General features: G+C 37.1%; 13 protein-coding genes and 1 long non-coding RNA gene across 20 annotated transcripts; 9 read left to right on the forward strand and 5 right to left on the reverse strand.

The window, feature by feature from the left end:
• Positions 1–9,738: 9,738 nt before the first annotated feature.
• On the forward strand, positions 9,739–14,175 carry LOC110707060 (LRR receptor-like serine/threonine-protein kinase). The gene is made up of 2 exons (XM_021885089.1): positions 9,739–13,190; positions 13,283–14,175. Exons 1-2 carry the CDS (start codon positions 10,352–10,354, stop codon positions 13,738–13,740), a joined length of 3,297 nt encoding a protein of 1,098 aa, XP_021740781.1. The 5' UTR covers positions 9,739–10,351; the 3' UTR covers positions 13,741–14,175.
• A 1,716-nt stretch (positions 14,176–15,891) lies between these two features.
• LOC110707062 lies at positions 15,892–19,350 on the reverse strand. The gene is made up of 6 exons (XM_021885092.1): positions 19,157–19,350; positions 18,559–18,809; positions 18,052–18,412; positions 17,847–17,939; positions 17,542–17,629; positions 15,892–16,319 (listed from the first exon to the last, which is right to left on the reverse strand). Exons 1-6 carry the CDS (start codon positions 19,231–19,233, stop codon positions 16,041–16,043), a joined length of 1,149 nt encoding a protein of 382 aa, XP_021740784.1. The 5' UTR covers positions 19,234–19,350; the 3' UTR covers positions 15,892–16,040.
• A 382-nt stretch (positions 19,351–19,732) lies between these two features.
• Positions 19,733–20,737, forward strand: LOC110707092. The gene has a single exon (XM_021885126.1). The coding sequence runs from the start codon at positions 19,733–19,735 to the stop codon at positions 20,735–20,737; it is 1,005 nt and encodes a 334-aa protein (XP_021740818.1).
• A 194-nt stretch (positions 20,738–20,931) lies between these two features.
• On the reverse strand, positions 20,932–29,501 carry LOC110707061 (kinesin-like protein KIN-14F). 2 transcript variants are annotated; one of them, XR_002508425.1, is made up of 18 exons: positions 28,715–29,501; positions 26,651–26,814; positions 26,408–26,551; positions 25,662–26,030; positions 25,285–25,353; positions 24,977–25,189; positions 24,757–24,838; positions 24,552–24,647; positions 24,271–24,450; positions 24,070–24,176; positions 23,746–23,924; positions 23,444–23,608; positions 23,117–23,370; positions 22,745–22,908; positions 22,464–22,622; positions 21,596–22,218; positions 21,410–21,490; positions 21,245–21,338 (listed from the first exon to the last, which is right to left on the reverse strand). XR_002508425.1 is itself a non-coding variant. In XM_021885090.1 (17 exons), exons 1-17 carry the CDS (start codon positions 28,848–28,850, stop codon positions 21,209–21,211), a joined length of 3,234 nt encoding a protein of 1,077 aa, XP_021740782.1. In that variant the 5' UTR covers positions 28,851–29,499; the 3' UTR covers positions 20,932–21,208. The 2 variants fall into 2 exon arrangements, 1 of the variants encoding a protein (XP_021740782.1); XM_021885090.1 differs by lacking the exon at positions 21,410–21,490 and having other exon boundaries at positions 20,932–21,338; positions 28,715–29,499.
• A 5,066-nt stretch (positions 29,502–34,567) lies between these two features.
• On the forward strand, positions 34,568–44,717 carry LOC110707063 (uridine kinase-like protein 3). 3 transcript variants are annotated; one of them, XM_021885093.1, is made up of 15 exons: positions 34,568–34,928; positions 36,470–36,629; positions 36,967–37,058; positions 37,741–37,810; positions 38,565–38,683; positions 38,862–38,958; positions 39,377–39,456; positions 40,086–40,280; positions 40,369–40,452; positions 41,107–41,167; positions 41,811–41,871; positions 42,798–42,891; positions 43,009–43,084; positions 43,879–43,961; positions 44,074–44,717. In XM_021885093.1, the coding sequence occupies exons 2-15, from the start codon at positions 36,479–36,481 to the stop codon at positions 44,221–44,223; spliced, it is 1,413 nt and encodes a 470-aa protein (XP_021740785.1). In that variant the 5' UTR covers positions 34,568–34,928; positions 36,470–36,478; the 3' UTR covers positions 44,224–44,717. The 3 variants fall into 3 exon arrangements, with proteins under 3 accessions (XP_021740785.1, XP_021740786.1, XP_021740787.1); XM_021885094.1 differs by having other exon boundaries at positions 34,570–34,928; positions 43,012–43,084; XM_021885095.1 differs by lacking the exon at positions 34,568–34,928 and having other exon boundaries at positions 36,508–36,629; positions 36,951–37,058.
• Positions 44,718–44,926: 209 nt separating this feature from the next.
• LOC110707065 (fructose-bisphosphate aldolase 5, cytosolic-like) lies at positions 44,927–46,814 on the forward strand. Its single transcript, XM_021885097.1, has 3 exons — positions 44,927–45,309; positions 45,402–46,084; positions 46,269–46,814. The coding sequence occupies exons 1-3, from the start codon at positions 45,282–45,284 to the stop codon at positions 46,635–46,637; spliced, it is 1,080 nt and encodes a 359-aa protein (XP_021740789.1). The 5' UTR covers positions 44,927–45,281; the 3' UTR covers positions 46,638–46,814.
• Positions 46,815–48,537: 1,723 nt separating this feature from the next.
• LOC110707064 (sufE-like protein 1, chloroplastic/mitochondrial) lies at positions 48,538–50,222 on the forward strand. The gene is made up of 2 exons (XM_021885096.1): positions 48,538–48,707; positions 48,882–50,222. Exon 2 carries the CDS (start codon positions 48,895–48,897, stop codon positions 50,026–50,028), a length of 1,134 nt encoding a protein of 377 aa, XP_021740788.1. The 5' UTR covers positions 48,538–48,707; positions 48,882–48,894; the 3' UTR covers positions 50,029–50,222.
• A 2,584-nt stretch (positions 50,223–52,806) lies between these two features.
• Positions 52,807–54,076, reverse strand: LOC110707066 (uncharacterized protein At1g08160-like). The gene has a single exon (XM_021885098.1). It carries the CDS (start codon positions 53,588–53,590, stop codon positions 52,835–52,837), a length of 756 nt encoding a protein of 251 aa, XP_021740790.1. The 5' UTR covers positions 53,591–54,076; the 3' UTR covers positions 52,807–52,834.
• Positions 54,077–59,679: 5,603 nt separating this feature from the next.
• On the forward strand, positions 59,680–62,252 carry LOC110707067. 2 transcript variants are annotated; one of them, XR_002508426.1, is made up of 3 exons: positions 59,680–60,100; positions 60,921–61,785; positions 61,878–62,252. It is a non-coding gene; the product is annotated as an uncharacterized LOC110707067 (long non-coding RNA). The 2 variants fall into 2 exon arrangements; XR_002508427.1 differs by having other exon boundaries at positions 61,717–61,785.
• A 574-nt stretch (positions 62,253–62,826) lies between these two features.
• LOC110707093 lies at positions 62,827–67,184 on the forward strand. Its single transcript, XM_021885127.1, has 8 exons — positions 62,827–62,929; positions 63,027–63,132; positions 63,272–63,535; positions 64,825–65,247; positions 65,354–65,475; positions 65,657–65,748; positions 66,584–66,670; positions 66,772–67,184. The coding sequence occupies exons 1-8, from the start codon at positions 62,827–62,829 to the stop codon at positions 66,877–66,879; spliced, it is 1,305 nt and encodes a 434-aa protein (XP_021740819.1). The 3' UTR covers positions 66,880–67,184.
• A 2,998-nt stretch (positions 67,185–70,182) lies between these two features.
• Positions 70,183–72,088, forward strand: LOC110707070 (BTB/POZ domain-containing protein At1g55760-like). Its single transcript, XM_021885102.1, has 3 exons — positions 70,183–70,902; positions 70,998–71,116; positions 71,243–72,088. Exons 1-3 carry the CDS (start codon positions 70,638–70,640, stop codon positions 71,843–71,845), a joined length of 987 nt encoding a protein of 328 aa, XP_021740794.1. The 5' UTR covers positions 70,183–70,637; the 3' UTR covers positions 71,846–72,088.
• Positions 72,089–72,137: 49 nt separating this feature from the next.
• On the reverse strand, positions 72,138–79,896 carry LOC110707069 (DNA damage-inducible protein 1-like). 3 transcript variants are annotated; one of them, XM_021885101.1, is made up of 17 exons: positions 79,696–79,896; positions 79,476–79,582; positions 79,364–79,396; positions 79,141–79,274; positions 78,845–78,953; positions 78,329–78,445; positions 76,416–76,481; positions 76,226–76,288; positions 76,088–76,132; positions 75,607–75,668; positions 75,079–75,172; positions 74,630–74,722; positions 74,482–74,551; positions 74,315–74,385; positions 74,172–74,235; positions 73,217–73,242; positions 72,138–72,495 (listed from the first exon to the last, which is right to left on the reverse strand). In XM_021885101.1, exons 2-17 carry the CDS (start codon positions 79,539–79,541, stop codon positions 72,367–72,369), a joined length of 1,242 nt encoding a protein of 413 aa, XP_021740793.1. In that variant the 5' UTR covers positions 79,542–79,582; positions 79,696–79,896; the 3' UTR covers positions 72,138–72,366. The 3 variants fall into 3 exon arrangements, with proteins under 3 accessions (XP_021740793.1, XP_021740792.1, XP_021740791.1); XM_021885100.1 differs by having other exon boundaries at positions 79,476–79,611; XM_021885099.1 differs by having other exon boundaries at positions 79,683–79,896.
• A 40,774-nt stretch (positions 79,897–120,670) lies between these two features.
• On the forward strand, positions 120,671–135,477 carry LOC110707071 (enhancer of mRNA-decapping protein 4-like). The gene is given in 14 exon segments (XM_021885104.1): positions 120,671–121,020; positions 121,159–121,931; positions 123,741–123,790; positions 123,859–124,015; positions 124,137–124,355; positions 125,080–125,208; positions 125,475–126,578; positions 126,580–126,999; positions 128,254–128,613; positions 131,564–131,683; positions 131,805–131,975; positions 132,812–132,976; positions 133,365–133,490; positions 134,908–135,477. Coding segments are annotated over 13 exon segments (4,101 nt in total). The 5' UTR covers positions 120,671–121,020; positions 121,159–121,160; the 3' UTR covers positions 135,217–135,477.
• Positions 135,478–136,906: 1,429 nt separating this feature from the next.
• Positions 136,907–137,224, reverse strand: LOC110707094 (chaperone protein dnaJ 11, chloroplastic-like). Its single transcript, XM_021885128.1, has one exon. It carries the CDS (start codon positions 137,222–137,224, stop codon positions 136,907–136,909), a length of 318 nt encoding a protein of 105 aa, XP_021740820.1.
• Between the last annotated feature and the right edge of the window lie 5,161 nt (positions 137,225–142,385).

The raw sequence follows: 142,385 nt of genomic DNA on the forward strand, positions 1-142,385 counted from the left end.
CTTCAATTTTTAAATTTTTTCGCCCAAAAATAAATATTTCCGAAATGTTTACCATGGTCCTAATACCCTCCGGGTGTCTAATTGGTTGGGTGGAACCATCCAATATTCCTTTATACGACCAATTTACCGATTTACAACTTACACCGATTGCATTAACTAATGCCTATCACGAACATTTATGACAACAAATAATGATAATATAGTGTTCCAAACATTATTATATGACCTTGAGGTGTATCCCCTTAAATATCAAGACTTTTCGACACCGGGCCCCGAAACCCCTAAAATTTCTAAAAAAAACGAGATTATAATCTTCAATTTTGGAATATTTTGACCTTTTCTCTTCCGAAAATAAAAATTGCCGAACTGTTTACCATGGTAACTAATACCCTCCGAGAGTCCAGTTGGGTTGGTAGAACCATCCAATTTGCCTTTAAACAATCAATTTAATTACCGGTTTACAACTTGCACAAATTTTATTAACTCAAGCCTAATACGAACATTTATGACAACATATAAAGATAATATATGGTCTCAAACGACATTATATGACCCCGAGATGTATCCTCTAAAATATTTATACTTTTCTACACTAGGCCCCGAAACCTCCAAAATTTCACAAAAAGCGTGGATATTAGCCTTCAATTATGAAATTTTTTAATTTTTTTCGCCCGGATATAAAAAATTGCCGAAATGTTTACCATGGTCCCTAATACCTTCCGGGTGTCTAATTGGGTGGGTGGAATAATCCAATTTACCTATAAACGACCAATTTACTGGTTTACAACTTGCATCGATTTCATTAATCGCTAGCCTAACACGTATATTTATGACAACAAATAATGATCATATATGGTTCCAAACGGCATTATATAACCCCGAGATGTATCCCATGGAATTTCAAGACTTTTCGACACCGGGCCGCGAAACCTCCAAATTTCTAAAAAAACGTGGATATAGACTTCAATTTCAGAATTTTTTGACTTTTTTTCGCCCAGAAATAAAAATTGCCGAAATATTTACCATGGTCCCTAATACCCTGAGGAAGTCTAATTGGGTTGATGGAGCCATCCAATTTGCCTTTAAACGGCCAATTTAATTACCGGTTTATATTACAACTTGCACGGATTTTATTAACTCAAGCCTATACGAACATTTATGACAACATATAAGGATCATATATTTTCCCAAACGGAATTATATATATGACCCCGAGATGTATCCCCTAAAATATTTATACTTTTCTACACCGGCCCTCGAAACCTCCAAAATTTCACAAAAAGCGTGGATATTAGCCTTCAATTATGAAATTTTTTAATTTTTTTCGCCCGGATATAAAAAATTGCCGAAATGTTTACCATGGTCCCTAATACCTTCCGGGTGTCTAATTGGGTGGGTGGAATAATCCAATTTACCTATAAACGACCAATTTACTGGTTTACAACTTGCATCGATTTCATTAATCGCTAGCCTAACACGTATATTTATGAAACAAATAATGATCATATATGGTTCCAAACGGCATTATATAACCCCGAGATGTATCCCATGGAATTTCAAGACTTTTCGACACCGGGCCGCGAAACCTCCAAATTTCTAAAAAAACGTGGATATAAACTTCAATTTTAGAATTTTTTGACTTTTTTTCGCCCAGAAATAAAAATTGCCGAAATATTTACCATGGTCCCTAATACCCTGAGGAAGTCTAATTGGGTTGATGGAGCCATCCAATTTGCCTTTAAACGGCCAATTTAATTACCGGTTTATATTACAACTTGCACGGATTTTATTAACTCAAGCCTATACGAACATTTATGACAACATATAAGGATCATATATTTTCCCAAATGGAATTATATATATGACCCCGAGATGTATCCCCTAAAATATTTATACTTTTCTACACCGGCCCTCGAAACCTCCAAAATTTCACAAAAAACGTAGATATTAGCCTTCAATTTTGAAATTTTTTAATTTTTTTCGCTCGAAAATAAAAATTGCCGAAATGTTTACCATGGTCCCTAATATCCTCTGAGTGTCTTATTGGGTGGGTGGAACCATCCAATTTGCCTATAAATGACTAATTTACCGGTTTACAACTTGCATCGATTTCATTAATTCTAGCCTACCACGTATATTTATGATAACAAATAATGATCATATATGGTTCCAAACGGCATTATATAACCCAAGATGTATCCCATAGAATTTCAAGACTTTTCGACACCGGGCCGCGAAACCTCCAAATTTCTAAAAAAACGTGGATATAAACTTCAATTTTAGAATTTTTTGACTTTTTTTCGCCCAGAAATAAAAATTGCCGAAATATTTACCCTGGTCCCTAATACCCTGAGGAAGTCTAATTGGGTTGATGGAGCCATCCAATTTGCCTTTAAACGGCCAATTTAATTACCGGTTTATATTACAACTTGCACGGATTTTATTAACTCAAACCTAATACGAACATTTATGACAACATATAAGGATCATATATGGTCCCAAACGGTATTATATGACCCCGAGATGTATCTTTTAAAATATTTATACTTTTCTACACCGGGCCCCGAATCCTCCAAAATTTCACAAAAAGCGTGGATATTAGCCTTCAATTTTGAAATTTTTTAATTTTTTTCGCCCGAAAATAAAAAATTGCCGAAATGTTTACATTGGTCCCTAATACCCTCCGGGTGTCTAATTGGGTGGGTGGAACCATCCAATTTGCCTTTAAACGACCAATTTACCGATTTATAACTTGCACCGATTGCATTAACTAATGCCTATCACGAACATTTATGAAAACAAATAATGATCATATAGTGTTCCAAACATTATTATATCACCTCGAGATGTATCCCCTTAAATATCAAGACTTTTCGACACCGGGCCCCAAAACCCCCAAAATTTCTCATAAAACGTGATTATTAATCTTCAATTTTAGAATATTTTGACTTTTTTCTTCCAAAAATAAAAATTTCCGAAATGTTTACCATGATCACTAATACCCTCCTGGAGTCCAATTGGGTTGGTGGAACCATCCAATTTTCCTTTAAACGACTAATTTAATTACCGGTTTACAACTTGCACAAATTTTATTAACTCAAGCCTAATACGAACATTTATGACAACATATAAGGATCATATATGGTCCTAAACGGCATTATATGACCCCGAGATGTATCCCCTAAAATATTTATACTTTTATACACCGGGCCAAGAAACCTCCAAAATTTCACAAAAAGCGTGGATATTAGCCTTCAATTTTGAAATTTTTTATTTTTTTTCACCCGAAAATAAAAATTGTCGAAATGTTTACCATGGTCCTTAATACCCTCCGGGTGTCTAATTGGGTGGGTGGAACCATCCAATTTGCCATAAATGATTAATTTTCCGGTTTACAACTTGCATCGATTTCATTAATTCTAGCCTACCACGTATATTTATGAAACCAAATAATGATCATATATGGTTCCAAACGGCATTATATGACCCCGAGATATATCCCATAAAATTTCAAGACTTTTCGATTTTTGGCCTAGAAACCTCCTAATTTCTCAAAAAGCGTGGATATTAGACTTCAATTTTGGAATTTTTTGAATTTTTTTTCGCCCGAAAATAAAAATTGCCGAAATGTTTACCATGATCCCTAATACCCTCCGGGATTCCAATTGGGTGTGTGGAACCATTCAATTTGCTTTAAACGACTAATTTATCGGTTTATATCTTGCACCGATTTACCGGTTTACAACGACCAATTCAATTATCTTGCATCGAACCCGACTTGAACCGAAATTGACCCAAACCCGTCAAAGTCCGAATTTAACCCGATTTGTTACTAACCTGACCTGAATTCAACCCGACCCAATCCTAACCCAACCTGTTACAAACCCGACCCAAAATTAACCCAACTTATTATTAACCCGACCCGAATATTACCTTACCTATTACTTACCCAACCCAAAAATTTAATCCGATCTGTTATTAACTCGACTCGAAATTAACACGACTTGTTATTGACCCGACCTAAATTCAACCCAAATTGTTCCTGACCTGATTTCAAATCACCTTAAATGCAATTTAGACCACCTTATTATTGCTGATCAAAGCATTTTGTCTTGGGAGGCCAAGTCGGTCCTCGCCAGCAAAAGAAAGGAGCATGATTAAAATGATAATTATCTTCCTAAATTATACACTATAGTTCCCTAATATATTGCCATATATTATAGTTAAAGGAAATAATTAGCATTGTAAAAATGATAATTATCTATTTATACTTAGTTGAACCCAAATATGACCTGAATTGGAAATGACCCGACCTGATTGTAACCTGCAAATAATTGACTTAGCTTGAACATAACCCGACTTGAATCCGAGAATGACTAGACTTGGAAATGACCCAACCTGATTATAACCCGCAAATTATTGACTTGAACCGAACCCGACTTGAACCCGAGAATAACCCGACTTGAAAATGACCGGACCTGATTATAACCCGCAAATTATTGACTTGAACCGAACCCGACTTGAACCCGAGAATGACCCGACTTGAAAATGATCGGACCTGATTATAACCCGCAAATTATTGACTTGAACCAAACTAGACTCAAACCCGAGAATGACGAGACCTAACTCTAACCCGCAAATTATTGACTTGAATCGAACCCGACTCGAACCCGAGAGTTACCCTAACCCATTTTAACCCGTGAAAACCCAAATTAAACCCGACCTCTTGTTCACCCGACCCGAATGTAACCCGACCTAAACCCAATATGAAGTATGACCCGACGTGACCCGACTTAAGCATGACCCCACCTATACCTGATTCGCATAGGTTATGGAATTAATCTGAATTGACCCAACCCAAGTTGACCCGACCCACTCTTACCGAATCCAAACCCGACCCGTTTACCCGAATTGACAGCTCTACTTTTAGATACTGATTTGAGTCACATATATTTATACTCATGAAAAGATATGAAAATTAATTATACTTCATAGGTCGTACTAGGTTATGTCATTATGACTATAAACATATTGGCAATTTTTTTTTGGAAATTTTAATTTTTACCACCTTCAAATAACGACTTTATTGAATTTACCACCTCAAAAAAAAAAATATTTACTTTACCACCTCATAAAAAAAATAAAATTCAGTTTTACCACCTAATCAGGACTCCGGTGACGGAAAACGGCTGTGGGGCCCTTTCTCACCTCCCTTTCTCACGATTTCCCTCTCTCTCCTCCTTTTCTCACCTACCCTATTCAATTTATCACCTTCCTCCTCTTCAATTTCTTCTCGCCTCTTTGATATCTTCTCTCTCCATCGATTTTTCATCTTTCTCTCTGTAAAAAGTCTTGCCATTGGAACTTCACATTGGCATTTTTTCTCCTTTGAAGGTGATATGCTAAAAGAAGACATTCCCTTTGAAATTCATTAACAAAAGCATTGAAATTAATTGTATATGAACACAATTACCATAATCTAATCCTAATTTTACTGCCCAAGTGAAATATCAAAAACCCCCAAATTAATTTACACTTATATGAACCCTAATTATTTATAATGAAATTGGGGTTGAATTAATAACACAAAACGTGCAATTTCAATTATACTCAGCAATTGCAACATAATCACGCAAACAATTGCAAAAAATTACAACAAAATTCATGAAATTTGCTTACCTTTTTGCTGTTTGTCGTCGAACAGTTCAATTGATTCAGGGTCGAGTACAATCTTTAATAATTTGATAATTTGAGGATGTGGGATTGTTAAGGATCACCCAAATTAAGGATTTGTGAAGAAAATCGCAAAAAAAAACTTCAAACTTCACGAATTTAATGTAGAAATGAAAAAGTTAGGTTTAGATAGAAGGGAAATTGAGAGAATTTGGGGATAATTTCAAAAACTAGTCGTTATGGTGGGCCCTACAGGCGTTTTCCGTCACTGAAGTTAGGAATAGGTGGTAAAACTGATGTTTAATTTTTTTATGAGGTGGTAAAGTAAATCTTTTTTTTTTTTGGAGGTGGTAATTCAATAAAGTCATTATTTGAAGGTGGTAAAAGTCAAAATTTCTTTTTTTTTTTAAATTACGAATAATAAAGCTTCAATTCATCTCTGTATGTCATGAATTCATGATACCTACTTTCAATCGTCAAAACAAAAATTGATGAAAATTTCGCAACATTTTATTTTAGTGATAATTTTTTTTTCTTCTAAAAACAAAACAGAATTTAAAATTTTTCAAATGTTCAATAATGGTGGATATTACATGGGTTAGTATGCAGATGTGCATTTTTGTTTGTTTGTTTGCTTTTTGCATAATCCTCAAAACTTAAAATAAATAAATCCAGCTGGCTCTAATCTCTCTTTAGGAAAATATTATAACGTTGTTTCAAAAAATTAATAATAGGACCCTTAATGTATGTATAATATCACGTGCCGAAGCCATGACTTCTCTAGGTAGCCAAATTGGTATTAGATCCTTGACTTTGATTGGCTTAAAAATAATCATAATCATAATATATAATATAATACAGAAGACTAATCTATGATCCCCTCATGTGATTACATGTTAACTAGTCCAAGATCCATTTCAATTTCATTTTAGATCAGATTCTTAATTACAGTATAAATGATTACTGATTTTAGTATAGGGTAAGATGAGGTGCGTTGCATGCATTATTGCTAATTCATTTTTACTCTCAAGATTTGTAGGGGTTGGGTTTGTCATGCTCATGTGACTTTAGTATTTAAATGAAGTATACTCTATCTCTTTCATTTTTATATTTTGAGTTGCAAATTGTAGTATCCCTTTCACAAAAAATAATAATCACCTTTTTTTTTGTAAATAAATAATAAAAGTCGCATAGAGCTCACATTATCACATACGGAGTATATTAAATAACTTTGTATTAATTCAAATAAATTTGCTTTGAATTTAAGATGACATAAATTGAATGAAATAGAGCCTTAGGGCCCGTTCTCTTACGTTGAAATTCAGTTCAGTTCATTTCAGTTCAGCTCCTAATTTCCTTCTCTTATAAAATATTCAGTTCAGTTCAGTTCAGCTCAGCTCAATTCAGTTCAAGGCCTGTTCTCATTGACTGAACTCAGCTGAACTGAACTAAACTGAACTGAACTAAACTGAACTGAAATGAATATTTTATAAGAGAAGGAAATTAGGAGCTGAACTGAACTGAATTTTAACGTAAGAGAACAAGCCCTCAGTTCAGTTCAGTCCAGTTCAGTTGAGTTCAGTTAATGAAAACAAACCCTTAATATCAACAATAAATATTTTATAAAGATAATGCTCCATCATAAGCGATCCCAAGAAATCTGAATAAAAGAATGGTATTGAGGTGAGTGCATTTTGTTTCGGACAAAAGTTAATGTTCATTTCTTTTGTTTGCACATATCAACATTCCCGCGCCATCATCAATGTTAAACATGCAAGCAGTAAACATAACTACTTTGTTACTCGTACTGTTTAATTGAAAGGAAAAAAAAAAAAAAAAAAAGGAAATGCTAGGAGTTTGCACTCAAAATTAAAATCAATAAATAATTACATAAGTATAAGGAAGAATATGAAATAAGTTCAATCCAAAACTATTTTCAAAATTTAAGTTTAGTGATTGGTAGAACAAATTCTAAATAAGCATTACTATATACACGTAGTAGGTCATATAAAAAATTCGTTTTAATGTAAATTATCTAGATAAAAAGATTTTACGGTTATTATCAATATTTTATATAGTATAATGGTCAATGATGTGTATTAAAAATCAAATGAAATGCAATAATGAAGATCTTTTAAAAATAAATGATAAGATGTACTCCATAGTAGAGTACTAGAGTTCAATCATACAATGAGTTTAGTTCTAAAAGCCCTAAATCCAAACATCAAAAGAATTCATTGCCTTTGAAAATGTCCAATAATTTTTGAAACTATAATTTCCAAACTTTTTTGCAAAAGCACATGACTTCTTATGATGAGAGGTATGGAGAATTAAATGTTTAATTGCACAAACTAAGAACATATCACAATTTATGTTCTGCTTACACTAAAAAGATAGTATGCCTTTTCTTCTCATTGAAAATCAAAGCTGAAGAAGAGGTGTTAACCTTTGAAGTTGCTCTGACATTTCTCTGTTTACAACTTTCCTTTCCAATACACATTATTCATTACCCTTTTCCTTCTCACACATCATTTTCTTTCCATCCAAAATTTATATTGTGAAGAAGTAAAAATAAATGTAAGCTTGGATTTTTCTATTTTTTACAAGAATATAAAGGAGTATATATACTACTGTACTTTGTTTATACAGCTAATTAATTTTTTTTAACTCATAGTAAGTTAAGCCCTCCTGAAGAAATAAAGCTCGATAAATCATATTCATTCCTCACCGGTTTAATTCAAATTAAATCATACTTTGTATGTAATACTAGAAATTTTTAAGACTTCTACCTATGACAATACATTAAAAAACATTACATATTTACAATTTAATATTAAACAAGCGCGTAATTTTACATGTTACTTCTCATATAACACAAAATAGAGGAAAGTAAACTGAACCAATTCATTTAAAATAAAAACAATATGATCTTATTATGTTAATAAATCAGCAGAATAATTAAGAAAAATCTTACCTGATGTACTTTTGTCCCTCCTTTCTAGTTTTCTAAGAACAGAAGGCAGCTTTTAAAATAATTTTCCTATAATTTTCTTTTTAAAAATCCTTTACACAACAAAGGGAGGGCCGACAGTATGACCAGATCTGCAACTACATGCAATAAAACAACACTAATAAAGAATAATTATGCATAAAACTAAAAAAAAAATACTTAATTTCTTACTTACTCTTCTTTGCTTCCATGTGCAGTTCACTTCTCTTGCAGATTCCATGACATATTAACCATCATCAATGTATAAAAATGTAAACATCTACATCTATAGCTTTTATATTTAATTTTATAACAAATCTTGGATCTATAGTAACTAATTTCCTTCGTCGATATGCAGCATATACGCCTGTTATAGCCTAGTTAAGGATATAACATGATTATAGCATAGAGACAGTCAATCACGAGCCTCTATTACACTTTTACTTTTTGAATGTGGCAATTATTTACGGACATTTAACTACGAAGTACTCCGTATATTAGATGGGGTGAGTGATTGTGAGATTAAAAAAAAATAAATAAATAAAAGAACGTGAATTTACACCTAATTAACCTGTTCTTAGCAGCTTTTTACTTCTACATCTTGTTAAAAACTATTTATTTTTATCCTAGTAGCAGAGAATTCCTTCCATATTATTGTCAAAAATTAAGTTCTTTTTATTCATTAGAAAGTTATTGGGAGAGTACTTACAAGTAACAAACAAACTAACACATGGCCAACTCATCCTAAATGTGACCACTAAACTTGATGGGCCAACTTCATTCATTTAGTTTATCTATACTTATGGATTTATAAATAAACATAAATTGGATAAATACTTTAGGAATAAAAATAGAAATGTATATAATTATGGAGATTAATTAAATGTTATTAAGGAGATAGTGGTCCAAATGAACAAACTGAGAAGCAAAAGACAAGTAAAAGCCTTCATATATCTTAACTGTCAATGATAGCTTTTGATACAGAGGACAGAACATAAAATAGATGATAGGAAAAACACAGCAAATTCATTTCTGAAGTAAGAAACAAGATAAAAGAAAATTGCCAAAATATAAATGAAGAACAAATTAAAGGGACAAAACCCATATCTTTTCGAAGATCACTAAACACACTTCACATTTTTCGTATCAAATTCGGGTATATATATATCAATTACAACATTTCAACCGTTGTAAATTCTAGGTGGTACAACCAAAACTTTATCACCGATCACAAAACATCAAGTATGATCTAATAATATCTAATACGGACGTGAGAGGGTTGTTAATCCACATGGTACAACCGTTATTAAAACTCCTGTGGTAATTTATGGCCATAAAACAGTTGATAATTACATTTAGAAACCAAATTCCAAAAAAGGCACTGTTTTATTAAAATTGATAAAAACAAAATTAAGGTGGGGGAAGAAAGAGATAATATGACTACAATATGTTTATTAAAGGGTGGACCCCTTTACAAAAATAAAAATCAGCATCCTTAGTTAGCAAGAAGAGACATACAACAAAAGAAGAAAAACAATAATAATATAAAAAATTGAAGTGCAAGTAATCTGGAGTTTGTGGGTTTTTGTTCTATAAACAAAACATGGGGTTTCCCCCCATTCCCAATTCCCATTTGTATAATCCCAAAGTTCAATCTCCCCTGTTTCTCTCTATGCTCTCTCACCAGCAATGCCTGCTAAACTAAGCAATCTCTTCTCACTTTCTTCTAGTAATAATACTTGTATTTTCTCCTGCACATTCTTTCTTCTTTCTCTCAACTTCTTCCTTTTATTCCATTCTTGTCATTCTATTGATGACCAAGGCCAAGCTCTTCTGTCATGGAAGAACACCTTAAACTCCTCCTCAGACACTCTCAAGTCATGGATACCGTCCGACTCGAGCCCTTGCCGTTGGTTTGGGATTCGTTGCAACGACAAGGGACAAGTTGTTCAGCTGAGCTTACAGTCAATGGATTTACAAGGTCCATTGCCCTCAACTTTACAACCCCTCAAGTCTCTCAACACAATTATATTGTCTTCCACAAATCTCACAGGCGGAATTCCGAAGGAGTTTGGTGATTATGAGGCCTTGACACTGATTGATGTCAGTGACAACGCCATCACAGGAGAAATCCCAGATGAAATCTGCAGGCTGCAGAGGTTGCAGACCCTTTCTGTTCATACCAACCAGCTTACAGGCCCCATTCCTTCAGACATAGGCAACCTCTCGAGCCTTGTTTATCTTACCATCTACGACAATCAGCTCAGCGGCGAAATCCCACCAAGCATCGGGAAGCTGCAGAAGCTGGAAGTGTTTCGAGGAGGTGGGAATCAGAATCTCAAGGGAGAACTACCAGCTGAGATTGGGAGCTGCAGTAACTTGGTTATGCTTGGGATTGCTGAGACCAGCATCTCTGGTAGCCTACCGAAATCGATAGGAAACCTTAAGAAAGTCCAGACAATTGCAGTTTACACTTCTCTACTGTCTGGCCCAATCCCAGAAGAGATTGGGAACTGCACTGAATTGCAGAACCTGTATTTGTATCAAAACTCAATATCAGGTTCAATTCCAAAGAGATTAGGGGAGCTGAAAAAGCTTCAAAATCTGCTTCTATGGCAGAACAGTATTGTGGGTACTATTCCTGATGAACTTGGGAGCTGCTCAAATCTGTCTGTCATAGATTTCTCTGAGAATTTGCTCACAGGAAGCATACCGAGAAGTTTCGGGAACCTCTCGGGTTTGCAAGAGCTTCAGCTGAGTGTGAACCAGCTATCAGGAACCATACCTCCGGAGCTCACTCGCTGTACTGGCCTCACTCACCTAGAAGTCGACAACAATGCACTCTCAGGTGGCATACCGGAAAGTATTGGCGACTTGAAGAGCTTGACTCTGTTCTTCGCCTGGCAGAATAAGCTCACGGGGAAAATACCCACAAGCCTGGCTCAGTGCGAAGAGCTGCAAGCACTTGATCTTTCTTACAATAGTCTGATTGGTCCAATACCCAGAGAGATCTTCGGGCTAAGAAATCTCACCAAGTTGCTTCTACTTTCAAATGAATTGTCAGGATTCATACCACCTGATATAGGGAACTGTACAAATTTGTACAGGTTCCGGGTAAATGGTAATAAACTGGGTGGTACTGTTCCATCCGAAATTGGGGAATTGAAGAGCTTAAATTTCCTCGATTTAAGCAAGAATCACTTCACTGGAAGTATACCACCTTCTTTGTCAGGCTGCTCAAGCCTGGAATTCTTTGACGTGCACTCGAATGGGCTCACAGGCTCCTTGCCAGAAACATTGCCAACAAGTCTACAGTTTGTAGACATATCAGACAACAGGCTCACAGGTACACTACCACCTTCTATTGGCTCTATGAATGAGTTGACTAAGCTTAATCTTGGTAACAACCAAATCTCTGGTCGAATTCCTGCTGAAATTTTATCCTGCAACAAATTACAATTGTTGGACCTTGGAAATAATGGGTTTTCAGGGGAAATACCAAATGAACTGGGTCAACTCCCAGCATTGGAGATCTCTTTAAACCTTAGCTATAACCAATTTTCAGGACAAATTCCAACCCAATTCTCTGGCCTAACTAAACTAGCAGTTCTTGACCTTTCTCACAACAAGATCACTGGCAAATTGGATATCCTAGCAAGTCTACAAAACCTTGTTTCCTTAAATATCTCCAACAACGATTTCTCTGGGCAATTACCCGACACCCCTTTCTTTCACAAACTCCCTCTCAGCAATGTTGCTGGGAACAAGGCCCTTTACATATCTGACGGAATAGAAAACAAAGCTGATAAACATGACCAGCAAGCTCGTTACACAATGAAGTTAGCCTTGCCAATCCTTGTTAGTATAAGTGTGGTTCTGATTTTACTAGGAATCTATATGCAAGTCCGTGCTAGGTTAGCTGATCAAAATTCTCTTGAAGATGACACTTGGGAATTGACTCTCTACCAAAAGATGGAGTTCTCAATCGAAGATGTCATCAACAACTTGACTTCAGCTAATGTAATAGGAACAGGAAGTTCTGGAGTTGTGTACAAGGTAGCTATGCCTAATGGGGAGACACTCGCAGTTAAAAAGATGTGGTCTACAGATGAAATAGGGGCATTCAAGTCGGAAATTCAGACCTTGGGCTCTATACGCCACAAGAACATAGTCCGGCTTTTAGGGTGGGGATCTAACAGGAACTTGAAGTTCCTGTTCTATGATTACCTCCCAAACGGGAGCTTAAGCTCTCTCCTTCACGGTGTAGTGAAGGGTGGAGGAGCAGAATGGGAGGCACGATATGACATTGTTCTTGGGGTGGCTCATGCACTTGCTTATTTGCATCATGACTGTGTGCCAGCAATCTTACATGGGGATGTCAAAGCCATGAATGCGTTGTTGGGTCCTAGATTTGAGCCTTACCTTGCTGATTTTGGGCTAGCCACACTTATTGATTATTCAAGCAACGGATGTTCCAAGAACAATCAAAGAACACACCTTGCTGGTTCCTATGGTTATATGGCACCTGGTATGTTTTACATTCATTTAGATATTTTCATTTATGATCTTTATTATGGGAATTTACTGATTCTGAAACTTATTTTTATTCTTTTATTACAGAACTTGCATCAGTGCATCAAGTGACTGAGAAAAGTGATGTCTACAGTTTTGGGGTGGTTTTACTTGAGGTTTTAACAGGAAAACATCCACTGGACCCAACATTGCCAGGGGGAGCCAATTTAGTTCAATGGGTCCGAGATCACCTGCAAAAGAAAGGTGATCCAGCCGACATTCTTGATGCCAAACTCAGAGGAAGAGCTGATCCTCAGATGCATGAGGTGGTACAGACTTTGGCTGTTTCGTTTTTATGTGTCAGTACTCGAGTTGATGATCGTCCTTCAATGAAGGATGTTGTAGCAATGCTAAGGGAGATTCGACATGTTGATAATGCTAGGCCAGAGCCTGATTTAGCCAAAGGGGCTGTGCAAGCTCTACCAACACCTTCTCCTAAACGAAATGTGGTCAGCCAAGGGTCTTCTAACAACTCATTTGCTTTCTCTGACGATTCTTTGTGTTAACCAAGGTTCTAATCCAAAGATGAAGCCATTGTTCTGTACATTTCCCAGCTGAAGAATTAAATAGAGCAGATAGAAGGGCAAAGACAGAGTTCTCCTTAAGGCTAAGAATGTGATATCTTACACAATACTATTATTAGGTGTTTGTAGATTATACTAATAATTAGCAGTAATTTGTACCATAAGTTTGTGACGTACGAGTAGTATTAAACTGCTCGGCAAGATTAAATTGTTTCCGATGTCTTAACAATGTCTTATGCTATGTAGGAATGTCACCTTAAGAGAAGGAAATGGCTTAAATTTCTAGTGATGTATAAACCAAGAAATTAGCCATGATAGAATATCAAAGTTAAATTATGGAGGGATAGGTTCAATGATTGGTGAGTTTGGATTGTTGTTAATTAGAATTTAATGCAAAAGAGAATGAGATTCCTTTGATATTCTTCCCTCATGTAGGGGTCACGTGGTCCCATCTCAAGGCTCCTAACTTTCTTCTCGTTCATGTGAGTTTCAAGGGTCCTTCCTCTTATTAAGGTTAATGCTAATCTTGATTAGCAAGGCTAATTACGCACATAACCTAGTTTTGCCTAGAAGAGGCTAGATCACATGCCTAAGCATGTAATTGAAGGAAATGCGAGTATCAAATCATGAGCAAAGCACAATCCAATTAATTCAGATACAACTAATATGACTAAATCATTTGAACGAGCAAGAACACCATTGTTGAGTGATATTAACACTTAGATGGACGAAGTCACAAAGGAAAGCATCATCAATATTTTTCATGGCTTTCAATAGCAACTACATTTCAGGCATCAATTATACAAGTATAAACACGTACGAAATATTTGATACGGTAATAAGTTAAATCACCCTACAATATTACAAAATGCCTCCGTATTTTCCATGGACTCTCCTCGATACACCTACATGTCCAATATCGGATGTACACATTTTTCTATAGATTTATCACATACACATCTATCATCCCTCCAAAAATAAAATACAGCTAAACATACAGAGCTTTGAAAGCTTTAACAGCACAAGACTCCCCCCTCACCCAAAAGTCAAGATTTTCCAACCCCATCCAAACATGGAGTAGATAGCAGGGTAATGCCAAAGAGTGCGGAGGTAATAGGACCCAAAAACACATTCCTAACCGCCACCCCACCTCATGTGGAAGGTCATCTACAAATGGAAACTTTGGAGATTCAAGATTTTAATTTGCTTAGGCACCTTTACTATAAATAAAATCTATCCCTTTCCCCCATGACATAAATTAATAGAGTTTTGAAAATATAAGAGAGAACTCAGAATTAATTCTGGATCAAGGGAGTAATAATCTTCTTTGCATTTCCGTAATAAAAGAATCTCACATTGTTTAGATATTATGTGGTATGCAAAATGAGGAAAGGATAAGCAAAAGGGAGCAATGGGACTGAGATGTTATGCTTTTGCTAACCAAGCTTATGGACGATTTCAATAATTCTAACTCCATTATTCCATCTCAAATAAGTCCAACAGAAAAAGAAGTGATGAATAAGAGAGGTTAAGGATCATACTAGTAGCAAAATAGTGACTCTATACGTCGCCTATCCAAAGCTGAAACCAACTTGACCACTTAACATCCCAAATCTAAGGCAAACCACATAACATTAACGTAAGTTCCTCTTCCACGTTGGTACATTTTTAATTAATAAATCCAATGCACTGTTTCATTTTGTTAAATTCAACCCGTATTATCTCACAACTAAAAGGTTATTAAAGCGTATGACTATCTCTCAACAGAACTAGCCTTTTAGAGGTCACCCCTCCCCCCCCACCCCCCAAAACCCCGGTAAGTTGTTTTTTCTAGTGCTAGTGCACGAGCATGTGGATTGGGTCAGGTTTGTGGCAGGGAGGAATCAAGGTTGGTCCACAAAGCAGTCAGACCAGGCTGCTGTGCTGGGAGCTTGATCCATATCCACCAGGCAACAGCCAGGCCAGAAACAGCCCACTGGCAGCGCTGTTACTAATTTGCGCTATAACATTAATATCTATACTAGTTGCAACCCAAAGGCTCAATTGAAGCGACTAGTTTCATAGCATAGTAGTTTACTGATTCATGAGAAAAGATACTGACACAATAGATTCCATCATGTTACCGACAGAAGATTTCATAGTGAAGTGAATGTGAATGTATTAGATAAGCAATATAATTTCAATACATTTTTACATGAAGTATTCATGTCTATAGGAGGCAAATAAAAATGGCTAACTTTTGCTGAGGGCATCTAGGAAAAAGAGAGCAACAATGGTAGGTTCTAAGGAGAATAATTGGATTCTAGTTTTTTCAAGATGATGCTAACAACAGCCCAATCAAACCCACGATATTGAAGCCACCTTATAATCCTTGCCTTTCGTTTCTCATAGGGTACATTCTGGGACAGTTGCCATTGCTTGGAGGCCCGCACATATAGTTGCTGTAATGTAGAGTTTGATAACTTTGTACTCGACCTAAGATCACATTCCTCACCATCCTCAAAAACCTGTTTTACTGCCTTTTTTACATCACCTTCACTGACGCCCTTCTTCACAAGTGCCTGATTTTAACAAACAGCATTGCTTCACTCAAAATGTTGCATAATATAGCCAATGAAAAGCTGAACAATATATAAAAAGTTCTCCTGTCTCTCCGACACCCCCCCCCCTCTCTCCCCCTCTTCAGATGGTATCAGATTCACACCATCAACAAAAGCCACAACAGCAACTCCCTTACTAAAATGCAACTATTAGCAAAAGCCTTAGCAAACTGACTTTAATGGAAATAATTATAACTTCAAAATCTTGCTCTCAAGCACAGACCAAATCAGCATTTTTTTCAGTTCTCTTTTTCATGACCCTTGTTAGACACAGCTCACTTGGAACTTCAACGCATTTTTTACAGCAGTCAATGACAAACTCCCCTATAGTAAACTTATTCCCTTTCCTTAATATTAGTTTAATTATTAAATAAAAACACAAAAACTTTCTCCTATGATGCTGCTGAACTCTAGAGTCTAGACTCTCCAACTATCAGATTTTCACCATAAGTCCATAACTAGAGCCAGATAGTTCTCTAAACAGTAAATTATACTCTGATTCTGAATAACCTAATCAAGTATCATAAGGATAGCCCAAATATCTTGCGTACATGTTCTGCAACTTGACTCCAGCAAAACCTTTATGATAGCACATGTTCACAAAAAGCTGAGACATTGAGGCTTCCCAATTCTCAATATACTAGTTACACCACTGATGGTTATGATATCAGATATCCTGAAAGTTAAACAGAACTTTAAAAAAATCCCTAAATCCAAACATGCATTACGTAAACATTCCATGCAACATGTCATAGTTGTCAAAGGCCAACTTATTCACTCACTGATTGTCTGAAGTCAAACTAATACTTAAGGCTATACATTTATGCACTCAATTAAAAGATCCTTAAGTTTGAAATCCTAATTGGGTAACAAATGCTGCAGTGCATAGGTGAAACAATAAAACATGCAATATCTCAGAGCATTCCCACTCCCAGCCCCGGTACTATCCTATACAACCCTCAGCACCCGCTCACCCCCAACCCAAAAAAACAGATTAAAAAAAAGGGAAAAAGGAAAAAAAAAAAAAAAAAAAAAAAAAAAAAGAGAGAACACAGTACACAACAAGGAAAAAAAAAAGAATTACAAATAGTGAACTTCCATTAACAGATTAAAGGATACCTTAAACATCTAATTCTGATAAATATTTAAAATAAAGACACTAGTCTTCAAGAAAGAAGCTTACTTGCTTGATTCTCCTTGGGCCCCAACTTGAAGACTTCCATCTAGAATTGGAAAAAATTTCCGCATACAGGCTATCATTAATCAGCCCTCTGTAACAAAATTTGAACCCCATTTAAAATAAAAATACAAGTATAAAGATAAGCATGAATGAATGAAAAGTAACCAATAAGACAATAACTGATAAGTGTGCTACATAATGCGTTGCAAACTCTACAATATGTCAGTTGAAAAACATAGTAATGGAGTATTTCTCTCCAAAAAAGCAAGAAAACATTCCATAGACAACAGAAAAGAAGGTAAGCCTACCTATTCTGGAAATCACTTACTACTGCCTCAACAACATCAACATGAAAATCCTTTGCAACAAGTTTCTTCCGTAGCTCAACTCCAGTATATGCTCTAAAAACAATATAAACACAATTAGCATCAACAAATGCATTGAGCATTATTGACATCTTGGTTTCAACCAATATTTATTTTGAGTGTAATGGTTTTAGAAAACACCAAAGACCTTTTTGCTAGTAATTCAACAGCCTTTTTCTCAACGTCTTGCTTAGTCCTACAGATTTTTGACCTTTTCTGTTTGCTTTCATCAATCCCATCATTATGTTCTGCTTCAAGGCCTTCGATTGGTTCCTCAATATCTTCTTCAAATCCTTCCAAATATTCAGAGTCCATTGCTCCATTATAGTTGTAGTTCTCTTGATTTAATTTGCACCCTTGACCTCGAACATCTCTCTTAAAAATTCGTAATTCCTGAACAACTTCATCAGGCACATTCATATACTCAACAGCAAAGGTTTTTACAGACTCCGTTTCTAAACTCCCCGCAGCTATTTTATCAGGTTTGTTGAATTCATTCAACCCTGGAACTACATAGAGTTCAAAAGGCATGAAATCAGCAAAGCAATTATACCAATCAATCAAAGCCTTAATCCCATGCGTGGGGAGCAAAGCCATTACATCATTAAATAAAATCCTATTAACAAAAAAAAAAGTATGGTTGTGACATGATTACCATGTGATTCAACAAATGATACATTCGACGGCTCATGATCAATTCTACTTTCTCGAGGATGATTGACTCTATGTCTACGTATACCATTACTCGAACTAGACTCGGTATATATCCTGTGTATGGGAGCATTGTCCACTGAAGAAGAGCATCCTGCTTGTTCCACAACTCGGTGTTTCTTAGGAATGTATCTAACTGGTAATTCTGGGCCATCTGCCTTGTGTGAAAAGCATCTAATAACACTCCTTTTAAGCCTATCAAATTTACAGCAAAAACACCCATAAAACAAAAATTAAAATGCCAAACACTTTCAATTGATGCTGTCTAATACTTCAACTAGAACAGGAACTATCTTTGCACAGGCAATTAATTTTGAGCTTAGTTTCCCAATTGAAACCAAACAAAAATAAAAACCCACAATTATTGAGCTGAAATTCTATTTAAAATGTGAAAGCTTTATTCCCAAATAGTATAAAAACAGACGAAAATCCAACTACATGTCTTGGTTCTTGTTACGAAAGCTATGAACTTAGAAATGGAGAAACAATTACTAAATTTAAACAGAAGAACAAATAATTTATCGAAGAGAAAGAGAAAGTACCATGGAAGAGAAACAAAGCGAGGGTGAAGATTTAGTGAAAGCTTGTTTATCAAATTTGTTGCAGGCATTGTTGACATGTTTGCGTTTTCAATCGCAGACAATTGGAAACCCCTAAAAATTTCATGTTCGCGCTTATGATTATGAATTGGTTTTGTTGTAAAGGTCAAACTCTCAATTTGGGGGTTTGGGTGAATTGGGTTGGGTTCAATAAAATCAGGTGTATATTTTTAACTTGGGTTGTTAAATTATTGTATTTATACGAGTCGAAATTTAAATTGGGTTGGTAAAGATTAGGTTAGGTTGGGTGAGGTTTTGACATGTCTAGCTTTAAGTATTTTCATCACAATTAAGAAAATAATTACTTTGAGAGTGATGGATAGCTCAAGTGGTTAGAGCTTTCCTCCCGATTCCAAAAGATCCTACCATCGATTCTCACCCCCGCCCTTGTGGCTCTCTAAACACCAAAAAAAAGAAAATAATTACTTTAATTAGTTAGTAAAGTTTAACAACCTATGGCCTGTTTCCTCTGCAAATTCCACCCATCAGTTTTTTAAAAAGAAAACAAAAGATAAAGCAATGCTCTCTCTTTCACCCACCTTACTCTTTCTCAACCCCATATCTTTATCTCCTCCGTCCTTACAAAATCAAGCTCAAGCTCATCCCTTTAATGGCGGCAATCCTCTTTCCTTCACACCCCCTGCAAAACAACCACCGCTCATCACTAAAACAAGCAGACCCCATCATTACTCTTCAAGCTCTTCTTCCAACTCATCAGTTGCAGAACAACAAGAAGAAGAACAGTATCGAGTTTTAACAGCTACTCGAAGCGAATACAACAACATTGTAATCTTAGAATCCGATAACTCCAAAGTATTACTATTAGATGATAGCGGAAATGTGCATAGCATACTGTATAAAACCCAAAAATGGACCAACTCTTATTGGGATGAATTTACCAGTTTACCTGCAATCATTCCTAAAGGTGGTCCAATTGCCATCTTTGGATTAGGAGGTGGTACAGTTGTTCATCAATTGCTCCATTTTTGGCCTTATTTGGTTATTGATGGGTGGGAGTTAGATGGTATTCTAATTGATCGAGCAAGAATGTATTTTGGGATGTCTGAATTGGAAATGACAACAGATAATAATAATAATGGAGGCTTTCTTCGAGTTTGTGTAGGAGACGCGTTGTCTCCTACAGCAAATGTAGCTGGTGGTTATGCAGGGATCATTGTGGACTTGTTTGCTAATGCTGACGTTCTTCCGGAGTTGGAAGTTGCACAAACCTGGCTAGACATGATGGATAAACTCATGCCGGAAGGGAGGATCATGGTGAACTGTGGCGGGGCGAAAGAGGTTTTGAATGGTGGAAAAGAGTGGCAAGTGAACTTGACAATTAAGGCATTGTGTCAAGCATTTGGTGAGGAGTTTGTGAATTGGAAAAAGATGCCTGATAATGAGAGTGGGAATTATTTGGCATTTACAGGGCCGTTACCGGACTTAGATTTGTGGTCTCATTCTGTGCCGGAGAAACTCAGCTCCGCCGTCAACCAATGGAGACCTTGTAAGTCTTTGTCATGACATAGCAACATTGCAAGGTTGAATGCAATGTTGTTTTTGTTCTTGCATTTTCCACTAGATAAGTATGGAATGATATACTGATCAAGTATGTTTAATAAGATGATGACTTTTGAAACTTTAATTATTGTATGTATGATGTACAAACTTAGATATGTAAGAATACCTTGTGAATTATACAATAGTATAGAATAGCATGAAAAATATTCCATTATATTGATTATTGAAGCAGGACTTGAAGAGAAAACATGGATAGCTCACAAAATTTTAAATATTGGTATAAAGAAAGTAATTAAAAAAAAAAAATACAAGCATGATTGCTTGTCAAACTCAAATTTCTGAAAGCTCAACCAAAGACATCAACAAACAGCCACTACAAATACCTGGGCATGCTTCTACTGAACTCAGATCACTGTACATAGGGGAAATTTTTTTAAAAAAAAAAATATGTCAAAATCAGTTTAGTAAAGTCTTTTAAGGCAAAACTGTAAACTTTCCACGCGGTATAGACTGACTTCTCCTCAATCCAGATATAGATGGATTGTTGCTTTCTTTTAGAAGTTTGGTTTCAAATTGTCCGGAATCTACTGCATTTGCTTGTCCTCTGCATGGAAGAATGCAGATAATTAATAACTTAATAGTCGAGTTGCATGTGCCACTGTAGGACAAGATTACCTGAATCCAAGTAACATAGATTACAGGCATTCTGATGTCCAGTTATAACACTTTTGAGCACCCACCCATCATAATATATTCCTGTTTTGAATTGGAGAATCTATGCCTTAAGGGAGGTAGTGAAGTGTGGTAAAACCTTGCTTTTACAGTTTAAATACAATTTATGTTGGATTTGAGAAGCCATACCTTGGTTCGAGACACTGAGAACTCTTAGTAGAGTTGGCCCGTAATTTCCTCAACCGAGAATTGCTGCTGTAGACGGGAGAAGCAAATAACCCCTTTTCATTTTCAGGCTCGAAAATGTCACTCTCTCTAGCCTCCTCAATCTTTCCTCCTGCATGAATGTCAGGCTCATCAACCTTTGGAATCCTAGGCGCTGGTTGGTTCTTGGCCTTAATTTTGCTGATATCATGCTTGCTTTTCCTCACTGACAACAATTGCCTTGTATTTACAGGCTTAAGTTGTTCATTCTCCTGATCTAATAAGTTGCCTCTTGTGATGCTGCCATCATGCCGGTCAACTAATGGATTTGCTGATGGTGGACCAAGAGGTTTATTCACTGATACTCTAGCTGGGTATTGAAGCTTCGGGAAAGATTTTTCTGTCATTTCAGGCTTAAGCCTACTCCTAATGAGAGCCCCTCGGTCAGTAGACATTGATCTCCTCACAGGAGGAGACGGAGACCTTGGATTTCCAGGCTTTATAAGCTTTTCTTCAGCTATGAAAGGCATCTTTGGCATGGTCTCATGTTCCTTTAACCCAGAGGGAAAATGCGACCTCCTCTGCTTCCCTGAAGAACAGCTTCTGACCTGAATACATAACTTTCATTGTTAAAAAAATATATTTGTGGACAGAAGTGTTGAATAGAAGACACCTTCTGATTAGTACAGCTTCACTATTCTGCCGCTTTTTCAGACCTAAGTAAATAATATTGTGGCCTTGTGGCTAGTGAGTATATATAAAGATTATAAACATCTTATATGTATTAAGCCATATAATATGCTTTATGTGATTCTTCTAATTGAAGTGAGGTTATTAACTAATTCAATCCTACCTCAAAGGCTTTGTCATCAACTGGTCGCACAAGCCTTGGCACATGCATTGGTGAAATGGCTCTTGCATTTTGAGTTTCAGAATTACTTCTTACATTGGCACACTTCAGATTTTCCAGTTCTGTTTCTTTCTTCTCTAATGTTGATTTCAGATTAGCGATCTGCAGTAAAAGAAGAAGAAATTTAATTTGCAGGGCGCTTGAGAAATTTAATATTGATTTCAGTCCCAATGTTTAAGGCTTGAAAAAAAAAAAAAAAAAAAAAAAAAAACCATAAAACCAACCTCAACTTTGAGGTCCCGAAGTTCAGTAGTTTCTTTGTTAGCTCGAGCAGCTCCAAGTTCTATAGAGGCAACCCTCTCTGCAAACTTAAGGGTACTTATTGTCTCTCCGATAGCATTAGATTCAGGATTAATATGCACAAACATCAAAGTTTTAGCATGGCCTCCTACAAGATAAGTAATTCATAAGTTAGCGATCAAAGACTGATTAACCTCCTACCAGTGAAGAACACTTATAATTAGTACGAAAAAAAAAAGAAAAAACAGCCACCATGGCTCTGCAACAAAAATTTGAGTAATGGGGATACAAATCATGCAATATAATAAAAAATATATAGTTAAAGTTTTGACCATAGAATCTTTTAAGGTGGTTACCTAGAGAGTCTTGCAAGACTTGAGTAAGCTTGCTATTCCTGTAGGGAATATGAGCACTCTTCTGAGCAAGAGCAGAGATGACATCCCCAAGTGCAGAAAGTGATTTATTTATATGTTGGGCTTCCTTCAGCCTTTCTCCAATAGCCTCAGATTTGTCGACTCTCTCACTGCCCGCTAAATCCACCAGATGAAGACATCCCCTCAAAATGGACCCAGAGATCAACTCTTTTCCTTGGACATGGATAGTTAAAATACTGCAATACCATAATTGTTTCAGAGCAAGACAGAATGAAACCATGCAAGCTATCATTTTAATGAAGAGTGTACCTGTGAGATCGGCTACTCCTTTCATTCAGAGCAGTTGCACCCACAGCACGATTCTTTAGGCCAACCCGCATCAAGTCAAGGACATCTTGGGTGCAATTAACTTGGACTAAACATGCATCAGGTACATTGAGACCATTGAGCTGAGAATTGTTTCGAATATCTAACGTGAATATAATTAAGGAGTCACATTATAAATTTTCCTGAGTGTAACTTAAAATGTTTTATACAAAAAAAAAAAAAAAAAAAAAAAAAAAAAAAAAATAAAATAAAATAAAATTATTAGCTGAGCTATTGAAGGATATCTTCTAGAAGTGCCATCAACAACTAAGAGGTCTCTGACTTGTTCATTGTATATTTCAATCATCTGGACTCCAATATCATATTCAATTAAGTCAACTCTAGATTTCGAAATTTGAAATAGGTCTTGCAATGCTCGGTAGTTGACACCCCAAGAATCTTCTGCTGTTAAATCAGGGCCACTCTAGACAAAAACAAAAATGCAGTTTCAATAAGGAAGATTTCTAAGAAACTGAGGCAAAATCCAAGCATAAAAAATATATAAAATGAAATCCATCATTCAAAATATCTTAAATGCAAGTGAGGATAAAATACAAATTAACTAATACCATAGTGTATGTCTTCCCGGAGCCAGTTTGTCCATAAGCAAAGATACAAACATTGAAACCATCTAAAACTGATCTAATTAATGATTGGGTATCTGCATATATTTGCTCTGCATTCAAGACATATGAAAATATGTCAAACCAATTGGTAAGGCCACAAAGTGCCTAGTGTGTAGAATTACATGCAGAAATGGAAAAACTTACGTTGGGTTGCATTTGTTCCAAATACTTTGTTAAACGAGAAGACCTTTCTTGCATCCCTCCCTTGTTTGTGAGGATGGACAATCATTATATTTCCATTTTCTCCAATATGATCAACAGTTGATACCCCATCAGATTGGCCTTGTAAGAATGGTCTTACTCGACAGTAAACTCTAATTGATCCTATGATATAAAACAACAGTTTGTCACAATTTTAGTTTCTCAATTTACTTAATCCCAATTTCAAATAGATGGATTTCAGAGATTATACAAAGTAAGATTACCTTTCAAGTCTTGCACTTGATTGTAAAGCTGACGGTTTTCTTCTAGAATCTTATAGTAAGAAGATGACGCGACCTCAAGACTCCTCACGTGATTCTCTGAGCCAATTAAATTATTGAATTAGGGTGGTAAGTAGTTAAAAGAAAAAGGGGTACAATGTAGTATTGCACAATAGTTTTTAATCAAATGCACACACATATATCTCACCTAGTTTTTTAATTTCTGCATCCCATTGTAATTGAGCCCTATTCACTTCATCTTTTGTTTCTTTAAAAGATGACTTGAGTTCCTGAAGATTGATAAAAAGGATAATCAGTTAAGTTTTCCATGAATCAACTTAGGATTTGATCATTTAAAGAGAACTAAATCACTGAATGTGAAGACATGAAATTCCAAGAAAGAGATGGATATGTTTAAAATTGAGTACCACAAGTTGCTTATGTTGCTCATCTACTACTTCCTTGTAGCTCGTAGAATCACTGATTTCTTTTCTTCTCCCACAAATGCAACATTCCGCTGCATCATTAGACTTCATAACAGTCTTCTTGTTGCCAAGATACCGTGAAATTGCTTCCAAGAACTCTTCATGTGTAAAAGATGTAGTCTCACTCTTCAACTTTTTTTTCAACATATGCCCAAGCTACAACATTTTTTATCATGCAAACCTTAAGAAGCTTATTCCTATTATACATTTATATGTACCAAAATAGCTGCATTAAAATTCCGAAACTCTACCTGAAGACCTTGAGTCACAATCACTGAAGAAAAATCCTTGACAACCTTATGAATCACAGTATCTATTACCTGCACATTAATTCACCAACGAGTTGATGTATAGTGAAAATAAAATTAAGAGTTTGTATTGCATCACAGATAGATTACACTTGCACAAAGAATAATTGTCTGACCAACAGTACTAATCCTCTTGCCATCACTTTTTATAGACTTCAAGTCACTTAATTAGCAAAAGTCTGTTACTAACTTCTATTTGTGTCATTTATTTAACACTTGACAATTTGTGTCATTTGATAAAATTTGGTTTTAAAAAAAAAAAATCATTTCATGGTACACACTAAGGGAAACCTAACTAAAACAGAAGAAATCTTACCTACCATTGAATTCAAAGGTAAATCCTCTATTCCATTCTTCTCACTGACATAAGCTTGCAATATCCCAAGTCCATAGCGATCAAAGAGAATACACAATGCTTTTGCTATTTCTGTTTCGTTGTTTGACACCTTGTTATAAAGACGAAGAAATTCTGACAGCTGCTCGTATTGTAATGATTCATATTCATCAAACGACGACAATGAATCATCAGCACTTTCACTGCCAACTGAAGAGGAGGAGCAGTCTTTTGAGAAGGAAGTGATCCTCACAGTTCCACCATACCTCCACACTCCAATTCCACCAGCTTGTTTCCACTCATAATAGCCTTTTAGGCAAAGAATGCAGTCCACAACTTTACTTGTAGAACCTCCCTGTACATAAGAATCAATTCAGTTAAAGACACAGCATTCCCGCCAAAACCTCAGGAGATATGTATATTCGGATACATAACCAATTGCTAGATATGATACAGCTATAAATTTCTAACACAGACACACTGTTGTAAGTACACAACGTTCATGAACCACATTCCTAATATTAAACTTCTTTGCACTTTGTATGTACTTTTGAATTCTTTGTTGGTTCTTGTTAATAAATTCTTATCTCAAAATGAAGGCAGTAGGAAGAGAGTCAAATGACACAATAAGATGATATTCAAGCTACTTAGGTGATTAGCCCTCCTGGACTCCTCCATCATCCGAAAGGATGAGTTAGATTGAGGTTAGCCTGTCAAAGAAAAGAAAGAAACCTTTTCCAAGTCAGAGGCTTCAAACGTCAATAGCTTCATATTGCCAACAGCTACCAAGAAATTCCTCATGTTTTCAAAGTACTGAATGGCTGACTGTGCTGCTCCTTCCGGGGACTGCACTGCCACTACTGGATTATCCACAACCTTGTAAACAAAATACAAAAACAGTCATAAAAACTCTACATAACAATGTACTCCGTAATTAAGTAAAAAAGAAATACTACTCCGTAAATGGCAGTGTACCTTGAGGACAGCACCAGGATTAACTTTGTTAAGGACATTACAAAGGATGAGACCATTGCGGAGGGCCATACAAAAGTCTTGTTCGGAAGGGTTCTTTGAGAGGGTGTCCCTTGCTACTTGGTCCATTTCCCTTAGCCATCCGGTTGCTTGATACCTTCTTGCAGCTGCACAAATGATGCAACTCCCATTTTAACTACTATTTCATGAAATGGCATAATGTTTGTAAGGGTAATAGTATTGGAGGTGAGAGGTAACTAACAAGTTGTTTGGATCATGTTCAATTTGGATCATGTACATACTCATATCACATCGCGATGTCACTTAGTTTAGTTGTAATCCATTATGCATCTAATTTTTTATCAAATCATATGTCACCTTATTATGATAATCTATACAAGTATACTTATTTAGATCAAATAAATTAAAACCAAATTCTCAAGCGACAAAGTGTGATCTTGTTATGACATTGCCACAATCCAACTTTTATTTTCTCTGCCCTGCTTTACCCTATCATCCTGTCTAACCCTCTTTCTTTAGAGATTATTATACTCCTTAATCATCATTAAGTTGAGGTCCCAACCTTCATTAGTAAGGCAAGTCCACCTAAAACGGCACTTATTAAGGGCAAGGGGATCCAATTCCATTTTTGGGCCCACTTGGTCTAATTTACTTACTAATCAAATGGGCCAGCCTGGCCCACCTTAACGGCTCAACATCATAATGAGCCCCATTATCCCATTTTTGGGCCCATCTTGTTTTTTTTTCAAATATAATCATTGTCCAATAGCATATTAGATCAGTATTTTTGTCTAAACAGAACAAGAACAAATCTGAGTGTCCCTTATTTGTACTTCTACCGTAGAGAATCTAGTGTGTTTTTTATTAGGATTGCTTTCCCAAATATTCTCTTCCTAATTAATAACGAGAAAAATCAAATCGATTTTATGATCTTGATGGTTTATAAGTAAGCTTAAAAACAATTAAAATATACGATTAAATTCAATTTAGTAAATCATTTTTTGGAGCAAATAAGAAACTAACACACATACAGTTTGGTTTACAAGCATACAACTAATTCAATTTAAAATGTACTCCGTATATCTTAGACTTTTAGAGTTAGTGGCTAAGAAGTAACATTATGCTCCTAAAACCCTGGTTCCAACAATATAGGAAATTAAACTTCTTAAAGAATAGTACACATCCTACCGTCGATTGATTTAAAGCTGACGAAAATCTGTTACAATTTCCTACATCGTGTGACATAGTTAGATTCAATTAAAACGACAATCAAGTAGGTACTAGGGAGAATAATTTGAACACTTCTCTCCTTTTAAGAGAAGATAAAAATAAATATCAAAATTACCAGTGTTGATAATTCTAGCCTAGTACGTACTCCATAGTCCATACTAGAGTATTAAATTTTTAAGTTGATTAATATGAAGTATGAATATATAGTTTGGATCTACATCTTGTAAGTAGAAGCAAATTCATCAGATATAATTTACTCGCAACTTTTGGGTATTATTTGCGAGATATAAAATTTTCCAAAATTGCGAGTAATTTAGACCGGAGGTATTATTATTATTATAGTGATAAATGTGGCGCCACCTAACTTATATCAGTTCGTTCAAACTTATGCAATTCACGTGATCACCGTAAATTGTGCAACCCATACATTTGAACATCTTACATCCGGCCTACTCCATTTTTATTAGTATAATAAATCTTGGTCTCATTCATGCAATAATACTAGTGACACTAGCCTTTCACATATTTTGTTTTGTACAATAATTATACTTGGTATGATGTATGAGGTCCTAAGAACTATGACTTGTTATACTAATCTTACGAGGTGCATTACATTTTATAATTAGAGTGGTGTTGTGTTCAACTAATCTTTACTCAAAACTAACTAATGTACTCCATACGTACAATGTAAAAATTGAAACAAGTTTAAGCTAATCAAAATCAATACTGTACTAACTTTGATGATGACGACTTCTTAACTTGATTAATAAAAAAAAAAAAATGAAAGAATGAAAGAAGAGAAATAGAGAAAAGAACCTGCTTCATCAGCTTTACGAAGAGCGAGTTCATGATCAGAGAAGATATCATCAGAGTGATTAGAAAGTAAAGCCTTTAATCCCTTCATACTATTCTTGTTTGGAGTTTCTCCATAAATGCTTTTCTCTTGCCGCATCGGAGTATAATTTTGGTGTTGGAAGTTATATAATTGGAAAATGGCTACTTAATTAACCATCAAATTTTTATGATCACTCTATTTAAACACCCTAGAAAATCGGATTATAAATATATATAAATAAAAAATAAAAATAAAAAAGAATATAATTGTGTAAATGTGGCAAGAAAGAAGAGCATGGAAGTTGGCGAATATGATGAGAAATTGGAGAGAGAGACAGAGATGGAAGGGAAAGAGGGAGTTAAATTAGAGACTTTCTCCCTTCAAACTAATATTGCCGTTTTTTTACCTTTATTTTATTTTTTTTACTTTTTTTTGGTGGGGTTGATTGGATTTTGTAATTTAAAAAAAAAAAAAATTAAAACAAAGTTAGTGGGTTGAGTGATGAACCGTTTGTTTGGAGATGACGGTTGTAAGGTTGTAAGTCTGTTTTTGACTCCATAGAATATGGGCGAGACATGTTAGTCCAAATTCATTATTTAAAGTCTTGTTTGGTATAGACTAACTATGGTGTAAAATGTAAAGGGGAGTAGTCATCTTAATTATCCAATTTCACTATAATTTGGTTGGCTAAATTCACATAATATATGGTGACACGTGACACATATTTACAAACTTTTTTTTTTCATATATACTCCGAAATAATAAAGTATAGAAGTATAGATGTATAGATATAATACATTATACATACGAGTACAAGAAAATTATTATAACTCCTTTTTTAAAACGGAATAGTAAACTTTGTAATTGTAAATTGCAACATATATATTCAACATCCTTTTATTATGTTAGTAGATAAGTGTAAAAGCATCCATTTTTAACCTTTGAAAATATACTTTAACGAGACAACTAACGTTTTACATAGTATACTCGTCGGAGGTAGGACTGTAGGAGGCACAAAAACATTAACATACAAGGTGCGTCCAACACCTAGATTACAATTACCTTAATTTTGTAAGACTATTAGGCAAAGTAGCTGACGTTTACAAGAAGATTGTGAATAGTTGTTAGCATTAAAGGTAAAAGGAAGTATACGTTGGAATTTTAATTTGAATGGAAAATAGAAAAAGTACCAAAAGTTTGAGTCAATTTCTTAAGACGTTGGCTTGGGCTGTTGAGCAAATTTAAATGATTGCAAAAGTTTTCTATGCCTCCTTTCCTATGGACCAACAATGTGAAAGCATCCTACACCACCACCACTCTCTTCAAAATAATCAGAAAATTAAATTAAAAACATCCAATACTATCAAAATTAAACTACCATTTATGAAGAATTATTAGCTAGTTAGATAATTTACAGCGTATTAATTAAGTCTACTGTTACTACTTGCAAGAGTTGTAACTTGAAGATTTACCTAGCTAGTCTTTTGCTAACTTTGTTCTTTTAATGACTTGGCTTGATTTAGACCAAAAAAAAAAGACTAATTACACACTTATTCTCATAAATGGTCTTAAACACTATTCCAAATGATACAACGATTAGTTTTACAAATATAATGGGTCCACTATATATTCGCATGTGGTGATAAATGGGCCTAAGCTACACCCGCCACAATTGTCCACTTTATACGATTAAAGAGGTTGCACTTCAAAAAATATGGTAACAAGGGGAGTAGCCTCTTAGCCTTATAAAATGGACACAATTTTCTTGTTTCTTCAATGTGGAATACACTTCCCATCACTATTATACTCTTTCAATGTGGGACAACACTTTCACTCACATGTGGATTTGGACATGGGCTCAACACATAGAAGTTTATACCAAGTATATGTTAACATGTACTATGTAGCATGGTTTTAGATGATGATTATTGAGGGTCCATGATCGAGTTCCTTTTTCTGCAACTTTCCTACTCCTTTTACTACACTTTCTTTGTTGAGTTGGTGGGATTCTTTTATCTAGGATGCCTGCAAACTTTCTACTTGCAAATTGCAATTGCACTTAGGAATGCCCAATATATTGCCATGGTTTGCGCCATTTATCCGACCAACTTATCAAAATTGACCCCTCCTCTAAATGCCACATTATTTCTTTAATTTCCATATATATATAGATTATAGGTAGATTTTTTTTTTTTTTTTTTTTTTGGCATAGGCTTAATCAATTATTATTACTAACAAAAAAAGTTGAACAATAAACAAGCTTAATCATCTTTTTATTCTTTTACATACCAACAAATTAGATCAAACACAATAACAAAAGCTTAAAATCATCATCATGTTTGAAAGAAATTATTTAATTTGCTTAAAACAAACTCATATTGTCTTGGATCGAACTTTCAAAAGGTACAGAAGTAAAACAACCGAGCTTAAATTTAGTCAACAGAAGGAAGGAGACAATGTTGTTGTTGACTTGTTGATAAACCATAACCATAGAGTTACATAAAGCCATGGACTAAACAGAAAGATCTAATAAGAAGAAATTGTTAAGGTTATGTGCAAATATAGTCACAACTTGCGACTTGATATGGTGAATAGGGTGTAGTATTATATTCTTGACATACTATAAATCCCCAAAGTTTTCATATATGCTGAGATAATAGATGTAAATTTAATTGGATGAATAATTGGTAAAACTAGGTGTAAAGGATTTGCATATTAGACCTTGATTGATAATTAACTGATATGTGCTATCAAGAGCTAGTTGCATTATTTGATATGAGAAGTTTGCTACATTATATGTTTAGTTTTCTGGATTATTAAGTATTTGTATAAAATTGTTTGCAGATTAGCTGATAAATTGTACTTGTTTTGTTAAATGGGATGTAAATCATACTAACTTTAGGATAAAATTTTCATTTGAATAGAATTTCTCAAACACGACTTTGGTGTAGTGCTTGGATGCAATATATCAAATAAAAAGTTTATGTACGGAATTAATATTACACATAACACATTGTCACATTGGCATTCTGTGTCAAATTGGCACAGTAATTGAGTTGACATGCAAAATTTGGTGAATAAATGACCACTTTTAAAAAAAGGTCGAATTCTGGTCCATGTGGTTCATTAGAAGATAATGATCTGGCGTTAGAGATTGATTATAAGTAATGTATCAAGTTTTGATTATAAAGGAACAATGGACCGACTAATGGCCTGGTCCAACTTTAGGCCCAGATCCATAAGGTCATTTTCTTCAGCCCAACCTAATGCCTAACGTGCTCTCAGATATGTCAATCCAACCTTCACCCATCTTCTTTTGCTTTTTGACAATGTCTTCTTTTGTTTGCTCCACTAGAGTATGTTCATAAATCTTAATGATTTCTTATTGTTCATTATGTGGTTGATTAAATAGAAAATTGGGGTCATCAATTACATGGAGTACCCCGTTATGTTTGTTTGCACCAAAAATAATAATAAAGGTTATGCTATATGTAGCTGATAGACGACCACAAGTGTTCACTTTACTTGACCAAGGAGGTTTCACCTCAAAACCATATGAGATATGACAATGAGGGGAGTAGCCTCTTAGCTTTATAAAGTGGACACAATTATCTTCTTTCTTCAACCTGGCTTTGATATGATAAACAAGCCAGGGCCACACCTATTTTGGGTAATTTTACCCATGCCACATGGGCCAATCATATCCTGACATGTGTCATACCCTGGTTGGTCCAAATTGGACGAACCTCCATTTGACACGTGTCCTTCTTAGAACCTAGGAGAAAAAGGCGGCCTTCAAGGGCCCAAAATCTCGAGAAAGCCGTAATTCGACGCAACCCAGTATAATTAGGTCAAAGTGACCTAATCAGGGACACGTTTTCCGATGACCCTATAAATAGGGAGATTCCCCCCATTTTTGGGACATCTACAATTATTACAGCATACCCTACACTCTCTTACATCAGATAATCACCTGATCTCTAAATCCGAGAATATCTCACCTCTTTTTCTGCACCAAGGGACAAAAACACCCGAAACAACACCCGTTAGAAGTGTTCACTTTACTCGGCCAAGGAGGTTTAACACCATATGACAATGAATAAGGGAGCTGCCCCTTAGCCTTATAAAGTGGACACAATTATCTTCTTTCTTCAATGTGGGATACACATACCAATACAAACTTTCACACTCAATTAATATGGGACAACACACCACTCATATGTGGGTTTACTCATGGGCTCAACAGTAGTCCTTAGGGCTACAAAAAAAAAAAACAATTGATGTATATTTCCAAATTTTATACAAATATTAATTTAGGAATGCATGATAATACGCACAAAACAATGTAATTAATACTATATTTTCATTTGATTTTTCCATTTCTAACTTCTTATATAAAGCACTTAAGGCTATGCGTAACATTTTTAAAATTGGTTCAGACATTAATGATTCATTAAATAAAAAAAGTTAAATTATTGAGGTTTTAAAACACTCCTAGTAAAAAATCATTCTATGCATGTCTATTCGCCTAAATACTTCACTCATAAATTTTTTTGAGTGCTAAAAAGACCCAACAAAACATTATTATAGGTCATTGTAGAGTAACACTTTGTTTGAATAGGAAGAAATGGAAAGAAAAGAAAAGAAGGGAAATGGAGGGGGACAAAATCTCTTGTTTGGGTAAAAGATTGGGGGAAGGAAGGGGAAGGAGAGGGAGAAATCCATTTTCCCTTTCTCTATAATAATCATAATCTCTCCAAAATTGGAGAGATTTGGAGGGAAAATGGAGCTCACCTCCCCCTCCCTTTATTTTCCCTTCCCTTCCTCCATTTTCCCTCCCCTTCTTTTCCTTCCTTCTTTGCTATCCAAACAAAGCGTAAGAGTTAATTTGTAAAATTTTAAGGTACTGTACTATAAAAAGTCATTAGTCATCTATAATCCAATTGTGTTCATCATTAGGTTTTGCACTATATATATATTCTCTTAACACCATTTTTGAAATAAAGCTATTCTTCTAGAGACTAGAGGTCAAATCATATACGAATCATGAAATCATTGTAAAAACTCATCTTCTCAAAACATCAATGTATGGGAAAAACAAAAAGGAAATGATAATTGCATTAATTTTAGAGGGATTATCATAAATTAAAAAGTTGGTACATTGAAGAAGAAGAGCTGAGAAAATTTAATTATTCATAGAAGTGGGCCATTATCATGATCTAGTATCTACGTGGAGCTCCGATCAAGTTGTTGTACAATTCCCCGCCACCAACATCACCTCACTTTTATTTTTACTTATCGCTCCCTTCCAATCTATTCTAACCTACTGATTAGTACTCCATCACTATCAATCATCTTCTCATTTTCTACATTTTTTTTTTCTTTAATATTTTTTAAGCAAACTAATTGAATTTTCATTATTACTCCAAAATTCCAAACTCTACCATCAATGTCCAAGTTCTATTGTATGACGTATTCCATCAATACAGAGTATTCAATCTTGTACATCTTAATTTATGCATAGGGTTTAATACTACAGAAGAAATTTTTTACTTCAACACTTTATTTATTTCGGGCAGGTACTTTGGGAGTGGGAAGAAGGACAAGGAAATCTCCACTCCAAAGTGTCTCTAATAGGGTTTGATTCTATAACCTCAAATTTAGGTGATGAAAACATTACCCGGAGTACTAAACCAAGCTTTGCTTGTCTCTAATAGGGTTGCTTGGTAAATAATTTAACATTATATAGGGTACAAAAAATGTAATACAAGGATGAAAGATTTGTTCTTTTTGGGACAAGGAAAGATTTGTTTAATAAAAGATCTACATTTCCTAAAAAATAAAAGATCTAAGGTATGAATTATTAATGGAGAGCATAAAAAACATGAAAATGAGGAGACGTCGGTGGTAAATAAAGGAAAGAATAAGCCCTATTAATTAATAACAATAAAAATTAAAATAAAATAATTGTCAAAAAAATTAAAAAAAAAAATATAAATAAATAAACATCAAGTAATTGGTGTTTCTCTCTCATCGTTGCGCCCACTATAAATATCATCAATCTTCTCTTCTCCTTAGACAACGTAACTCTTGATTTTTTTTTTTCATCTCTTTCACTTTTAATTATAAATACTCTTCCTTTTTCATTCCCATTAATTTCTTCAATTTCTGCAAAAGTATCAGATCGAATCAAAGGTATATTCATTTCTAATTGTTTTTTTTAATTTCCCTTTTTTCTTGCTTTCCCAAATTAATAATTTAATTTATTTGGTCTCGAATTTTTGTGCTGCATTCCTGTTTATTGAATAAAATTGACCTAGTTAAAAGATTATTAATATAATTGTATCTTGGTTTCAGATTTGATCCGTGATAAATAAGCTGGATTTTCTTTTTTTAAGAAAGATTGGATTTTTGTTTGTCGTTTTCTATATTTCCATTGTTTGAATTGATGTATGACAGTATGAGCAGCTTGCGTCAGATCAATGTGGGTAATTTAGATTAATGTTTTGATTTTAAAGGAATTTGATATTTTATTTTTTTTAAAGATTTAATTTCTTATTACTAGTGGTAAGTTTATGGGACTATGAGCTAAAGCCTAAAGAGAATGATATTTATTGATGTTGATATAATTATTTTGAATTATTAAGGTTTTAATGACATTGATATATAGCTTGTATACTTGTTTGAATGTTGCATAAAATAAGTCGGGAAGACCAAATCTAAGGAACATGGAATTTATTCCTGAACAAAGCACCCTTTTATTTAATTATTTGACTTGGAGGCATTGACATTCTTTTAATTGTAGTTAAAGTTTAGTTTAGTAATGGGGCAGAACTCAGTAGGGATAAATGCACCACGACTTTGATCCGCTTCTTGGCTTCTGTAATGCCATGTATATATATTGCTCGATTAGAAGCTGTGTAGAGATGCCCGATGTCGGAAAAGTAATCACCATTAAGGTATTGGCTAACTGGTCAATATTGGTATACTTATGATCTGTTTGGTAGACAGTAATAATAACAGACTAGCTATAGTGATAATGTATTTGAATGTAATTTTGCAAATGAGAGTTTCATTCTAATGCTCGGGGTGATGGCACCCCATACCCAAACATTTGTTTATCACTATGTATTTCCAATTCCACCTCTTTGAGCGGTAAATGGAAATTAATGAAGATTCAACCCAAAAAAAAATAAAATCCCACGGGCATTAGTATAGGATTTTCGTAACTTATTTACATAAAAATTCATTATCATAAGTATAAGTACAACTCACCTTTCCAATTGTTTACAACAAATTGGTCTAGTGGCTCTTCTCTGATAACTCTAGTAGTCAATAATTCACGTAGAAGATATTAAGTAATAGGAAGAGTCATGTCTTGATATGGTTCCATTAACCTGATTTTTCAGGATAACTAATACAGGAAGAGGATTCTAGAAATGTTTTGTCGATTGTCCCCAAATGTTAGATTAGATGTGTGTCTTGATTCATGGATAATACATTTGTGCATGCTTCTTATAGTGTTCTGTTGAGCTAACACTAATGATTGTTGAACTTTTAACGCATGCTGTGGTGAGTTACTGGAATCACTACAGTTTCAAAATGTTGCATGTGTAGATACTTCTAAAGATTTATATGATTCTTAGTCCTTGCTTTAAGTGGGAGCACCACATTACCTGCTTGCAGTATTGTTTAGTTTTAATCTCCTTCCATGTCCTCATGCCTTGTTTGTGCAGTTTTGTTGAATGGGTTCCCAGTCAGTCGTAGATATGATAGAGGCTTCATCAGGAGCCCATTTTTCTGGATTTCACGTGGATGGCATAGAATCCAGGAAAGCTGTTATTGAACAACCAACAACATCTACTGAAAATGTTTACAATGAACCTTTTGTCATTGGTATGTACAGATCTTTCATTTGTTAACTCTTCTGACTTCTGGCTTTTCCATAAAGTCCTGGAATGCTCTTGCATGTAGTTGAGTGAAGCTAGCATAGGGGCTGGCGTATATGTCACACATTGCCCTTTCACTGAAATCTTTTAATGCTTTGTTCGTGTAGTATGTCACTTACTACCTTTGGTTTTCTTTTGTTTGCTTATTTCTATTTCTTCTAGAGATAAATAGAAGCATTAGTTGCCTGAATTTTCATGCTTGGTCACTTGCTTTCTTTCACTATTTTCTTCACATGTTTCCTTTCGGTTGATTTTGTTGGTTAATCAGACATTTCCCTGAGCAGGAGTAGCAGGAGGTGCAGCATCAGGAAAGACTACTGTTTGTGATATGATTATTCAGCAGCTTCATGACCAGCGTGTGGTGGTTGTTAATCAGGTAACAATCTTGTCAAGCAGTAACGACAATTCGTGAGTATAGGCAAACGAAAACATAAAAGTTATGAGCAAGGTCTATTTTCTCTCTCTTTTGTGGAGAGGGGGGATTTGATGGGGTTGTGTAAGTTCTTTAATTGGTTTAATTGGATAACTGGTTATTATATTTTGTTTGAACATAGTTTCCTCATAATTCCTGATCTCCTCACTATTCTTCTAAAATTTTCTACTACTCTCTATTGTTTGTAGTATTTTAATTAGGGTCAACGAATCAATCTTCCAAAGTTTTAGTGAAAGGAGGCATAGTAAATCATTATTGATCTAATATAATTCTTTGTATGAATCTGCTTTGAGCTGGAGGTGTCTACAAGTTCCCTATGGAATTTGTAATGAATTACTTGATTTACCATAAATAACTCATGAGTGTGATTTTTCATAATTTATAAATTACTCCTTGTCAATGAAAATACTTGAAAATTGTAGGCCTGTAGCCATGAGTCCATTGGTTTCATTGCTGGTAAAGTACTGTGTATGTTTGGATTATTAGACTTTTGGTTCTACTTTTCACCAAAGCACCAGCTTGGAGTCTACACACAGATTGTGTTTTGCTATCATATAAGAATTTTCTAATGCTTAATTTCAACCCTTGGTCATTAATCCATCAATTGCGTTGAATGATTTGACAGGATTCATTTTATCATAATCTGACTGAGGAGGAGCTTTTACGAGTTCATGAATGCAACTTTGACCATCCTGGTGAGTTTACTTAGATTACTTCTAGGATAAGGATAACAATCTTGTCCCACAAAAGCCAGAGCGTTTATTTATTGGAAAGAGTTAACATGTCGGTTGGATGCATGTTTGCTACTTAATTGTATGTTCATTTGTTCCACACTTCCACTTAAGCTTTTTCCTCATGATATATCATACTACCCTCCATTTTGGAAGTTCATAAAACTTTCCGTTTGAGAAAGTTCTCAACATTTGCACTTTATTCCATTTAAATACTTCATTTCTACCTTTTTATTTTATTTTTGTGAAAGCTCACTTCTACCTTTTTATTACACCCACCCTTATTTTAATTTCACTCTCTCTTTTCTCTCTTACTTTTTCCACCTTTTTCTTACACCTACTTGCCACATAAACACTGTCTCTCTCCTATTGACTTAATTTGTGTGCAAACAGTAAATATTGAGAATTCTTGGAAATGGAGGTAGTATTAGCTAAATTCCCTAACCAGATCGAGACACTGATGGTTAACTGGTAATTTATTTGCAGTTTTGCATGAGTCATTTATTATAACTCCTCTAAAAAGTTATCCTTCTATAGTAATTCACCCATGCTTCACCTTATGCTACTGTACCGGTGAACTCCAGTTTAAATTAGCCATTAATACTCGGATCTTAGGGCCCCTTTTAATTTTTAATTTGTTATTTGCTGTCTGGGGATATAAAAGTTTGTCTATATGCAGAAAGATGCTAACAATGAAGTATCCCCCCTCTTTCAACAGATGCATTTGACACTGAAGAGTTGCTTTGTATCATGGATAATCTAAGGCGTGGGAAAGCAGTGGATATTCCAAATTACGATTTTAAGAGTTACAAAAACAATGTATTTCCAGCTCGAAGGGTAAGCTATAATCACAGTTAAATCTGTCTATTCTCCTATATACTTAGGAGAACAAGAAATTATTGTTATGCACTTCAACTTATTTTTTGGCCTCTTTGTTATTTTATAATTGTAGCTGCTTGAATGAGAGAGTGAATTATTTGCACTGCATAACATATTGATATGAAAATCTTGGCAGGTCAACCCATCAGATGTAATTATATTGGAAGGGATACTTATCTTTCACGATCCTCGTGTTCGTGGGCTTATGAATATGAAAATTTTTGTTGATACAGGTCCATCCTCTTTCATTTTACTTATCTTACTATTTTCCTGTTTCTCTGTAGAATCATGTCGTATGAGACTTGTTAACTGATACAAGATTGTTTTACGTGACATCCTTGGGTCTACACATCATAGATCTATGCTCTATGTTTATCCCTTTTAGAATTCTGGATTAGGCTCTGTTTGAAAATTTTATCTTATTGATATATGTTTGCTAAAAAAGTCAAAATGCAATTTTGTTTTCTGCTATCTTCTTAGTTATGTGTCTTTGAAGTTTAATTTTATAGGGTCAATGCTTGGAATTTTTATAGGTTTAAACTAAAGCTCAATTTTCTTTTCCTGATAGATTTAATCTGTAGTACTCATCCTACTTATATCAGAATTACGCCTTTTTACTGTTTGTTCTCATAATGCTGGTTTCCAGTGCAGATGCTGATGTACGATTGGCAAGAAGAATTAGGCGTGATACTGCTGAGAAGGCTAGAGATATTGCAACGGTATTGGACCAGGTTAGTTATTGACCGTGTATTTATGTGAGCATTATCTATTAATTTCTGTGAATTTACTTCTCTGCACCGGATATACAAGGTCTAATTTCTGAGTTTCAGACTCTATTATGTTGAGTAACACCAATTCTTCATTCGAGGATGAGGTGAGATTTTTAGGGAGGGAGGAGTATCTTTTTCATTCATGATCTCTGTAAATTGGTAAGCTAATTAAGTTAGACCATGCAATTTATTCTAATATCTATATAGGCATCCTTTGTCTTGTATGCCCTTGAATTTACCTTTCCTTCATAGCTCTTTGAATACTAGGACTAGCATCACTAATATTTGAGATTAGAGAAGAACTTTGCGTGGGCTGGCGCTTTTATTTAACCAAGTTTTATGGAACATGCTTCTTAGTTTTTAACCAAAATCTATGGAACATTCTTTTTAGCTCTCAAAGAGCCAATAAGGGGAGGGGGGGGGGGGCTGTTCTTGACATAATTGTTAGCAGAGTATCATGGTGATAATTGGTTATTGACCAATTTTTCTGAATAATGCTGCAGTATTTTAAATTTCACAGCATTATTACTAGCATAGTATCACGGTGATAAATTGGTTATTGACAAAATTTCTTCTGGACAATGCTGCAGTACTCAAAATTTGTGAAGCCTGCTTTTGATGATTTCATACTTCCAACAAAGAAGTATGCTGATATTATAATTCCCCGTGGTGGCGACAACCATGTTGCTGTTGACCTTATTGTCCAACATATTCGAACAAAACTTGGTCAGCACGATCTCTGCAAAATCTATCCTAACTTATATGTTATCCAGACAACCTTCCAGGTAATTGCTATTTATTATAATGAGTAATAATTTGTATACATTTTTTTATATTAGGGAAAATTAACGCACTTTTATTCTCCTTTTGTAGATACGTGGCATGCATACACTTATTCGTGATGCACAAACTACCAAACATGATTTTGTTTTTTATGCTGATCGGCTGATTCGCTTGGTAAGTACTGCTTCTTGACTAAACTTTGACTGTCATATTTGTTTCAAAGAGATGTTTGAATAGTTTGTTTATATATATGATATGTGAAGATTTGTTTCGTCGATATAAAATTCTTCTTCCCAATAGGAAATTCCTCAATTTTGTGGGTAAGTAGAATTTCCAGGTTATTGCCAACTAAGCAAATGCACGAAAATTTGCTTCCTGATGAAGTCAACTTTCCATATGCTTATATGTCAACCAAACAACTACTGACGTATTTTTACAGTTCACATGACTATACTGACTTGCTTTCTGAATTACTGTCTTCTGCATATTAGATGATGGTGACATATTTGTTTATAGCATTTTTTGATAGAATGAATGAGAAAAGGATGGAAAGAAATATGTCTAAGAGTATAATATGGAAATGATAATTATAAATGTTAAGGCTGACGAATAAAGGCTCTTGATATTGTCTTTTGAGCATGGCAGCACCTCATGGTTCCTCAATTGTCTTTTGTTTCTTACAACTGGTTGAGCACTGGTTTGTTGCTTGGACAACGGACAATATTGTTTCCTACTTTCCTGATTCATGTGGGAAATTTCATTTCCCTCTTATTATTTATATACAATGAATTTTGTTTGCTGTGCTCTTATAATCTACATTTTGTTTAGGTTGTTGAGCATGGACTAGGACATCTTCCATTCACAGAAAAGCAGGTTATCACTCCTACTGGTAAGCTCCTTGCCAGTTATTTGGTATGGAATTCACCACTGAATCATATTCAACGTCAGTTTTAACAAGTTACTGTATTCATCTCTGGATACCCTGTTTTTGAAATGTATGACCACAGTGAATTTCATCCGCAAGTCTAAATAATTGCTTTGTTCTGTGTTATTGCTTTGAAAATTGTTGGAAATGATGAGGAAGCTAAAGTCCATATGATAAAAGCTCATTGCCTCATTATACCAAATCTTAAGAATTATCCTGCTTAATATAGGTGATGTCCTTGGATGGGCTGATATGGTACATATATTATTAAAAAAGATCCATGTAAATTGTTCCGTTCTAATATCTGATGCAGTCTGTAAATTCAGTTTACAGCAGTATGGAACACCTAAGAAAGTCCAAGCTGAAAGCAGGTGAACAGGGAGTTCAATAAAGTTCTAACTGTCTAGGTGGATGTGCAACATGTTATTCTCTAGAAATTCCCATGTATTTTGAACAGGAGTATATTCCTTTAATTTGGTTTTAGGGCTGTGATAATTTTAGCACTTTAATCTACTTTCTTTTTCCAAAGTTTCCAATCCTGAGACATCAGACCAGGGTTGTGAGTTGCCAGTGTTTAGTTCATTCTGTTCGTTGTTTATACTTGCAGGCTCTGTATATACTGGTGTAGATTTCTGCAAGAGATTATGTGGGGTGTCCATTATTAGAAGGTTCGTCAAAACCTATGGATATATTCCGTTATTTCTGACTTTCATTGGATTTATTTTTCAGTTTCTTATAAAGAGATCAGCTAAATAAGATGATTGTATATCTTGCTTGCTTGTCAGCAAATAATGATACTTCCTTTGTTTTTTTAGTTGCTACATTTTTATTTTCACGGTCTCCTTGACAATTTTTTAAGAGGTGAGAGATAGAGAGAAAATTAAAAGGGACCCATGTGGGGGTATGAGAGAGTTAGAGAGAAAGAAATGTAAAAAATGGAAAGCGTTTTAACTAACAATTTCCAAAACAGGAAAGTGTGTAGTAGTTAAAAAGAAACGGAGGAAGTAGTAACATTCGTGTTTCTTTGAATCGTTGATTCATAAATACAAGCTTTGAAGTATATCTATAGATTAAATTAAACTCTGTTTTGTGAAGTTTGGTGACTAATCTTTCATAGTAGATATGTTTGGTCTCTATTAGGCCCTGTTCTATTCACCTTAAAAAAATAATTTCAGTTCAGTAAAAATAATTTCAATTCAGTAAAATTAATTTTAGTTCAGTAAAAATAAGTTCAGTTCAGTAAAAATAAGTTCAGTTCAGTAAAATTCAGTTTTCTTAAAGAATTATAATAGAAAATCAGTAAAAATAATTTCACTTAAGCAAAAATAATTTCAGTTCAGTAAAAATAATTTAAGTTCAGTAAAAATAATTTAAGTTCAGCAAATATAATTTCAGTTCAGTAAAAATAATTTCAGTTCAGTAAAAATAATTTCAATTCAGCAAAATTAAGGTGAAGAGAACAGGGCCTTACTTTAAGGTTATAGCATAATTTTCTTGTTGAAATTCTTCCTTTTTTCCATAAAGAAACTTGCTTATCATCGGTCTGCTTTAGTAAGTATGTTTGTATCTCATGAAATTTTTTGAAATTTACCAGTGGTGAAAGTATGGAGAATGCTTTACGTGCATGTTGCAAAGGAATCAAAATTGGAAAAATTCTTATACATAGAGAAGGTGACAATGGGCAGCAAGTATGAATCTCTAGCTTGGATTCTTTTGTTTCATCGTTTTGTGTTAGAAGTGCTTGTTTATTGTAATTTATTTATTGTACTCTATTTTTCTACTAATCTCAGTCACATTTATTTTAGCAGCTGATATATGAAAAACTACCACAAGATATTGCGGATCGACATGTATTGCTCTTGGATCCTATCCTAGGAACAGGTTTTCTTCTATTCATGACTTACTGCAAGGAGTATAAGTGGTATAGTTTAGGAGGCTTCCCCACTTGCTCTGTGCTAAAGTAGATGTCTGATATATATATTATCTATTACTTTTTAAATATAATACTTCCTCCGTTTCTTTTTAGTTGACACGTTTCTTTAGTCACGTTTGCTAATGCACAAATTCAATCGTTAATATCTTTAATTACCGATAAGCAAAAATTACAAGAAGTTGATATTTTTAAAATATATACCGTGACGAATTTAATAAGATCCCACATAACTATATTTTTCATTACGTACAATTCACAAAATATGGTCAAAGGGAAGTGTGTATGAATAGTGCTAAAATCAAAACGTGTCAACTAAAAAAAAAACCCGGAGGTAGTAGTACCCATGGATTGTCCTTGCCATACCTTCATGAGGCTACTTCTTAAAAGTCCTAGTGAATCTTACTTTAAGATAAGTCAATAGTGACTGATTCATTGACCTGTTTAGAACATTGTTTCCCTTGTATTTGGGGTTAATCCTTGGAGGAACATTTTTTTCTTGTTTGAAAGATTGGTTAAGGGCTGGTGTCAATGTGTCATTAATGGGTGCAAAACCTAAAATCATATTCTTATTTTACCCTCTTGAAGCTCGTGTTTTCTACAAGCTGGATAAATAATTTGAGGTGGACAGTGAAAATTCTTGGTCATTATTATTTCATTGTTTTTGAAATGTTTCATTTTTATCATGCCAAATTTTACTGGACAAGTCTTTTACAGGGTACTGATTTCTTGGGTGTTACCGTAGGTAATTCTGCTGTTCAAGCCATATCTTTACTCATAAAGAAGGGTGTACCTGAAGGAAACATAATTTTTCTCAATCTCATATCTGTGAGTAGTGTTATTTTTGCTTCTTGTTGCTCCAATCAGCATACAGAGCTCTTCTTTAGCAGGACTACTTTGCTATTCTTAGATCTAAATCAATATCTATTTTCTTAACCAGGCACCCCAAGGAGTGCATATGGTCTGTAAAAGCTTCCCAAGAATAAAGATTGTGACCTCTGAAATAGAAACAGGCTTAAATAAAGATTTCCGTGTCATTCCAGGCATGGGCGAGTTTGGAGACAGGTATTTTGGCACAGATGATGAATGAATGAGGGGAGGGAAGCATTATTCATTGTGAATCTCAATAATCACAAGCTGAATTGAATATTACAAATAATAATCAAGAGTGCCTGGTAGCCTGCTGATCAGTTTGGCCTGGGAGGTTCAACCTAGCTAATGTATTGCCTCCATTATACTTCAAAACCTTTTTTTTTTACTTATACACCTCAATTTTGTTACAAGCAATGCATTCAGCACCATGTTGTGATCAGATATGTAGCTGAAGGGAGCAATGAGGCCCTAGAAGATAGCAATGATGGTATGAGCGCAAAGTGCGCATCTTAACAATGGCATATATCGTGTTGTAAATTTTGTCATAGCCAACTTTAATTTTATTAGAAACTCATTTCGACACCCCTTGAGGTGTCTGTCATTGATTGACGAATGGTTATTAAACATCTGAATCAAATTCTCTTTGCTTTTTGTCTAATTTTTTGCTCAAGTCCTGTAATTTTCTCAGTGCTTATTGGTTTTGAGGTATTATCTTCGCCCCCCAACCCTTCCCTTTACCTTTAATCCTGACGCACGCAAGGTCAGATTATTAGTTTTATCATTGTGGTATTGCAACGATGCTTGGGTGCTCATAAAAAATAGCTTCCTTAGCTTTCCATCAAAGCCATGGAGGATCTTGATATTTTTGAGAATGTGGGTTGTGAGCTTGTGATGGATATCAGTAGGTACTGAAAAATTTGTTTTATCAGAAGAATACAAACATTGGCTTTGTGCTTAATTCCCTCCTTTGTGGAAGTTGCTCACAAAATAACAATGAGGATAAGAAGTAGAAGCCGTTCCACACATAAGAAGAGCACAAAGCTGGTCCACTTGGCTGAGGAAATGATCACTCATTCCTTTATCCATGTATGATAGACTTGCGTTGGATAAAACGACGTGCATGTGTCAAGACATGGCGCGAGGAGAGAAATCTTATTGGTATATTCCCTCAAGTTATTAAGCTGATTCTATATATAGCCATATTGGGTAAATCTGTTATTGCACTTTTTTTTCCCGTGGCAGTTTGTATTCACTCCTTCCTTCAACTTTTGAACCATGTCTGCGTTCGTAGGGAAGTATGCAGGTACTTGCTTCTCTCCAGTACATCCAATATGATAATATTTACTCAACATAATGTAAAACTTTGAACAACTTTTCCCCCTTTTTGTTTTCTAGATGAGCTGATCAAGACTGCCAAGTACATTGCCACTCCTGGGAAGGGGATCCTAGCAGCAGATGAAAGCACAGGGACTATTGGGAAAAGGTTTGCTAGCATCAATGTCGAGAACATTGAGTCCAACCGCCAAACTCTCCGGGAGCTCCTATTTACTTCTCCTGGAGCTCTTACTTTCCTATCTGGGGTCATCCTCTTTGAGGAGACACTGTATCAGAAGACCGCTGAAGGGAAGCCCTTCGTTGAGGTTCTCCAGGAAAATGGTGTAGTTCCTGGCATCAAGGTTGACAAGGGAGTCATTGAGTTGGCAGGAACCAATGGAGAGACAACAACTCAAGGCTTTGACTCCCTTGGTGCCCGTTGCCAGGAGTACTACAAGGCTGGTGCCAGGTTTGCCAAGTGGCGAGCTGTGCTCAAGATTGGGTCTACAGAGCCCTCTGAGCTTGCAATTCAGCAGAATGCCCAGGGTTTGGCCCGCTATGCTATCATATGCCAGGAGAACGGGCTTGTCCCTATTGTTGAGCCTGAAATACTAACAGATGGGAGCCATGACATAAAGAAGTGTGCTGCTGTGACTGAGACTGTGCTCGCTGCAGTCTATAAGGCTCTCAATGATCACCATGTACTCCTTGAAGGCACTCTTCTCAAGCCCAACATGGTTACCCCGGGTTCAGATAGCCCCAAGGTGAATCAACATCTTCTTTAGCTCTCCAGCTTTGTTTTGGTCGCTTCACCTAAGTTTTTCCTAGTTGCTCAATAGTCAATTCATACTTATCTTGTTCCCTATTATAATAACCAGCTATTAAACTAACTATGATCAACAGTAACCTAACAAGACTGATGCTTCTGTTTTAATGTCATATGGTCAGGTTGCTACAGAAGTAATCGCAGAGCACACTGTAACAGCACTCCGGCGGACAGTCCCACCAGCAGTCCCAGGAATTGTGTTTTTGTCAGGGGGACAGAGTGAGGAAGAGGCGACAGTGAACTTGAATGCAATGAACAAGCTGGAAGTACTGAAGCCATGGACATTATCCTTTTCGTTTGGGCGAGCACTGCAGAAAAGTACACTTAAGATATGGGGTGGAAAGAAAGAAAATGTGATTAAAGCACAAGAGGTCTTCTTGGCAAGGTGCAAAGCCAACTCTGAGGCCACCCTAGGCAAGTATGTTGCCACTGGAAGTTCCACTGCTGGTGCTGCTAGTGAGAGCTTGTTTGAAAAGGGTTACAAATACTAGGATTGTACTTGATTCATAAAAACCCATTTCTTATTTTGTATACTATATATAAAGTTTCAATTTTGCTAATCCGATTACATAAATGTATGTATCGTGTTGGAAATTAACAGTATATATGTTGCTCGTACATTGTATGTATCGTGTTGGAAGTTTATAGTTAAATGTTGCTTGTATTTACTCATCTCTTGTGGTACGTGCACAATTCAATGTTGGGGTTTGAAGTAATGTAATTCACATATTAATATGCCTCGTACGAATTTTTGTAGCTGCCGGTTGAATTTGTGTGAGAAACAGAGGTGGTTTTACCTTATATGCATCACTAGATGAAGCCCGTGCGATCGGTTTGTTAGTTTTTTTTATCAAAAAATATTTTTCATATTTATGTGATTAAAATTGTTATTATATTAGTTTTAAAATATTAGATAAAATTCCTAATCTTAAAAGATAATATTTTGTATTTAATTAATTTAAACTTTAAAATCTCATTCGCCAATTTTGCTTACGTGGCATTTGAATTCTTTAATTGTAAAAGAAATTAATAATCACTTATTTAATTGGCTACCACTTAAATTTATAATCCTACATGACGCGTTAAGAAAATTAAATCCTACGTGGCTCTCTAAAAACTCGAGAAAAAACTCCCCTTTATATATATACTAGTTTTGTGCCCCGTGCGATGCCCGAGTTGTTTATGGAATTTTAAGATAAAATTATATTATAATTCAATTTAATTGATTGAAAATAGAATTCTAAATTAACTTCTTTTTTTTTCTACAAAGTCTATCTATATTTATCCAACGTGGTACGACACTTGGTGAAAAGTTAAAATGCTATACGATGTTGTCTTGTGGCCTAACTATAAGTTTATTATTTGTATTTTATCGAAAATAAAACTCTAAACTAACCATCTTATTCTAAAATTCTATCCTAATTTGATTGAAAAAAGAATATTTAACTAACTTTTTTATCTTATGAATCTATTTAAATCTATCCTAAGTGGCGCGAGACTTGACTAAAAGCTAGAATGTCAAGTGTCGCTATTTTATGACCTGTTTAAAAGTTTAGTTTTATATATTAGTTATATGATATATTAGATTATTCTTCCTTGATCTTGAAAGCATATTGGTATTTCTCTTTTAAAATCATTTCCTATCGTCTATTATTCATTCATCAAATGTTATTAATTTTTACCTCCACGGAGCCTAACTTGCAACTTGTATGTAAAACTACTTACCATACTTATTTGCAAATTCTGTGTGCAACTATCTATGGAGTACTTCTCGATGCTTATCATCAATAAGTAAATATTCAAAACTCCTCAGTCTCTAATTGTTTGCCTAAATCAATTAGTTGACATGATTATAGTTTAAGAAATGAATTGCTTGGGAATTTCGTTTTACACTATCAATTTGTCAATCTCGGTTTACAAAATGAGATTGGTTAATTTTTTTTTTTTTTAATTAATGAATTATGGGTTTGATATGTTCTGTACGTGTGTATAAACAATGAAATTCTTAATGCTTAAATAATTTAGTGAAATTGTTATACAAATAACATTGTTCTATTGTACTAGTAAAAAAAAAATGAATACAGTACATAAATTGAGGTGAGCTTTTGACTTTGTGAAATTGTGTGTAGCATAATTAGTATAAATTAGTACTTCGTATTATTTTGTGACCTTTTCATTTTGTGAGAGCATAATTTGATTGCATTAGACAATGGATGGGGATTTGGGGAGCAATCATACCCAGACCCGTTTTAGACGAGGCTTAGACCCGACAAATCTGAGTCTGCGTCGGATCTGGATCCATGTCCAAAATTTCGGGTCTGGGTCTGGGGGACCCGACCCATTGCCATCCCCCCGTGTGGTAAATTAATGAACTCCGAACTTAGGAAGTACAATAGGTTTCTGAGTTTGATAAACTTGGCAAGCATAATCTAGCTCATTCTTCTAATAGTCCAAGCACCATACAAACCAACAAAGTCTTCTCACAAATTCTTCTCTCAGAGCCAAAATTCGCGCAACATCTGCTTCAAATTTTCATACCATCCTTGAAGCGTATTTTTTTGGTACTGTATATTTCTGTGTTTATATTATAGTAATTGATCATTTTTAGGTGTCAGTGTTTGCTGAATTTTATGTTTTGGGTTTTTGGATTTGATTGTGTTAATAAAAGAGAAAAAGGATGAAACTTGCATTGATTGTAAATGCGATTCCTTGAGAAAAGTTTGCTCATCTTGCAGGGTAGAGGATCAAATGTCGATTTCTTCATCAATTCAATCAATTTCCTCTAAACTTCCCCAATTCAATCTCTTCTTCTCTTCTTCTAAACCCTTAATTTCAATCCCTTTGTCTTCTTCATCCCTTCCTTCCTCCTTCAAATCCATCACTTTCCAACGAGTTCCTACTAAACCCCAATCTCTCTCCTCCACCCCTTCATCTTCTTCTTCTTCTTCTTCTTCTTCTTCTTCTTCTGTTCAACCAGTTGAAGAACTCCCCCCAAAACTCCAGGAAATCGTCAAGCTTTTTCAAGCAGCTCAAGACCCACGAGCCAAGTACCAGCAGCTCATGTTCTACGCCAACAATCTTCCTCCTCTTCAACAGAAGTTCAAAACCAAGGAAAACAAGGTTGAGGGCTGCGTTTCTCAGGTCTGGGTTCGAGCTTTCTTAGACTCTGATTCTGATTCTGGTTCTAAACTTGTTTATTTTGAAGCTGATTCTGATTCTGTTATGACTAAAGGCCTTGCTGCTTTGCTTGTTTTGGGTTTATCTGGTCGTCCTGTTCCTGAAATTTTAAGGGTTTCTCCTGATTTTGTCACCCTTTTGGGCCTTCGTCAGAACTTAACCCCTTCTAGGAATAATGGGTTTTTGAATATGTTGAAGTTGATGCAGCGGAAGGCTCTTCTTTTAGGGTTGGAGGATGAGAAAATTGAACAAGGAGATGAGGTTTCTGGGTTAGACTCTCAATTGGTTGTTGATAATTTGGAGCCTAAACTGGAATTTAATGGGTCTTCTGGGATGGAGAGTTCTGATCTTGATGTGGGTAGGAGTGAAATTGTTGCAAATGAGTCCAATTCAAATTTGGGTTTGAGTGGCATTGGATTGGGGAGCAGAGGAGAGAGAATTAGGGAAAAATTGGAGAGAGAATTGAAGCCTGTTGAGTTGGATGTTGAGGATATATCTTATCAGCATGCTGGACATGCTGGAGTAAAGGGGAGTGATGGGGAAACCCATTTCAATTTGAAGATAGTTTCGAATGAGTTTGAAGGAAAGAGCTTGGTTAAGAGGCATAGGATGATTTATGGTTTGTTGCAGGATGAATTGGAAGGAGGTTTACATGCTTTGTCAATCATTGCTAAGACACCAACTGAAGTGGATGAGGGAAGGTAGACTGAAGAGGGAGTATTTAGTCTGCACAAAGATGATTATTATTATTATTTTTTTTTTCACCTGTCAATCCTGAAATTAGTTTAAAACCCTTTTTCTCGGATAGCTAAACATTGTATTTACAATTTTATTCATCGCTATTACTTACCATATGAAAATTTATGATGAAATGAATAAATGAGTGAAATTTTGCTGGATACTTGAGATTTGATATTTGTTTATGCCTTGGTTTCTTCGAGCACTCTCAGCTCGATTTCTTCTATTGATTCTTAAACCTTGTGTATGTGTAGCTTATGCTAGTATTTTGACTAATTATTGACATTAATTGTACTGCATACTCGATTTGGGCATGCTGTTGCCTAGCATGGTTATCATGGACCTTGTCAGAATGATTTTTCAGTTGCTGTTATTGTTTGGTAGACTTGATGCTTAGATTTCTATTGACAATGCAGTTTTTGTAGTTTGGAATGTAACTTCTTCAGTTGCACTGTTTCTAGATTCTGCTGCTCCAAATTTTGATAGATTTGAGTACTATGATGAAATCATTAGCTTGCTTAATTATTTGATGTCATTTCTTGATTGCTATGCTAGTGACTTGAACATGATTTGAATCATATGATCCCTGGGTTTTTTTTTTCTCATGTGTGTTCTCATTCTATGGAATTCTCTATCAAATACTTATTCTTATTATGTTCTCGTCAGAGATCTCCTTAAGCAAGTGATTTTGAAATTCTCCCATTTTGTCTAGGGGGTCATTATAGCACAGAGAAGTACCCTTTCCTTTGAGCTGATGTGATAATGGAAATGTGTGTCATTTTCTCTCTTGTGAATTATATCGTCAATGATCCTGAACATATAAGGTTTGTGGCTGAACTATGGCATGTGTTTTAAATTTTTAATAAACAAAGATAACATTCTTAACAGTTTATTTAGGAAACTTGGGCTTATGTGGTGAAACATGGGTCTCATTTCCATAAATTTTGTTTGACACATATAAGTATATAACTATATATCATAAAGTGTGCTAAACTTCTCTAGGGGTGAATGAGTCAGTTCAAAAAAAAGAGTTCTATAGTTTATACGCTGTTAAGCAGGATGACTTTTAGCTTTGGAATGCTAAGGCAGCTGAAAGAAATAGCCAGTGTTAAATAAATAGGCCTTTGAAGCCGATGTGAATAATCCTACAACCATATTAAATGGGACCAAATGCTTTAATTAGAATTGTAAATTGTTATATATGTTCTCTTGATTCCTCATTTATGATGGTAGCGAATTGAGTTCAAATATGTGAAAGGTGTGCATCAGAAGATGAAATTCTGAACCTAATTCTGCTGCTGAGCCTGGAATTCACTAGTTTGTAATGTTTATGAAGTTTTTTCTTTTCTGCAAGATTGACAACCCTGATGACAGGGATTAATGCTCACATTAGGCCATAAGGCTAATAGGTTTTTTTGTTAAGTGTTGAGTAGAGAAATTTGTGCATGGTGATAACATTTTGCAAGGACGGAGAGTTTAAGAGATTTGTTTATTGTTTGTCTATAATGATATTTTGTTTGGCAGCTAAAGTGGTCACTTTGTTGACTTATAAAAAAATACATCCTAGGAAACAGTGAAGTGAAAAGTTGTTTGGCTAACCAAAACATAAATATAAAACTACATGAGAAGCTCTGTTTCTCACTGAATGGAGAAATTTGCTTACATCTCCTAAGAAGCGTGGATCTGTTTACTAAAATCTCTACCTCTTGTATTCAACCACCTAGCTGTCTGCAATTAATTGGATTGGTATATCCCTTGGCAATTACAATTTTCTTTGGGCTGTGAATACAACAAAAAAACCACTAAATGGTTGTTAAAGCATCCTAGCTAATTAGGCTCAAAGGACTGCTGATGCACTTCAGTATGGAATTTGAATTTCCCTTATTTAACTTAAGGTCTAACTTGACTGGTATCAGCTAATTTTGTATTACTGGTACACGGGGGCTGGCCTAGGCCTGGGCCTTGCCTCTCTAATTCAGTTCACGAACCACACAACACCCCACCTCAAGTAAGAAGCAATTCCTTGTCACAAAAATGATAGGTTGGAGGAGTTACTACCTCTACAAATCTTGATTTCTGACAGTCAGCTAGTTATGTGATGATAGAAACTGTAGGAACCCTGCTTTCAAAAAATAGAAATAGTAGGACTCCAAACTCATACCTCTTAGGTCTTTTTTTTCTCCCCTCTTCTAAATACTGGATCTCACATCCATTGTATCTTTGAAAGTGTCTGCTTTCCTCTATTGAGATAATGTAAATTGCAGATTTCTCTCTGTTTTGCTATCTGACTACATGACAAGCCATGTCATCTCCACTTATTTGTGTCTCTTCTCTTCATGGTTTGGAAATTGACAATTTTGTAGATTTTCTTTTTTGATTGGGGGAGAAAGTGTGAAAAGTAGCTACCTTTATTAGATGTGCTTTGCTGTGTAATATATGGGAAGATGAGCTGTAGTAATTGTATGTATAAACTCCTAGTGATAATTTTTTTTATTAATTGCTGCAATAATTGAAACCAAGAGGAAGATGCTAAGCTGATTTTGTTGATTCTCGTTGGTGAAGTGACAATATGAAATATCCCGTTACAAAAATTATACAACTCTTTAGTGATTTATATCATTATACGTATGTAGCTGGATTTTCTTAAAACTAGCTTCTGTACACCAAGACAATTTGAGCACAACTAAGAGGTAATGTTGTCTAGAAAAATAATTAAGTTAAACAAAAAATGGAAAGGACGAAGAATAAGTAGAATACTTGATGTTCTTCATATTCATCTTTTTTTAGTGCTGCAATTTTTAGCTACGAGAACTCCAAGAGGTGGACTGGTCAATTCTAATTGGCACTTCGTGTGCAACCAGTATGTGAAGCGAGCAATACCCACTTTTGCTCTGACCCTGAAAGTCCCCTTGATATTATATGTGACTCTGTTGCTCTGCACTTGTCTTTGGAGCTCAACTGCAGGATTTGGTGGCAGATAAACCAAGCTTGATATCAAGTGAATCATCTCCAACCTTGCTTCTTCTGGTCTTTGACTAAATGGCTCTAGCGCTCGAGTTGCTATCAGCCTGTCAACAAAGTAAAGCTTTATATCCAGGTAATCAAATTTAACATTGATTTTCCTATTTGGGTTGGTGAAATTTGCTAGCACAGTGAAGTCTCCATTGAAATTTTCAGGCGAGTCGAAGTAGATTGTGTTGAGATTTGCGTTGGGAACATCAAACGACGGATATTTTGGCCTGATGACTAGGTAGATGATCAGAGTTGTGACCCCAAGGAAGATTACGAGGAGACAGAACACAAGGCATATAATTGCACTGCACCAAACTAATGGGTGAGTTCGCCGAGGCTGGAGGAGTAAAGGGTCATTACTTAACAGCCTAACAAAAGGCGCTGGTGAGCTTTTCATTCTGGGCGTTTTTTGGTTTACAACTTGCTTTGATATTGAAAAATGGCTTGGAGTTGGTGTGTTATGTTGTCTTTGGGGAGGAGGTGGAAGAGTTTGCGTTGTTTCAGAGTGGTTAGACATGAGGTGAAACTGCTGTTTATACCAGGGCAATATCAACGCTCCAAGATAAAAAAAATTAGAACATTTTTTTTGTTGGAACCATGAATTTCCTTTAGTGTTAGCTGTATTGTGAGCAGAAAATTTTCAGATGGAGACTAAAAATGAAGGAGATCTGGAATGGTTCATGTTGAAGAAGCTAAAGTATTAGTGGATCAGGCGAAAGTGAAACAAAGTAAACTACTTTTTATTTTGTAGTATTTATAATGTTATTTGATATTAAGAAGAGGGGAGAAGTAAGTGGCTCAAGAGTGCTGCTTTTTAGATGGACAAAAGTAGGGAACTGGTAGGCAGATAAAGTTAGCCTCATATGCAATCAGTTGTTTTTTGAATTCGTTTAATTAGTCCTTAAGAAATTTGACCCATTCTTGATCCACTGTGGAGGGGCTCACTATAAAGGTGTTAGTAATGTGTTTGTGATGAATTTCTGATGTCATGGTCGACACAACGGACGGTTTAGATCGTCTTCAGGATCTTCTGTATAACAATGTTAATAATGGTATTTTCTAAGATGTTCTGCTTCATTAGAATATTAATTGTCACAGAAAGGCAGAAAGCGTTTAGAGTCATCATTCCTGTAATTTGCTTGTTATCTGTTTGGAAAGCTTTATGCATATCATTACAGTATTTGTTTGCTGGATCAAATATTATACGGATATGTGTGAATATACCAGATTGTAATTAAGCAAATAAGAAAAGCTTGCTTTTGTTGGACTGACTCTAAAAAATTATACAGCTGACCTGGAATGCGCAAGACTATTGCACTCATAATACTTGTGTGACGCGTGTGCTTCAAGTAACACACCCTCCGCCTCTTGCTAATAGTCCGGTACCATGGTGCTTCTTGTACCAGGGATCACTTATACAGTTATACTTGATCAGACTGTTGTAGGTGAATGTGCTTTGGTATACTGCGTACATTGGGCCATGTTCTCTTGGTCTTTTTTCTCAAGGTCTTGTTTAGTTTGGTGTGGTCTTATTGATTCGATTTCTAATTTGGTTGAACTTTGACCATCCTCTGTATGCAGGTGTGTTTAAAGGTTCAAGTTGGATAAATGAGTGAGTTTATGCCATTATGCTTAGGATCAAGTAGTATCCTAAGAATTGGTTTGATAATACGTTGTGGAATTTGTTACCCGTCACATTACATACGGTCGACATTTTTAATGCATAAAACTGAACATTGTACCAAAAAAGGTTTCTCTATTGGTGCGAAATTCAAAATTCAAAATTCAAATCATTGCAATTTCAAGAAACAAATGAAAATTGTGGTCATATATACTTTGTATAATTCTACTCCTCCCGTCCCTGAAAGAACGACCCATTTGGCCTAACTTTAGTCCCAAAAAGAATGATCCATTTGCATTAAAACACCCACCAATTTGCAACAATGTTTGTGCAAAATTAGTTTGCCCATATAAAATTTTGATTTTCCATGTAATTTTATTACTCTCTCTCTCTCTATTTTTTTACAAATCCCATGTAAATTTATCTTTCCAACATACTTTTACTTCTTTTTATTTAACTTTCTTAATACCCGCGTAATCAATCTAAATGGGTCGTTCTTTCGGGGACGGAGGGAGTAGTATGTAGTGTATACAAATACTCCTTTCATTATTATTGCACTTTTATTCTTTTTATTTATTTATGAGAGAAAAAATAGTCAAACAAAAGTAACGAGGCATGATGGAGCATATGGTAAAAACCTTTTATGTTTGACTTGTGTGTAGGGAGTTCAATGAGTAATGTAAAACACACGAATGAGTAATGTAAAACACACGATGTATTTTACCTTCTCCGTTATTATTACTCCTATTATTCAAACATTTAATTCTCAATAGAATCTATTCATATATTATAGCTCAAGATATATTCTTAACAAAGAGCTATAATGTTTCATAGTTAATTAGTTATTGAAGAAGTGAGGCCATATTCTGTTTAGCACAGGGCAAATACAAGTTTTATATGTCACATACACGAATTTTTGTTAATTTGTTAGCATTTTTGTAAATATATTGAAAAAACATAGTCATTTATTCAATATTTTTGGTGAGTTGTCCAATTACTGTTTGCAACTTGATTTACTGTTTTACCACAGGATTAATTACTTGAAAAAATTGTTCAAAATTTTTTTAAGATAATAAAAATAAAAAAAAATAAGTACATTATGTTTTAATAAGGGATATTAAAGGTTATCCTAGTTCAATTTGTATATAAAAAAAATGTTTGATATGGTATAAATTGTTCTTTTGTAATTTTAAACTGATTGGAGCATAGATGTTCATTTTAGTGCTTTATGGTTTATACATGATTATTTATTGAAATCTTTCAATAAATAAATTATTAGTAATCCATTATTATAATTTATATTTAGGATTTGTTCACATTTACTGCGCTGAACTGAACTGAATTAAACTGATTGAAGCTAAATTGAATTGAAATCAAGCTAAACTAGACAGGCCCCCTTATTGCTAATTAAACATATTTTTAGTGAAATTTTTACATAGTCAATTAAAATTGAGCACTTTGAAAATTAAGAGGATAAACTCCATCAAAATTGAGCAAAAAAAAAAAAAAGAAAGAAAAAAAAAAGAGAGAGAGAATAAACGGAATACAAAAAAAAGCTTTTAAAAAAAAGAAAGTAAAATTAAGAGAGAGAGAAACAAAACAATAGTCGTAATATATTCCTGAAAATAAATGAATTGAGTTAGCAGTAAAGGAAAGGCAGCATAATTGAAGTAGTAGTGTGATTAATTAGTAATTAGTGATGGGAGAAGGAGATGACGAAAGAGAGAAATGGATGAATAATGAATATTCATCTTTACAAGAAATACTTCTTCTGGGTGAAGGAGATTTCTCATTTGCATTATCTTTGGCACTTTCATTTGGTTCTGCTACTAACATTCTCTTTCTTTTCTTTTCTTTCCGGAATACTACACATTTTTAGACGAATTATTGTTTTTTAATGGGTCAACATCATTTTCCACTTGCTAAATTTTATTATTTTTGTGTGGGGTTCGATCAATCCGAACCCGTCTTTTTCGTTTTGGGATTAAGGCTTTGACATTGTTGTGTATCAATTAGATTATCACTCACTATATCCTTTAGAATTATGCTCCTTGTTTATCTCCTTTTTAGTATAAAGTCATCTTCTTTTTAATATTGTGTCAATCTTGACTTTTAGCTGATTTGATTATGGATTTATCTACTTAATCTGATAATGTTGAGAGCTAGGAAGTTCATTCATTGAATTTGAGTATTATGTCAAGATCATCTGTCGAGATTATTGGATTCTCAAATGGTTATGAGCATTTATTGGATTTTGATTTAGAATTTATATGGTCCTAGTATGCGACATTTGCTCATATTTTTTTTTTTAACTTTTTCTTTGACCTCAATGTGTCCAAACTTGCTTGAAATGAAGAGTTTGAGTAAAGGAGATTTAAAAACTTGATTGCAATAATCAATGAGTCCAAAATCCCTATTACCCTTGAATTATGTTCTAACCTATGTACTCATTGTTTCTAATTAGTTGTTTTGGCTTTCATAATTTGTTTTATTTATGTGTTGGCCTGGTGGAAGCACCTAGCAAGTTATTCATGATTGAATTATACTATGTTAAGTAAGTAGCAATCTACTAATCTTTTAAGGACTTAAAGACTAAGTGGCTTTATTGAAAATCTAAGTATACTGGTTTAGTAACATTTGAAAGTGTTTTGGTGAATTGTTGTTGATCTCACTATCACTGAGTTGCTGAATGTTTGGAGTGATGTGGATTCTTCCAGGAGTCTTTTGTTTTAGTCATCGTAAGTCAAGTATATTCAATTTTATCACAACTTAATATAAGTATATGTACTCCTGAAACAGAATCTTTGATGAAGAAGTACAAAAGAGCAAAATCAAACTTGGATTCACTGGAGAAGTTAGGAGCATCTCTTATACATGGGGTTGATGCAACCAAGATGAAGCTTCACACTGATCTCAAAATGAGGAAGTTTGATCGCATTGTCTTCAACTTTCCTCACGCTGGCTTCCATGGAACAGAACAAAGCCTGCATCTAATCAAGTAAGCTCAGTACCTATTTTTTGGTTAGGAGTGGATATGGGGATGGGCTTGAGGTAGCTTAGGATACAGTCTGCTGAGATAATATTGTTAATGCCTTTTCTTCTACATGTTTACTTGACAACATGATGTTTAATCAAGTGAAATTCTTTCATGCTTAAGACACTTTGCTATTGTCCTAAAATCATCAATTGTCAACAAATGTATGGAACTTGAAACACATTGTTTGTTTATATATTGCTAATTTCTGTTGCCCTTCGTTACATGTTATTAACTCTTTTGTGTCTTTGAAGTTTATTCATTTTATTTAGCTTAGCAATAATTATTGGCTTTTATGTGCGTTATTTTGGTGTCTTCAGCAAGCACAAGAGACTTGTAGATGGATTTTTGTACAATGCTAGTCATATGCTGCGACCCAATGGTGAAATTCACGTTAACCACAAAACATCTGGTCCGTTTTGTCTCTGGAATATCGAGAAACTTGCTTCTCAGAACTCTCTTTTACTGATCAGCTGTGTTCCGTTTAAAATTGAGGACTACCCTGGCTATAACAACAAGAGAGGAGATGGCGCAAGATGTGATGAGCCTTTTCGCTTGGGAAAATGCAGCACATTCAAGTTCATCTTATCACTTGGACGTAAAAAAGTGTCCTCCAATCACAGTCGAAAGACTTCAGAGAAAACTATACCTCACCATCTATATCAAGAAGAGAGGAACCCTGCAACTAGTATTGGTCTTAATCACTCTGATTCACGATATAAACCAGTAACTCTCTTCTCCAAGAATGTGAGGTCTCCAGTCAATGAAAGGTTTAGAGAAGATTTTGCTAGGATATTTCGTTGGTATTTTACTTATGTGGAGGGTACATTTGGGAGTCGTGAGGAAAGAATCAGCTACCATGTCCATGAAGCAGTAAGTCGAGGCTATGAGAGATTCACTAATATGGCTTCTGGCAGACCTTCAAGTGACTTCATTATCTATCTAGAAGAGCTCCATCGCTTGAGTCTTAAAAGGATAGAGTGGTTAAAACATAGCTTAGAAAATATTTGTCACTCTTAGTTCCGACTGCTGTGAAGAATAGAGGCAAACTATGGTGTCTGATGGTTTTTGTGTACAAATTTTTTATTAACTCACTTTGTTCCAAAGCACAGCTTGGATTCTGCTGCTATGATCGTGTTGTGCATCTGCAAATTTTTGTAAAGAGAAGCTACTCAAGTATGTGTAATGTTTGAACCATTTTAGAGCTAATGAGCAATTCTACTGATCTCTTCTTACTGGTTGCTGATGAAATAGCATTTGTACAACTATTGTACGTTTCCACTGCAACCCCTGAATTTCTCGTATCAGTAGGGCACCTGTGAGGGCATAAACCATAGCGATTTTGAGATTTATTGATAAGATGATTAACCTATCTAATGCTAAGACATGAAAAAGTCTTCAATCTGAGGGACTTTCTTTTAGTTAAGAATAACCTATGAGCTTCATAGATGACTGTTATCTTCTTTGGCATGAAGATTTGTGTTTGTGTGTGCGCAGGGCATACGTGGCAATGCTACTTCTACTGTGTCTACTACCCAACTCTAGTGATGGCACTCAGATTAGAGATTTAGAGCATATCCATCTTCGAAGTTCAGTTATCGCCTTTATTTCAAGGTAAAATTAACAAGGGGATGCCCCAGTTTCTCATGGTGAGAAACAAACATGCTATTTTCGTAATAAATCAACAACTTTGTTCAATTTTATTCAGTTGTGGAGCCCACAATAATGAAAAAGTTGTTGATTTATTCACAAAAATGCCTCCCATGAGAAACAAATTTCGTTTCTCAACATGAGAAATAGGAAATTTCCCAATTAACAAGACCTCAAATGTAGTGAATTTTTATAGTAAAATGTTTTAACAAGTTGAAGTCAATATAAACATTAAAAATTTGTAAAGAAGAGAGGGAATGTATTATTTCTTTGTTGATAAAATAACTACAGAGTAAAGCCATATTCCTACCGCACATATTTGTTTAACTTTTATCCCATTGTTGTCTCGTGATTATTCAACTAATATCCTTGATGAATGTTTTAACACAACAATTGTGCTAAATACTCCATAGTATTTAGGGGGCGTTTGGTTCGCGGAATATAGGTATGAGGTATGGGTTTAGAAGGACTAAAACCCATACCTTATGTTTGGTTGTCAAAAGTATGATTTTCAAACCCATACCTCAAACTCATGAGGTATGGGGTTTAGAAACCTTGGGGGGAGGTGGGTTTGGCCCATTCCATTCCCCTAGGTATCAAATATAAGGAGGGAAGAATGAGGGAAACAGGAAAATTACCGCCAAAGTCCATCTTCTCTTCTGCCGCCATATTCATCCTTCACCCTTGAGCTGTTGAGCAGCAATAGTTCAGCCTTCATCCAGGTAATTCTTTTTTTTTTTTTTTTAAATTTAATTAAAATCTTGTTCTTAAGGTATTATCAGTGACGCAGTGATGCATAATTTGTTTCTTAATACGGATGGTACAGATTTTATCATGTTGATTACCCTCCCACGAAGTTTCGTTGATTGATTAGAGATACATAAGTATTCACACATAAAATAATGATAACATATGGCAATAGATGAACACTTTTTTGAAGATGCTTGTGATTTGACTGAACGGTTGAATGTTGTACTGCTGAATTTGGATAATCATATCTCTTTGGTTGGACTACATGTAAATTCCATGTTTGGCATCCCAGTAAATCTTGTTCTTATTTTATGATATTTCCCTAATTTTTTTTCACTTTTTCTCCAAATTTGTTGTATAATTATCCTGCATAGCTATATATTTTTATCAAAGTAGTCATCTTTTGTATGAAATTTATTGAATTTTATCATAATAATTGTATATATTTAGCAGATTTTTTATTAACTCAAAAAAAATTACCGACATATAATTGTGAAATAGTTTAGATGTATGAAATGGAGTGTTTGCGGGTCCACTATTGTGAGCTATCTTTGATTTCATTAGCATATATACATACTACCTCTTGACTTTTCTTTTTTAATTCTTTGTGTGGATTGTCGATTGCATGCCTTTCTTTGGCTTTTGCTCTTGTATTTTTCTTAAATGCTCCCACCAAAGGTTGTATATATATTAGGCAAAAAGGCACTTAGACAATGAAATAAGAATATTAGGAAAACATATGAGTAAATACTAATAATCAATTTATAGGGTAATCCTTTTTGTGTTGTGAAGAAATGGAGTCATGTGGACTATCCTTGTTAAGGAGGAAGAGAAAGCGACAAACAGAACTACTTGTATCTTTAATAGTTATTATAAATTTCATGATTCTCATGTATTTCGTGCTACGTAGTTTAGGTGTAACTCTACATAAAATACACCGAATTAGAGATAAGAAACGTAATAGATTAGTTAATTTAAACTCGTTGATTAGAGATAGTGATGTTGCCTGTAGGAGTGAATTGCGTATGAACAGACATACTTTTGGTGTACTTTGTGAGATGATAAGCGATATTGGTGGATTGAGAGGGACTAGAAATATGAGCTTACAGGAGATTGTAGCTATGTTTTTGTATACATTATCTCATCATAAAAAGAATAGGTCGATAGGACATTACTTTTATAGGAGTGGAGAAAGTGTTATTAGACAATTTAACCTTTGTCTCCTTGCGGTTCTAAAGCTACATCATCACTTGCTCAAAAAACCTACACCTATTACAGAAGATTGCGAGGATAGTAGATGGAAATGCTTCCAGGTATATTTAACATTATTAAAATATTATAAAAAAAAAAGCTCATTCTTTAATTGATTAAAAGCAATGTTCTATATACATCCTATGTAAATAATCTAGTGTATTTTCCTTATAATTGTAGAATTGTTTAGGAGCTCTAGATGGTACATTTATTAAAGTTCATGTTCCAAATGAGGATAGAGGAAGGTATCGAACAAGGAAAGAAAACCTTGCAATGAATGTTTTAAGTGTTTGTACACCTAACATGGAATTTGTTTTTGTCTTACCTGGATGGGAAGGCTCTGCACATGATGGTCGTGTTTTACGAGATGCAATTTCGAGGCCTAATGGTTTAAAGGTGCGTCAAGGTAAACCATGTGATTAAAAATAACCATATGATATATAACAATTTTGATTACTACAACTAATAATGGCTTCAATCTATTCTATGATTTTCAAGGTTGTTACTTTTTGGTAGATGCTGGCTACACTAATTGTGATGGGTTTCTTGCACCATATAGAGGGCATCGTTATCACTTGAAAGAATGGGGGGATCAAGTACCTGTAAGTGCTGAGGAGTACTTCAACATGAAACATTCTAAAGCTAGGAATGTAATTGAGAGAACTTTTGGTTTGTTGAAGGGAAGGTGGAACATTAATTAACGACGTACTTCATTCTCTTCCATAATATTTTCTTACGGATTATTATTATAATCGGTGATCTATTTAAGTTTACTTTAAGTAGTATGTAAGGTCTTTAATAATTATTTAAGATTACTTCAAGTATTAAAGGTATTCTGATCTTCATTTAACGGTAATGCAATTTTTACTTTAATGTTCAAATTTTTGTGAATGAGCTTGCTAGAATTTGATACCCACGGCTTGTTATGGCACAAAATGCACCCCCAAGATGAGAAATTTTTGGGGCAGTCGAGAGGAACACGTGCGTACATACACACTAGATTACTAGGAGATAAATTATTGTAGTGACCTTTTGTATGTCTGGAACTGAGGAATTGAATGTGGCCTTCCATTCCATAACACAATGCAGTCATAAGAATATGAAAGAGCATGCAAGTTTAATTCTTTATAATGATGTTTGAGAGAAACTAAGAGACATTTTATTGAGTATGTGTGATAGATCTTAAATTCTTAATCCAAAATAAGTACAAAAATTGGAAACAGTTATACTCCAAATGCCTAGGGAAAGTTGACAAAGATACTTCCAATACTTAGCAGAGAATCGGAATAAGCTGGAATTGGGTGAGTGCTTTTCATATCACACCCCATATTATTTATAGAGGGCCTGGTTGATTCAAGCAAATTGGAATGCTAAAAAACCATTTGTTAGTGTAGTTGCTAAATAAACATAAAAGTGAAAAAACATTCTCCTAGTATAAAAAAAACATATGGTCAAAGAAAGACGGATCAAACATTATAGCAACAAGCAGAAGATACTGCTAGTTGCCGCCTGCCTAGCTAAGTCTTTCAGAAATGCCCGCGATTCCAAAGGTATACTTGAGATTGTTTAGACGAACATACATTATGCATGTAGTAGCAATAATGTATTTATAATGATTAAATAAATATTGGGACTGAATTAATGCAGAGAAGCTGGAATTGAGATATACAGATGCAGAGAGCAACCTTGACTTCCTCAAGGAGAAGGGTTGCGTTTTGTTGTACGGAGTGGATGCTCTTACAATGAGCAAACTGTCTGTGTTACGAAATCAACGCTTTGATCGAATAGTGTTCAATTACGAACATCTATTTATATACTTGTGTTTACTAACATATTACTTACAAAGTTAGCGTACGTGCTTAACTAATTATAATGACTTCTCTTGCACGCAGACTTCATCAACAACTGGTGGTTGGATTTTTGAAGAGCGCTTACAAGCTCTTGGCGATAAATGGAGAAATACACATAACACACAAGACCAGTCAACCATTTGATCGGTGGAATATTAAGGAACTTGCTACTGAAGCAGGTCTGCACTTGGTTGATGAAGTTTGCTTTGATAAGCGGGATTACCCCGGTTATCATAACAAAAAGGGGGAAGGCCATGGAATTAGATGTAACAAGACTTTCCCTGTAGGTGTTTGCTCTACTTTCAAGTTTGGAAAACTTTGATGTGGAGTCAGGACTACTGAACTCATCGAGTGATCTTTCTTCGCACTCAAAAGTGTGAATTATTGAAGCTGCGTGCTCACAATATCATCAACTCGATTGATGGTTTGTTTGGGAATGGAGATCCCAAACTGATGGTAGGGTAACCTATCTACTTGTCTAGCTCTAACGCAAAGACCAAATGCGTTAGTTGATTTGCAAGGCTAGAGTCTTAAGATTCTTAGTCCCAACGCAATAAGCAAATGCGTTAGGCCTTCACCTTGTATTAAATTAAAGAGGACAATCTATTAGTACGAACCAATGGCTAATCTGCAGATTTTAGCATGTAAACTTCTAATATTTTCAGGAATGAAATAAAATATATATTTTGTTTTCTTTTTTCTCAGAGTATTGTTTCAACTTAATCCTACATGTAAATTTTTTAAGTTTCATACATGGTATAAAAACAAGGCCGCGACGTCTTGGTTGGGCTGTTTTGTAAAGGAAATTCAATTGATCGAACCGAGATTGTCCGCATCAACAAGGGGTATTAAAAAACCCCGCGATTTTGTCTGAATCAAATATTTCAACCCTAAATCACCCCGCATTGAAAGTTACATATTTTTTTTTCCAAAAGTTACTTTCCATTCAAAGATATAGTGAAAGATTCCCCCAAATCTCCCCACTAATGGCTCAAATCATTTATTATGCCCCCATATCACCTCACTAATGGCTCTAATCCTCTACTATCTTGAAATCAAATTTGCATCGAGACAACCGTGACATAATCCGCGATCAACGCATCATAAGCGTTCCTGTGATCGTAACCGAAACTGCATTTTTGAACCATGGTTTCATATATACATTAATACATGTATGATTTTGTTGGTACTGTGAAAACAAGGAATAAAATGGAATCAACATCAGTTATAGTCATGTTTAGTCACATCACTAATCTTTACAATAAAAAATACTTGTAACTAACAAATGTAGATTTTGATTAAAATAATCCTCCTAATTGTTATCGTATTCCAAATATTAATATCGGGAAAAAGTTTCTTAATTTGTACTCTATATTTAAATTATATTCATAATTTGTATGTATATGCATTTAGATTTTTGGTTATGAATGGAAAAACAAAAGTATGAACCCTTCCATCCAAAATTTTACCTAAATTGTGTGGTCAAATACTCTACTTATTTATGTTTATTTTCTACCCAAATGAAATGAAAGACAGTGAGAGTGACATAATTAAATGTTGACCAAAGCTAACTTGGGAAGGAAGAAGCTCTAAAGAAAAAGTGGAATTTTTAAGGTTAAAAAAATATTGATCAAAAATAACTTGGGAAGAAAGATCTTCCTACATTATTTTAATCTTAGTAAAAAAAAAAAATTGAGTTTTCTGGCGGGGAAGGAAGCGGCCTATTTTTTCGAAGAATCTAAACACGCCGTAAGTCGTCTGGCTGAGAAAACCACGAAATCATCCAAAACCCCAATTCATTCTAATTCTAATTCGGAATCTCCGGATATTCTCCCGGAGATTCTCCGCCATTCTTTACCGGCCAAGATTTATCGGACGGAGGTTTGTTCTGATTCATCACTGTCAACTTGGGCAAAATGGGCACTTCCCAAATCCACAAATGCATCTGTCTCCCCTGATGTTTTGAATCCTCTCACTGGCTTTCTCTCTCTTCCCCAAGTTACCTTTGGTCCCAAGAGGTCTGCTTTCTTCTTTCTCTCTTTTATTCATGTATTTGATCTCTTTTTAAGATATAATAGAGTTGATCATAGTTCATATATAGTCAATGTCATGGTGTGTATGCAGGTGGCAGTTGCCGACAGCGCAGTCATCGGTTACAGCATCAACAGCCAATGAGTTGCGCCTCCAACACCAAACACACATCAATCCTGATAAAGCCAGAGCTGCAGCCGAAGGTCTTGCACACAGTATGCATTCTTTTCCTTTTTCCTTGCCTTCATTCTCTATTCATTTTAAATTCAATTTGATTTACCAAACCTCATGCTGCATTCACTCAATATGCTATATGCTCCAACTTGTCAAATTATTGGATAAATCAATCTCTTTGCCCATTTCTTTAGTAATATTGTTGATTATTTTTGCTTCTAGTTGGGAAAGCCTTTGCTGTTGCCACTGCAATTATCTTTGGTAGTGCTGCGCTCACATTCGGATTCTTTGCATCACAGCTAGACCTTCATAATGTAAGTGACTCAATTGCTCTTTCTTGCAATCATTTGTGTATCTTGAACATTTTCTATTTCCTTCCTAAAGCCTTGATATTGATATTTCAAACTATTCCAAGGATACTTGTTAGATTGAACAAGTACCAGGATAATGGTGATTTTGATGTGACTTTTGTATGGTTAATTTTTCGCATGTATTGATGCTTGGCTCATTAAACAAAATCATATTATTGAGTGAAATAATATAATAATATTTCTGACAGGAGTTAAGGGTACTTAAGAAAGATCATATAGCACAATCCAATTGCTCATCAACTTTTGGAAAGATTGCATATTTGCATCCTTTTTTATTGTCGAAAAGCTTATCTTGTCTGCTACTAAATCATTTAAATGGGAGCCTTTGTATGTAGACTCAATATTAGATGTGCTCACTGTTTAGAGTTTGTGCTGATTCAACCATGTCCAATATTGTGGATCCGGAATTTTGAGGAGTCCAACGTCTCCAACCTAAGATGATCAGGGATATAAGTGTAGGGTAATATTTATTATTATCACAAATTCACAATAGGTACATTTTAGAGCCTGATGCAACAATTGACACAAATTGAAAAAAACTTGCTAGTGAATATTTTATGGATAATGCCTGTTTAGGTTAGCGTTGCCATAAAATTCATTTGAACCTTATTAATGTTTTAGTTTCTATCTGATTATGTACATAGATCTTTTACATTAAAGCCAAGTCAATTAGTCAAGTTGGACTTAAGTTTTGAACCTGTTGGAATCCTGGTCTTATGAGATACAGAGTAGTATGTTTCTTTGATTTGTTTGCTTACATCAAATTAATACATTACAGACTGATGATATTCGGACAAAGGGAAGGGATTTAGTCCGGCCAAAATTCGAGAATATCAAAGAGCAATTGCACCCCCTGAAACATTGGGTACATACTAGCTTTGCTTGATGAGTTTATTTTGTTAAGCTTTTGTTTTATGCTTGTGTAAATGTGTAATAAGACTAATAACTAAAAGTTTGCTATTTTAGGCTGAAAACACTTCAAAGAAGTGGCACCTCAAGAATGAGCAGGATATAAAAGAGAGGCCCATTGTAAAGAAGCTTTCAAAGATATTACGTGCAAAAGATTCTGCGTGACCTGAATCTGTTGTGTTCTTCGTTTTCTCCTTGTCTGTATATCTCTGTAAGTGGTGACTGGTGACTGTGTTGTTGAAAAGAAGAAGCGTAATGGCAATAGATTCCAGTGTTGTCCTTAAAAGAAGTCTAGATGTTTCCATGCATTTTTATTTTTTTTAAATGGCTCTCTGTGTTTCAGATAATAGAAGGATATTGAATGTAAAATTTTTTGTGTTCACTTGAAAATTTAAGCTGGCAAATGTATAATATCCTGTAAAAAGTTATCTTTTTTGTTTATGTAGCACTGTGGCAGACCTCTTAAATAATCCTACTTGTCAAATTCTCATGTAATGTACACATTAGTAAACATTAACTCACTGCATCGCAAGTATATGCTTCTGTAGTTCAGATTATGGATTGTTGGCCACCTCTACACTCAAGTGCTGAAGCAAAGTCTCTGAAAAAGCAAAAAAAAAAAAATCATAGGATAGAGGTTAAAGCTTCTTTATCATGATGGAGGTGCTGAGTAGCCAGTTCTGAATTGAATATGAAACCTCATTCTTGGAGTTCTGGCCTTGTGTTTTGGGCTACCTTTTACCTTGTTTTGCTTTCGTTTCCTACATAGTGTTTCTTTTCTTTTCCTTCTTCAAAATTTGTACTAAGTTGGTTGTGTGTCTGATTTGTTTGCTGATTAATTATGTAATGAAAATCAGCAAATGCAAAGAAGATGAGAGAAGATTGGGAGATTGACACAAAGATATTATGTGACAAGGACTATTTTGGCCAGTGGAATACCATTCCAGTATGGATAGGGGTATTCACTATTCAGGTAGATGGCAATGCCAATTACAGTCCAAGCTAAAAAAAAAAAAAAAAAAGCACTAAATTGGGCAGTGCTCTTTGTCTCATTAAAACGGTCAGTGCTCTCGTTACCTATTTACAGTACTACAGTTTCTGATATCAGGAGTCCACTGTCCAGAAGAAGTGTCGCGTATGCTCCGATCCAGGAGGAGACACTCTGTATTTGATTAGTCATATAAGGTCTGTTTTTGAACTTTTAAGTTGAATAGAAAGTCTTGTTGAAGTTTGGTGGAAGTTGAGTATAAACTTGGTATGACATACTCTGCCATTTCAATCTATCTCGCTTTTTCTGCACATCACCGGAAAACAGGCAAAATGACAAATAAGATGATCTCACAGTAAATAATCTTATGCATTTATAGCCATACTTATTTTGGTGCTGAAAATGACATGTGAAATGTTATGCATACATTTGGCATTAAGCTTCTCCATGATTTTGTTGTAACCATACTACATTTCCAGAGGATAAGATAATATTTTATTATATAGCTGAAAACTACATGTATGTCGATCAATACTTATATTGAAAACAAATACTTTTGCAATGTACTCTATTATTGAATGCAATCAATGTTTTTGTGGAGTCTAGTCTACATGAATTGAAATTAAACATCTAATTAGATGGACTAGTGCACTATATAAATTAGTACTATTACTGGTTGATTTGGATCACCTTTATAGATTAGAAAAATCTGGTGATGGCTTAGATTTAATGTAGGTTGAAGGATTCAGAGACAGGGACATGTATTGTGTACTCCTGTATTTTAGCACTCTCAGATTCCTCTCTTTTTTGTCAACTTGCTTATGCAGCAGCCAATCAGGAATTTGCCTTCTTTTTGTTAAAAAAAAATTCTTAAAGTGGTGGTGAGAAGATTCTCAATGATTCCAAATCTTCATATGTGGCGTACTCTATTTACTAATCAATTTTCTATCCATATAATGGGGAACTTAAATCATACGAAATGTATTTTTTTAATACAAAGATTTTGTTAACAGTAAGTAGTATGATATCTTATTTTAAAAGTTGGTTTTGGAGATGATACGCATATATATGTAATATGTTGTCCCAATACTACTCACAATTCATTTGGTACAAGATTGTAATAAGGTTTGAATGAGTGATGATGAATTTGATGCGTAATTTTGTTCCTAAATTTGTGGTATGATGTCCAAGTAATCCGAGTATATTTCAACTCTAACTTGTGTATTTTCATTGCAATGTATTACCAAAATTTTAAACATTGGATTCCTTCATCTTGTATTGGAAAATATATATATATATATATATATATATATATATATATATATATATATATATATATATATATATATATATATATATATATATATATGTGTGGAGAGCAATAAGTGTGAATGGATTAAATATATAAAAATTATACTCTCAACTTTGGAGAAGATATAGAGAGAAAAGTCATCAAAATTAGAGAGCAAAAATCCAATTTAAACAATGTGAACATAAGAATGTGTTCTTCCCCTATCTTTTGAATATATTTTGTCTAAACTAAATATAAGCGGTAGTAGTTCATTATGTTTGCCTTTGTTTAGATGATAAATATGTGAATTAATTAAAAATAAACAACAAATTAAGATGTATTAGGGAAAAATGCATGTATGAATGGTTTGGATTGATTAAGATGTATTGAGCTCCAAATGTCTTTATGTAGACGCTTACAGAGAATTGGTCCACATAAACTTAAAACAGCAATTAGTCAATTAAAGAAGATGGCCCACATTGATTAATGGGTTGTTGCTGAAAGTGTTAGATTTTGGTTGGTTCAATGGTCGTTTTCTATTGGTTTGTCAAGAAAAAGGTGAGCTACCATTTACCCTGAATATTATGATATCATACCATGGTTCACATGTCACTCTGCTTTTGTTAAACCCTTCTTCACAAGCCATTTTGATGCAACCTTACCTTACATTCATCTATCAAACCATTGATGTTTACAACCTCAATCTTTACTACTTTAATCAATATGGATAGAGTATTAATGTATGTAATTCTACTATTAGTTCGTTTAATTAGTTTCATTATTATTATTGGATATGTGATGGAAATGAGGTTTTGGATTTCAAGAACGAAGACTGATAAAGTTAATTGTATGATACTTTGCTTCTAAGCCACCAAAGGCCTAAACCAAAAAAAGCAAAATTCTTTACCTTCCTTTAACTACAACTTGAGGCTTACTACTGCAAAAGTTGAGTACAAATCTCATTTAAATATAACTGATACCCATTTAATATCTAATGTCTACACTCGGGTGTAAATTTGCACTCTTATCCCATTTTATATAGTACTCTGTATGTCTCTAGAATGGAACGACCTCTTAATGATGTTCAAGACAAATAATTAAGTTGAGTTAGGAAAAAATATCTAGTCAATAATAAAGTTGTAAAACGACCATAGTACCCCTAGAAAAAAAGATAGATAAAAGTAGCTACAAGGCATACTGTATGAGTATGTCTGAAAAACAGAGGGGTTGGTTCAGGAAGGCTATTGCCTGGAAGCAAAGGGTTGAAAGAAGAGTGACGTAAAGCAAAAAACGAAAATGGTATCTCAAAATGAATGATTGCGTGCCCGAAAGCACAATCCAAGTGGGGATTAATATTATGGGTCCAACAATAACCTTAATGAATGAATAATATTAATCAGGGAATCTTTCTTTCTTTGTTTGTGAATAAATAAAGAATCTATAACAGAGAAGATAGATGGAGTAAAGAGTAGTGTTATGTGAGTTAGAAAGAGATTGAGCATGCATTAAGAAGCTGCAGTTGTGGCGGACGAAGAAGAGATAGAAAAGCTGGGAAAGGCAGGAGGTGGAGAGTTGTTTGATGGTATATTTGATTGCATCCATGACATCACTGCTGTCATTGCTTCTTCTTCAGCTGGGTGGAGGATGAAGGATTCTGCTTACCGTGTTCATACCACCTGTCGCCTCGCTCAATGGCGTATCGAAAACCTCTCCTCCTGCACTTACCGTCGGTCTGATCCTTTTAAGATTGGTCTTTGGAATTGGCACTTGGCTTTAGAGAAGAATAAAGTGTTGATGTTAAAGTTGTATCCTGAGGTTTCCAATCTCACCAGAGATAATCCTCCCATCGCGTCTTTTTCTATCCGCGTCTTGTCTTCTGTTGGTGATCGCAAGCCCCTCGTTCACCCTGGTATGTTTGTTACTTATTCGTGCACATTTCAATCTTTTTTTTTTATCATCATTTGATTCTTTCCATTTATAACAAGATCCATCTTGTCAGTGCAGGTATAACAGACCAGCAGCTCAAAAGCAACGACGATTTTGTTTGGCCTATCGACGTTCCACTTACTGGGAAATTCATCATTGATGTTGAATTTCTGGACTTAAAGACTTCGTCTCCAAAAGTAAGCATTTCAATTAATCAGTAACAGTATGTCTCATATAAAACTGCCTCTAGACTGTATCATGTGCTGTAGATAGTACAATTACATAGAGATTTTTGTTTGTTGAGGTGAAAAATGAAATTGCAGGGTGGGCAGCCTTGTTCCATCTGGGCAGAAGGTTCAAGCAGCAGGAGGTCTAACAGCTCAGCTCTCTGCGGCCTCAGACGGATGCTGACAGAGGGCATCTACACAGACATCACGATCAACACGTCCGATGGGTGTGTTGGAGCCCACAGGGCAGTTTTAGCTGCACGCTCCCCGGTGTTTCAAAGCATGTTCTCTCACAACCTCCAGGAGAAGGAATTTTCCACCATAAACATATCAGACATGACAGTTGATTCATGCCGAGCCTTACTCAGTTACCTGTACGGCTGCATAGAGCACAAGGATTTTCTGCATCACCGCCTCTCCCTCCTCCGTGCAGCTGACAAGTATGACATTGCAGATCTCAAAGAAGCGTGTCATGTCAGCCTCGTTGAGGACATTGACGCCAAGAATGTACTAGAAAGACTCCAAAATGCATCCCTATACCAGCTGCCTGAGCTTAAAAGCAGCTGTATGAGGTATTTGGTCCAGTTTGGAAAGATATATGATCTTCGCGATGAATTCAATGTGTTCCTTCAATGTGCTGATAGGGAACTGATTGCCGAAATCTTCCAAGAAATTCTTGCTACCTGGAAAGGTTTCTGATTCTTTGGTAATGCCTGATGGACCAGGAGGGCTAATTAAGTTATTGTTTCATGTGTTGATGTACATACAACATGATGTCTGATCTTGAATCAATCATATTAAACCCAATTCGAGTACTGATTTCTTTGTGTTTGGTATGAATGTAAACATATGTTAACAGCTACTGTATATAATAGTACTTTGAAGAGTCAAGATTGTAAGCGTATTGATTTGGCCAGTGAGAGTATCTTCTGTTAGAAATAACTTTGGTAATATGGCAACTAATAGGGCATATACTGTCATATCCATAAAATGGGCAAAATGCTTGGATATATGTTTCATTTCATCATTTTGTTTTTCTTCATCCCCCACCCATTACAAGACGGTTATCGTTTAATGATAAAACAAAACTATTATAAATTATACAAAATATGAATCGTACTCAATTGATTTGCAAAATGTTTTGAACAATAATACCAAGAGTATATTTTCTATTGTCTTAGATACCACAATTTTGTATTGATTTAAGAATTAAATTCTTCTCAGCCTCCAAAAAGAAATCCGGCTGCTTGCTCTTCATTGCCATTGAAAAGCTGGAGAGCTTGTATAACATCATTCCTTGGAAATCCTAGCTCAACAAGCTTTGCGACTTTGGCTTCGAAATCAGGACCCTGCAGCAGAGACATAAATCACTCAGATTCAGCTTTCAATACCCTCACATACTTGTCCAAGAGTCAGAATACTATTTTGGAAAGAGAGAGAGAGAGAGAGAGAGAGAGAGAGATTTAATGGATACTTTAATATTCCAAGTGAGACTGTTTTGAATACTTATCTAAGAATTAAACTACCATGTCACTGATTCTTTAAATGCAGTTCATGTTGACATACTAAAGTGTACTGAGGACTACTAACTATCCTAAATGGATAAATTGTAACATGACATGTTCAAGCATCATAGCAGACTTAGACTCAATCAACATAGCAATATAGCTTACTGTAGAAGATAGTGTACAAATAGAAGAAAAAGATGAATTTGGGTGATATGTGGTCACAAACAGGCTTTTTGATAAGCATTTCAACAAGATTTAACAATCAAGTTAGCCTAAAATGAGATTACACATTTACACTCATGCTTAAGACATGTAGAGGTGAAACGATGGGGTTCTTGCTATGTATTCACACCATGTAGAACAAACCCCAGGCCCCAAACATGTACACCTGCGGTAATGGCCTTGGGCCTCAAAAAACCAGAAAAGAGGACTAAATGTTTGATGAATAGCACTATAGTCATTAGAAGCTCACAACACTTTAGCAGCAGCTAAGGACCTATGGTTTTCGATCATGTGAAACTTCAATAACTAGATGGTAGGGTAGAAAGGTTTCTGCACATACCTGAGCAGGATTCCCACCAGCAGCTCCTGAGAAGAAATTTATATATAAATTAATGGACATTAATAGATACTTGTAAGCAAGACAAATGGAGAGAGAGAGAGAGAGAGAGAGAGAGAGAGAGAGAGAGAGAGAGAGAGAGAGAGAGAGAGAAATTGTGTATGTAAACATCGTAATATCGGCACAGCTAGTTAAAGTAATTAGATACAAGTTATATATTGTTTCAAAGACCCCAGCTCGAAGAAGAGATAATTGTGCACATAGCTAACTGAAGCCACCAAAAAAAACAAAGATAAGCTGCACGACAGCATACTCATTGTATATCTGATTGCTATCAATTTTAAATACTGATGTGTGTGTTTGACTCTAAAGACTTGCTCTTGCATTTAAAGTTCATAAAATATATTTCAAATTTGCTCAAGACTTGAAATTAAATATATTCCGATATAGATCTGCAGAAAGGCTTTCAATTTGATGTGTTCTAAGAAATACATCTACCACCAAAAGGTTCCTCTCCCAAGTTCTAACTTACAGATAACTCAATATATAAGTTGCAAGTCTTACAGATACTATCTTGTTTCTTATAGTGATAGGAAAGGATAAAAAGGTCACCTTATTAAGTATTTAAATTGTGATTAACTTATTTCTTGTTTCTTATACCTTTTTTTTCCTTCTTTCACAAAAACGTTTTGTCTGTAGATGATTTAAAATGTCATCAATTTCTAAATTGGTTGGATCGTAGATGTTGATGTGCCAGAAGTTGGGGATTCGAGTATTCGTAGGCAAGGCTCCCATTTGTCTTATTTTTATACGAATATGTGTGCATATCACGTGGCAAAAGGTGGCCCTTTGGTAGTAGTAGAGAATTGTGCAGGGGGTAGACATGAAAGAGAAAGCCTTTTAATATAATACGATAATAACATAGACACAGATTATACAGCTAACTAGAATAACTTACCGGAAGATTGACTTCCGATTGGAGCGCTTGGAATATCTCTAGTGTCTTTGCTTCCTGAAGAAACCTACAAGATCCCAAAGTAGTCAATAAAATTGACACAAACAATACTAGAAGCAAATAGAATACAAAGAGAGAATCATTACCGGAGCCCCTGAACTAGAAGCCTGCTTGGCAAAGCTCTCTTCATCCAGAAAATGAGAAGGAATATCCTTTTCTGAAAATAGTATGAGAGATCAAAGAAAAATGAAAATAAAAAAACCACATATCATCTAACTAAACTTTTTATGTAAATTGAACCAAAAATTCTAACCAGGTAAAAATGGCACGGAAACCTCTCCTCCACCAACTTTTAATGCATTCTCCTTCAAATCAATTATGCACTGCAAAGAAAGCCTAGTCAGATTTATTCAGCTTAAGGAGAAGAAACATCGAAAATAAAACACACCAAAGAAAATTACCTGATGTTTACGAAGCATATCCAAACCAAAGAGAAATTCCATGTTGTCTGAGTCAAGGACTGTAAATGAACAAGGGTAAAACACCTTCCCAATCTTCCAAAGACCACAGGGAATGGAAATAAACAATGAAATTAAATTAAGCAACCAACGTAAATATACAGAATAAAACTTACAAAAGCAGATGATAACTGCAGTTCATGTCAAATGTTTAATAGCCGACATAATTAGTTAAATTTTAGAATAATGGTTATGGAGGGTCGTGTGGGAACAACTTCCATGCACACATTTCATAAGCAAGATACCCACCACCTCCACAATTTTTTCTACAAAGCTAAATACGGATTCACATAACAAGCATAGGGTATGCACAGATGTGCACCACGGCCACCAACACACAAATAATAAGAACAATGAGGGAATCCTCAAATAGAAAGTTTTTCTTCCACTACCTTGATGTGAGCTACATGTATCCGACCTAGTATCTCCATCTGACCAACTCCGCGAGCAATACCTTTGTATCGTTCATCCAACAGCCTCAACAGTCTGGAGTGAGATAAAGGTACAGAACGAACATAAGTCTGGAGAGTCTTAAAATCTCATTACAAGGAATTCGCATTCCCTATCACCACACATTATGCATAATACACTTAATGACAAGACCCTTGGGATGAGAATAATTATAATGTTGATCATGAATAATTGAAGACAATGCAAACACAATAAAATTAACCTAACAAGAATGCTTTTATAGCAACAAGCCCTACATGCAATCAAAACAGCCATAGGCATCCCAACAGAAGCACTTGGGTTAGATACGTTCTACAGTATGGTACTTGTGCTTGGTGCTTGTTGATACATACCTCAAAAAGGTTTTTTATATTAACTAGAAATATATTGGTAGAGGAGTATTGCTAACACTAGAAACATAGCACGACCATGTTCCAGCAGGAGTTAATACAACCGTAGAAGAAACTTACCCACAACGCTCTGCACAACGTTTAGATATTATAGTTGATTGGGCTCCACTATCAACAAATGCCTGAGACAGAATCAATAATTGCTTGTGAACATTTTGTAGTCAGGTTAAGAACACCAAAAGATACTCCAAAGAGCACAGAGATAAGAGAGAAACTATCTGATAGATAAACAGGAACCCTTCAAAAATATAGGTCTTTTTCAATTTTATATGATAATTCTAGCCTCTTTCACACATTAAAAATCACAGCTATGGTAGGGTGGTGAACAGAATCAGCATAAACTTGCACAATATAGGTTAATAGCAAAAGTTTTAAAACAAAAGGCAGTGATAAAACAGGACCTGAATCAAACTGATAGTTTTGGGATTTTTTTTTTTCCCCTATTCTCTTTGAATCAGCTTTAAATTTTATGAGCAAAACTCATTACACATCCCCCCCAAACCCAAACCTTACTAAACACCATGTAGTAACTAGCAAGTACCTTTATTGGGACACCATTTACTTCCATATCCACGTACAACATAACCTGTAAAATTAGACAAGGATTTTTGAGTATCTATGAAGAAATTAATTATATCCAGATAGAATCTTAAGAGAAATAAAATATATATAAACGTACCACTCTAGCAAAAGCTTCAGGGTTGTGTTCAATGGCTGCTGCCCAGTTTTCGTCAATTCCTTTCTAAGAGAGAAAGCAGCAAAATTGCAGAAAGTCACAACGAGAATCCATAAAAGCCTTTATAAACAAATTATGCTAGATAGAGTTAGAAAAGTTCAAATACTCCACAAGAAGATACTAAATGTCTTACCTGGCGAATGGAAGCTTCAATCTTCCTCTGTGCATCCACATCGAAAGGGTCTGCATAATGCAAAGCCTATCAAAACAACAAGATGTTGATCAATGTCCAAACACAATAACCTAACAAGATTACAGCTATAAATGATGAAATATTTCACTCCAACCATAATGCTCATTACAGAATTTCTAGATTCTGCTATCCTATGTAATTCACTACCATACTTCGGATTTTTGCTCTTAAGCAACATCAATACAGTAAACAATAAAAATTTAATGCAGCAAGGAATTACCCATCACTTGACCTCAGTCATGATACATGATACTCTACATGTATCATGACTGAGGTAACCAGCATACTCAGCATCAATAGCTAGTTAAATTTTACAGAGGTAACCAGGAACTGAGAGTAGGTGACTAAAATGCATAAGTGTAAGCTATGTTACTTGGACTCTTTATTTTACCTAGAGCACCTAATTTGAATAACTGACCCTCAGACATGTGTATAATTTACACTTCATTCTTGGCCCAAAAACATAGAAATTTCATTAGAAACCCTAGTCTGACCCTCAGACATCTACCAGACACCATATCCTGAAGCTGAGTAATGTAGAATGTATCATGCATCACCCTTACAAGATGAGTGATACACCAAAAGATCCAAAGAAAACATTACTAAACTTAGGTCTACTGACAAATTGGCTAAAACTCTACGAACACAGAAAAAGGGAAAACGTAATTAGCAAAAGTTCGTGCAAATAAATTCTTTCACAAATTTTTTTACTCTTAGGCACTTTGCTTAGCAAATTTGAGCTTTGACAATAAAATTCTCTCATAATATATTAAAAGTTATAAAAACAAAATAGCATGAGATTACCCCTTACTCCAATATGAATCCAAATTGTACATTTTATTACAAAAAAGTTAATGACAGATTCAAATTCTACAATGGATTTCATTGACCTATATAGAAAGCTTATTTATAGGTGTCGAAAGAAAAACATTACTCGATATGACCAGCATTGTTGTACAAGTCAGAAAATTGGGCATATAGGAAGGATCAAATTGGATAGATGTGTAGAAGCATCTTAACAAATAGGGAATAAAGAAATATGGAGGAAGGTTGGAGTTGCAAGCATTGAGGATTAGATACAAGAGCACCTTAGGGCATGTAAGATGTCAACGACATCCACCAGAAGATAAGTGCAGAATTGAGATTATGGGGATTTAAAAATATTTTAGTGAGGCCAAAGATGGTTAAGATGAGAGGACTCAAAGGATTAGAGAATGATGTGGAGATATAGGATTGCACACTAGATAGAAGTGAAAGGAGGAAGAGGATTCTTGTTAACATCCAGTGGAGATATTATCTTTGGTTCAGGGAGCCGACCTGATTTTATTGGGATTATGGATTTGATGTTGTTTTGTAGATAATGACAAACTAGTAGTCAAATGTAAATCTAAAATTGCATTACTAACAGCGCAAGGTGCCTTACATTAGGGAATGGAGCCATCAAGGCAGTAGTAATAAACACCATTTCATTGAATAGGTACAGTCTAACTGAAAATATCCTACACTTATATATTGTGCCTGCACAACTTATAAATCAGACATTATCTAAGCGAACACAACGTGGCAAAGTACAATGACAAGTAGTTGTGGAGGAATAGCTATTCAATTGAGCTCTACTACGAGGTGTGTGGTTCACAAAGTGGCACGGGTTTGGAAATAAGAAAGAAACCAGGGTATTATGAGCTTGGAATTTGATTAAAACGCCTTGCGTTTGATTGTTGTTCGGATATGATTATTTTACTCATACCTAAAATCTACAAACCAAACATCTCCTTAGTACCACTGAATAAAGTTCATTAGAAATCACATGAATTGACATTATAGTTGAAGCTAGCTACAAAGAGTCTACTTACAAGTTCCTCCTCTTCTTTTTGCCTCAATGCTGTCTTTTGATGATGGCGTTGCCGCAAAATCTCCTGTAGTCTATTTAGATCATTCCCAGATATGGCTTGAGCAAGTTCAGGATCACTCTGCAAGTTTTAGAGCACACAAAGATCAAAAAATAAAAAATAAAAAAGGAAGAAACTTACGCAAGTATAATATAGATATGTATTGGGAGTTGGTTTTCATGCGTGAACTTGCTCTTTATGTTCTTCATGCTAAGAAATCAACTCTCAATACAATAATGCTTCTATGGCAATCAACAAGAAGAATACAACAATTAATTTACATTTAATTGAGCAGCCTAAATCACTAATTTTTCTCAATAAAGGTTTACAAGGACAAAGTATTAAAAACGAGAATAATAGTTCCAATTCCACAACTTAACACAGTGATAAGAGAGCAATCAAAAGTTAAATATTTTTTGGTCCGCTAGTTGTGTAGCAATTGCTATCTAATGAAAGAAGATGATATGAAGACATGAATACCTGATACAATTGAGCCATCAGATTAGAATCTCCACGAACTTGCTGCTGAAAAGCAGCAGGATTGACAGCAGAACCATCAGGACTGAGGGCAAGGTCACTTGAAGATGGACTACAGGAGCAAAGGACAAGTATAAGTTAAACATATTTGTGATGAATCAAACATTGCTTAAAACTAAAGCCGAATTTGTTATCCACAAATTATAAGAGTGAAAACTCCATGATAAGATTAGAGTAGAGTTTGTAGTCCTAATTCAAATAATGTAGTTGTAAAAGGAGCAGTGATATAAAGAAAGTACCGAGAAGGAGGAGCAGCATTAGAAAGCATCATGATCAAATCGCCATCGCAAACACCGAGTACACTGAGTTTGTCATGGTTATTCATCTCCCTGCCATTGTACATCAATTGTTGCTGCTGCAACACCACCCCACTCTGCTCCCCCAAATCAATCAAAAACAAACAATTCAATTTAATCAGATTAAAATAAACAGAGATAGATAGATTGGTGGTTGTTATTGTACCTCGACTTCAAGCAAAGCCTTGACATTTTCGACCTGCGAAATTCGATCAAGATCCATTAGTCACCAAAAAATTGAAATTGAATTCAGAAATTAGGGTTTAAGAGAAAACTACAGCTTCGTCGGGGTCGACATCTAAGGAGATGAATTTCTCATCGGCGGTCATTACTGTGATCTTCATCTTCTTCTGGTTGTTGTTGTTGTTATTGAAACCAATTGAATCTGTTGTCAATTTTACCAAATCTCAAAACCTGAATAAAATAATTACTAAGAATTCAAGTTTACAAAGTTAATCCTAGTACGAGTATAAATATTGGCAAACCTTTGGTTTTCACCTTGTTAATTCTTGTCGTACACTTTCTTTTCTGAGCTTCCCACTCACCCTCTAAAACTCAACCTTTTTTCTTTTGCTTTTTTTAAAATAACAAAACAAAACAAAGACCCTTCCTTCCTTCCAACTTTCCAAGTACCAGTACCAAGTTCCAACACACAACTACTCAGAAAGTCTACCGTGCTTTGTTTTCTTATTCTCCAAGATTACTTCTTTAATTTTCAACTACCCTTAAATTAATTATGGATAATTTCTGAATTTTTTTCAATAAAAATCATATTAATAGTAGTACTTTGTATATTCTTAGTTTTTTTCTTTTTCTTTGTTTTACCATGGAGAAACATATTCCAAGACAGATACTGTTTTGGGTATTTTTGTCCCTCGGGAGAGTTACAACACGAAGACTGATCCGGAGTGAGTTGTACCTGCAAAACAAACGGAGACACCAGTTGGGTGGTGGACGCACAAGTTAGAAACTTGAAGGGATAAAAAAGGTGCGGAAATTTAGGTAGGGATCTGCTCGGATTCCAAGCTCAGGATGTCTCTATCAAAGAGTAATTGTGTAATAAAATTGATAAAACGTGTCCTCAAAATGAGGGACATCTCCCTATTTATAGGGTCTTTGGGAATTGTGCCCCTGATTAGGTTACTGAACCCTAATCATTGGTGGGCTGCGCCGTTTGGCGGCATTCTCGGGATTTGGGCCTGAAGGCCGCCTTTTCCCTTGGTTTCTGGAAGGACAAGTGTCGAGCAGGGATTGGTCCAGTTTGAACCAATCTGGGGCTGACACGTGTCACCCTCTGATTGGGCCACGTGGCAGGGTAAAATTACCCTAAACATTTGCCCCTCACAGATGTGACGTGGCACGCCACGTGGCATCTGTTACACATGTCACGCTCCGGTTGGCGGTAATTTTACCGTTACAGAGTAACCGTTCACCTTCCGGGTAAATTACGGAAATGCCCCCAAATTTAACCTTTTATATATAGCTGTTTTACCCTCACAATTTTGTACGTTTACAAAAATTTCTTAGAGAGAAAAACTTTGAGAGAGCAGAAGTCACTTGTTTGAGTCAGACGCGAGCAGGAAAGTTTGTTCTTCAGCAATACAGCCGGTCCCGTCTACGTTCAGATACCAAATCAAAAGGTACCGTCTCTGTCTCTCTCAGCTCTTTTCTTTTTTCACCGCTTGTACATATTTCTTGCAATAAATGGATGCATCACCAACACACACGGCACAGCCTAGGTTAGAGTCCAGCCGGTCACTAGGGTCGGCTGAGTCTAGGACTGGGAGTGCCGGCTTGGGGTGTTGGGACCACCCTTTGCCATGGATTCCGACCAGTTATGTGTCTGTGCAGGACACCATGGCTCGGACAATGCAAACGGCCACTGATCCAAATTATAGAAGCGAAGGCTCAGGCCGCCAAACGCCTGAGGGAGAATCGTCTGGTCAGGGAGACCAGACGGCTCTGGAGAGATCCCCTCCGCGCGCCCCTTCAACCCCTGCTGACTCTTTCTTGGAACAGTGTGACCAAGGCGGCGATGAGGCCGCCTCTGCCCCCATGGACCAAAGCGAGGGGGAGACGGAGAGCGACAGCTCCGCCTCTACCTCCGAGAGCAGCGATGACTTGCCCCCTCTTCCGGATAGCGAGGAGGAAGAAAGGAAAAAGTGGTGAGAAGGACGATCCCTTCAGCATCCACGTCTCCTCCAAGGACCGAATCCAGATGCGGGAGAACTTAGAGAACTTTAAGAAAATGCACCCGCTTGGAGACGGGTATAAGATCCGGGTGCCGCATGAGCTGGGAACCATCGCTTGGGGGGATGATCAAGAGAACGCCAACAGCTATTTTGGCTGTTATGAGGCGGCGTTCAAAGCCGGCCTTCGCTTCCCCCTTCACCAGGCGGTGAAGGCAATTTTGAGAGGCTACGACCTTGGGGTCTGGCAACTTACCCCCAACTCCTGGACCAACATTCTGGGGTATGTTGCCGCCTGCGAGTTCTAAGGGCTTAACCCCGGCTGGGAGGCCTTTGCAAGCATGCATTACCTCAGCAGAAGCCCAGGCGGCTGGAGGGCGTGCTATACTCTAACCACACAGCTGCAATACATGATGACCTTGGACAAGGTCTCCAAGTTCGATGGCTGGAAGCACAGGTTCTACCTGATGTCAGCCCCAACCAGACGGGAAAATTATGAATTCTGTCTGTACAATAAGAAGCCCAACTTGTTGGGCAGGAAGTGCGCTCTTCCCCGGGTCCCAGAGGAAGACTTTGACAAAATAATCGAGGCAGACTTTTTCGGCCTCACAGACGCAACTCTGTCAACCAGGGAAACAATAAAAGTCCCTAAGAATTGGATTCCCAAGAGCGCCTGGTTCAGGGATGAATGTTTCCTAGCCGCCTGCGGGCTAGGGCACATGTTTGATAAACGTATGCGCCTGGGTTCACACCGTCTGTAGTATTTTTCTATCGGAATTGATTTATGATTCTGATCAATTTCTCTTTTTGCAGAAGAAGCGCTAAACATGTTGCAGTCGGAGAAAACTCCCAAGCAGTCTTCTGCGACCATCCGCAAAGATGTTGCGGAGAAAGCTGCGGCCGAGCTCAGGGCCAAGGTATTGAGCGCCTGACCCTTTCTTAAGTTTATTTTATAAACTGTCTTGCCCGGATACTAACCTTTACTTGTTTATTTTCACAGGGGGGAGAAGTTGGGAAATCGTTTGAGAAGAATCTCAAACGGGCTAGAGAGGAGGCCCCAGCCGTTCTCAATAAAATAAAAAAGTCTGCCTCTGCGTCAACTCATGGCGCCTCAGCCGGGGCTAAGAGGATGCGGATAGCGGGGCGACTCGAGAAGGTAGGCGGCAGCCTGTGCCTTGATCTTGCCAACCCCTCAGCAGCCGCGGGGTTCACCACACCTGCAAGCGTTTCCCGCTTGGCCGGCTCTGAAGGTAAGAACCCTTTTGAATCCCCGCTTGAGCTGGGGTGGCCTTTACGGGTGAAATCCCACTCCCAACAGACGTCATCCTCAAACGGTCGGCAACAGATAGGTGCTGCCTTAGTTTCGCACTCATCACGTATTGATTGTGGTGCAGATCAATCTCCCCGCTGGCCAGACGTCCAGAAGCACGCCAAGGCCATGCTGGATGCCGTGCGGAAGAGGGATAAGGACAATATCCCTGGGATAGAGACGTTCAATCTTGAACGCATTCTATCCCTTCTGGCTGAGGTAAGAAACTTGTCAATTCAATGTTATTTTTTCCAAGTAATTATCCCGTCTGTAATTCTTATACCGCCTGCTTTTTGTAGGCCATGCTGCGGGTGGACGGGCTCAAACGTCCTTATTCCCGCAAACGGGAAGAGGTAAAAAGAGCCAAGAAGTCCGCCATAGACGCTGATAATATTGTTTTCCACTCAACTATCGTAAATGAACTTGAAACTAAAGCAATAATTATGACACAGGCGTCTAAAATCCAGCAGCTGGAGCTAGATCTGAAGGCGGCCGACCAGCGGGTAACGGATGCTGCGACGGCCAAAAAGGGGGCGGAGGAGGCCCAGAAGAAAGCAAACGAGAGCGCCAAACAGGCTGAAGAGGCGCTCAAGAAGACCCAGGCGGACCTTGGCAAACTGAAATCCAAGGTTGAGAGGCTGGAGAAGGATGCTGCTCAAGCTCTGAAAAACTTTGCAGTAACCCTGGAGGCGGAGCAAAACCGCCTTGTTGCTGAGAGTGATGCTGACAACGACGCCCGTATGAAGATTGCTTGGGCTGCCTTGTACCCAGACGCTGATTATAGCATCTGGGCAATGGCACACAGCTACGCCGAGTACGTGGTGTACTTGAGAGAGCAAGGTGAGCCAGAGCCTGCCTCCTTTGAAGCCTGGCTCAGCAACAATGAGCCAACCGCGCCTGAGCTTCCTGGTCCCGGCGAAGCGCACCAAATTCCCTCAGATGATGAGGAGAAGGGGGAGAACCAGGAGGCTCCGTCTACAGGCCAGAAGTGACCCCTCAGCGGCAGTATGCCAGTCTTCTTTTTTAATTTTCTTTTTATTCAGCGGCTGTATGCCAAAACTTGCTTTTTCCGGCCTGCGTGCCGAGTATTTGTATTTTTACCGGCTATGGAGCCGGGTTAATTAACAATTTCTTTCTCCCGGACAGGTTCCGGTTAACATTTGACCCATTACAACCGTTTGGTTGGATGAACTTTTATGAATTGCACCGACTAAGTCGGTTTTGATCATTTTGCATTTGAATTTCTGCCTAACTTATCAAAAGCATGTGGTGATTTCTTGCCTAACTAGTCAGTAGTCCGGCTGTCCTTGCCCCTGGACGGCTGTGTGGTTGGTTTCAAGTGGAGTTGGTTGATTGACTTGAAAACGTCTGATGATATAAAGAGCATGATATGTTAGCAAGTCGATCAATCACAATAGTGATTGCCCCAAACCAAGTGCACAACCGTACACCAACAGGCGTTTCGGTCACTACACAGACGCCTCATGCCCGTCTTGGTAGAGATTTCATAGCCATTGAACTCTTGCCCCAATTGGGGTGAGGTGCAATTTTAAAATAAATAACCTAAGTGAGAACTTCAGCCGGTGACCGACTGATGCCTATGGGCATCCAATATTTAGGAACTTATTCGTTCTTCGTAGGTTATTTTAGTCAGACGGCTATGAGTTGACCAATTTGGTCGTTCAATTTTTGTCGTCTGCATGGATACGTAGAACCGACAGATAATCTGTTCTCTGCGACGATTGCACCCGGAGAAGTGTCGCCGGACGCCTTTGTCCATGTTGGGACAGGCGATTTTATAAAAATAGCAACCATCCGGCCATTTTAGCCTCTGGTCCTGTTTGAGACCGGTTGTGTAGCCACTAAACGTTTTTGTGCTTAGTTTCTTAATCAGTGTTGAATTTACACTAAGTATCGAACTTAGTTTTTTAAGCATACGAGTCTGTCTGGGTAATATCCACACAGACAGGCAAATATTTGATCATACTAAGTATCAAACTTAGTTAGATAAATGGAGAATCCGTCTGAGTATTACCCAGGCGGATAGTCAAGCAGTTGAATAAACAAAGTATCAAACTTAAATAAACAAGAGATCCGAGTATTACCCAGGCGGACAAATAAATGTAACCTTCACCAAGTATCGAACTTAGTTAGGTAAATGGGGAATCCGCCTGGATATTACCCGGATGGATAATCAAACGATAACTCAATTTTGCAAACAAAGTCTGAATCTTCATTAACCGACTCACTGTCTACAAAAAGTTTACATTCTCAGAAGTGGTACTTTTTTAGATTGTCTACATTCCAAGTTCTAGGCAGGCGCCTAGTTTCCAGGCGGTAGGTGCCGTCCCTTACTTCTTCATAGATCCGGTAGGGGCCTTCCCAATTTGGGGTTAGCTTTCCCAGCTCATTGGCCCTACCGGTTGCCTCCATTTTTCGTAACACTAAGTCGTCAACTTTCAAAGGACGCTTGTGTACTTTTTTGTTGTAGGCTCTCGTCATTCTCAGACGGTAAATCTCATGACGCAAGGCGGCATTGCCCCTGCGTTGTGGGAGTGAATCCAATGCCAGGCGCATTGCTTCCCAGTTTGCCTCTTCAGCATACAGCATGACTCTGAGAGTCGGCTCGTAATGTTCGATGGGCAAGACGGCTTTAGCACCGTAAACCATGAGAAATGGGGTTTCACCGGTTGCCCCCTTTGTTGTTGTCCGGATGGCCCATAGGACATGGATTAACTCTTCTGCCCATAAGCCACCGACTCTTTCTATTTTCTTCTTAAAGTCGTCTGAGATGAGTTTGTTGAAGGCTTCAACTTGGTCGTTTGCTTGGGGCCGGCCAACAGATGCGAAATAGCTTGAGATCCCCTGATCTCCCAACCAAGTTTTTAGCTGAGGCGTCTCAAACTGAGGACCATTATCAAACACCATAGACATGGGTACCCCGTACCGGGTGATAACATTCTTCCAGATGAAGGAAATTACGTCTGAGGTCTTGATGTTTTTAACCGCCTCAGCCTCAACCCACTTGGTGAAGTAATCCACAGCCACTAAGATATAGCGCTTTCCGCCTGGAGCAGGCGTGTAAGGACCTAGAATGTCCATGCCCCATTTTGCAAACGGGATTGGGCTATGGATGCCCGTCAGATCAGTAGCCGGACGGTGAATGAGTTTGCCAAATTTTTGGCACTTGTCACATTTCTTCACCAACTCCTTGGCGTCTGCCTCAAGAGTAGGCCAAAAGTAATGTCGTCTGGCTCTGACGGCTAAGAACCTGCCGCCTATGTGAGAGGCGCAGAATCCCGAGTGCAAGTCTTCGAGAACTTCTTTCCCCTTTTATGGGGTGACACACTTCAACAAAGGCTTCAGAAACCCCGCCTTGAAGAGTTCTCCATTTTTCAACTCGAATCTTGCAGCTCGCTTTTTCAGGACGGCTGCTTGCTGTGGCGAATCAGGAAGTGTGCCGTCTGAGAGATAGGCCCGGATGCCATCTATCCAGGTAAAGCTTCGGTCCAGAATTCCAACATAGATCCTCATAGAAGACTGACCGAGGCGTATCATGGAAGGCGGAAGATGCCAGCTTTGACAATGCATCCGCCTGGTTGTTTTCCGACCTAGGCACCTGATTCAGCCGGAATTCCTCAAGTGCCTTGGTCTCTTCTTTGACTGCTTGAAGATATTTAATCATAGCCGGATGGGTAGCCTCATAAATTCCCTCATACTGGCTAACAACCAATTGAGAATCAGAGTAGGCGTCAATTTTCATGGCCCCTGCCGCCTTACACATGCGTATGCCGGCTAGTAGGGCTTCATATTTCGCCTCATTGTCAGAGGCCTGAAACTTGAAGCGTAGTGCATATTCAAATCTGTCTCTTTCAGGAGACTCATAAATTACGCCTGCACCACAGCCGTTCTTTGTAGAGCTCCCGTCTACGTACACTTTCCAAACCTGATCAAGATTATCCGGAGCCACCGGACGAGTCATTTCAACAATGAAGTCGGCAAACGCCTGACCTTTCACTGCCTTTCTTGGTTCGTAAGTGATTTCAAGGCTCTGCATTTCAATAGCCCATTTCAACATTCTCCCGGATGAGTCCAAGGTAGACATTGGCCGCTTGAGTGGCTGGTCCGTGTAGATCACCACCGCATGTGCCAAAAAGTAAGGCTTCAATTTTTTGAATGCCATATACAAAGCAAGGACAAATTTTTCAACCATGGGGTACCGGAGTTCAGCATTTTTAAGAACATGGCTAATGAAGTAAACAAGGAGTTGCACGCTGTCTCGCTCAGCAAGGAGAACGGCACTGAGGGCATGGTCTGAGACGGCTAAATACATGTACAACGTCTCCCTAGGCAAAGGACTGACCAACCTAGGCAGAGAATGTAAATGCTCTTTCAACCTCTGGAACGCCGCCTCAGCATCATCTCCCCATTCAAATCTGGTCTTCTTCCTGATTGCTTGGAAGAAGTAGAGGCATTTGTCACCTGACCGGCTGAGGAACCTCCCCAGGGCGGCCAGACAACCGGTGAGTCTCTGAACTTCATTAACAGAGCAGGGTGACTTCATGTCAATCACCGCCTGTATCTTTTCGGGGTTAGCCTCAATCCTCCTTTGATCAATCAGAAATCCGAGAAACTTCCCAGACTCAACACCAAAGACGCATTTCTTAGGATTTAACATAACCTTATGCCGCCTGAGGGTGGTGAATGTTTCTCGGAGATCAGCTAGGTGATCCGTCTGTAGCTTGGATTTGACAATCATGTCATCAATGTACGCCTCCACATTCCTCCTAATCTGATTGATGAAGACCGTATTAATCATCCGTTGGAAAGTGGCAGGCGCATTTTTCAAGCCAAACGGCATCACCGTATAACAGAATAACCCCTGATCAGTGACGAAGGTCGTCTTCAATTGATCCTTTTTCCACAGGGGTATCTGATGGAAGCCGGAGTAGGCATCCATAAAGCTCATCAAGGCGTGACCGGCTGTAGAGTCGACCAGACTGTCGATCTTCGGAAGTGGGTAACTGTCCTTTGGACACGCCTTGTTGAGGTCTGTGTAATCAACACACATGCGCCAGGTCCCATTCGATTTCTTAACAAGGACCACATTGGCCACCCAGTCGGGGAAATTACAAGGCCGAATGAACCTGGCGTCTAGCAGCTTTTTGACTTCGGCAGCTGCCGCCTGACTTCTTTCCTCGCCGTGATTTCTTTTCTTTTGCCGGATGGGCTTCTTTTTGGGGTCCACAACGAGCTTGTGGACAGCAAGATCCGAGCTGACGCCTGGCATCTCTTCCACTTCAAAGGCAAAAATGTCTTTGAATTCTTTCAGCAGAAGGTGCAAGCTTGCACCCAAGGTAGCATGAGCAACCGTCCCAACCTTAACAGTACGTTCTAGACGGCTGCCGTCCAGAACGAGATCAATGCTTTCGCCAGCCGGTTGGGGACGGAGCTCATCTGACCGTTCACCGGTCAGTGATTGCTATTTTTTCTCTTTTTTCACCTCCACCAGCAGAGGAACCTTTCTTTTCTTTCCGGTTGCTGGTGGGGCAGGAGCTGGGTCGGCATCCTTGACATTATCAAGGTCTATTGGTTCCTGACCGCTTGGGGCCACGGTATCTCGGACGGCTGAGAGATAGCACTCTCGGGTCGTCTTCTGATCCCCATTCAAGGAACCAACAGAGCCGTCATCCCTCTCATACTTGATGAGCATGAGGGACGGGATGATTACTGCCTTGGCTACGTTAAGGGTTGGCCTGCCAAGAATGATGTTATAGGCGGTCAACTCCTCAATGACCAAGAATCTGACGACAATATGTCGTCCTTGGCCTTTCTCTCCCAGCCGGATGGGTAAGTCAATTCTCCCAGCTGGGTAGACCATCCCACCCCCAAAACCAACCAAGGGGTGGGTGACCGGATGCATGCTGCTGACGTTGTATTTCAGCTTTTGCAGGCACCGGAGACTGATGATGTCTGATGAGCTGCCGATGTCTATAAGGATCCGTCCAACCAGCTGATTGGCAACCTTACATTCAATGACCACCGGGTCATCATGTGGGCGGCGAACGCTGCCCCTATCCTTCTCAGTGATCAAGACGTTTAGGAAGGAGGATCTAGCTTCCGCCTGTTCATCATCATCTTTGTCCATCTTTCGAAGATGGCTCTTGATGCCCCGGATGGTAGGGCCACCACATGAGAACCCGCCTGCTATAGTGTAGACCGGCTCCTTATCGGTATCCGAGCTACTAGCAGGCTGGGGGGCAGTCTTGGAGGACTGACCCTTGTTTTTCTTTTTTGCCCCAGCTGGGGACTTGGAAATGTAGGACTTCAACAACCCTTTGTCAGCCAGACGGTCCAACGTACGCTCAAGACTGAAGCAGTCGTTGGTGTCATGGCCGACCTCCTCATGGAACTAATAGAATATATTCTTGTTCCGTGACTGGACAGAACTCTTCATAGGATTCGGCTTCTCAATGGACAGCCGGTCCTTTACCTCCATGAGGATGGAGTTGTAGTCTTTATTAAACTCATACTTGGGGACGTACGGTTTAAATTCTTTCTTTTTCTTCTGGGACGGCTGGTCAGAGTCAGTAACCGCCTAGACTTCTTTTCTTTTCTTGCTCTCTTCTTTGTTTTTGGCCGACTGAGCTGACCGGCTGTCTTTCTGTTTGTCGGACTTCTTAGAGTCCGACTGGCTACCAGGCGAGCAGAGGTCAGTAGCTTGAATATAGGTTTCTGCCTCCCTCAGGGCCGCCTGTAGGGTGAAAGCCCCTTTTCTGACGAGGTCGAACTTAAAAGTCGACCCGTCTCTCAGACCCTTGAAAAAGTCTGTAAAAGCTACCTCGTAAGACAGTCCTTGAATCTGAATTCTTATCAGATTGAACCGCCTAACATATGAGCGCAGCCCTTCTCTCTCTCCCTGCTTAACAGTGCTCAAATCAAGGCTTGTTTTCTTAGCAGGGATGTTCATTGAGAAGTTGGAAGCAAACAGGAAGGCGAGCTTCCTAAAGCTATCGATGGACCCGGCCGACAAATTGCCCAACCATTGTTGGGCAATGCCCTTCAATGTAGCCGGGAAACACCGACACCAAGTGGCATCATCCAACCCCTGCAGATACATGAGGTTGGTGTAAGCCATAAGGTGGTCTTCCGGGTTGGTGGTACCATCATAGGTACCAACCAACACATTCTTAACCTTGGCCGGCTGCGCCGCCTCGGTTATCTCCCGGATGAACGCAGAAGGCTATTCACCCAGGCGCAGCAAACGGAGCTGCCAGTCCAATGGCTGGACATTTGGGTATACCGCCTGACCTCCAAAGAAGGCCGACTGCATAAAGTGAGGAGGATACTGTCCGTAAGCCTGGGTAGGCACATATGGTACAGCTCCAATCATGTGAGGGTCATAATGGACGGTATTACCGACTGTCTGGCTCTCATGCAAGGAAGATGCATTCCCGGCAGAGGTGTTGTTGAAGCTGTCTGGAAAGTTCGACGTTGAAGCCGACTCAGACAGCGATTGGTTTCTCTTCCGGTTAATAATCTCCCGGGCATCAAGAGTTGATTTTTTACTTCTCACCGGCTGCTGAGGCCGGCGAGTGTTATTGGTGTTCCCCCCAGGAAGGAGAACTTTTTACCAATCAATGGTCCCGGCTGCCTTCTCCTTTGGATGGGGAGTGGGCTGCCGGTTTCTGACTGACTTCCCCTTCTCTGGAGGAGTCTTCTTCACCGACTGACCTTTACTTGGGCCAGCCCTGCTTTTGGTGATCAGCTCTGTAATTTCACCCTTAAAACTCGTCATGAACCTCATGAGTTCGTCTCGGGTGATAGGGGCTGATCCAGCTGCCGTTTGGGTTGCCCCTTCCGGCTGCCCAGGGGGTCTGCTCGGACCCGCCTGGGAGGCGCCCCGCTCCAGAGTCTCACTAGGCCGGATGTGCTTGACTCTGAGAGAGTCGTCTTCGGCTGTAGAGGTTTCGACCTGAGGATCCTCATCCTCCTCATGGTCTGTAAAGACTTCTAGGTCTTCGCCTAGACGGTTAGGCGGTGGTACAGACTCTTGAACCATCTTCGAGGTACTCTCCCCACAGACGGCGCCAAATGTTTTGGGTGTTTTTGTCCCTCGGGAGAGTTACAACACGAAGACTGATCCGGAGTGAGCTGTACCTGCAAAACAAACGGAGACACCAGTTGGGTGGTGCTCCGCCTCCGACGCACAAGTTAGAAACTTGAAGGGAGAAAAAAGGTGCGGAAATTTAGGTAGGGATCTGCTCGGATTTCAAGCTCAGGATGTCTCTATCAAAGAGTAATTGTGTAATAAAAATGATAAAACGTGTCCTCAAAATGAGGGACATCTCCCTATTTATAGGGTCTTTGGGAATTGTGCCCCTTATTAGGTTACTGAACCCTAATCATTGGTGGGCTGCGCCGTTTGGCGGCATTCTCGGGATTTGGGCCTGAAGGTTTCGCCTTTTCCCTTGGTTTCTGGAAGGACAAGTGTCGAGCAGGGATTGGTCCAGTTTGAACCAATCTGGGGGCTGACACGTGTCACCCTCCGATTGGGCCACGTGGCAGGGTAAAATTACCCTAAACAGACACCTATATAAGATAAATTTATCCAATAACTATACCTTAAAAAAATAATAATAATAATAATAAAATAAAAAAAACTATACCTTAAAGGCTTAAAACACACTTTATTATCTCTAAATAAAAATCTCATCATTGTACTAAGGGCCTCTCACTTCAACATAATTTTAGTTCAGCTCCAATCAGTTCAGTTCAATTCCTAATTTCCTTCTATCGTAAATATTCATTTCAGCTCTATTTAGTTCATCTCAGCTCCAATCAGTTTTGATCAGTTCAGCTCAGTTCGGTAAATGTGAATAGTCCCTAAGTATTTATCAATAGTTATTTTTAGCAATATTTATGAGTTCGTGATGTGCACTATAAGGGCGTGTTCGGCGCTAGCTTTTGAGTAGCTTTTAGGTAGCTTTTAGTGGTTTGACCAAGTCAAACCACTACTCAACAAAAAAAGTGAGTGTTTGGAAAAGTAATGGTTCAAGTAGCTTTTAGTGGTGGAGGTAGCTTTTATTAAAATCTAGGATTATTAGCTTTTGAAGTTAGAGGTAGCTTTTGAAGTAGCTTTTGAAAATTTAATGTATAGTTTTAAAAATAAAATATTGATTCTTAAATGTAACAGCTAGTCAACTACTACTTTACCGAACAATCATACCTAAATTATCTTTTTTCACAGCTAACAGCTTGTTGACAACTAACAGCTATCTCCACAGCTCACAGCTATCTCCACGGCTACATCTACCTTCACAACTATATTTTGCCGAACATGCCCTAAGAGTATTTAACTTTTTAAAAAATGAATATTTAAGCCTATATATAAAGATAATCTATAAAAATCAACAAAACAAGTATTAGAGGGTGGTTGTCTCACTCATCGATCCAGAAGTGAGTTTGGCACATTATGAGATTGTATGTAGTTATGATCGAGCATTATGCTATGTCCATAACAAAGTTGATTGCCTTATAACTATATAAGGTGTCGCACTGTCGCTAGATAGATAAAAGACATGTTCGCCAAAATATAGTCCTGAAGGTAGTTGTTAGCTATATAGGTAGCTATTAGTTGTCCATAAGTCATTAGTTTTGAAGATAGATAATTTAGATATGAGTGTTTGATAAAGTAGCGATTAAGTAGTTGTTATGTTACTTATGTATAAAAATCAATATTAAAAGCTGCCTATAACTTCAAAAACTAATATTTCTAGCTTGGTCAAACCACTAAAAGCTACTCAAAAGCTAGCGTCAAACATACCCAACATGTATCCATAGTAGAGTTTTTTTTTTTTAAAAAAAATAGACAATAAAGATTATTTGTTCTCTAATCTTTGAGGGAAAAAGTATCAATTGTGTTTCTTGTTGTTAATCACATAATTGAAGATACTAGTGTATAGTGATAACCAAAGACAAAGGAAGAAATATTTGTTATGGTCTGCTCTAAAACAAGCACTTATTTACTTAAGTAAGGTAGCGTCAATCTTATCTTACACTAATATCCGATCAATTTTGTTTATCTTGTTAAGAGTCTTGGCACTATTCATAAATTAATAGAATCTTCTAACTACTCTCAATATATAAAACATAACATATTCATGTCGAGTCATGTTTGGTTCGGCTCAATGAGTAGTTTATTAATATTCAACTGTGATATGTTTTACAATTATGCAACTATTAATAATTTTGGTCCAAATAATATATTGACGAACACACGCCATTGTTTATCTTGTTAAGAGTCTTGGCACTATTCATAAGTTAATAGAATCTTCTAACTACTCTCAATATATAAAACATAACGGTAATGTTTTTTAATTGGCTTTTTAATGGCTTTTTGGTTAGCTTTTGGCTTTTGGCTTTTTAAGGTGGTCAAACAGCCAAAAAATGTGTTTGGTAATTGGCTTTTTGGTCAGCGAAAAAGCTGGCTTTTAAGCCAAAATGAAAAAGCTGCTTTGAGTAGCTTTTTTGTTGGCTTTTGGCTTGTTGGCCCTTAAATTATCTAATAAACAGCCAACAACCACCAATTAATTTACGAAACACTTTTGTAAACAACCAACTTAAACAGCCAATTTCAAAAGTCATTATAAACAGCCAAACATTCCAGCTAGTCAAACAAGCCAAGTGAACCAGCCAACAGCCAACCGCCAACAACCATTTGCCAAACAAGGCCAACATATTCATGTCGAGTCATGTTTGGTTCGGCTCAATGAGTAGTTTATTAATAATATTCAACTGTGATATGTTTTACAAATATGCAACTATTAATAATTTTGGTCCAAATAATATAGTGACGAACACACACCATCAAAATGGAACAACATTTAGGATACGAGGGAGTATCACCTTTATAGAAGAGTGATTGAAGGGATGATTTTCTCATTGATTATTCACACGTATAAATAGTTACAAGCAAGGGTAAGACTCTAACTAAAAAGGCTATACAAGATACTAATTACTAGAAATTAGAGGAATAATATCAGCAAGATATTTACATGTAAAGTAGCAAATTAAATCCCTGTAATCAAGGCACCAAATATTCTCAAGGTTTGACCTTTAGCAAATCATTCCTTAATATGCCCCCTCAAAATAGGCAGCCAAGATGAGAGCCCAATTTTGTGAACCAAATTTGTGAAGGTGACTCTTGGAAGTGGCTTGGTGAGGGCATCAGCGAGCTGGTCATTTGTGGAGATATAAGCAACTCGTAGTTTTCCACATTGGACGTTCTCTCGAACAAAGTGATAATCAAGAGCTAGATGCTTCATTTTAGAATGAAAGACAGGATTAGCACTCACGTAAGTAGCTCCTGCGTTGTCACAATAGATGACTGGTGCCAAGTGTAGAGTATGACCAAGCTCGTTGAACAAATTTTGAACCCAAAGTATTTCAGCAGTGGCACTAGCTACTGCCCGATATTCAGCTTCGGTTGATGATCTAGCTCTTGTACGTTGTTTCCTTGATGCCCAAGAGGATTGGGTTTTTTCCCAAGTAAACGATGTATGCTGTTGTAGATATGTAGTCATCTTTGTCTCGTGCCCAATCGCATCGGAATAGGCATGCAATGTAAGTGGTGAGTCTTTGTGTATGGTTAAACCCATATTAGACGTACCACTAAGATATCTAAGAAGACGATGGAGAGATTACATGTGCTCTTCAGTAGGATGTTGCATGTATTGAGCTAGCTTGTTAACTGCAAATGCCACATCCGGCCTAGTGAGACCAAGGTACTGAAGGCTACCAATTAGAGAACGGTACTCAGTGGGATCATTGAGGAGTTTGCCTTGAATAGTCAATGGAGGATGGGTTGTGATGTGTCTATTTTATATAGTATTTTACCCCGTCCCTTGGTCATAATTAGTAGTGTTTTTGGCTCTTTAGAGCCACTTTTATTACTAATTGGTGCTTTCTAGTGTTTTTGTAGATTTGGTTGACTTTTGCAGGGATTTACACTTTTGAAGTATTTTCCCGAGATATTTTGGAGCAATCACGAGCATTGGAGAAGCACGACCAGAGTTTATAGCCTAGGGCCGGTTAGAGCCATCGAACCGGTGATTAAGGGCTTGGTATGTGTGATACCGGGGCATTTGGACCGAGTATTCAAGACCCAAAGAGGAAACCCAGATTGGCCCGAAGAATTGGAGCCCAATCGTAGTCCAAATAGTGGCCGAAGAGAGCCGCCCGGCCAAAAAGGCTGGCGCCCAGAGGCGCGCCCGGCCGGGCGGGAGAAGCAAAGGTCGGCGCCCATCCGGGCGAGGAAAGCAAAGGCTGGCGCCCGAAGGCGCGCCAGATCGGGCGGTGCCTCGCCCGATCGGGCGCGTGTTATTGTTAGGAGACGATTAGTAGGCCTAAGCAAAACTATCTAATTATCCGATAATCCGAAGATCCGATCCGCACCCGATCCGAAAATTTAGGATAACCGATCCGAAAACATTTTCGGATCGGATATCCAATCCAAAAATTTCGGATATCGGATATCAAAAATTTGTATTTTGGATATCCGAATATCCGAAATAAAGTCGGATATCGGTTCAGATATCCGATCCGAAATCCGAAAAATATAATCCAAAGAAGCAAAATTTAATACTTCCGTCCAAACTCTAAAGGCCCAAATACCCAAAGACCCAACAACCCAAACCAAAAAACCCTAAATAATTCCCTCATATTCCAACCTCACCGCCTCTTTTTCTCCATCTTCTCTCTCTCCTCATTCCTCTTAGATCTCTGCAATCCAGAACCCACCACCTTATCTCTCCTCCTTTATCTTTCATTCCTCTCATATTTCCCTTAAAATTATCCTCCATTGGAACCACCTAGTTAAGTGTCTTCGTTCGTCCCTCTTCAATTCGATTCTCACACACACCGTCATCAGCCATCACGACAACGACGACATCAACCGCAACAACGACGACTACTTCTCTTATTAAAATTTCTTTGTTTAATGAATTGGTTTGTGTATAATTTTTATGTTTTGTAATTTATGAAAATTCTGAATACTTTTTGATGAATTTTTTTTTGTATTTGTAGTCTATTTAATCTTCTTGTTAAAGAAATTTTTTTTTTTTAAGAATTGTTGTAGAATTAATTTGTTTGTTCAAGTTTGTTAAAAGTAAAAAAATGCTTGTTAAATGCAACGAATATACTTCGTATAAATTTGCCTCTAAATTTTATTTTATTTTGTCATTAAATTAGTATTTGTACAATATTAATATTTTTTTAAAAAAAACATATACAATGAGGTCGGATATTGGATATCCGAGCTATCCGATCCGAAATATTCGAATATTCGGATATCGAATATCCGAACATTTTCGGATCGGATACGGATATCAAATATAGCAATTTTCGGATACGGATATCCGATCCGAAATTGAATTTCGGATCGGATATCCGATCCATGCTCACCCCTAACGATTAGCGTCGTTTAAGTTTGTTTTAGTTTAGGATTCTTACGGAGTATAAATACTTCTACGTAAAACGAATTTAGTACATCTCTTCCTCTCTCTTTTTACTTTCTTTACTCTCTTAATTGTTCTCTTAGATTTCTTTCTCTTAAACCTTTGTTCTTAATTCTACTCTTAATTCCAGCTTTATTTTGGTAACGATTTCTCTTCTCTTAATCTTAGTTGTTTATTTTATTCCTTTAATCATGTTTTATTTTATTGCTTTGATTAGTTTAGTTTTTAATATGTGTGAGTAGTTTTAATTCTAGGGTTTAAGGGGATCCATAAATAATATGAAGGGGTAATTTGTTGTTGTTGATTGTCAATGCTAGATTAATTTCCTATTGATTGATTTAATGCTCTGTGACTAGATTAGGCCTATCTTTTATGCATGAGTTTGACAACATTGATTCGAGATTCAAGAGATGAGAGTTGATGTTTAGGTCTAGTTTCAATAGGCAAGTTAATTTATAAATGGTTAATTCGAGAGATGAGATTTAATACCGGTAGATTAATTCTGTGATTGTAATACGTAGCGAAAGCCCTTTACAATCTGGTTAATTGATGCATTGATGATTGACAATTATTGATTATTGGTATTGCATGATAATTTCTTATTGAATTGTTTTAACGCTTAACAATTGGGGCTTGTAAAAGTATAGCAATATTGAATTAATGAATCGAGCAGATGTTAATTTGATATTAAAGGCTATTTTCAATAGGACTTTAGATCTAGTAAATTGCGAGAGCCTGTTAGATCTATGTTGGTTAATAAATTGTGAGAGCCTGTTAATCATGTTATTTATGCAATGTTAATGATTGATTATTATGTTTTACCCTGGAGTATGATTTATTGGTGAATTTATGCCCTAGATCCTTTTATATATTGTTTTCTCCCTATTCTCAATCTTAGTAGTTTAGTTTCTTACTCAAATATAAATATTGGTTACTTCATAATCTAGATTATTTTAGTTAATTAGGAATAGAAAGATCCGTTTCTCTGTGAATTCGACCCTACTTCCCTATCTACATTAGTTAGAGGATTTAGGTATTACTTTTGATTTGGGGATACGACTTTACCCTGTCAGGTTACTAGTGGTGTTGCAACTGGTTTCGCATCGTCCATGTTTGCTTTACTTAATATATCAGCAATGTATCTCTTTTGACTCAAGAAAATACCTTTTGGATGAGGCATTACTTCCACACCCAAAAAATAAGATAGTTCACCAAGGTCTTTAAGTGAGAAACGAGCTGCTAGATTCTTGATAAAATCTTCAAGAAAAATTGTTGCATTGCTTGTAACTATAATGTCATCAACATTAACCAACAAATAAATAATTTTACCATTGGTATGCAATGTGAAGAGAGATGAGTCTGAGATTGTGTTTTTGAATCCCAAGTTAAGGAGATGTTGCCGGAGTTCCGTGTACCAAGCTCTTGGAGCTTGTTTTAAACCGTAGAGAGCCTTGTTTAATTTTCAAACATGAGTTGGGTTGTGTGGGTCACCGTAGCCGGGAGGTTGAATGGTATAGACATCATCAGAGAGTGTGCCTTGAAGGAAAGAATTATTTATGTCTAGTTGACGCAAGGGCCAACCTTGACTAACCGCAAGAGAAAGAACCAAGCGCACTGTAGCAGATTTGACAACCGGGCTAAAGGTTTCTCCGTAATCGATCCCTGCTCTTTGATTAAAACCTCTTGCAACATAACGTGCCTTGTATTGAATAATGTTACCATCTTTATCTTTTTTGATACGAAAGACCCACTTGCACCCTACTACATTTTGTGATGGAGAGGAGGGAACAAGGTCCCAAGTTTTATTTTTTATCAGAGCACTAATTTCTTCATCCATGGCTTTACGCCAAACTGGATTCTTTAATGCTTGAGTGATGTTTTTCGGAATCTCCACTTCATGAGCCTCTGCATTCAAATTTAGTTTAGTGATGGGTTTCCTAATGCCATGTTGAAGACAAGTGGACATGTGATGAGTAGGTGGAGGAGGAGGAGGAGTAGGTGGAGGTGGGTGGGAGGGGTTGGTGGCGTTTTCGGCAGCAAAAGAGTATTGAGATCGAGGGGTGGGTTGTGGTGGTTGTTGGTCATGTGTTGGGTTAGATATTGTTTGTAATATGGGTAGTGTGAAAGGAGCCCACTCTTCTACCAAGGTGGGCAGTGAGAAAGAGTTTTTATTTTTCTCCTTGAAAGGAAATACATGCTCAACAAAGTGCACATGACGAGAGGTATAGATACGATGGGAATCGAGTTCTAAGCAGTAGTATGCACTTTGAGTGGGAGATCGAGAGTAGCCTAAAAAGATACAAGGTTTGGAATTTGGGTCTAATTTGTGAGAGGTGTAGGGCTTTAACCAAGGGTAGCAAAGACACCCAAAACTTCGAAGTTTTGCATAGTTTGGTTGGACACCAAAAAGTTTTGAATAGGGACATTCATTGTTGAGAGTAGGTGTTGGAAGGCGATTTATTAAGTAGGCTGCCATGGAGCATGCATGAGTCCAATATTTTAAGGGCATGTTGGCATGAGAAAGGAGAGAGAGGAATGTTTCTACAATGTGACGATGACGACGCTCGGAGTAGCCATTATGTTGTGGAGTGTGAGGAGGAGTTGTGAGACGGGAAATGCCATCAATAGACAAATAGGTTCTTAGAGTCTCATATTCCCCTCCATTGTCAGAATAGAGAGTTTTTAGAGGAAGTTGAAAGTGTTTTTCAACAAGTGCTTTGTAACGAATAAATACATTTTTGGTGTCGGATTTTTATTTTAAGTTATATAACCAAATGTATTTCGTATAATGATCAACAAAAATAAGATAGTATTTAAAACCATCATGAGAGTAGATAGGGGAGGTCCACAAATCAGTGTAAACATATTGGAGAGGAGCATTGGAAGTAATAAAGGAAGTAGAGAATGGAAGTTTATGACTTTTATTGCAAGTACAAGAATTACAATCTAAAGTAAAAATACTAGGAATATTAAGTTTATTTCTCGAAATAAGTTGCCTAAAAGCATTTTGAGAAGTATGTCCTAAACGATGATGACAATCAAGAGAGGTGGCTTTTGTGCTTGCGTAGACCCTAGGAGACTCGGACTTTATTTCATAGATGCCCGACTTAACCTGCCCTTGGAGTAGAATTTCCTCCGATTGGAGATCCTTCACAAGAAAAGAGTTTGATGAGAAAAGGACAGAGACATTATTATCTTGGCATAATTGAGAAATGGAAATAATGTTTTTAGACATGGCAGGAACAACTAAGACATTGTTAAGAGTAAGAGAAGAGAAAGAAAGAGAACCAAAGTGAGTAATTTTGAGGCCCATACCATCACCAACAATTAACTCCTCTGTTCCATCATAGGGAGCATGTAGTGAGAGATTATTAAGGTCCGTCGTGACATGGTGGGATGCACCACTATCAAGAAGCCATGGGGAGGATGAGGATGGGGCAGCTAGACTTGCTATGTTGGCTTGAGGCTTGGGGTTTTGTTTAATGGTGTGAAACGATGGTGGAGTAGCATTGGGAAAATGTTCAATACACAAAGGGCAGCGAGCAACCACATGACCCTGCTCTCGGCACCATTGACATTTGCCAAGAAAGGGACGAGGCTGCTTATTATAAGTGTTAGGGGTAGGAAGGATACCTCGACCATTGTTGCGGTTATTTGTACCATAGGTACGGGCTTGATTCCGAGTAGAGGCAGCAAAAGCAGTTGCAGGGAGGGAAGGATCGGCACGACTTTGTTGAATAGAGAGTTCTTTATTAATGAGTTTCTCATGTAATTCTTCAAAAGATATGGTTGAGTCCCTTGCATTGACCGACTCAATTACAGAGTTGTAGGAGTCATCGAGACCAAAGAGAACTCGATCGACCAAGTCTTCATGCTCAACCGACTTTCCTAAGGCTGAAAGTTGGTCCGCGCAAGTTTTGATGTCCTGCATGAATTCAGTGACGGAGCGGTTTCCTTTGGTAATGCGGTGCAATTGATCTTTCAATTGTTTGATATGGCCACGACTAGGGGTTGCATAAATTTTGGCAAGAATGTCCCACATAGCCTTTGAGGTACGTGCTTGAGATACCAGCGGCACCAAGTTCGGCGAGAGAGTACCAATGAGAGCACCATAAAGAAGCTTGTCTTGACGAGTCCAAAAGGAATAATCAGGGTTGATTTGTTCCTCATTTTCTATGGTTACAACAGTAGGAGGGCAGGGAAGAGAGCCATCTATGTATTGATAAAGGTCATGACCAACAAGAATGGCTTCAATTTGCATTTTCCAGGAAAGATAGTTTGTAGGAGTGAGTTTGATTGTATTATGAATATTAAGAAATATGAAGGGTTTTGCGGGATCGCCACCATTGGGAATGTGATAGGAGGGAGTTTGGGTTGGTATAGACATTGTAGAGAGTTGCACAAGAGAAGTTTGTAGAGGAAGAAGATCAGAAGGCTGATACCATATAGAAGAGTGATTGAAGGGATGATTTTCTCATTGATTATTCACACGTATAAATAGTTACAAGCAAGGGTAAGACTCTAACTAAAAAGGCTATACAAGATACTAATTACTAGAAATTAGGGGAATAATATCAGCAAGATATTTACATGTAAAGTAGCAAATTAAATCCCTGTAATCAAGGCACAATATAGGCACCAAATATTCTCAAGGTTTGACCTTTAGCAAATCATTCCTTAATAACCTTATCTCATAAGAAATTCCAAAGAGAGAGACAAAAACAAAGAAAATAAAAACTACATCACAACCAACAAAACATAAACTACATACGGAGGGACAAGTCGTGGAAAAGCCACGCTCCTAGTATCCTCCTCTAACGCCCTACCAAGCTCAATCAAAACAGAATTATAAATGATGATAATTCTCATTAAGTGTTGTTCTCTTTACATTATTTTAATAATCTAAAACTATTTTTTCTTGAACTGGAATTTTATTTTATTGAAATTAAATTGTTAAGTTAAATAAAAACCAAGTAACACTATGTGTAGCCAGTTGATTAGGGGATTTTGCTCCCACCAATCGGAATGCGCCACGTGGGCCAATCAGGTCCTGCCAAGTGTCCTCCAGTTGGAACTGTCAGGGTTTGCCACGTGGCACACGCCTATTTGTCCACCCTGGACCTATTATGTCATGACACGTGGCATCCTCCATGCCTAATGGAAAAACCGGCCACCTAGGCCCAACTTCCACGGGAAGCCCAATCAGCCCTAGGTTAACCTAAACCTAGGATTGGCACGTTTCCCAAGGTTATAAATACCTCCCTTAATCCTCATTAAGGGAGATTACAAACATTTAACACTCTCACCTAGAGAGACCATATCACTTTTATTTCCGCATTAATTACTCCTTAATCAAGTACTAACTTGACCGTCGGAGGCGGATCTCCAATCATCCGGAGCATCCGTTTGTTTTGCAGGTACAGGCGTCCGGTTCCAGTCTCGGAATTGTAACTCTCCCGCAGGACATCAGAAAACCCCGAAACATTTTGGCGCCGTCTGTGGGGAGAGTACTTCTGAGATGGCATCCACGTCTGTACCGACTCCTGAAAAGAGGCGTTCCCTAGACGACCCTCAAGTTCAGTCGGACCATGATACTGAGGAAGAATTTGAAGTTGAAGCTCACACAGCTTCAGACGGGACCCTTAGGGCCCGACACACCCGTCATACCGAAAGGAGGGAACGGGAACATCTTCAAACTGGACTCAGTGATCCAGCCGGCGCACCGCCTGTTCAGCAGCAGCCGACTGATGGGTCTGCTCCCATTACAAGAAACGAACTCATGACCTTCATAAGGGGCTTCAAGGGAGAGATTCAAGAGTTGCTCAACAAGAAGCCTACTCTGGCCAAGGAGCAGTCGGCTAAGAAACCTTCCACTTCAGGGAAGAGGAAGCCAGTTCAAGGGCGAGAGACGACCCCTCATCCTAACTCTAGGAAGTGGGAGCCGCCTGCCCTTGATTTCACAAAGTACCGCTTTCCTACTCCAGGAAAGAGGAAACTTGTTCGTCATATTCAGGCGGACGGGTCGAAGAAAACATACACAGATGCTCGGCTATTGCTAGAGCAGAAAAAGAATGACCGATTGTCAGAGTCGGCCTCTACTTCAGACTTCCAAGACAGTCTACGCAATACCTCGATGAAGTATACTCAGTCGCATCATGAGAGTCAGTCAGGCGACACCTCCCGTCAGTCCGGCTTTCATAGTGACCAGGCGGTACCAAACTTACCATTTGTACCGCAACAACAATATTTTTCGCAGCCACCTCTGTTTGGTGGGCATGCAGCAAAGAATGTCCAACCTATGGACTGGCAGCTATGGTTGCTTAGACTTGGGGAACAGCCGTCGGCCTTCTCCAAGGAAATTGCTGAAGCCGCTCAGCCGACCAAAGTGAAAAATGTATTAGTAGGCGCCTATGACGGCACTACTAATCCAGAAGACCATTTGATGGCATTCACCAACCTGATGTACCTTCAAGGGTTGGATGATCCCACTTGGTGCAAGTGTTTTCCAGCGACTCTCAAAGGAATCGCACAACAATGGTTCGGCAACCTGCCGACTGGTTGTGTGAATAACTTCAGGACGCTTGCTTACTTATTCACCTCCAACTTTGCCATGAACATACCTGCGAAGAAGACGACCCTTGATTTAGGAACGATTCAGCAGGGCGAGAAAGAGGGGCTTCGTTCTTACATCAGGCGGTTTAACCTGATGAGAATACAGATTCAAGGGTTATCGGATGAGGTAGCCTATACTGACTTTTTTAGAGGCCTCAAAGACGGATCGACATTCAAATTTGATTTGGTTCGAAAGAGGGTGGCGACTCTTCAAGAGGCCTTGGTTGAAGCGGAAGCCTATATACAGGCGACCGATCTTTGTAGTACAGGAAAACAGTCGGACGGGAAAAGGTTCGACAAAAGAGAAGGACGACAGAAACAGTCGTCGAATAAAGATGAGAAGAAGAGAAAAGAGGTCTGGGCGACTGATTCCTCTACACAGCCGGCCCAGAAGAAGAGGAAAGAATTCAAACTATACTCCCCAAAGTATGCGTTTAACAAGGATAGCCAAGCTATCCTAAAGGAAATCAAGGGACGGATCTCAATTGAGAATCCGGCCCCCATGAAGGGTTCTGCAAGCAACCGGAACCAAGAAAAATTCTGTGATTATCATAAAGATGTTGGTCATCACACAAACGAATGCATCAGTCTCATGCGGTATCTGGACCGCCTGGCTGAGCAAGGCGATCTTGACTCTTATATCAAGAAATCTGCGGGGAACACTTCCTCGAAAAAGTAGTCGGCCAAAAAGAGTCAACAGGCCGACAACTCTGATACAGATGATGCAGTCGTCTACACCATTGCAGGCGGCTTCTCAGGAGGCGGCCCCACTATTAGGGGCAACAAAGACAATATCAGGCGGCTAGACGTAAATTCCGTTCACCAAGAACGGCCCTCCAAATATTCATTTCCTGAGATTGTCATCACTGAAGAAGATCTAGGAGGGGTAAGGGGGCCGCATGACGACCCTATCGTTATTGAATGTAAAGTGGCGAACCAGAGAGTTGGCCGAATCCTTATAGATACCGGAAGCTCCTCAGATCTTATCAGTAGCAAATGTTTGTCAAAACTCAAATATCAGACTGATTGCATACATCCGGCATCCTACCCTTTAGTAGGGTTTGGAGGAGGAGGAGTCCACCCAGTGGGACGGGTGGATTTACCCATCCGCCTGGGTGAAAAAGGGGAAGGACGACACATGGTAGTCCGGTTCCTGGTAGTTGAAGAACTCTCGGCCTACAACATGATTCTGGGACGACCAACCCTGAATAATTCAAAGGCTGTTATAATCCCATCTCTTATGTTCCTCAAGTTTGAGAGGGATGATGGAACAGTCGGGTCCCTAAGGGGAGATCAGAGGATGGCCCGAGAGTGCTATCTCTCAGATATCAAGCCCACTGTTATGGCTGCTGGGTCAAGTGGTGGAAAAACAGACCTTGACAATGTCAAGGAGAGTGCGCCTGTTTAAGAAGCAGGCGGCAAGAAGAGAAAGGCAGCCCAGACGGGGGCCGCAAGAAAAGACAGAAAATAGCAATCATTGGCAGAGGAGCGGTCGGATGAATTCCGCCCTCAGCCGGCTGGTGAGCATACGGACCTGATCTTAGACGACTCGCGTCCTGACCGAACAGTCAAAGTTGGGACGACTGCTCTGAGAGTCTTGGGTGACGACTTTCACAAACTATTGAAAGAATACAAGGACATCTTTGCATTCGAAGTCCACGAAATGCTAGGCATTAGTCCTGACCTGGCGGTACATAAATTGGCTGTGGATCCGAAAAAGAAGCTGGTAAGGCAGAAGAAACGGAACCATGGCGAAGAAAGAAGTCAGGCGGCAGCCGCCGAAGTTAAAAAATTACTTGATGCAGGGTTCATTCGGCAATGTTACTTCCCAGACTGGGTTGCAAATGTGGTGCTTGTTAAAAAGCCGAATGGCACCTGGCGAATGTGTGTAGACTACACAGACTTAAACAAGGCGTGCCCCAAAGACAGTTATCCTCTGCCTAAAATTGATAACCTGGTCGACTCAACAGCCGGCCATGTTTTGATGAGCTTTATGGACGCCTACTCTGGTTTCCATCAAATTCCTTTATGGAAGAATGATCAGGAGAAGACGGCCTTCGTCACTGATCAAGGGTTATACTGTTACACGGTCATGCCGTTTGGTCTTAAGAATGCCCCGGCCACCTTCCAGCGAATGATAAACACTGTGTTCTTTGATCAGATTGGGAGAAACGTCGAGGCATACATTGATGATATGATTGTCAAGTCTAAGATTCAGATAGATCATCTGTCGGACCTCCGAGAAACTTTCGCCACACTCAGGCGGCACCATGTCATGCTCAATCCCAAGAAATGTGTATTTGGAGTTGAGTCTGGGAAATTTCTCGGATTCCTTATCAATCAGAGAGGAATAGAGGCGAACCCTGAGAAGGTGCAGGCGGTCATCGACATGCAGTCGCCTCGTACCGTCCGAGAGGTTCAGAAGTTAACAGGTTGTCTGGCGGCCTTGGGAAGATTTTTAAGCTGATCAGGCGACAAATGCTTATACTTCTTCCAAGCCATTAAGAAGAAGGCAAGGTTTGAATGGGGGCCGGATGCTGAGGCGGCCTTCCAGAAATTGAAAGTTCACTTGCATTCCTTGCCGAGGCTGGTCAGCCCTTTGCCCAAAGAAGTACTCTACATGTACCTGGCCGTCTCTGATCATACGTTAAGCGCTGTTCTTCTTGCTGAAAGAGACGGTTGTCAGCTCCCGGTCTACTTTGTCAGTCATGTACTGAAAAATGCCGAGTTGAGGTATCCCTTAGTGGAGAAATTTTGTCTTGCACTCTTCATGGCTGTTAAAAAATTGAAGCCCTACTTTTTGGCACATGCACTCGTCGTGTATACAGATCAACCTATCAAGCGGCCACTGACCACCATGGAGTCGTCAGGCCGGAAGATCAAATGGGCCATAGAAATACAGAGCCTCGAAGTTACTTTTGAGCCTAGAAAAGCAGTGAAGGGGCAAGCCTTTGCTGACTTTATTGTTGAGATGACTCGTCCCCCTGATTCTCGAGATCCAGACCAAGTCTGGAAGGTTTATGTGGACGGAAGCTCTACTTCAAATGGTTGTGGAGCAGGTGTCATATGTCAGTCGCCAGAGGGCGACAGGTACGAATATGCTCTACGCTTTAGTTTTCAGGCCTCAAACAATGAGGCAGAATATGAAGCTTTACTAGCCGGAATCCGCATGTGCAAGGCGGCAGGGGCACGAAAGATAAACGCCTGTTCCGATTCACAATTGATAGTGAGTCAGTATAATGGCGAATACGAAGCAACCCATCCGGCCATGATCAAGTATTTACAGGCGGTGCGACAAGCAGTCGGATCCCTTGAAGATTTTCATCTAACTCAAGTGCCTAGATCAGAAAACAACCATGCGGATGCACTCTCAAAATTAGCATCATCCGCCTCTTGTGATACTCCTCGAACTGTTTTTTGGGAAGTGATGGAGAAGAGAAGCATCGAGGAAGACCCTATTGGAATCCTAGATAGAAGCTCAACCTGGATGGATCCAATCAGGGCATATCTGACAGACGGTTCCCTGCCGGATGATCATCACCAGGCGGCTGCGCTGAAAAAACGGGCAGCCAGTTTTGAAATGATAAGGGGAGAACTCCACAAGAGAGGGTACCTTCAACCCTACTTAAAGTGTGTTACTCCAGAAAAGGGACGAGAGATACTAGACGATCTGCACTCTGGTTACTGCGCTTCCCATATAGGCGGCAGGTCGCTTGCTCAACGGACAAGGCGGCAGGGCTACTTTTGGCCTACTTTAGAAGCAGATGCAATGGAGATGGTGAAAAAATGTGACAAGTGCCAAAGGTTTGGCAAACAAATTCACCATCCGGCTACTGACCTCACTACCATTCATAGCCCACTACCGTTTTCTAAGTGGGGCATGGATATTCTGGGTCCCTATACGCCTGCTACAGGCGGAAGGAGGTACATACTTGTTGCAGTCGACTACTTCACTAAATGGGTGGAGGCGGAGGCTGTAAAGGGAATCAAGACGAAGGATGTAATTTCATTCATCTGGAAAAATGTCATCACTCGGTTCGGGGTTCCCATGTCTATGGTTTTTTATAATGGTCCCCAATTTGAGACGCCTGTTCTCAAAAGCTGGTTGGGTGACCAAGGAATTGCACACCACTTTGCATCAGTTGGCCGTCCACAAGCAAACGGCCAGGTAGAAGCCTTTAATAAAATCATCTCAGACGGTCTCAAGAAAAAAGATTGAACGAGCAGGCGGCCTATGGGCGGATGAATTACCACATGTTCTCTGGGCCATTAGGACGACTGAAAAAGGTGCGACTGGAGAAACTCCATTCCTCCTAACTTATGGTGCGGAAGCTGTTCTTCCAATTGAACACTACGAGCTGACTCTTCGAGTAATGCTACATGACGAAGAGGCAAACTGGGAAGCCATGCGCCTGGCATTAGACTCACTCTTAGAAAGGAGGGGCAATGTTGTCTTGCGCCATGAAATTTACCGCCTGAGAATGACCAGATCATACAACAAAAAAGTACACAGGCGTCCACTCAAAGTGGGGGATTTTGTACTTAGAAAAATGGAAGCAGTTGGTAGGGCTAATAAGTTTGGCAAATTAACTCCCAACTGGGAAGGACCCTACCGAATCTATGAAGAGGTCAGGGACGGTACCTACCGTCTGGAAACACCAGACGGCCAACCGTTGCCTCGAACCTGGAATGTAGATTATCTTAAGAAATATTTCTTTTGAATGATGTAAATAGTCGAGGGCTACTTAATAAAAGATTGTTGTTTCATTCAATTTTGTACTAAGAGGGGCATGCCTACTGACAAACAGTCGGCTACCCTCCCTATTTAATTTTCATTCTTACTTAAAAGGGGCATGCCTACTGACAAACAGTCGGCTACTCTCCATGTTTAATTTTCATTCTTACTTAAGAGGGGCACGCCGCTTGTTCCACACAACCGGCTACTCTCCCATAACACAGTTCACCAAGAACTATCAAAGGCTCATGGCTGAAATGATCAGACTAGGCGCCAAGCCAACTGATCCAAATATAAGTTTAATTCGACCTGTCCCAACATTATAGTAGGCGTCCGACGGCATCCATCCGGATGAAATTCGTCGCAGAGAGCAGCTCCCTTTTGGGTGGAACATTGTTCTATAAAATCATTACACGGCACCTATACGTCTGTCTCCCGGACAAGGATACTTCTCACTTAACTGACTAATCAGGTCAAACAAGTGTTCGCAGTAACCATCCGTGTCAACCAAACCGACTGAACTACTTGGGATAAGAACAGTCGGTATCTTATGAGTTAATAGCCAACAAACATTGGCGAATAAAGGGGAACAACCGGTACCCACCGCTTGAAACCTCTACTACTCAGTCACTCGGCGACTAGGTAACAATTATGTTTACTTGGTCACTCCTTAAAAATTTAGTATGAAACTAAAAAGGTGTTCATACAGCGCCTGTTCACACTAGATTAAATGTGGCGGGGAACAGTCGGCCTGGACCGACTAGAGTCTCTAGCTTAAAAAAAAAAACAAGGCAGGTAGGAAACCACCTTCCTACTTGGTTGAAGGAGATCCAGTCTTTAAAGTGGCCGACTGATCGCTTAGCCTGGAAACAGACAACCAGTCGTCCAGGGGCATAGGGGGCGTGACTAACTATCTCGTACCTGTCCGCAACTATCGGCCATGCAAAATAGTCGGTATAAGTATGCAATTGGATATCAGAGTTTCGATACTTAACAAATTCAAAGCGAAACAAATTCGAAGGACTGGCATAAACATTCATACCCCCGGCCCCTTGGCCGGGTAAAATATACAAAAAGAAGCCGGTCATTAAGACCGGAAAAATATTCAGAACCCCGACCCCCTAGCCGGGTAAATAGAAACAAACGGCACGCAGGCCGTGAAAAGAAGACATAAAGCTTAAGAAGGGGGCAGATCTTCAATAATAGCAGATGCCGCCTGGTCAGCACTCTTTTTGCTGGACTCGGCTTCAGCTGCATCCTTCTTCGGTGCATCCCCCCCAAGCGGCACAAGCGCCACTACCGGCTCCTCCTCCTCCAACGCCTCGTCCTCAGCAGCCGCCAGGATCTCTTGATTATATCTATCAGAACACTGGCCGTACGTTTTTTCCCAGGAGGAAAAGTCGGCATTGGGGAAGAGGCGGCCCCAGGTCAGGCGCTGGATCTGAGCAGAGTCTTCCATCATCTCTGGGACCAGCTCCTTCTTTTCTTGCTCGGCCTTTGCCGAGAGCTCCTGAGTAAGACTCTTCTCCTGGGTCACCAGGCGTTCCTTAACGTGTGCCAAGGATTTCTCCAAGGTGTCGTATGAGGACATTTTTTGGCGAAGAGGTCTCAGCTCGACCTTGAGATTGTTGATGGTCGCCTCCAGCTCACTTTTTTTCTTCTAGGCCGCCTCTAACTGAGCCCGGATAGTAGAAGTAGCCTGCGCCTCATAATAAAGAATATCAATTGTCAAAACCTCATTTTGGGCAATTTGAAACATTGCCTTATCACAGTCAGAGGCGGCCATAGCTTTTGCAGCCTTTACCTCTTTGTTCTTCCTGTCAAGCGGCTTGCAAAGGTCGTTCACTCGGAGCAGGGCTTAAGTAAAAGGGAACAGGAGTTAGTTTTCAAACAAAAAACAGGCGTCCTGGAATTTAAATAACCAAAAATAAGCTAAGTATACCTCAGCAAGGACCCCTGCAATCCCGTCTAGGTCAAGGGTGCCGACACCCCTGACCGCCTCCCTCTCAGCCGGAGGGACGGCTTTGATCATAGACTTGGCCACCTCGACCAAGTCTGGCTCCTGAGGGCCGGCTGCATCAAGCATAAACAAACGAGTTAGACCTAGTAAAGAAGGGAGCAAGTCTAAATTCACAAGGACAGCTTCATACTTCTAGGCGGCCCGATTGGAGTTTTAGAAGGAGTGGACGGCTGCTTCTCAGCCGCCGCATGTTTCCTGGCAGTACCAGGAGAACTCGCAACAGTCGTCCTCCGGGTCTTGGAGTCCGGCTGTTGGGAAGAAGAGGCTCTTGGAGTGCCCGTCTAAAAAAAAAAAAACACTCGGTCAGTATATGCATAAACCCAACTCCAAAAAGAGAGTGAAAGGTTCGGAGCTCACCAAGGGCGCCCCCTTGTTAGGGGATTCGGTTGAGGACTGTTGCATGATGGAGGCTCGCAACATGGCCGCCGCAGTCTTGGAGGCGGTAATTTTGCTCATGGCGTCCGCTGCAAGAACAAATAGCAAAGTTAATAAAAAGTCATAACAGTAATGCATGGAAAAACAGAGTATTCGACAGGCCGGCTACCTCTTGAGCATCGACTGCTGAGGCCACAGGCGGCCAAAAAGTACTCGTCATAGAGCCATTCGAAGCTCGGGACGCAGTGCAGGGGTACTTGCTCTCGTACCCCTGTAGTAGAGTCGACCCTCGACTCTACTTTAAAGAGTCCTTTGTCCAGGATCTCTTTCTTGGCTTTGGGGGGAACATGCGGCATGCTGCGGCCGCCTGTAAGAAGAGGCGGATTCCTGTTCCACCTGTTGAAGCGCTTGTTCAGCTCTGTGTTTGAACTTTCAATGATAAGGAAGGTGCTTCGCCAATCCTTCCACTTGTTTGCTTTACCTCTTGTCATGAGGTAGCCTCTGTGGCTCGTCAATTGATACCAGCCGGTACCGCCTGCCTTAGGGGTCCGGCTGAGGTAGTTCATGTGGGCGAAAGCCTCGAAGTTTGGCTCCACCCCGTGCAGTTCGCACCCGGCCACATAGCCGAGTACGTTGACCCAGGAGTTTGGGGCTAACTGCCATAACCCCAACTCATACCCATCCAAGATCCGCTGAACAGCCGGATGTAGTGGGAAGCGCAGCCCAGCCCTGATGGTCGCCTCGTAGCAGCCAAAGCAGGCGCCATCATAACTAGTACCAGCCGGCCAGACGACTGTGTCTTCTGGATCCGGCACGAAAACTAAAAAGTCGGGGCCCATTGTGTGGTTCGCAATAAAGCTCCCCACTCTCTCCTGCATGGCCGTGATCCGGCCCCGTGGGACAGTGCAGTAGTAGGGGTTATTTTGCTCTCGGTAAGAGGCGGATGGCTCCGCCCAATTGTCCCCCTTCTCAACTGCGTGAGAAAGCCTCGCCTCTTGTAGGCGGCTGTTTTTCTCTTCTGTGTCCAGAGAAGCATGACCAGAAGAGCTAGACTCGGATTCGTCCTCTGACGAGTCCGAAGAGGACGACTCCTCCCCTCTCCCAGAGGGGCCCGCCTTCTCTCCTTTAAAAGGAGCAGGAGAGAATGTAGACTTGTCAACTGTAAAATTGGAAGGGGTCACTTTGACTCCTCCCTCAGAACTGCCGGCTTTCAAGCCGCTTTGGTTCACTTCCACATCTGGCGCCTGGTCAGATGTTTCACTAATCGGCACCCTGTGGGAGGAGCCGTCTGAGTTCGAGATCCTAGCAGTCCTTTTTGTTCTGGCCATCATGTTCTGCATAGACACAGAGACAGTCGAACTTTGTATAAAGGGCAAAGATGGGTCCGGAAAAGGGCAGGCGGCACTCCTAGTCCTAGATTCAGCCGTCCCCGGTGACCGGCTGATCACTAACCTAGGTCGTGTCGTGTGCTTCTGTGGTGCCATTTCAAAAAAGAATAAAATAAAGAGAAAATTAAGAGTAAGAGAACCGACGGTTACCTGAACGAGTGAAGTTGACGGAGTTCTAGAAATCCTGTGTAGTCGGCTTGTCAGAACAGGCGGTAGGTAGAAAGAGTCCGAAATGTCAGAGCAAGTTCAGGGGTCCGAATGTTCTCTCTAAAAAGTTCTCAAGTGTGAAAATGACTGAAGTCAACACACCCTTATATAGGCGAGGTGAGAAGGCGAAGGGTCACTTCCAAAATTCAAAATTTGGGCGGGAGAATCTCTCGGCCTTTCGCCGAGTGACACCTGTAGCAGACCGTCGCCTGTCACGGTGCGACACCTGTCACAGGTAACACGTGACCAGTCACGTGCCACCTGTGAGGGGCAAATGATTAGGGGATTTTGCTCCCACCAATCGGAATGCGCCACGTGGGCCAATCAGGTCCTGCCAAGTGTCCTCCAGTTGGAACTGTCAGGGTTTGCCACGTGGCACACGCCTATTTGTCCACCCTGGACCTATTATGTCATGACACGTGGCATCCTCCATGCCTAATGGAAAAACCGGCCACCTAGGCCCAACTTCCACGGGAAGCCCAATCAGCCCTAGGTTAACCTAAACCTAGGATTGGCACGTTTCCCAAGGTTATAAATACCTCCCTTAATCCTCATTAAGGGAGATTACGCACATTTAACACTCTCACCTAGAGAGACCATATCACTTTTATTTCCGCATTAATTACTCCTTAATCAAGTACTAACTTGACCGTCGGAGGCGGATCTCCAATCATCCGGAGCATCCGTTTGTTTTGCAAGTACAGGCGTCCGGTTCCAGTCTCGGAATTGTAACTCTCCCACAGGACATCAGAAAATCCCGAAACACCAGTCATTTATAGAAATTAGTGAATTTATTTTTATTGAACTTAACTTATTTAACTAAAATGAAATTATCATTACTAAATTTCAGATAAGATTAGAAAAAATAAATATATATTAGATAATTTAATGTTTTATATTCGACCTTTTTATTGCTATATATCTTAATTCCATAATTTAAAAAAAAAAAAAAAAAAGATCTTGCGCTCTATGTTAATTTGAGAATACATGAAGATTTAGTTATCTTATATTTTTTTTTATATTTTTATCTAACGGCCCTAAAGCGTTCATTAGCTTAAGCCACAAAATTTTCAAGAAGATTACATAAAGAAAAGGGAACGGAGGTAGTACATTGACTACATTCTAAGAAAACCCCCAATTGATATGTTTTTCCTTATACATCGTATGATTAAGGTATATGTAAATTTTAAGGGCTCGTTTGGTTGAATGTAGGAATTGCAAATTTCTTGGAAAATTGATTTTCCGTGAAATTGAACTTCCTAGGAAATTCTAAAAAGTGTTTGGTTAACTAAGGGAAGTGGAGATTCCCATGGGAAGTTCCACTTACTTAGGTCCCCCTAGGTAATTAACTTCCCCCATTTTGTGGGAAGTGGAAATTCATGGGAATTTCTACTTCCCATGAATTTTTCAACCAAACAATTTCAAAGAATTTCAATTCCTAGGATTTTCAACTTTCCATGTTTTTATTTGTCAACCAAACAACCCCTAAGTTTTGTCAAATCAAACAATCATATCATATTACGGTAGAAAAAATAAGTTTAGATTTTATCTAATGTTATACATAATTCCTAACCAAAAAATAAAGTAAACTAAACAGTGGCGGAGCCAGGATTTGTAATCCGGGGGGACAATTTTTAGATGTTTAATAATCGACAATAATTATAAGAAAAAAGAAATTGATCACATAAATTGTTTAATATATATTTGAAATCGCTTATGAGATATGACAATTATTCTTATATGGTGAAAGAGGAGTTGTTAAAAAATTAATTGCATATTAAGAAATTTATTAACCAAATTTTTTTTTTTATGCTGGTAAACCCCAATTTTAAGGTATGTAATCCTTAATAATCGATAAATATGATTTATCAAATGATAAGCATTTACACAAATTGATAGTAGATGTAAAGGGATTTGGGTTACATTTAAAAAAAAAAATAATAATAAATAAATAAACTTTCTTTGACTAAAAATAAAATTGGAAACTTAGTTCCAAACAAGCTATAAAAAAAATAGAATTTAGGCACACATAATTAGAGAGATAAAAAAATACGGAGACATGTGTTCATTACAAATAGTTTAATAACACATTAGTAATCACTATCAACAAGGCGATACTTGATTAAACAGTTAAATGAGAGTAATTAGAGGTTTGAAGACTTATAATACTTTGTATATATAAATTACATACTATATAATGAAATTTAAAAACCAGTAAAAAAAAAAATGGCAAAATCCAAAAACAAGAAAAAGAAGTTAAATAGGAGCACTTTGTATAAACTATAAAATGAAATAAAAATAAAGTCCAAAAATAGCAAAAAGAAACAAAAAAAATGATCGGGTAAAGAATCGAACCTAGGATCAAAGAGAAATACAAGCTTTACTCAAGCCCATCAACCACCAGACCAAATGTTGTCTTTGTTATATAAGGTATACATGTAAGGTATTTATTCTTATTTACAGCTTTTATTTAAGCTAACATAAATTAAATTTTTTTTTGGAAAAATGGGGGGACAACCGTCCCCCCTTGTTCCTACATGGCTCCGCCCCTGAAACTAAACATACTCATGGAGTCATGGTCAATAGAGCCTTGAGACACATTTTAAACAGGAGAAATTTAGGTTATGAGAAAGCTAGTGTAGCAGAGAATTCCCTTGAAGTCTACAAAATTGAAAGTACAGAATCACGAGAAAAGAGGGGAGAGAAAAACAAGAGGTACAATATAAATACTTGTGTAGTAAAAGTAGTACAGTACAGTAGAGTAATAGAGTATAGAATATAGATGTTGAAAATGCCCTTTTTCTTGAAAAAAGTGTAACTCCAACGGCAATATCCTCAAATCCTCTTCACAACAAAGAATGTAATCACGAATATCATAATAAAAGCCTATACAATGTGTAAGCAGCATTCTTGACATCAAGGCTGCTGGCACGGAAGTGACTTGAAGATTAAAATCATGCAATGTAGCCATGTAGGAACTAGGAGCCAATAAGTTGTACTCGTAGGTTTGCGCTTGCATAAGGATTAAGGAATGCATTGGCCGTCTGAGAGAGGGGTTGGGACGAGCTTATTTTCGACAGGGAATGTACAAGTCCCCGAGCAGGTTTGTGGTTTAAATTAATAATTTACGGGTTGAAGTGAACAGCAAAAGGACATACATGCGTACCGGGTAATGTTAGGGTGGGTAGTGACACATATTCACAGGTAATCTGAATTGAATCGATGTCCATTGTACATAGGATATATGTATCATGTGGAAATCGCGGTGTATTGAAACAAAAACCGTGCTTGTTTGTTGATAGTTTGAAGTGATCGACTCCCTTATTATAGAGTATAATTTGCACATGTGTTGCACATTGGCCTTCTTAGGAAACCCGGTGGGGGAATTCAGTTGGACAAATCCAGTCTAAAATTATTCATTCCCATGAATCAAGTAATGTTCTCTTGATATTCTTGTTGCCAGATATTTTGCTCTCAAACAAATTAATAATATTAATCTATATGAGTAATGAGTGTTTTATTCCTTAAACAATAGGATCAGTAACAATTGGATTATCTTGATCGCAAAAGGTAAAACGCAAACTGATGGACAGAACAAACACAAAGATCGAGAGAGCAGTTACCGCAAAAATCAAATTAACAGTGAAAGCTAATACGGAGTATAATTAAATTCAAGAAAATTAATGTTGAGACTAATTCAAAATCGTAATTAACAAGTAAAGAGACCTAAATTAAGAAACAATCATCATATTATATTTAAAATAAAAATAAAAACAACTACTATGAAAAAAAAGAATCCGATACAAAAATAAAAGAATTAATGGAACATAATGCTGAAAAGATCCTTGTAAGCAGAAATACGAAATCACTACGGAGTACTACATAATAATAATAATAATAATAATAATAATAATAATAATAATAATAATAATAATAATAATAATAATAATAATAATAATAATAATAATAATAATAATAATAATAATAATAATAATAATAATAATAATAATAATAATAATAATAATAATAATAATAATAATAATAATAATAATAATAATAATAATAATAATAATAATAATAATAATAATAATAATAATAATAATAATAATAATAATAATAATAATAATAATAATAATAATAATAATAATAATAATAATAATAATTAAAAGAAAGGAGGAGGAGCAAAATACAAATTGTGATCGTAATTGACGCCTAAAGGCTGAGAAACATCCATGGTATGCTTCAATTTGTGGAAACCGTTCTTGAAAACGCCGAAGCCGAAGAGAAAACCGATGGCGATAACAACCAGAATCAAACAAGTGCAGAGCATGCAAACCTTACTCGGACAGCAGCACATCTTGATTTCTTCTATGAGAGAGGAATTGAATTACAAGAGTTTGGAATTGAATTAAATGAGTTTGAAATTGAAGAGAGTTATACGAAATTCTTAATTGGAAATTAGGTAGGAATATGACTATTTATAAACAGAATTACGGATTATTTATTTTTTTTTAAAAAAAAACGGAAAAGAGCAGTTGAATTTGGGTTGGAATACAGAGAGGTGAGGTGAGGGTTGAAGATGGGAAATAGTGAAATATAACTCCCGTGGGCGTGATTATCTGATGATGGTAACTTGTTTCCAAACTGTTATGTTGCAGTTTTACCGAATATTGTGGCGTTGCGTTCAAGCTCCGTCTCTTTTCCAAATTAAGGCCTTGTGTTGGTCAACCCATTATCCTACATCATGGCCCAATACCCCTTTTTATTATTTTTTTTTGCTCATTTATTTGGTTTGGATTTGGAATCATGTCGCAACTTTTTCATTATCAAATGAATGTTGATCTATAGATTCCCTCCTCCATGTGATTTGTTTCTAAAAAATCATCTTCATAACACTTTCTTCCTCTTTCATTCAATATATAACAATCATCCACTTTTATTTTAATCATCATACAATTCATATCAATATTTTTAGTTAAATTTGTACTTTGCACAACTTGTATTCTAATAATGTCGTATCTATTAAGCAGGACATATTACTTTTTTAGGGTGTGTTTTATTCACCTGATTTTTACTTATCTGAACTTATCAACCCTTATCTGAACTTATTACACCTTATTAACACTTATTTTCACTTATTTGACCTTATTAAACCTTATTAACACTTATAAGTCTTTATTAGACATTATTTGTCATTCTTGAAACATATTGTGTAACATATTGGTAATATGAGTATATATATAACAATATATTAAAATAAAAGCAACAAAATATGAAAATATTAGCATTTTCATAATTTCAAATATTAAAAAAAATAAACACTGAAACAAGCAAAAGTGTATGTTGCAATAACACCAAATAAAATTTTAATCTTCTAATGCTTCATCATCATCATTCTCATCATCAATTTCTTCTGTATCATCCTCTACGACACCTCCAACCGACTTCCATATATCTTTTGTTATTTTATCCCGAATACGGTTCATAGCTTTTTTCCTTTGGATATCATACAAATTATAATCTGCTCTAGTCTCCATTTCTTCAACCTCTTGAAATATTAGTATCCCTAATTCGTATAGACAGATAAAATTGTGAAACGTAAATGTTGCAACAATGATAGACAATTGAAATGTTTCATCCATAGGTGGCATTATCTTTAAGATTTTTCATTTTTTCTTTAATACGCCGAAACATCTTTCAATTGTTGAACGTAAAGAGGAATGTCTTTAATTATATTTTTTATGCAAATGTTACTTTATTCTTATATGAAATAATGATAATAAAACACATAGAATATTTACAAAAAAAAAAAGTGAAAAGCAATCTTGATTAGTAATCTAATATATCATATCATATAACTAATATATAAGGCTAAACTTTTAGCCAGGCAACGAGATAGCGACACTTGGCGTTCTAACTTTTCGCCAAGTATCGTGCCACGTAGGATAAAAAAAGGTAGTTTTGAATTTTATTTTCAATCAAATTTGGATAGAATTTTAGGATAAAATTGTTAATTTAGAGTTTTTTTTTATAAAGTACCTATATTTCATATGTACAAATTGAATTATAATTTTATTCAAAAAAAAATTAGATTATAACTCTCATAAGTTATCATATAAATTTATTTTTTGTATCATAATATTTTTTTGGAGCGAAGGAATTAGTTCAAAATGTACCACATCCATGGTTTATAATATATTCTAATCAATTAAAATAATATACTTCACAATCTAATATAATTTTATTACTGTGTGTAGACCTGTCAATCAGGCTAGGTCACGAGTCATTTCAGACAAGGTAAAAAAAAAATCACCAATATTATTATTATTTGTCATTACATGTCTACAAGTTTAAATCGTCACAAAAATACGTCGATTCCTAACTAATTTTGTATCAATGATATATTTTAAAATTTGACATATAGATTAAAATATATCTTTAAATTAATAAACAACCCGGGCATCGCACGAGCATAAAACTAGTATATAAAAAGGGGAGTTTTTTCCCGAGTTTTTAGAGAGCCACGTAGGATCTAATTTTCTCAGCGCGCCATGTAGGATTATAAATCTTAATAGTAGCCAATTAAATAAGAGATTATTAATTTCTTTTAGAATTAAATAATTCAAATGTCATGTAAGCAAAATTGGCGAATGAGTATAAAAAAACGAATATTAGGCCCTGTTCTGTTCACCTTAATTCCAATTATTTCAGGGTTAATAACTTCATATAAGGGGTTAATAAGTTTAGATAGGTTCTAAATAAGATAAGTTCAGGAAAAATAAGTTCAAATAAGTTGTGGTAAGGGTTAATCAGGGCTACCAAGTTTACATTATAACTAAAATAAGTTCTAATAAGGGCTCATAAGTTCAAATAAGATCAGATATTCTCCAAACAAAAAAAAAAGATAAGATCAAATAAGTTTAGATAAATTAAGATAAGTTCAGATAAGTAAAAATCAGGTGAATAGAATTAGTCAAATGATCACTCGAACGTTGCTTCCTTATAACAAGTGCAAAGTGTTCAATCATCTAATAGTATCACTACATTCACTAGTGGGTGAGGGGAGAGGGGTTTTAAAAAAGTAAGAGCGTACTCAATTCACCTTACTAGAATGTACCCATGCAGGAAAAAAGTAGTATACGTGGAAGTTATAGATTTTTTTTGGGGAATGGAAGTTATGGATTTTGTTCATATTAATTTGGAATTGTAGCAGTTATTATTAGTAAGTTGTTCTAAAAAAAAGGAGAGAATGCATGAGAATTGAGAGTTGGAGTTCTAGAAACTAGAGCATACCCATGCTTTGCACGGGATACATTATACGCGAAAGAAAATTACCTAAAGTGAAATATTGGTGGTTATTGGTATCTCTTGAAAAAATACAAAAAGTTAAATTAAAAAAATTAGTGGGATGGATAAGGTAGTTATTGGTGTTTTAAAAAATCTAATATATAATTGCAGAGTCGTTTTCACCACAACCCTCCAAATCCTCAATCCTCAAATCTCATGCATGAGTTTTTTTTTTGTTATTATTATTATTTTTTAACCAGTAACTACCATTCCACTACTTTATTTATTTGTTTTCAAACAAAAAAACAAAAAAATATTGTATTTTCTTGAACTTGGTAATGCCTCACTTGACTTGCATTGACTTGAGTTACTTTAGATATGAATTCTTAAATATTAGAAAAACGAGGGAGCCCTAGTTGCTCACATTCAAAGGGTAATTAAGTAATCTCAACTAGTTATTGAAGGATAAAAATGTAATTTGATTTTTACTTGAGGTAACTTTATGAACTCTAGTTAACTTCAATCACCCACAGCGTATCAATCTCCTTATTCCTCCTCCTTGCTACTTACTCCTCCCTCCTCCTCCATTGAAGCTTACATTATTGAAGGCGCCACCATTGAAGACCACTAAAGATGACCCCATCCGACGCTTCTAGAGGCACTGACATAAACGAAAAACCCTAGAAAAAGATGTGAAATTAAGGGCATGGTCAACCCTAAAGGTTAAGGGTGACATGTCCTCCATTAAAACTAAACTGCTCAGGTCATAGTCATGGTGGTCGAAATTGAGTGGTGGATGGTCGAAATTTTTTGGATTTCATAGAGGACAGTGCTCGACACTTACTTTGTTCCATGATAAAATTAAAGATTTTAAACCACCATTAAGGCTCCGATCGCTGAAGAACAATAACTCCGGGCGGTTACAACAACAGTGCAGAGCCTTCAACAGATGAAAACATGATACTCCACAAAAGTAGCTCGTCCAACTTCGCCGGTGTTTGGAAACTTTCGTTTATTTGGTTTCAAACGCCTAAGTTAAGTGCTTATTGCTTAACCCTGGGTTAAGTGCCACATGTATACAAACATATAAAATAATATTGTTTGCGTTTCCTAGGATACCTATTTACAGAAATATCCGCTTGATGTAACAATATATGTTTCTCATTGAGATAACTTGAATTTGCTCTAGGAAAATATATCATTAATATTTTCCTTATTGATACTAAGTTGAGTTTAAATCAAATTTTGACCGAGCAAACTTTGAGATGGCTGTAACATGCTTAACTTCATTTATTGCTCGACTCAACTCTTAAAGTTCATGCCCACGCTTGCTACTTGTTGAACTTGGTAATGCCTCTCTCGACTCGTATAAACTTAAATTATTATAGATACTAGATATTAGATATTAGGAAAATGTATCATTAAATATTTTTCTTAGTGACACCAAATTGAGTTAAAATCAAATTTTGACTAAGCAAATTTCAAGTTAGTCGTAAGATGCTTAACTTGACTTGATTGAGACGATGTGATATTATATATTTAAAATACTCACTACCAAACAGGATAAAACACAATAAAATTTAAGTCATATTCCAATCCTTTATCGTTGTTTCAAATGTATACTATCACTATTGCATAAAATTATGTATCCAATTGCTTGTAACAAAGATTACGTTAGAGAAAATGTTAAATAGCAACATAATTATGTGAACCATTTGAGACAAACACAAGAGATTAAGCATAGAAAATCACAAACCTTAAATTGATCAAATTTGTTGTATCCCATTGAAAAATGAAATAATGAGTCATTAATAGGTGGAGAAAAAAACAGAAAAAAAAGAAGAGGAAACATAAAACGAGTAATTCCAAGGCAATGTGAGTATTGAATATTGATAGAGCTACTCCGTAAGTCCGAAGTAGTGAGTGAGAGAAAGCGAAAAAGAATAGAAGAAGAAAAGCGTGGCCTGGCCTGAATTTGCAATTTATCTTCCCAAATCTCCTTTCTCCCAAATCCTAATTCTCATTACAAAACAAATCCCTACTTTTTTTTTTTTTTTTTTTTTTTTGTTTTTGTTTTTGTTTGTTCGCCGATTTACTGCTTCTCGGGGGTTCATTTTCGGTGCCCCTTTTCAATTCTTTGTGTTTTTTTTTTGTTTTGTTTTTCCTCCATTATTGGATCTCAAGGTAGAGTACTACTTTCTCTCTCCTCCTAGTCTCCTACTCTTTTTTTTTAAATTATTATTTAGATTAGATCTGTTTTTCATTTGTATTTAATTTTTGAATTAATTTAATTTAAGTGGGGATGTGTTTGTGAATTTGTAGAGATGGCTTCAACTGGGAATCCAAATCAACTGCAGACGGCGGCGGCGGCGCAGCAACAAGCACAAGGCGGCAGCGGTGGTGGAGGAGGCCAATTCGATATGAATAAGTTCTTCAAACCCTCGAATTTAGCATCAGCACCACCACCACCACAGGCGGCGCAAAACCCTAACAATTACGGGCCATCCGCTTCGTACCCTCCTCCGACTGCCGGTCCATACTCTTTCCCACCTCAAAACCCTACTCCTCCTTATTATCATCACTATCCTCCTCAAGATCAAATGCATCACCAAAGGTCTGTTTCTTTCCCTACTCCTCCTCTTCAGCCTGTTCCCAGTGCTCCTCCTCAAAACCCCAGCCCCGGCGCCCGTCTCATGGCCTTGCTTAGCAGTCCTCCTCCCGATTTCAATTACTCTCATCAAAACCCTGCTCCTGTACCTGCCCCTATGCCGTCCTCCTCCATGCCTCCTTCTGTTCCCGTCTCTCCTACTGTTGTTCAGCCCGCCCCTATTCGTATGCCTAGCAGCAAGCTTCCCAGGGGACGCCATTTGCTTGGCGATCATATGCTTTATGATATCGATGTTAGGTCCCAGGGCGAGGACCAGCCTCAGTTGGAGGTCACTCCCATTACCAAGTATGTCTCTGATCCTGGCCTCATCCTTGGTCATCAAATTGCCGTCAACAAAACTTATATATGCTATGGCCTTAAGCTCGGAAATATTCGTGTTCTCAACATTAATACCGCCTTGAGGGCTCTTCTTCGAGGTCACACTCAGGTTTCTTCTCCCCTCCTAACCATTTTCATGCTTTTGTACTTTTACTATTACTTACTCTGTAATTGACAATCAACCATTCGCTTTCTTTCATTGTTACAACTTTAACAAAATGGGGTGGGGGACTGGGGGGAGGGGCAGGATATATTCTTCATTTGCTTTTGTCCTTTTTAGTAAGCTATCCTCACTTAAATCCTTGATCTTCTGAATGAACATTGTATTTATGGTAATGCATAAAAGATCAGCTGTGACCGACTAGTGAAAAACCTTACTTGCCAGTTCATACCCTATTACCAAAATTAGAGAATTGACATCGTTTATATTACAAATTATTGATATCTAAATGTAAAAAACATTTGTATAATCACATCTTTAGTTTGGACTAGGTTTATATATACAATTGTGTTGTAACATCTTATCCAAGAATACATTAGGAAAATAAAGTTTTATTATTCTCGCACTCGCTAGATTGTTTAATCAGGATATAATAGGTAACTTATACTATTCGTGCATTCTTGCTTACGTAATTTATTCCAGCTGAGTAATTATTTACTTGTATTAGTTATTACCATATGTAGTTGTAATCCCTCCGTGTGTCAATTTACAAGCTTTCATTGCTTTATATACGTTTATTAAAGGCAGACTTATCATCTTCTCAATTTGTTCAAGTGTGAAATCAGTTTAATAGGTTATATGCCTATTAAGAACTTCATTGTTTAGTATCTGTATGTTATATGTTGCGACATACGAATTCTCTAATTACCGGTGTCATGCCTGTCATTTGCTGTAAAAGAGGACCAATTCTGTTATTCGTATCGAGTTTAATGACATATAAATGAATCTTCTTTTTTCATCAAAGTATTATGGTAAATATTTCTCTCTGTTTAGCCTTGGAACATTGTTGCCAAATATGTGCCTGATTCATATCCAATAATTAAAGAGGAGCCTTTGTGTGCCTGCCTGACTATTCTATATATTTTGACCAGTTTGGGCTATCTATCTGTTGGAAAGGAAAATATTACTCTGATAATAGTTATTATTCTTTGGTATGACCAGTTGTGGCATCTTAGAAGAAATTGCTTGCTGACTGCTGTAAGCTTGATACTGTAGGCTGTGTAGGAGACTAGGGGTCCTATAAAGCTATTAATTTTGACAATGAGAGCTTTCTTAGTCCTTGTTCACTTCAACTTGTACTGTCAAACTACGTTATATTCACTGAAAATAATTTTAACTTGCAAAATAGTTTTAATTTTCTGTGGTTAACTTTTCCTTTTATTTTGGCTTTGAAGTAAGAAGGAACCCAGATGACAAAATAAACCCAGCAAAATCAGGCTTAATCAATAAATACCATTCTCACTCAATGAAAATAACTGTTAACTAGTATAAATCAATTACTATATTTCAGCTTAAATGTGAAGTGAACATTGCCTTAGTAATAATAATGCTTTTGGTTTCTTCAGATAGTGTTTAATGCCGTACAATGAGTTCTGTATCTTGCTTAGGGTTGCAAGTCTAACTGTCTTTCACTTATGTATCCTACAATCTATGGCTTTTCATTTATCATGAATTTTGAACACCCCCCTCTCCCGAGCCTCACCCCCTTCCTTAATTTTAAATTAATATTTTTTTAATTTCAACAACTGTTTCCAGTAGAAAGTTAGAAGTTCATTTTAGAGATTTACCTTTACCTGGTTTTCTTTTGGGTTCCCCCTTGCACTTTTGCATTTTCGCTTGAAGTGAAACAGCTATGCTTTTTACCAGCTGGATTTCCTGTCTTTTGTTTTTTATTTTTTTTCCTTTCTTGTTCTGTAGAGGGTAACAGATATGGCCTTCTTTGCGGAAGACGTTCATCTTCTGGCTAGGTATTACTTGACTGATTATTATGTTTTTGCGAATTTTATCTTTGAGTTAACTGACAAGATTTATGCAGTGCAAGCATAGAGGGACGCATTTATGTATGGAAAATTTCTGAAGGCCCAGGTAAGGAAGATAAGCCGGAAATTTCTGGAAATATTGTGCTAGCTATTCATATAACTGGGAATGAAGGATCTGTTCATCCACGAGTTTGCTGGCACTGTCACAAACAAGTAATTATCAACTTCTAATTTTACATGCTTTTAAACTACCCCATTTATCATTTAACGTCTTTCAAAGAGGTGTTGTGTATTATTTTGTGCTGATTGATTTTGTTAACTATTAAATCTGCAGGAAATTTTGGTTGTGGCCATTGGAAAAACTGTCCTTAAAATTGATACTACAAAGGTTCGCAAGGGTGTTGAATTTTCTGGAGAGGAGGCTCTTGCATGTCCTTTGGACAAGCTGATTGAAGGGGTTCAGCTAGTTGGTAAACATGAAGGGGAGGTTACCGATTTATCAATGTGCCAATGGATGACGACTCGTTTGGTTTCAGCTTCCAAGGATGGAACAGTGAGTCAGCTCCCTTACTATGTGGATGTTGGAACCTGTATTAATATACACATACAATGTCAATCTATCAATCAAACTCTTAATCCCATAAGTGGGGTTGGCAATATACACATACATTGATTAATAAAAAATTCTTATAAAAAAAAAATGTTTAGTGAAAATCAAGTGAAAAGAATTGGGCCTTATATGTCACTTTTCTGGTCAAATTTATGTTTCCAGATGAAGAGTTTTTTAGGCTCTCTCAATTAGTAGTACCTAAGGCGTCAGGTATTTGAATCTATAGTTGTTTTCAACGAGTTTCAGTTTTTCACTTTGGTAAAATTGGGACTCTGTTTCTGTTTGCTCATAAATCCAAATATTGCTGTTGTCAATAATAGGGAATCTATTAGTTTTTTACCCTCTTGTTACCTTATCAATGGTTACTAAGTTACTTTGAAGTGAGTTGTTTTTCATTCTTTATAAGATGAATGAAAAGCTTGTGATATAACTCTTAATTTACTAGTAGAACTAATTGATCCTTTTATGAATTATACTTAATTTTATACTATTATTATAAAACACTTATTTTGTTTATATATTCTAAGGCTTCAAGCATAATGTTTACTTGTCCTTCTGAGTTATGACCAGTGACTTTTGAAAAAAACTCTTGTTTAGTAATATATTTTCATATGTAATCAGTGATTGATAAAGTTGACAACCTTAATTTTCAATCTTTGGTCTTCAGATTAAGATTTGGGAAGATCGCAAGGCAGCGCCACTTCTGGTATTGAGGCCCCATGATGGTCATCCTGTTGATGCAGCCAAGTTTTTGGCTGCCCCACACCGACCAGACCATATCATGCTGATAACAGCTGTAAGCCACATCCTTTTCTCTTAAATATTTTCTTTATAGGGCTCACGTGATTATGTGCTACCTTCTAGAATGCAGCTATTCTTTTTAGCTGGTATAAATTTTATTTTCTTTTGCTTTTTACATGCATTTTTTTAAAAAAAATCTCAGTTAATGGGGAGTTCTATACATCTTGCTTGAAATTTTGGATGTTCTATGGCTAATATTGGCCTGCTAGAATAATTATTTGTTTGCTAATTTTTATCTAACTTTTGTTATTCCTAATTCAGGGACCACTTAATCGAGAGGTGAAGCTTTGGGCTTCTTCTGACGAAGAAGGATGGTTGCTGCCTAGTGATGCTGAATCTTGGAGGTGCATACAGACACTAGAGCTGACAAGCTCTGCTGAACCTGAAGCTGAGGAAGCTTTTTTCAATCAGGTTGTGGCCTTGTCTCAAGGGGGACTTCTTTTACTAGCAAATGCCAAAAAGAATGCTATATATGCGATTCATTTAGAATATGGTGCCACTCCAGCAGCAACCCGGATGGATTATTTATCAGGGTTTACAGTCACTATGCCTATCCTAAGCTTTACTGCTACAAGTGATGTTTTGCCTCACGGGGAACACCTAGTTCAAGTTTATTGTGTCCAGACACAAGCCATACAGCAGTATGCTTTGGACCGCTCACAATGCTTGCCACCACCATTGGAAAACTTGAGTTTAGAAAAATCGGAGTCCACTGTTTCTCGTGATGCAGCTGAATACGTTCCTGGCTTAGAGCCATCTGGAAGCAAATCTTTTGAGGTTCCCTATTCTGCAGCCAAATCAAGTAACCATATTAGTGGTCTAGGGAGCTCACCTGAGATTAAGTGTCCTGCGAATGATGCTTCTGATGCAACATCCGTGCAGGATATCACTACTGCAAATGTGGATTCCAACTCTACTTTGTTATTACCAACATCGAGCAATGCTGATGTTGTGTCTGTTGCACCACCTCCTCTTCCTCCTAGTCCAAGGTTATCTAAAAAATTCAGTGATTTGCGCGGTGATCAAGCTGCTACTGATTATCCTGTTGATAGGCAAATGGATAGTGCACAGACTAGTTCATCGGCTTTGCCTGCCTCAAATGAAGATAGCCGAACTGTACAAGGGAATACTTCTGATGCTGTTCCTACCATGTTTAAACACCCAACTCATCTTGTTACTCCTTTTGAGATTATGGCTACATCTTCAGCTGATGCAACCCGTGTGTCTGAAAATGGTGAAAATGAGGCTAAAATTCAAGATGATGTTGTGAGTAAAGATGCAGGAAATGTTGAGGTTGAGGTTAAAGTTGTAGACGAAACTGGATTTGGTAACAGTGATGAGTCTTCTCGGCAAGTAGATCCTCAAGTCATACCAGACAGAAAGGAAAAAATCTTTCTTTTCACAGGCATCAGATCTGGGGGCTGATATGAGTCGGGAGTGTTGTGCATTACCCTCTGAGACATCTATAATGGAAGAAGCTAGAAATAGCATAATGGAGGCTCTAGCACAACCTTCAAACTCAGGTGAGGAGGAAGGAGATGAAGCCAATAATGATGTGTCTAGGAAAGCTGCAGACTATGCTGCTACAACACCGGTGCCACAGTCTCCTACACCAGGTGCCAAAGGGAAAAAACAGAAGGGAAAGAACTCTCAAGCATCTGGTTCATTATCTCCTTCACTTAGTGTTTCAAATGCAGCAGATTTGTTTCAAGCGGGTTCGGGTGTGCAATTTGTGGAGCCCTCTTCTAGTTCACAGATGCTGGCTATGCACGAAACACTTAATCAGGTCATAATTCGAATTTCAATTTCAAAACTGTTTTACACTTTTTAGTGCATCATAGGATCTTGCACAGTATAGATTCATAATTTTTCATCTGTTGGATTACAATGGACAGATATTAGATGGCTTTGTAAACTGTGGTGAATATTTATAGTGAAGCAGCCTATGATAATTTTATATTGATTCAAGGGTCACTAGGAAGTAGGAAACAATCTTTCTGTTATGAGTGTTATCATATGGGTTATGGGTAAGGTTGTGTCTTGTGTATGTCTTATCCCCTTACCCCGCTTAGCGCAGTAGGCTGTCTGAGTCCTTAGGGTGATGTAACTGATGTGAACTATTTGATATTACTTTATGCTAAACCACTTTTGGCCTTAGCCACAGGTACCAAAATTGAATATCGATTCCTGAAAGTATTAGCATCTCCTAAAGTTATGCTGCAATAACTATAGACTGTATGGTTCTATTCTGTTTGACATAGGAACTTATCTCTGTGTGTCGATATTAAGTAAATTAAGTCAACCAAAAGTCTAGCGCTTGAAAAATTCAGGCAGATAATCTGATTTGCCTTGTCCAATATTTAAAAATTTGGGTTTAGATGCTTAATAACAAATGTTTTTTGTGGGGGTGTTAGCTAAATCTGATTTCATTGGAGTTTGACCTGAATCTTGATGTATTCAACTTCAGTCTGATTTTGTTGGATTTCAACAGTGAGTGAATCTGTCCAACCTTTAATAAGCGTGCAGTAGAATCCTGGTTATCTCGAGGTTGAAGGTTGTGTTAATTTTCTTCAGTTGTTGGTTGAGATCTTGTTTGTGCCAACTGAATCGCCCATATTGACAATTTTAGTTTTTGGGGTTTGCAGTCTGGTCATTATTTCTTGCATTTTGTGGTTTTTGAAAAAAACATTTCTCTCAGCCCCCTTCTTCATTTAGTTGTGGCTTGGGAGGAGCGGGGGAAAGAGGCCAAGAGCTAGACAGTGACTTACAGACTAATACAGAGCCTGATAATATCATGTGGCGTTTGCTTTTTTAATATAAATATGTTTGTGTTAATATAGATAAAAAGTAAATGATGTGCCTGTTGTCTTTGCTCCTATCAATTTTGTATGTTACATTGTTATCTTTACTTTCTTCCAATCAATTACAACAGCTTCCTGCATTTCTACTTCAATATTTCCACGAGTCAATTCATGCTTGACATTTGGCTGTATTTTGCGTTCTATGTTCCATCTCACAGTTCCCAATTCATTTTCTGCAGATATTAAATGCGCAGAAAGAAATGCAGAAGCAGATGAGTACAGTTGTTTCTACACCAATTACTAAAGAAGGTAGAAGGCTAGAGGCGGCTTTAGGACGGAGCATAGAGAAGGCTTCAAAGGCCAATACTGATGCTTTGTGGGCTCGCACACAGGAGGAGATTACTAAACTTGAGAAGTCGTTACGAGATCGTATGCAGCAGATACATGGTTTGGTAAATAACATGGTGAACAAGGACTTTCTTGCTGTGCTTGAGAGAACATTGAAGAAAGAATTGGCTGCTGTTGGCACAAATGTAGCTCGTACAATAAGTCCAGTTATTGAGAAAACAATTTCTTCAGCTATCACAGATTCCTTCCAGGTTAGTCCCTTTGTTGAAATTAATTTTAGACGACCATGATACAACATTGTAGCATGTGTTAAGTGGATTCAGTTAATATAATATATTTTAGGATGTAGGCTTATTATTTGTGTATTATGTTGATTAAGAGAAGAGCTATGAAGCACATAAAGGTTCCCACAGTGACATTTCACTGTTTCTTGTGCATTTTGGAGTTTAAGCATTTTAAAGCAAAATAAGTGTCAGCAATGTGTCCAAACGTTGAGTTCCTCAACTTTTAGGAGGTAGTGTTGCAGTGTTTCAATCAATAGGAATGCCTAGTGAAACATCTGAGGATATGCATAGGAAATGGAGTTCAATTTCATAGCCTTCTAACTCCGTAGTATAGGAAAAACAGAAATTAATGCCTGATGAAGGTTAGATGCTAATATATCTATCACACAATCACACCTATTTGTTCAGTCATCTTTCGGAGATAAGGTATCCTTTATTTAAAATTTGAGATTAGATTTTTTCATCGTGATCTGACTGAAACTGTTTATTTTGTTAGGATTGAATCTCGATTTGTTCAATATAAATTAGAGCATTTCTACATTGGTTTGGTAAAATGTGCTTCCACCTGAAAGCAAAATGATAGGCTATCACTGAGTTAATATAACTGTACGCTTAATGTATTGCCTATCTTCGTTTTTTACCTTCTTTTTTTGAGCATGGATACTTGATGCTCACATGTATTGAGGATGCTCACATTTATAGCATGTAGGCCGTGTACTCACCTAAACATTGAAGACTAAGATAACTTTGAGCTGTGATATTTTGCTTTATTGTTAGGTGGGCTAAGATGCTTTTATCGGAAAGGAATAGTTGCAGTATACTTCTGAAAATTTCTTTTCGCATTCTCCATCCCAAAAGCTTACCTTACCACCACCACCTACTCATCCTATTACCATTATATGTTCTGTAAACAACAACATTCCAGCAGCTTTGTCACTGAAAACATAAGAATATTCTAAGGGAAATCAATGAAATAGGCCAATAAGGGCAGTAGTGTACCCTGTTGGGGATTTAGTGATTATTTGGGGAAAAAAATATGTTCATTAGAAAGATTGAGGGATGAGGAGGTAGAGAATCAAAATCTGATATCTTGATTTCAAGTAAAAAAATCTCTAGTTTTTCTACTTATATTCCTTTCATTTTGCCCACTTTCTCCCAACAACTAATTGAATATTGAAAGATGAAATCTATTTGATTAAAAAAAAAATCTAGATATTCTGGGGGCAGTGCTCAGTTCAACATGAAGGGGAGAGTATCTTTTTAATAGAACATGTAGTCAATGTAGAAGATGGTAATTGAAATTTGAAACATGTAGGAAGAATTGCAGAGTATCAACATGTGTCAGTCTGAGGAAGTACTGGACCCTCCAGTTCCTTTTTAGAACCAGAGGGTAACCAAATCTTAATAAACTTTTCTCTTTGTCAAGTTTATGATAATAAAATTATCAATATACTATAGTTAGAGAGAGAAATTTAAGCTATAAACAGAGCAAAGTAAAGGGTAGATTTTGGATGATCTTTTTAAAATTAACCTTTACTTTTTTTTCCTCCCCCCCCCTCTAGTATTTGACTGAAATTCTCCAACTTGGAAACCCTGATACAGAAACAATTGTTTTTAGTTTTGGTCAAATTGTCACGAGACATGCAATTTTTTAAACTTACTTTTTATCTGTAACCTTTACTTCTGTCCTTGTATTGATTCTAAATGAAACAAGTGGATGAAAGCCTGAAATCTCCATCTTGGAATGCTTGATAGAGAAACATTTATCATAACCGAAACAATTGATTCTGTGGTGTCGTGTCTGTTAAATTGTCAAGAGACCTGCAATTTACATTCATAGCTTTCTCCTAATTTTTCATTTTTCTGCTGTATGCTTGTAACCCTATCTGATTACATATTTCAAGTTAAAAAACCGTAAAAAGATTGAATTGAGGATTGTTAAAGAGACTAAATTTGAAAAGTTTAAGTAAGCTAAATCAGAAGGGGGAAATGTCATTTTCCATTTGAATTTTAACCCTTTCTTTCTCTCTTTCATCTAATAGCTGAGTCGTTTGTCGAGATATAAGGGAGAAAAAGGAGATCTGAATAGTGGTAATGATGGGGGTAGGTGGGGCCATGTGGATCTGCCTTAAAAAAACCACAAAAAGAAAAAGTTGAAAAAGCAATTAAAAATGTAGGATATGGAAAAGAATAAAAATTGGAAGACACAAGTGGATGGACCTAAATGCTACTTAGGAGATAGAGAGAATACCTACAAATCTACAATTTATCAGAGCATTGTAAAAGGTTTCTTAAATACTCGTTTAGGCATTTGGCCTATTGCAGATAGCCTAACTTAAAGTTTTTGTTTTATTGTCCAAATGATCGGTTATAGGTTGTAAAGTCATTTTTTTACATAATAAACTTTTGTCTGGTGAAAATTGATGTAATTTTTTCTTCCGGTACAAAATGGATTTTCTGTGCCCATTGACGATCTTACTTGAATTATAGAGTGTTCATTTGCTGACAACTTGCATGTTCTTTTTTTATTTTATTTTATTTTATTTTTTAATTTATTTTTTTATTAAGTTGTAGTACATGGGCTATATCAATTTCCATTATTTGATGTCAACTGTATATACAAATTATTCTTGTACCATCTTTAAAATTATTTGTTTTTTTTTTCTTCTTTTTTTCAAATTATGTATCCCTAGGGCTAGGAGTGTGCTATTTTTTATTGAAGGTTTATTGGTGCTGATGATAATGTTAGTCGAATTATATGAATACTACCAATTCCTAATGCAGTTCCTACAAAATCTTGTTCTCTAATTGCAATGGTATTTATGCATGTGTTTTGCTTACCGCAATTTATTTCTTCGTATAGTTTACTAGTTATATCTTTTTGCTATTGATAATGCTTTCTTTGACTGTTACACAGAGAGGGGTTGGTGACAAGGCAGTGAATCAATTGGAGAAATCTGTAACCTCAAAACTTGAAGCTACTGTTGCCAGGCAGATCCAAGCTCAGTTCCAAACTTCTGGCAAACAAGCACTTCAGGTATATTTGGATTCTTATCTACATCAATTCACTTATGTATTGTCCTCTATATAAGGAATTTATATGATGTGTACTGTTTCAGTTATCTTTGACCGCATAACAATATGGTAATTGTTTGTAGGATGGATTGAGGTCTTGTTTGGAGGCTTCTATCATCCCTGCTTTTGAGATGTCCTGCAAAGCAATGTTTGAGCAAGTTGATTCTGCATTCCAGAAGGGAATGTCTGAACATACAGCAGCAGCACAACATCAAATTGAATTAACAAACTCTCAGCTAGCCCTTACCCTTAGGGTATGATCTAACACTGTTAATGATGACTGTGACATGGGATATGTTTTATTGTTGTGTTGATCTTGTTTCATCTTGGGTTTATAGTACTGTTAGTTGCCATGCTGCCAGCTTGTATGTACATTATGAGATTGCAAAATATCCCTATAGAATCATGGCCTCATGGGCTTTCAAAAGAATGTCCAAAGTTAGATTTGTGAGTTTGAGGTGGCATCATTCTGTTTTTTAAGTTCAGACTTTAGAATAATATAAATTTGCTTTATCTTCCTCTTAATAATAATTAACATTAATGTGGTATTTTGCTTCTATTGTTCTGATATTATTTCTTATTGCTACTTTTATGTTGTATTTTTATGGCAATTCTTTTCTGAATGTTGTCAATCTTTCTTGGTGAAGAATTGTGAGTTATGGAGTGTTATGAAGTGCCTTTTCTGTTTTGCTTTATTTTATTTTCTTAAATCATTAACATTATAAGCTGTTAAGAATAATCATACACGATTGTGTTATGAGATGTTTGTCAGTTAGGTGATGCTCTGAATGTTCAATTAATCATATAGGCATGTGTGAGAAAGTTTCTCTCTTAGGAATTGATGGCGAATCTAGTCGTCATTCTTCTTATTTTCTGTTCAACCTGTAAATGGTTCTGCACTGTATTGCATTTATATGTAGCCGTTTTATGTTTTTTGTATGTTGCACTTGATGTATCATCTTCATCCTGTTTCACTTAGTCTTTCATAATGGTTAAAAACACTAGTTTTGGGTGGTGAAGGGTCGTCAAAGTTTTTTTTTGTTGGTTGCACATATTGTTGCTAACACTGCACTCATTTTCAATTACGCAGGATGCTCTAACTTCAGCTTCATCACTGACTCAAACCTTGAGCGGAGAATTGGCTGATAATCAGAGGAAGTTGTTTGCTCTTGCAGCTGCTGGTGCAAACTCCAAAGCAGGAAATACGCTGGCCACTCAATTGAGCAATGGACCTTTGTCGGGTCTACATGAGAAGGTCAGCTAATGACTTTATGCCTCTTAAAGGATTGGTTAACTAATAGTTCTAGGCCTTGTTGGTTCTTAATTTTTACATTGACCTTTTTATCTATTGCATTTGACGTTTGCACTGTTCACATACCATACTTTGACCATATTATTTTTACCATTATACTTTTATAAAAAATAATTGTTATTGTGGAAACTGTTACGAAGTGTTGCTTTTTCTTAGTGTATATCTTCAAATTATCAACTTTTAACATTATGCAGTTAAAAGACATTAATGGTCAAAGTTGTGCTTTACAAACGTAAATATTAATTAGAACAATAAAAACAGGAAGATTTCTATTTAGACGACTGTTTTGTTTGGTTAACTTGGATATTGAGCAATCTCATGTGTGTCATAGGTTGAGCAGCCATTTGATCCAACAAAAGAGCTATCTAGACTCATCTCTGAACACAAGTATGAGGAGGCATTTACTGCAGCTTTGCAAAGAAGTGATGTGACCATCGTCTCCTGGTTATGCTCACAGGTATGGCTTATGTTTTTGTGTAGAAGTTATTGAACATTATTCTGGTTAAGATTGGCCGATAGAGCATGTAGGTTGGTAAACAGTTTTAGATATGAGATACGGAGTAGTATTATTTCTGATTGTCCAGTGTCTTAGATGTACTTTATATACTCCGTAGTAAATATGTTGAAATACGTAATTGGACTGTGAAACGCCTGATGAAAGGGAACTTCAATTGTGGTTTCACTAATAAATTTCTAATTGGCTGTTTGAGTGGGGTGGCTGTAGAGTGGAAAGAGGGAGAGAAACCTGACTGGATGGGTAAAGAGATTGATTAAAAGCTTGATACTGAAAAAGAAAGGAGGGGAAGGAGAGACAGGGTTGAGTGAAAAGTATAGTTTTTAAGACAATATTTTAGAAATATATCTTGTACCAATTCTTTTCATATATAGAGAAATGCAGAGTATTTTGTTCATTTGTTTTTTGGATATTATGTTTGATGCCATGCTGTAATACCTAATATGTGAAAAGCTCTTTGCTGCTGCTAAATTGAGCCTGATAGGAGATGATTAGTTGATATAGCAGAAACAGTTCCTGCTTTTACTTTCCATGTGGAAAATTGTTGATACCCAATATAATTCTTTATTTTGTTAGCAATAAAACAGTATAGGCTTTGCTTTAAAAGGTGTGAGGCGCACATGAAAATGTTACATTACTTTAGAAACTTTGAAGAGGACACTCGACTACTTCAATCAGTATGTGTGGGGTTGGATCGTTGGGGTCCCTACCTGGCACAGTGAAACAATAAGGGAGGAAAATAATCAAATCAAAAAGGTAACTGAAGAGAGGCTGAAAGGAGTAAAAAGATGGGTAAAAAGTAGGAGGCACATGAAGGTGGACTTTGTTCAGTATTAGATAAATAAAAAAATGTTACCTCCGTAACCTCTGTTTAAAATTTGGATTTCCTCTCCCCTCAAAATAGATTTCTTCTTTCGCTTGCATCATAAGAAAAGGCAGCCCAGGCAAGGCAGCCTGAGGTGCACGTCTTTTGGAACGCGCTGCACCTTACGAGGCCAATGCATTTTTTCAGATGGCGCCTGGGTACACTTTTCTATAATAATTACTAAATTTTGGAAAGCAGAAATTGAAGGGGGAAAAATACTCTGCCTTGTTGGATGAATAATATTAACTTGTTTGTTTTTCTTGCTCTATGTTAAGACCATTTAGGTACCTTAGATTGTTTGTTTCGGTGTATAATCTTGGTGGATTGCTGACTGTGGTGGCTTGAAACTTGACGTTACACATTTAATCAGCATAGTCTGTCATTGCTTTCATTAATTGCCTAATCATTTGCAGTTCCGTATAACTCTTAACTGGCTTTCTTGGTACTGTTTTAAGACAGATGCTCATGTAGTTATTTGCTCAATGTGGCTACCAGGTTGATCTACAGCGTCTTTTGTCAACGATGCCATTGCCTTTGAGTCAAGGTGTCTTACTCTCACTTCTGCAGCAGCTTTCTTGTGATATAACAAAGGATACAGCAAGGAAGTTAGCGTGGATGACAGATGCCGCTGCATGCATACACCCGCATGACCCAATGATTGCAGTGCATGTGCGTCCGATTTTGGAGCAGGTTTACCAGATATTGAACCATCAACGTAGCCTTCCTACAACCTCATCCTCAGAGTTGTCGAGCATCCGGGTTGTGATGCACGTCATCAACGCCATGTTGCTGACCTGTAAATGATCCATGCAATGTACCTGTTTCAAGTTATTCTGTTGATTTTGACTGTGAAGGTGGATATTATGTATAGGTGCGCACTTTTTTTCTTCTCCCTCTTGTCAAGGGTTGGAAACTTTGAAATTGGAAATGATTTATGGTTTAGTAGTTTTTACTTTTTATACATGCTATGAAAAGATGAACTTGATGCTGCTGATTAAGGCTTATAATTAATTGGAGAAATAAAAGTAAGATGGAAAACAACTCCATCTCGATTTTGTGCCTTCATTAGAGTTGCATCAAAATCTTTATTCCAGTTTTTCTTATATGTACTCACTTTATAACCTTGCTAAATGAAGGAACCTAAACCAAACCTGATAATACACTGTTAAACAATTTAAACTAGTAAGTTTTAAAAAAATGGCAAAACTATGCCATGTTGCCACCTATGTATTGATTTTTAGTTGAGAATTTGAGATTTGTTGATTGAAATTATACAATAGTAATGACAATTATTTGTAAAAGAGAAGATTAAAAATGAGTATCTTTTGTTTAGGAGCGTGGCATTATGAAGGTAGTGACGCAACAACAATATTTCAAGGATTTTGGGTCACCAAAAATGCATGGATGTTAGTCAGAAAATATAGGTCTTTTGCTGATTTAGTGCTCCTATTTCAGATATTTCCTCAACCCTAATTTTTTTGTTTTGTCCCTAATTTTCTTTGGTCATGCGGCGCATTGATTTACTTTCTTACCAACATGTAGTCCCATACTCAATTATTTTCTCTCTTGTTTATAGTTGCTTGTGCACTTTTTAATTCTCAGCTTTACATACATAATGCTTATCTAGAGATATTTCAAGACATTTTTCTAAGTCTTAAATCTTAATGTGTACTATAAAGTATCACGGGTTAGGTTTTTTTTTTTTTTTTTTTTTTTTTTTTTTTTTTTTTTATTTTATTTCAAGGGTATTGTTATATGTAGCCCTAATGACTATATATAAACATTACATTTACTCTGGGAAATTGTATAAAATTAGGAATTCATGACAAAAACACGCGTAAATCAGTGTTATTAGTGTGATATCTATGTATAACATTTTTCATTTTTTAATTTACAATGTTTATCAAGACATATTTTAAGATAATTACAGAATAAGTTGTGTATTGATAACTAAAATAACTAACACGGAACAACTAATAAAGGCTACAACTTTAGAAATCAATAAGGTTAAAACGTTGCATCCAAAACCAATGTAGCAAGCAATCCATAATTACAAAACGTGGCCGGAAATATGGGTGGCTTGCTATAATTATATCGGAAATTGTGATTTGATGATCCGAGTAATTAGAAATACAAATTAGTAGTACTCCTACTTCGTAACAAGTAGTGTACTTTTCTTATTCACCAAAAATTGGCCTAAACTAAAGTCCTACCCTCCACCAAACCAAATTCATGAATTCCACAAAATTAACCACTTTTATAGAAAAGAAAAAGAGGATGAAGAATGTACATTGATGGTTTTTTTTGTTTTTACAAATTTTTTGCTTGACCTTGATTCTTCAAAGAGAAAGATCACACATAATTTTTTTTTACAGGAGTAATCAATTCATAATACAACTCCTTGATAGGTCATTTCATACTACCTACTACTAATGCATACTAATTCATACTAATTGTCAATTGTCTTTAATAGAAAAACAAAAAAAAGTAATGCCTACCAACACTGATCCGTTTCCCACCTTCGGGTGGGGCGACGACCAACTGTATAAAACGACGAGTTTGGATCTCCAATTCCAATACCAATACCAATACCAATTCCAAACCCTAACGACAAGTCGTAGAGAGCTCGAGCAGCAGGATCAGAGAGAGTTTCGTAGGCGTTATGGATCTGGATGAAATCACCGCCGTCCGATTTGGAAGAAGAGTCAGGATGATAGAGCTTCGCTAAGTTCCGATACGCCGCCTTGATTTCAAGGGCGGAAGCGTGGCGGTTGACGCGGAGAACTTCGTAGAAGCTGCCGGATTTACGCATCGGCGGAGATATTGATTGCACGGCGGCTCTACATCGGAAACGATGATTGGAAGGCGTCGGCGTGGGCGTGGGCGGATTGCAGGGGAAATTTAGGGTTTGCATCATGTAAAATCGAGAAGCAGTCTCTCTGCAATTGTAATTATATAAATAGAAATACAAGGGAAGGGAGGTTTAGAAAGGAGGAGAAATTGGCGGAGAACAAGGAGGAGAGGAAATGGTGTGTGTATCAACTATCAAATCATGTGTGTCGCAACCTCTTTTGTGTGACTTCTCTCACATTTATAGGACATTGGGAGATTCTGTTTTTTTTTTTTTTTTTCTTTTTCCCAAGGAATTGAGAATATATTTTATTGGAGTTGATTTTTATTTTTATATTTTTAAAAAATAGAATATGAAGGAGGGGTGGTGTAGGTCATTGGATAGGTTTGCAACTTTTTCCATGTTGGCTTGTGGTGGGGTCATTGTTTTTCATGTCTATTGTATTCAATTGAATTGGAAGTGTTCTAGAACCTGTTGTCCTTTTCATTTTCATTGTCATCTTTATTTCATACTCATCCTTCACAACCTTAGATCATGGATTATCTTCTCATCTTTCTCTTTGTTATCCCTAACCGCTTTATACTAAAATTTATCTCTATTGTCTTAATGATCATTATGTTTATTCAAATTTGAGAATTTTTTTACTATTGTAGCTTATATGGTTAAACTCAAGAATATTGTGGAGAAAACGGCTTAGACTTTGTATTCTATTAATCACAAATATATATTTAATACAATAGAATACATAACTTGCCTAAAACTCCTAAATAAGATAAACTTTCCAAATATACAATATTAACATAATTAAGAAAAACAAACACTAATATGTGGTATCAGAGCCAGACTCACGGTATGTGACCTCTAATGGTTTGAGTATATTGCCAGGCCCAAAGTTTTGGACTTTTAATGGCATTAAGTATTCTGGGCCAAATTGAATTAGATCAAGTGATCTTTGATTTAAAGTGACCTTACATGTGAGGGGGAGTGTTGAAGAATAAACCTCTCAAGTGTCACCACGTGTAAGTGTCTCACATTGGTTGAGTAAGAGAGAATTAAACACTTTATAAGGCTAAGGGGCTACTCCTCCTATTGTCATATGGTTTTGGGATGGAACCTCCTTAGACTTGTAAAGTGAACTTTCTCTCTTGATTTGGCCAAACCCGCGTTTAATATATATTGCAACACAATTTAGCAAATACATATTTCTCAGATTAAAGTTTGGAATATGATATATGTTATTTGATTGGGATATAGCATATTAATTTTTTGAATGAGCAATCTAAATTGATTCAATTTAAATTCAGAGCAATAAACAGCTCTAATAAAACATGCACACACATAATTATTAGTGAGTAGAAACAAAAAAAAAGGGGTGATAAAATAAAATTTCCCTACAAAGTAGAAAGCCCTAATGAAGTATTGTTGAAAAGATAAAAGAAGTGAAATGGTAAAAAAATGTAAAAGTTAATAGTATGGCAAAAAGAAAGGGGGCAAAGTAAGATAGTATAGGCAGATGAACCTTGGGAAATGGCAAGAGTGGCAGCAAATGGGATAGATGATGAGCTTAAATTGCTAAACAACCGGCGCCAATTATATTTAAAAAGGGCTTTGCAAATGGTTTGTAGAAGCCCATGGGGCCCACCAACATCACTCACGTCACGTGTATGGCTCTCTCATCACTTTTCATTCTTCCCTAACTCTCTACACTCTCTCAGTCTAGCCAAGTTGTGAAAAAACATAAAATAGGCTTTACTTTGATAGCCAAGTTGAGAATTGTGAGTGCGAGTGTATGTGTGGTCCTTAAGGTGTTCTAGAAGAGTTATAATTGTCTGAAATGTATTCCTTAAAAATACATGTCCCTCGATTACCATTCGCTGTGAGATTGCGATAGGGATATTTGAGATCACTCTAATTTGGATCACTAATACAATACTCTCACTATCTTAGCTACAATTATTTCTATTGTCCTTTTACATCTTTTTCTTTCTTTCTAATAAAAAATATATTCCAACTTCCTACTTTTCCGCTCATCATTTTTCTTACGAAATGATTCTACTTGATGTCAATTAGTATTATACAACTAGTGCTTATACTGTATGAAAACTAATGGATTAAAAACTAAAAAAAGGTTTTACTTTTCTTTTTTAAATAATATAATTAAACCCTACAATCAAGTAGTATTTGATAAGTTTGTTTGATGGTATGGGGAAAAAACAAAAGAAAAGGCAATAATGTAATCATCCAAGGAATTAAGCTTATTGCCCTTATTCCATCTTATTAACATAAATACAGTAGAAAAGAAATAAAATGATGTAGATAATAATTTGAGGGGATAGATCATAGATGGATCGGATTCGGATAATGTAATTAGGCAGGGGAAAATAATGTAAGCTAGCATGGCATGTGGCTTACTGTTGAAGCGTTTCTCTAGCTCGATTTTATGTCTCATCTTATCAATATTGTTGCTTTAAACTGGATGACAATATTGTTAAGGTCCGCTCCCAAATTCATTCATAATTGTCAATTGTGCATGCATCTCTTAAAAACCAGACTAGCTTAACATTCCACATGAAATAACCATCATATCATTCCTTTATCCACACTTGGGCCCCGTTTGGTTTAACGTAAAACATTTTCAAGGAAAAACACAATTGCAAATTAGTTTTCCATTGTTTGGTTGCATACAAGAAAAGTCCAAGAAAAATAAAAGATAAGAGTGGAAATGTAGGGATGAATGAGAGGGAAGTAAAAAAAGAGGTAAGAAAGAGAGAGGAAAATGTGACTTCCCTTGTTTTTGGAAGGAAAATGTTTTCCATCATTAAAGATGGAATTTTCCACCCCTGAAAAATTGTTTTCCACTCCTTAACAAACCAAACAAAGGAAAATGGGAAAAAATGGAAAATTCATTTTCCATGAAAACCTTTTACATCAAACCAAACAGGGCCTTGGTAATTGCCCACTTTTACGTAAGCTAAAAGCAGCTACAACTATTTTTTTTTTTTAAAATTTTATTTCCATCGTTATTAATCGTGTGAATATGTACATGGGCCAGGATTGTATAATTTATAGTCACTAGACTGATGTTAATATAGCCATGCATTGGTTCAATGGGCCAAAAAGCCCATGATCATTGTGGCCCAAATATGCATGGGTAAATCGTCATTTCGAATACAATGATTATGAGTCAATGATATTAGGATCTATTATTGAATACCAAAAATCCAACACTATAGCGGTATAGCCTAAGGGTTACACCTGTCCCTCTTCCAAGTAGACTCAACTAATAGACTACAAATGAATGTTGATTATTATTGGTCATATTATGAATAATAATTACCAGTTGTTCCAATAATCTCACAAGAATGCAAGCTCCAAGTCCAACAACTTATGGCAACTTAAACTAGATTGACTCGAAACCTAACTTAAGAAATGAAAACCAAACATTTATCAAAAATCTTTAGTATTATCTCAAAATGACATTAATGTGAGTTAGACGTAGTGATTGACAAGACTAGGTTTAGAATTATACATACATGTATTAGAATTTCTCTTAGCTTGCAATAGTTGAAAACAATGTATAGGAAGTTTCCTTAAAAGCAACTTAAGAAAACTAAAGTCCTAAATTTCAAAGAAATTATACATTTTTCTTAGGTCATGGTACAATAGAAACTATCGATCTACAAGGTAATGTTATCTATCACACAGTATAGGTACATTACAATCAAGCAGGATTGAATAACAAAAATTGATTTAGGGTTTTAGCTAAACCAAATATGTTATTATATTTACCTCTGTTTTTTTAAGTTGACACGTATTCCTTTTTAGGAAGTTTTTTTTTTTTTTTTTTTTTTTTTTTTTTTTTTTTTTTTTTTTAAATTTGACACGTTTCCTTTTTTTTGGTAAGCTTTATACCTTGTTTTTTTTAAGTGTACCCCACTTGGTCTATTATTCTCTCTCACTCTCTCTCCTCTCTTTAATATGTGTGTTTAAATTGAACGTGTCAACTAAATAGAAATAACCCCAGAAGATGGGGAAAAGATTTGGAATGGTAGGGGGATGGATTATGAAATTTTGACACTTTGGTACATCACATATTACCCTTATTGCTCGTTTTTCGAGGTTGTTTTATACCAGGAATGTGCTAATCACTTGACCCCGGGACATGGTGATTGAGGGACAGTTTTTGTTAATTGATGATGGAATATGAGATGAGATGTGAAATTTAGATTACAAGCATGAATAGTAGTATGATCACTATCCATAGTCTACCAATCAACACATCAATCAACACACATGTGAATAGTAGTATGATTATCCATAGTTACACCATATATAACATGTGTTCTTATCCAATCCCAATCCATATAGTGTGAAGTCACATCACACCAATATATGGCTATATGTCACTAATATTTTCCTTATATGAGATTATTATGCTCTTATGGCATCACTATTGTCAAGTCCTATTGTTTTGGGTAAAATTACCCATACCAAGTGGCCCAATAAGATGGTGACATGTGTCACCTTATAAGAGGTCCAAGATGGACCAATTGCTGTTCGACACGTGTCCCTCCAAGAATGTTGGGAAAAAGGAAGTCTTTACGGCCCAAATCTCGAGAAAGCCGCAATGCGGTGCAACCTATCAAAATTAGGTCAGGGCAACCTAAGAACGGGCATATTTACCAATGATCCTATAAATAAGGAGATTCCCCCATTTTGGTGGCACGTTCATTTATTATCGCATACACACATCTCAACATCAGAGAATTCATCACATGATCTCGTAATCCGAGAAAATCTAAATTTTACCTTTTCGCACTTTTAATTTTTTCGACCGATAATAACTTAATCGTCAGAGGTGGAGCTCCTAAAAACCAGAGTCTCCGTATTTTGCAGATACATACCGCTCCGGACCAATCTTGGCAATGTAACTCTCCCGAGTGACCAAAAAACACCCAAAACAACCATCATATTATGACATCACATTGTTATAAATATAATTACATAATATGATATCATTATACTTTTATGCCATCGTTAGATTTATATGACATCATTATTGTTAAGTCACTTCACGGAATATATTTATGATATCATTACATTCATATGACATTTTTATTGC

This window comes from Chenopodium quinoa, unplaced genomic scaffold (genome assembly GCF_001683475.1).
Source record: "Chenopodium quinoa cultivar QQ74 unplaced genomic scaffold, ASM168347v1, whole genome shotgun sequence".
Lineage (NCBI taxonomy): Eukaryota > Viridiplantae > Streptophyta > Magnoliopsida > Caryophyllales > Amaranthaceae > Chenopodium > Chenopodium quinoa.

What these genes read in the sequence shown, in the direction of transcription:
- LOC110707065 (XM_021885097.1), top strand. Translation starts at nt 45,282, where the DNA reads ATGTCTGCGTTCGTAGGGAAGTATGCAG. An exon ending in GTTCGTAGGGAAGTATGCAG is followed by an intron (nt 45,310 to 45,401) that starts GTACTTGCTTCT and finishes TTTGTTTTCTAG; the next exon opens with ATGAGCTGATCAAGACTGCC. An exon ending in CGGGTTCAGATAGCCCCAAG is followed by an intron (nt 46,085 to 46,268) that starts GTGAATCAACAT and finishes TCATATGGTCAG; the next exon opens with GTTGCTACAGAAGTAATCGC.
- LOC110707070 (XM_021885102.1), top strand. Translation starts at nt 70,638, where the DNA reads ATGAAGGATTCTGCTTACCGTGTTCATACCACCTGTCGCCTCGCTCAA. An exon ending in CAAGCCCCTCGTTCACCCTG is followed by an intron (nt 70,903 to 70,997) that starts GTATGTTTGTTA and finishes TTGTCAGTGCAG; the next exon opens with GTATAACAGACCAGCAGCTC. An exon ending in TAAAGACTTCGTCTCCAAAA is followed by an intron (nt 71,117 to 71,242) that starts GTAAGCATTTCA and finishes ATGAAATTGCAG; the next exon opens with GGTGGGCAGCCTTGTTCCAT.
- LOC110707062 (XM_021885092.1), bottom strand. Translation starts at nt 19,233, where the DNA reads ATGTCAACAATGCCTGCAACAAATTTGATAAACAAGCTTTCACTAAAT. An exon ending in ATCATTTGTTGAATCACATG is followed by an intron (nt 18,413 to 18,558) that starts GTAATCATGTCA and finishes AACTCTATGTAG; the next exon opens with TTCCAGGGTTGAATGAATTC. An exon ending in GTAAGTGATTTCCAGAATAG is followed by an intron (nt 17,630 to 17,846) that starts GTAGGCTTACCT and finishes ATTTTGTTACAG; the next exon opens with AGGGCTGATTAATGATAGCC.
- LOC110707069 (XM_021885101.1), bottom strand. Translation starts at nt 79,541, where the DNA reads ATGAAGATCACAGTAATGACCGCCGATGAGAAATTCATCTCCTTAGAT. An exon ending in ATGTCGACCCCGACGAAGCT is followed by an intron (nt 79,397 to 79,475) that starts GTAGTTTTCTCT and finishes CGAATTTCGCAG; the next exon opens with GTCGAAAATGTCAAGGCTTT. An exon ending in CTTCTAGTTCAGGGGCTCCG is followed by an intron (nt 74,236 to 74,314) that starts GTAATGATTCTC and finishes GGGATCTTGTAG; the next exon opens with GTTTCTTCAGGAAGCAAAGA.
- LOC110707094 (XM_021885128.1), bottom strand. Translation starts at nt 137,224, where the DNA reads ATGCGTAAATCCGGCAGCTTCTACGAAGTTCTCCGCGTCAACCGCCAC.
- LOC110707093 (XM_021885127.1), top strand. Translation starts at nt 62,827, where the DNA reads ATGGTCAAAGAAAGACGGATCAAACATTATAGCAACAAGCAGAAGATA. An exon ending in GCTCTTACAATGAGCAAACT is followed by an intron (nt 63,133 to 63,271) that starts GTCTGTGTTACG and finishes TCTTGCACGCAG; the next exon opens with ACTTCATCAACAACTGGTGG. An exon ending in GTTACCTTTGGTCCCAAGAG is followed by an intron (nt 65,248 to 65,353) that starts GTCTGCTTTCTT and finishes GTGTGTATGCAG; the next exon opens with GTGGCAGTTGCCGACAGCGC.
- LOC110707092 (XM_021885126.1), top strand. Translation starts at nt 19,733, where the DNA reads ATGCTCTCTCTTTCACCCACCTTACTCTTTCTCAACCCCATATCTTTA.
- LOC110707060 (XM_021885089.1), top strand. Translation starts at nt 10,352, where the DNA reads ATGCCTGCTAAACTAAGCAATCTCTTCTCACTTTCTTCTAGTAATAAT. An exon ending in CTATGGTTATATGGCACCTG is followed by an intron (nt 13,191 to 13,282) that starts GTATGTTTTACA and finishes CTTTTATTACAG; the next exon opens with AACTTGCATCAGTGCATCAA.
- LOC110707061 (XM_021885090.1), bottom strand. Translation starts at nt 28,850, where the DNA reads ATGCGGCAAGAGAAAAGCATTTATGGAGAAACTCCAAACAAGAATAGT. An exon ending in TCAAGTGCAAGACTTGAAAG is followed by an intron (nt 24,451 to 24,551) that starts GTAATCTTACTT and finishes TTTATATCATAG; the next exon opens with GATCAATTAGAGTTTACTGT. An exon ending in CCGGGAAGACATACACTATG is followed by an intron (nt 23,925 to 24,069) that starts GTATTAGTTAAT and finishes GTTTTTGTCTAG; the next exon opens with AGTGGCCCTGATTTAACAGC.
- LOC110707064 (XM_021885096.1), top strand. Translation starts at nt 48,895, where the DNA reads ATGTCGATTTCTTCATCAATTCAATCAATTTCCTCTAAACTTCCCCAA.
- LOC110707063 (XM_021885093.1), top strand. Translation starts at nt 36,479, where the DNA reads ATGGGTTCCCAGTCAGTCGTAGATATGATAGAGGCTTCATCAGGAGCC. An exon ending in CTGATCGGCTGATTCGCTTG is followed by an intron (nt 40,453 to 41,106) that starts GTAAGTACTGCT and finishes CATTTTGTTTAG; the next exon opens with GTTGTTGAGCATGGACTAGG. An exon ending in GGGGTGTCCATTATTAGAAG is followed by an intron (nt 41,872 to 42,797) that starts GTTCGTCAAAAC and finishes GAAATTTACCAG; the next exon opens with TGGTGAAAGTATGGAGAATG.
- LOC110707066 (XM_021885098.1), bottom strand. Translation starts at nt 53,590, where the DNA reads ATGTCTAACCACTCTGAAACAACGCAAACTCTTCCACCTCCTCCCCAA.